The sequence below is a fragment of the Anomaloglossus baeobatrachus genome, chromosome 7 (assembly GCF_048569485.1).
Source record: "Anomaloglossus baeobatrachus isolate aAnoBae1 chromosome 7, aAnoBae1.hap1, whole genome shotgun sequence".
Classification (NCBI taxonomy): Eukaryota; Metazoa; Chordata; class Amphibia; order Anura; family Aromobatidae; genus Anomaloglossus; species Anomaloglossus baeobatrachus.
In genome coordinates this window covers 270,944,006-271,085,852 of record NC_134359.1, presented here as the reverse complement: position 1 = coordinate 271,085,852, position 141,847 = coordinate 270,944,006, and the positions used below count along the sequence as shown (strand labels likewise).

General features: G+C 47.7%; 16 protein-coding genes and 3 pseudogenes across 16 annotated transcripts; 13 read left to right on the top strand and 6 right to left on the bottom strand.

Moving 5' to 3' along the window:
- Positions 1–11,361: 11,361 nt before the first annotated feature.
- Positions 11,362–11,673, top strand: LOC142246233 (histone H4). The gene has a single exon (XM_075319269.1). It carries the CDS (start codon positions 11,362–11,364, stop codon positions 11,671–11,673), a length of 312 nt encoding a protein of 103 aa, XP_075175384.1.
- Positions 11,674–13,266: 1,593 nt separating this feature from the next.
- LOC142246713 (high mobility group protein B1 pseudogene) lies at positions 13,267–14,907 on the bottom strand (annotated as a pseudogene).
- A 954-nt stretch (positions 14,908–15,861) lies between these two features.
- On the top strand, positions 15,862–16,494 carry LOC142246232 (histone H1.10-like). Its single transcript, XM_075319268.1, has one exon. It carries the CDS (start codon positions 15,862–15,864, stop codon positions 16,492–16,494), a length of 633 nt encoding a protein of 210 aa, XP_075175383.1.
- Positions 16,495–17,203: 709 nt separating this feature from the next.
- Positions 17,204–17,614, top strand: LOC142246231 (histone H3). Its single transcript, XM_075319267.1, has one exon. The coding sequence runs from the start codon at positions 17,204–17,206 to the stop codon at positions 17,612–17,614; it is 411 nt and encodes a 136-aa protein (XP_075175382.1).
- An 8,684-nt stretch (positions 17,615–26,298) lies between these two features.
- LOC142246230 (histone H2A type 1-like) lies at positions 26,299–26,685 on the top strand. Its single transcript, XM_075319266.1, has one exon. It carries the CDS (start codon positions 26,299–26,301, stop codon positions 26,683–26,685), a length of 387 nt encoding a protein of 128 aa, XP_075175381.1.
- A 5,816-nt stretch (positions 26,686–32,501) lies between these two features.
- On the top strand, positions 32,502–32,882 carry LOC142246229 (histone H2B 1.1-like). The gene has a single exon (XM_075319265.1). The coding sequence runs from the start codon at positions 32,502–32,504 to the stop codon at positions 32,880–32,882; it is 381 nt and encodes a 126-aa protein (XP_075175380.1).
- A 16,494-nt stretch (positions 32,883–49,376) lies between these two features.
- LOC142246227 (histone H4) lies at positions 49,377–49,688 on the top strand. Its single transcript, XM_075319263.1, has one exon. It carries the CDS (start codon positions 49,377–49,379, stop codon positions 49,686–49,688), a length of 312 nt encoding a protein of 103 aa, XP_075175378.1.
- A 1,586-nt stretch (positions 49,689–51,274) lies between these two features.
- On the bottom strand, positions 51,275–51,679 carry LOC142246228 (histone H2A type 1-like). Its single transcript, XM_075319264.1, has one exon. The coding sequence runs from the start codon at positions 51,677–51,679 to the stop codon at positions 51,275–51,277; it is 405 nt and encodes a 134-aa protein (XP_075175379.1).
- Positions 51,680–52,275: 596 nt separating this feature from the next.
- Positions 52,276–57,585, bottom strand: LOC142246712 (high mobility group protein B1 pseudogene; annotated as a pseudogene).
- A 7,884-nt stretch (positions 57,586–65,469) lies between these two features.
- On the top strand, positions 65,470–65,880 carry LOC142246711 (histone H3-like). The gene has a single exon (XM_075319770.1). It carries the CDS (start codon positions 65,470–65,472, stop codon positions 65,878–65,880), a length of 411 nt encoding a protein of 136 aa, XP_075175885.1.
- A 4,717-nt stretch (positions 65,881–70,597) lies between these two features.
- Positions 70,598–70,909, top strand: LOC142246226 (histone H4). The gene has a single exon (XM_075319262.1). The coding sequence runs from the start codon at positions 70,598–70,600 to the stop codon at positions 70,907–70,909; it is 312 nt and encodes a 103-aa protein (XP_075175377.1).
- Positions 70,910–74,249: 3,340 nt separating this feature from the next.
- On the bottom strand, positions 74,250–76,665 carry LOC142246710 (histone H2A-like). The gene is made up of 2 exons (XM_075319769.1): positions 76,447–76,665; positions 74,250–74,525 (listed from the first exon to the last, which is right to left on the bottom strand). The coding sequence occupies exons 1-2, from the start codon at positions 76,663–76,665 to the stop codon at positions 74,250–74,252; spliced, it is 495 nt and encodes a 164-aa protein (XP_075175884.1).
- A 460-nt stretch (positions 76,666–77,125) lies between these two features.
- LOC142246225 (histone H2B 1.1-like) lies at positions 77,126–77,506 on the top strand. Its single transcript, XM_075319261.1, has one exon. The coding sequence runs from the start codon at positions 77,126–77,128 to the stop codon at positions 77,504–77,506; it is 381 nt and encodes a 126-aa protein (XP_075175376.1).
- A 27,668-nt stretch (positions 77,507–105,174) lies between these two features.
- Positions 105,175–105,486, top strand: LOC142246224 (histone H4). Its single transcript, XM_075319260.1, has one exon. It carries the CDS (start codon positions 105,175–105,177, stop codon positions 105,484–105,486), a length of 312 nt encoding a protein of 103 aa, XP_075175375.1.
- Positions 105,487–107,461: 1,975 nt separating this feature from the next.
- LOC142246709 (high mobility group protein B1-like 1) lies at positions 107,462–109,515 on the bottom strand (annotated as a pseudogene).
- A 955-nt stretch (positions 109,516–110,470) lies between these two features.
- On the top strand, positions 110,471–111,148 carry LOC142246223 (histone H1.10-like). Its single transcript, XM_075319259.1, has one exon. It carries the CDS (start codon positions 110,471–110,473, stop codon positions 111,146–111,148), a length of 678 nt encoding a protein of 225 aa, XP_075175374.1.
- A 705-nt stretch (positions 111,149–111,853) lies between these two features.
- LOC142246222 (histone H3) lies at positions 111,854–112,264 on the top strand. Its single transcript, XM_075319258.1, has one exon. It carries the CDS (start codon positions 111,854–111,856, stop codon positions 112,262–112,264), a length of 411 nt encoding a protein of 136 aa, XP_075175373.1.
- Positions 112,265–133,254: 20,990 nt separating this feature from the next.
- Positions 133,255–133,641, bottom strand: LOC142246221 (histone H2A type 1-like). The gene has a single exon (XM_075319257.1). It carries the CDS (start codon positions 133,639–133,641, stop codon positions 133,255–133,257), a length of 387 nt encoding a protein of 128 aa, XP_075175372.1.
- A 331-nt stretch (positions 133,642–133,972) lies between these two features.
- On the top strand, positions 133,973–134,353 carry LOC142246220 (histone H2B 1.1-like). Its single transcript, XM_075319256.1, has one exon. It carries the CDS (start codon positions 133,973–133,975, stop codon positions 134,351–134,353), a length of 381 nt encoding a protein of 126 aa, XP_075175371.1.
- The last annotated feature ends 7,494 nt before the right edge of the window (positions 134,354–141,847 follow it).

Below are 141,847 nucleotides of genomic sequence, written 5' to 3'. Positions count from 1 at the left end.
CAGTAGCCGGACCCGAGCAGTGGGAGAGCGCAGCGTCACCTCCTCCGCCCGCGACACCAGCACAGCCCTACCGCTGCTAGCACAGCCACACCGTTGCCATCGCCGTGCCTGCTTCCTGTGACTCTGCTCCCCCTCCAATAAGACAACAATGGAGTATAAGACGGAACCCATTTTTTTACCTTTTTTTAATCTATAAATTTGGGGTGTGTCTTATAATCCGGTACATCTTATAAAACAAAAAATATGGTATGTGCTATTGTTACCATCAAGGATATGTGATTGTGTTCCTTTAGTGGGCAAACTTCTAATGCAAGGGGTGTTGTGTGTGTGTGAGTCCTTACATAGTAGTATATTAATATGCACCCATTATTGTAAAATGGCACCTCCTTGAAGCATAACCACATCCACCCTTTGTAATAAAATGATGCCCCACTCCAGTCCATAAAAGGGAAGTCCACTACTTGGACAACTCCTTCTCATTCCCCTTGTTTGCCCCAGAAAAATGAAGAAATCTATATGCCCCTCCGATGCAGCCTCGGTTCCAGCGATGTCTAAAACTGCGTTCCAGGGGCATCTGTGACATTTTTATGACACACGAGCCCCAAAAGCAATCAGCGCTGGCTTCCTTCTGCCCACCTTTGGACATTTCGGCAGAAATTCAGTGTAGCGCTCACATCCTGCCAAATGTCTAAGGCGGAGAGAGAGACACTGGGCGCTGTTTGGTCAAGGGGCCTCATGGAACGCAGCTTTAGACAACGCTAGAACCGAGGCCGTACCGTAGGGGAGTATAACTTTATTTATTTTTCTGGGGCAAACAAGGGGAATGAGAAGGGGTTGTTGACATCCCTATTATGGATTGAAGTGGGGCATCATTTTATTACAAAGGGTGTATGTGGTTATGCTTCAACAAATGGAATGAATAGGGGGTTGTCAAATTTAGTGGACAACCCTTTTAACCCCTTCACGACCGCGGGCAGTAAAATTACGTCCTATTTTAACGTGACTACGTACTAGTGGTACCACGCCACCGCTGCTGCCGCTGCTGTCACGTCACGTCGCAGGAGCGGTGAGTATTGTGCTCACCTTGCAGCCCCTGCGCGTGCCCCCCTGCGATCTGCCCCCCCCACATCCCGATCTGCCCCCCCGACATCCCGATCTGCCTCCCTGACATCCCGATCTGCCCCCCGCCATCTCTATTCTGCAGCTCCTCCAGTATCCCTCCTCCCCTGCTCTCTTGCAGCCCCTGCGCTCTCTTGTGATTTGCTCCTGCGCGCTCCCGTAATAGCCCCTGCCCGTGCCCCCCTGCGATCTGCCCCCCGCCATCCCGATCTGCCCCCCCACATCCCGATCTGCCCCCCCACATCCCGATCTGCCCCCCCACATCCCGATCTGTCCTCCGACATCCCGATCTGCCCCCCCAGACATCCCGGTCTGCCCCCAGACATCCCGATCCGCCCCCCCAGACATCCCGATCTGCCCCCCCAGACATCCCGGTCTGCCCCCCCACATCCCGATCTGTCCTCCGACATCCCGATCTGCCCCCCCAGACATCCCGGTCTGCCCCCAGACATCCCGATCTGCCCCCCCAGACATCCCGATCTTCCCCCCCCAGACATCCCGGTCTGCCCCCAGACATCCCGATCTGCCCCCAGACATCCCGGTCTGCCCCCAGACATCCCGATCTGCCCCCAGACATCCCGGTCTTCCCCCAGACATCCCGGTCTGCCCCCAGACATCCCGATCTGCCCCCCGACATCCCAGTCTGCCCCCCGACATCCCAGTCTGCCCCCCGGCATCCCAATCTGCCGGCCTCCCCCGTGATCTCTCTTCTGCAGCTCCTCCGGTATCTCCCTCCTCTGCTGTCCCCCTCTGCTGTCCCTCTCCCCCTCTGCTGTCCCCCCTCCCCCTCTGCTGTCCCCCCGACGTCCTCTTACCTGTCTTCACCGGCCGATCACATCTGCCTCCATCGCTGGGTCCTTCTTCCTGGGTCTTCTGCTGAGCTGTCCAACTTCCTGCCTGCTGGCTGCTGCTGTAAAGCTGTTCCTTGCCTTCTGTTCCTCCTGCAAAACCTCTGGGTAGTGTGAGTATAACTTTTTTTTTTTCTTTTTTTTCCTCTATCCCCTTTCTATTTTTACACCTCATGCGTCCGTGCGTCCCGCCGAGCGCTGATCAGGGATGCAGATAACGTATCTGCATCCGTGGTCAGTTTTCGGCGGGACTTTTTTTCCCGTATTCCCGACGCTTTTTGTATCGCATCTGTCCGTGCGTCCCGCCGAGCGCTGATCAGGGATGCACATAACGGATCGGCATCCCTGCTCAATTTTTGGCGTGACAAAAAGCGTCGGGGATACGGAAAAAAAAGTCACGCCAAAAATTGAGCAGGGATGCCGATCCGTTATGTGCATCCCTGATCAGCGCTCGGCGGGACGCACGGACGGATGCGATACAAAAAGCGTCGGGGATACGGAAAAAAAAGTATCGCATCTGTCCGTGCGTCCCACTGAGCGCGGATCAACATCCCTGCTCAATTTTTGGCGTGACTTTTTTTTTTTTTTTTCCGTATCCCCAGCGCTTTTTGTATCTCATCCGACCGTGCCTCCTGCAGCGGCCGATCAGTGCACCGCGTCTGTGCGTTTGAAAAGTCAAATGGCGCTCTTTGTCTTCTGAGCCCCGCCATGCGCCCAAACAATTGATTTCCACCACATGTGAGGTATCTGCGTACTCGGGAAAAATTGCACAATACGTTTTATGGTGCATTTTTTCCTGATACCGTTGTAAAAAGAGAAAAATAAAAAACTACCTTGTTGCTGCAAAAATTTAAAAATTTTTTTTAAAAAAAATAAATAATTTTCACGGTTCAACGTTATCAACTTTCAGTGGAGCCCCTGGGGGTACAAGGGGCTCACTAAACATCTAGATAAATTCCTTGAGGGGTCTAGTTCCAAAATGGGGTAATTTGTGGGGGAGCTCCACTGTTTAGGCACCATGGGGGGGGGTCTAAAAACGTGACATGGCGTCCGCTAATGATTCCAATCAATTTTGCTGTCAAATGGTGCCCTTCTCTTCTGAGCCCCGCCATGCGCCCAACAATTACTTTCCACCACATGTGAGGTATCTGCATACTCAGGAGAAAATGGACAATACGTTTTATGGTGCATTTTTTGCTGATACCCTTGTGAAAAAAAAAGCTACCTAGTTGAAGCAACAGTTTTGTGGTAAAAATGTTTTTTTTTCTTTTCACGGCTCAACGTTATAAACTTCTGTGAAGCCCCCAGGTGTTCAAAGTGCTCATCCAACATCTAGAAAAAATATTTGAGGGCTCTAGTTTCCAAAATGGGGTCATTTGTGGGGGAGCTCCATTGTTTAGGCACCTCAGGGGGTCTTCAAACCCGACATGGCGTCTGCTAATTAGTGCAGCTAATTTTGCGTTCAAAAATTCAAATGGCGCTCCTTGCCTTCCGAGCACTGCCGTGTGTCCAAACATTTGATTTCCACCACATATGAGGTATCTGCGTACTCAGGAGAAAATGGACAATACATTTTATGTTGCATTTTTTCCCGATACCCTTGTGAAAAGAAAAGCTACCTAGTTGAAGCAACAGTTTTGTGGTAAAATTTTTTTTTTTTTTTTTTTCTTTTCACGGCTCAACGTTATAAACTTCTGTGAAGCCCCCAGGTGTTCAAAGTGCTCACCAAACATCTACAAAAATTATTTGAGGGCTCTAGTTTCCAAAATGGGGTCACTTGTGGGGGAGCTCCATTGTTTAGGCACCTCAGGGGGTCTTCAAACCCGACATGGCGTCCGCTAATGAGTGCAGCTAATTTTGGGTTCAAAAATTCAAATGGCGCTCCTTGCCTTCCGAGCACTGCCGTGCACCCAAACAATTGATTTTTACCCCATATGGGGTATCAGCGTACTCAGGAGAAAATGCATAATAAATTGTAGGGTGCACTTTCTCTTTTCTCCCTTGTAAAAATGAAAATTTTATGGCTAAAGTAACAGTTTTGTGTTAAAAAGTAAAATTTTCATTTTTTCCTTCCACATTGCTTTGGTTCCTGTGACGCACCTAAAGGGTTAATAAACTTCTTGGATGTGGTTTTGAGCAGTGTGAGGGGTGTAGTTTTTAGAATGGGGTCACTTTTGGGTATTTTCTGTCACCTCGGCCTCTTAAAGTCACTTCAAATGTGATGTGGTCCCTAAAAAAAATCTTTTGTAAATTTTGTTGAAAAAATTAGAAATTGCTGATGAACTTTGACCCCTTCTAACTTCCTAACGAAAAAAAAATTTCTTTCGAAAATTGCGCTGGTGTAAAGTTGACAAGTGGGAAATGTTATTTAGTAACTATTTTGTGTGACATATCTCTCAGATTTATGGCCATAAATTTTCAAAGTTTGAAAATTGCGAAATTTTCCAAATTTTCGCACAATTTCCTAAATTTTCACAAATGAACGCAAAAAATATCGGCCTAAATTTACCACTGACATGAAGTACAATATGTCACGAAAAAACAATCTCAGAATCGCCAGGATCCGTTGAAGCGTTCCAGAGTTATAACCTGTCAAAGTGATACTGGTCAGAATTGCAAAAAATGGCCCGGTCATTAGGGTGTTTTAGTGGCCGGGGGTGAAGGGGTTAAAGGGGCTGTTCTTTTAGTAAATGTCTAGCCTAAGGTGTAGGTTATTATAAAGAAATTATAATGCTGTTATGCAAACACTGTAAAAAAAAAAATAAACTTTGGGAAAAATCACTCCAAAAATGTTTTTTAGTCTTACTGAAAACACAAAAATTGAATAAAAAGCCAACAAAAGACATATGTGAAGGAATAAGCCCTAAAAGCTCTTTTGAACAAAAAATAAATTAAAAACGTTATAGCTCTCAGAATATGGTGATGCAAAAAGAAATTATTTTTTGTAAAATATTGCTTTTAGTGTGCAAAAGTCGCAAAGTATAACAAATTATATAAATCTGGATTAGTGTAATCATTCTGACCCGAAGAAATAAATCAGTCATCACTTTTATCGCACGGTGAACTGAGCAAAAAATTGAAAAGAATAAGCGAATTGCTGGTTTTCCCTCATTTTGCTCCTGAAAAATCTGAATAAATAGCAATCAAGAAATGTTATGTACCCCATAATAGTACCAAAAATACCTCAGCTTATTGCGCAAAAAATAAGCTTCCACACAGCCCTGTTCGCTCCAAAAAGAAACAAGTTACAGTTCTCACAATATGGCGACGAAAACATGATACATATACATGATAGCACATGGAGATAAACTCACCTGCCCCCCCCCCCTCCCCGCTCCTGCTGTCTGTGGTGCTGAACTCTCAGGCTCTGCTGCACCCGGCCGCCGCTGTGTTTCCCCTCTGCAAGTACTTCCGGGTCGGCTGTGCCATGCATAAATGCATATGCATGACAGTAATTAGCCGGGCAGGAAGCAGCAGAGGCCGTAGACAGCGTCGCTGGAGAAGTTGAATATAAAAATCTTTTTATTTTCAATGTCTGTGTTTTTCTGGTACGTCTTTCATGGATCACACTATAATGTGGTCTGTGGGATATCAGTGATGCCGGAAAAAAACAGACATGTTTCTGTGCGCAACAGATAAAGTGTGTGAGCAACAAGGAGTACCTGCCTAAAAAAGCGCTGCAAATACACCATAGCAAAGGAACATGATGCACAGCAATTTAAAAATGATTTTGCTGTGCACATGTTCCGTCTTTGTTTAATTATTTTAGCTGCTGTAGGTTTCAAAAGCCATGAAACGGCTAAAAGAAGTAACCTTCTCATTCCTGGGGCGGCAAAAATTGGAAGAAGCCACTTGCTCTATATATGTAAAGGACACATAATACAGTCATTGCATTAACACCAGAAATGAAGCCAGTAACAACGGCGCATACATATAGACTTTCAAGATGTTTTTTGCAAATGATTTTTCATTTTTTTAAATAACTAAATTGCATTATGCTTAGGGTGAGGCTTTTTTTGTCATTTTACAGTACATGAAAAAAAACAAATGCAGCAGAAAAGCAATACAACCGGGCACCGGTGTTTTGTGATCTGCAGCCAATCAGCGGCTGCTTCACTAGCCCTCTTTCAAAACTGTAATCCAGAAGAAATGAGAGCTGCTGCTGTTTTATGACTTCCTCTGGATGTCAGTTTTATCTAAAGGATGAGTGAGTAAACCAGCTGCTGATTGGCTGCAGGTGCCTGTGAAATGGTCTGGGGGAACCAAAGGGTAATTTGGCACAGGGCGCCACTTAGCCTAAGGCCGGCCCCGCTTATATACAGTCTTCTGGAATGCTGTATATAAGAGCTCACTGGTGGTGGCTGCAGCTCATAAGGGAAATACCTGGTGACCGGTTCCCTTTAAATGAAGAATTGAGGTACATGATGATTTTTTTTTTATCATATTGTACACAGTTATTACCTTATACCCCTTGATTCAGGGATTTGATCACATTTATACTGTTCAAACCAATCACTCACTCTACAGCACATCACTCCCAATATCACTTCAATAAATTGTTTGATTTAATTTTATTTTTACTTATAACTACATTAATTAATACATTTAAATATATTTATTTCATCACATATTGAGCAACTATGGGATTGTGGTCCCCATATGGGGAGTTGTTTAAACACACACAATTATTGTGTGTTGATATCTGTCCTGTATTCATATTTATGCACCGCATTTATATTTAATACACCTTAATATATTTTGCACTTGTATCAGCCCAATGAACGAGGTCCCTCAAACTTTAGCTACCCTATTTATAGATGGGCTCCTTATGTATATAATTAGGTGAGGTTATTCTTTAAAGATTAAAATCCACATTTATCTTACTGTCCCGATGTGAATGTCTCTCACGAGGTTGTGCGCATGTCTGTAGAGTTCAGGACTGCGTCTCCCACTCGGCGGCTAATTTTGACTGCGCTGGTTCCGTTGTCATGTGACTAATGGAACGCAGTTCGCGTCTCACTGCCGCCGAGCGGAAATCACTCTTACATCCTGCAGTTTTTTAGTTCTCGGATGATGCGCCATTTAATACCGGTGAGTGTAATTTACTTCACAGGGGAGTACACTTTTAAAAGACCGCTATCCTCTACTCTGACATACGCCCCCCGAAGAAGAAGAGGTGAAACGTACGTTGGGGTTAAGGGACGTCAACGTTATGGTCAGCTGTAAGTAATGTTACCAATATGATATGTGTTCATATGACTGAGAACCTGTGGATTGTTCAGTAGCAGCACTAGCAGCACTTTATAGTCATAACAGATGGATTTAAGGAACTAGAAGTCCCAGCTTTGATATGTAGCACTTGGCGCTTTAACCCTTATTAATATATCCTCCTTATAATTGAGCATAGTCCCCTGTCATTATAAAACGTTATAATAATATTAGCAAAGAAGTCAATACCAGTAGGTAGCAAACAAGAACTCTTACATGTATAGTTTCTGTGAATGTAGCAACATGTGATATTAAAACTTAACTTTTAATTGGGTTCAATAATATCTATTACAAAAGTGAACAACCGTGATCCAAACACCAATTTTAAAACCTGAAAATGATGAGGCCAATCGAGGATTATAGCGCCATCACTTTCATTCGCATAGGGTGAGATTTTCTTTCACCCATACCATATACCACAGGTAAAAAAGAGGATGAGATATCCTATATAAATGTGTCCCCTCCAAAGATAGCTGGGGAGGTGATGGATAACCTACAATATTGTAAGAGGTCTATATCAAAAACCCCAGACTGGGTCTATCAAAAATGACTATAGGCATATACAAATACCTGCACAGCTTATAGATCACACACTGTGAGTTCACAGAATGGGAGACACCTTACTATGCATAAAACAATAAATTGTGGTATCCAATAAATGGTAGCTTTTGATGAATATAGTACATACAGCAACCATTAAATCGACTCATCGACCAAAAACATGGATTATGCAATGATGTTAATAACACATAAATGGAACAATCTCACCCGAATCTCGTGTCCCAATGAGGGTCAAGGTTCTCCTGTGTTGCTGAAATCCATATGTCAGAATGACGGGAGAAGTGGATTGGTCACTGACCCTATTAGGGGTTAAGCTGACCCTTATTCCTATAAAGTTCCCGCCCTGACCAGGGCAATCCACAGCTGGCCTTGTTAAAATATACCACAGATGAGACAGAGAATGAGCTATCCCATATAAATGTGTCCCCTCCAAAAATAATAGCTGGGGGATGATAGCTATGAATGACCTACAGTGTTATAAGAGGTCTATATCAAACACCCCAGACAAAGTCTATAAAAAATGACTTTAGGCATATACAATTACCCACACAGCTTATAGATCACACACTGTGAATTAACAGACTGGGGGACATCTTACTGTGCAAATAACAATTAAGATGCAATGTCCAATAAATGGTGGCTTTTGGTAAATATAGTACATACAGCAACCATTAAAACATCAACCGAGATCGTGGATTATGCAAGGTTGTTCATAACACATAAATGGAACAATCTCACCCGAATCTTGTATCCCAATGGGGGTCAAGGTTCTCCTGTGTTGCTGAAATCCATATGTCAGGATGACGAGAGAGGTGGCTTGGTCACTGACCCTGTTAGGGATTAAGCTGACCCTTTTACCACATAAAACTCCCGCCCTGACAAGGGCAGTCCACAGCTGGCCCTGTTGTGGCTAGCCCTAAAGTCCAGACCAAGTGCCTCCCGACGCGTTTCACATCATATGCTCATCAGGGGAGACATATGGCACTTAAGAATACTGGTGATGGCTCGATATGGAGCTCAACCCTGCGTGGCCTGGTATCATTGAGGATGTACAGAATAATGGGGCTATAAAAAGGAGCCTTCATCCCACCCCCTGTTGTGCGATCCGCCTCTGTCAATTATGCAGATGGTACGGCGGTGAAAAGGAAAACCCGGATATTCAGGGATTAAACCAGAATTGATCAATACACTTTTAAATGATTAAAGAGTACATGTCCCGACAACATTGTATAAGGGTGCACCCCCTTTACCTAGTATGTGAGGTTATTACCAGATAATCAGAAGGTATATTCAGTTTGTGAAACCGTAAGTACAAAACATACATACACTTCCTGATTCCGGGGTCAGATGACAGGCCACGCAGGGTTGAGCTCCATATCGAGCCATCACCAGTATTCTTAAGTGCCATATGTCTCCCCTGATGAGCATATGATGTGAAACGCGTCGGGAGGCACTTGGTCTGGACTTTAGGGCTAGCCACAACAGGGCCAGCTGTGGACTGCCCTTGTCAGGGCGGGAGTTTTATGTGGTAAAAGGGTCAGCTTAATCCCTAACAGGGTCAGTGACCAAGCCACCTCTCTCGTCATCCTGACATATGGATTTCAGAAACACAGGAGAACCTTGACCCCCATTGGGATACAAGATTCGGGTGAGATTGTTCCATTTATGTGTTATGAACAACCTTGCATAATCCACAATCTCGGTTGATGTTTTAATGGTTGCTGTATGTACTATATTTACCAAAAGCCACCATTTATTGGACATTGCATCTTAATTGTTATTTGCACAGTAAGATGTCCCCCAGTCTGTTAATTCACAGTGTGTGATCTATAAGCTGTGTGGGTAATTGTATATGCCTAAAGTCATTTTTTATAGACTTTGTCTGGGGTGTTTGATATAGACCTCTTATAATACTGTAGGTCATTCATAGCTATCATCCCCCAGCTATTATTTTTGGAGGGGACACATTTATATGGGATATCTCATTCTCTGTCTCATCTGTGGTATATTTTAACAAGGCCAGCTGTGGATTGCCCTGGTCAGGGCGGGAACTTTATAGGAATAAGGGTCAGCTTAACCCCTAATAGGGTCAGTGACCAATCCACTTCTCCCGTCATTCTGACATATGGATTTCAGCAACACAGGAGAACCTTGACCCTCATTGGGACACGAGATTCGGGTGAGATTGTTCCATTTATGTGTTATTAACATCATTGCATAATCCATGTTTTTGGTCGATGAGTCGATTTAATGGTTGCTGTATGTACTATATTCATCAAAAGCTACCATTTATTGGATACCACAATTTATTGTTTTATGCATAGTAAGGTGTCTCCCATTCTGTGAACTCACAGTGTGTGATCTATAAGCTGTGCAGGTATTTGTATATGCCTATAGTCATTTTTGATAGACCCAGTCTGGGGTTTTTGATATAGACCTCTTACAATATTGTAGGTTATCCATCACCTCCCCAGCTATCTTTGGAGGGGACACATTTATATAGGATATCTCACCCTCTTTTTTACCTGTGATATATGGTATGGGTGAAAGAAAATCTCATTCTATGCGAATGAAAGTGATGGCGCTATAATCCTCGATTGGCCTCATCATTTTCAGGTTTTAAAATTGGTGTTTGGATCACGGTTGTTCACTTTTGTAATAGATATTATTGAACCCAATTAAAAGTTAAGTTTTAATATCACATGTTGCTACATTCACATTATAAAACGTTATAGAGACATAGTTGAACCCAGTAAATTCTGATACTTGATAAATACTGGTGGTATTGTTACTTTTAAGATTGAAATATTGAACCAGCATTTTTGTGCACAGTACTAAGGTCCTTAAAATTACTGGTCACTATATTCACTTTATTTGACTGGCCTATTTATTTAAATTATTTCTTTATACTGTAGTATGATATGTTATATTTTTTTGTACCGGATTAATATGTAATCAATAATTTTTGACATTACTATTTTACTAATGTGACCCACTTCCATGTCCCTGGGTATTGTACAGTGGAATTTCTTCATAACTTTTTTTTAACAAAAATCTTGAATAAAAATTAATCTTCTAATATGATTTCTCGAGCTTTGTAATCTGATATACCCGTTTCAGATTGTGTTTATAGCAAATGATGAGAGTAGTAGTAAGAAAACTGGTGCCGGCATTCTGCAAGTAATGGTAAAGTGGGTTGTGTTTTAGTGCTCAGCGGCATTTTCAGCAGTGATCTGATCTTTCTCAGTGGTTTTTTTTTCCTTTAAATCGTAGAGCTATATTTCTTGTGGTTTTATATTCATATAAAAAATATTTATTTGTATTTCTGAATCCTAAATTGTTCCTCCAAAACGGAAAAAGAAGCACAAACAGAGGGAAATACAAACTCCTTAACAGTTCTGGGTTCAGCCAATCAGCAGAGGAAAGGGCGGAGCTAATTGTCATCCTGTAAGAGACACTCCGGACATGCGTCATCTCCTCAGTTCTCCTTCTGGTCCGACCATCCTCTTTATAAAGGAGGAGTCGGTTACAGTTCATCACTTGTTCCGTTCTAAGTTTTCTGAAGATGTCTGGTCGCGGTAAAGGAGGAAAAGGTCTTGGGAAAGGCGGTGCCAAGCGGCACAGGAAGGTGCTCCGTGATAACATCCAGGGCATCACCAAGCCCGCCATCCGCCGTCTCGCCCGCAGAGGAGGCGTCAAGCGCATCTCCGGCCTCATCTACGAAGAGACTCGCGGAGTCCTGAAAGTTTTCCTGGAGAATGTGATCCGTGACGCCGTCACCTACACCGAGCACGCCAAGAGGAAGACCGTCACCGCCATGGACGTGGTGTACGCGCTGAAGCGCCAGGGCCGCACTCTCTACGGCTTCGGAGGTTAATTTTGCTCTATTCTGTCCTCACAACCCAAAGGCTCTTTTCAGAGCCACCCACATCTACCTGAAAGGCTACAATGTCCTGCTGCTGTGGGGTGAGCTGAGGGCGGATTTCCTGTGACATGGTGAATGCTGTTCCCTCACTGATCTATCATGTGGCTGATCATACATGTAACAGGGGTGTATGATGGGGGTGGTATAGCCGAAGATGGATATATCTGGGCACAGTCCATATCCTGCTGTGCTGCGGGTTCTGCTGTGAGATGAATGTGACGATTCTGTTTATTTTAGGATCAGACCCCTGTGGGTGATCGGGTACAGCGAATATTCACCAGGAATAACGCTGTATGAGGCAGATGGATAGAAATACGAACTGTATCGGGTTTATTGTCTCCTATGTAATCACCGCGTCTTGGGCACTATAGTCTCGGATCAATGGCGGCCACAGAAGATTAATAACCATTCAGTACAGTAATGGCGGATCACCTTCCATCCAGAGCGATCACCGTGTGCGGAGGCAGCAGGTCTGGAGGACAGGACTGCGCTGTATCTGAGTATTGTAGAGCTGCCCCAGAATATTATCTCCCCTGTTTGCAGGTTTTGGCGGGAAATTCACAACTAACAACGGATCTGTGAACAGCCAGTGACTGAGAAACATCCTCAGGCGCCGACCCATGGCCGGTACAAGTGTGCCCTCAGGCGCCGACCCATGGCCGGTACAAGTGTGCCCTCCCCGGATTAACTCCAATTCTGATGAGCGCTCTTAATGAAATCTTGGTTATATATATATAATGTTCTGAGCTACAACGGATTTGAAATTCCCGCTCAGTGGCTGACGGTTTCTTCTGTTCCTTTTCTGTAAGACGTGCTCCTGCCTTCTTTGTCCTGCTGCTGTGGGGTGAGCTGCCTGCCGATCTCCTGTGAATGCTGCAAGCTCTCACTGATCTATCATGTGGCTGATAATTCAGAAAACACCGTGGGTATAGTCCAGTACAAGAGTCTCTTGCCTGATTAACTCCTTAGTGGCCGCGTATCGTCCGATCTCGCTCCACGTGTTCTCACAGTTGCGGCGAGTTCACCCCCACATTCTGAGAACACTCGAGGTGATCGGGCAGATCTACACTCTGTCCACAGTTCCGGCTGCGCAAGATTGTGGCCCAATTAGCGGGGAAGTTTGTGACTTATGTAAAATTGCTTGTTTGTAGCCGCACTAAGTTATATGAAAGCTTGGCGTCTCCACTTCACTGCAAAGAAATTACCGCCCTCGGAAAGAACCTCCATCCCCTGTAAATACTGAGCGCAGCTATATACACTATAGAATTGTGTGTCCAGAATAAAACAGCAGCACCATATGATCTCAGCTCTAGAGCAGATCAGCCCAATTATTTCACGCCCTGAATATCTGCTCTGAAGGAAACGCAGCACAGGAGTGCAGATCTATAGATATCTATACAGCGCCTTGTGCTCTGGTTCTATCAGACAGTTCGATAAGTGCGGACATTGGCCGATATCAGCGGCCCCAGCTCTGATGAGGATGATGTGGTGGCTCTTAGAAGAGCCTTTGGTTGTACGGACAGGTGACGGATGAGTGGCGCTTACTTACTCTTCTTGCCGCTCTCGCTCTTCTTGCTGCTCTCGGTCTTCTTGGGCAGCAGCACGGCCTGGATGTTGGGCAGGACGCCTCCCTGGGCAATGGTCACCCCACCCAGCAGCCTGTTCAGCTCCTCGTCATTGCGCACAGCCAGCTGCAGGTGACGGGGGATGATGCGGGTCTTCTTGTTGTCCCGGGCAGCATTGCCGGCCAATTCCAGGATCTCAGCAGTCAGATACTCGAGCACAGCGGCCAGGTAGACCGGAGCGCCGGCGCCCACTCTCTCGGCGTAATTGCCCTTGCGGAGAAGCCTGTGCACACGACCGACTGGGAACTGCAGTCCTGCCCGGGATGAGCGGGTCTTCGCCTTAGCTCGGACTTTGCCTCCTTGTTTGCCGCGTCCAGACATCGCTCTGATCGTCTCTCCAACAGCTCAAAGAAAAAACAATTCTCTTGTGATGACTTTTCTCTCCTCATTCGCTTTTATCAGGTGCTGCCCCGCCCTCCCTTCTCACCATTGGATGGATCTGAAGCTGCCAGTGGAGCGCAGACTTGTGGGAACACCAATGAGATGCAGCGGGCGTAGCCTATGGCACTCCCAGATATATACTGTACAGAAAGCTGTATATATTATACACAATACTCTATACACTGTGCAGACAACTGTATATATTATACACACTGCTCTATACACTGTGCAGACAACTGTATATATTATACACACTGCTACATACACTGTAATACAAATAAAAACGAAAATAGACACTAGAGTTTAACAAACAAACACATCATATATATTCCTATATTTGGTTTGCTTTTATATCCTAAAAAAAATGGGTGAGCTCTTTACTTCGTCTTTCACCTCTAATTCTTCTTTATTATCCCTTTTCTTCGTCCTCATCATCCTCCTCTTGATCTTCATCGTCATCTTTATGTTGTTTTTTTTTCTCTATCTAGTTTGCCTTTAGACAGATACAATGCCATATCCTTCTGCTTCTCCTTCAGTTTTGATGCTTTCTTCTGGTAAGGCATCTAGTCCTCTGATGAAATGTTGTTCACATCTCTCCTTGCCTTGCAACGTCCCCAATGGTCAGACCTGGCTGCTGTCCTTTGACTTCAGGATGGAAATCGGAGCAAACAATAAGAAAATAGAGGGTTGTCTCTTGGCTGCATTTGGGTCCTTAAAGTTATTTTTTTCTCTCTTTTTGGTGACATGTAAGCTCACGTTTCTCTGATAATGAACCTTGTTAGCTTTCTCCATGTCTTCAAACCTTCTCTTCTCTTTAGTCTTCCATCGTTCGTAGCACTTCTTGGAGAATTCGGCAAAGTTCACAGGAGCATCATGAAAATTCCTTGTGCTCTTCTCTGCAAGTCTGCACAAAGTAAGCATAGGAGGAAATTATACTGTACACGCTGATGTATATATTGGAAACTGCTTAAAAAACTGTCCAAACTGGTGTGTATAGATTACACTGTTGCATGTTATACATACTGCTCTGTATACTGTACACAATAGTGCCTACACTGTACAGTGCTGTACACATTGTCCACTGTTGTATATATTGTACACATTGCTTTATATAATGAACACACTGCAGCATATACTGTATACACTGCTGATCATACTGCAGACGCTGCTCTATGGACATTTTGGAAAATAATAAGACTGTTGATCTGTGCTGTGCAGTATATACAGCTGTGCTGTGTGTGGATTTTGCATATTCGCTTTTTCCTCAGTATTTCACCTTTTGCACAACAGTTTGAATCATATGCGGGATTTAATATTTCCGTGATTACACAGGGATTTTTCTGCTTTTGGATGGAGTGAGTCGCATTGTGAAGTCATCGCCTCATCCCAGCTCTTCTCACCAGTACAGGCCTCAGAGATAAAAGCTTCACAGAGGATAATACACAATATTCTGCAGGAGATTGCACTCATCTATCTATGGATATGATCTACAAAATGTGAAGACCTGGTTACCCCCGATACTCTGCACACACGGGATAGATTTATATTCCAGCTTAGGGAGGTGCAGGCAGCGGAGGCCATCGCCTGTGTTACCCTTCTGGGCTCTCAGCAGCTCCAGGTCGCCCCCACATAGTATAATCTGCTGCCTGCACAGTAGACATTGTAGTGATGATCCTTATTGTGGTGATAAGAGCCAGAAATAGGAGGACGAGCTCCCGCAGCAGTTTTATTTTCTCTGACACTCAGTGATGAGCAGATCGGGAGGACGGCGGCGATGATCCCGGGACCTTCTCTCCGCTCTTTCCCGGCTTCTCTGGTAGTGACGGCTACAAACGCTCAGTGGAGATGTTGTAGGATGGGAAGTGCTGGAGAAAGCGCGCTCACCCGTCCGGCTGTAGCCGATAAAGGGCTTTTATCCCGGGCAGGGGAAAAACAAGAGGAGAGCGGAGCTTCACTCTGGTACGGTCGGGAGAAGGCGGGGCCTGTGTTCAGTGTCAGCCAATAGATGCGCAGGACAGTGCAGCTCAGCAGCCAATCAGTGCGCAGTAAGACTGTTTAAAGAACAGACTGCTCCAGCTCCGTCCTCAGTGGTTTCCTCACAGATTATTTTTGTGTTTTATTTTCGCCTCACGCGATGGCAGAGACCGCACCAGCCGCCGCTCCTCCTGCCGCCGAACCGGCCGCCAAGTCTAAGAAGCAGCCGAAGAAATCCGGGGCCGCCAAGAAAAGCAAGAAATCCTCCGGTCCCAGTATCTCCGAGCTGATTGTTAAAGCCGTTTCCGCCTCTAAGGAGCGCAGTGGGGTCTCTCTGGCCGCTGTGAAGAAGCTTCTGACTGCCGGAGGCTACGATGTAGAGAAGAACAGCAGCCGGGTGAAGCTGGGCGTCAAGGGTCTGGTCACCAAAGGCGTCCTCCTCCAGGTGAAGGGCAGCGGCGCCTCCGGATCCTTCAAGCTGAACAAGAAGCAGGAGACCAAGGACAAGGTGGCCAAGAAGAAGCCAGCAGCTGCGGCCAAGAAACCCGCTGCAGCAAAGAAAGCGGCCAAATCTCCTAAAAAGCCCAAGAAGTCTCCGACCGCTGCCAAGAAGAGCCCGAAGAAGGCAAAAAAGCCCGCAGCTGCCAAGAAGGCGGCAAAGAGCCCCAAGAAGTCCGCTCCGAAACCCAAGAAGGTGACCAAGAGCCCGGCTAAGAAGGCGGCAAAACCCAAAGCTGCAAAGCGTCCGGCTAAGAAGGCAGCGAAAGCCAAGAAGCCCGCGGCTAAGAAATAAGCTGCAGCCGCCCTGATACTTCCTCACAAAGGCTCTTTTCAGAGCCAACACCTTGTCCCGGCAGAGCTGTGATCAGGAGTGGACATTGTATTTTCATTCTTCCGCACAGTGTCGCCATCTACAGGATCCCGCACACTGGTGTCACTATAATGAGGGTTATTTCCCCGGCTCTGGCGCTGTATTCCCGCCATATCACGTGTGCAGCTGATCACACCCCGGCCGCGCTCCTGCAGGTCATAGTAGCGGGAGTGATGCGCATGTAATGAGCTCTTCTGTCGCTGCTCCCTTGTGAGCGCAGATTGGAGCCTACAAGTCACATGTAACCGCATCATCAGATTTTGGCGCCGGGAACATAGAAACCCGCGTTAGGATGTGTAGGAGGAGGGGGAGCGGCGCTGTACAGCTCTGCGGGAATATACACAGGCACATCGGCGGCTCCTGTAACACCCGCTGCTCTGATACAGACACTACCCACAAGGGGGAGCTGCAGAGACCCCACTGCATCTGTAGGGCGGGATTACTGGCCCTCAGGCTCCGCCTCCTCTGAGCAATGATTGGTCGCGGACATCACACCCTATTAGCTGCTCCTGTTATTTTATGGAATATCCAATGGGGTATCCTACATGAAGCGGGAAAACGAGCAGCAGAGTATAAATCTCCTGCCCTCTGCGCTGCTCCTCATCACATCTGTTCTCCTCTATACTGAGCTATGGCCAGAACTAAGCAGACCGCTCGTAAATCCACCGGAGGGAAAGCTCCCCGCAAGCAGCTGGCCACTAAGGCCGCCAGGAAGAGCGCTCCCGCCACCGGCGGAGTGAAGAAGCCTCACCGCTACCGGCCAGGCACAGTCGCTCTCCGTGAGATCCGCCGGTACCAGAAGTCCACTGAGCTGCTGATCCGTAAGCTTCCCTTCCAGCGCCTGGTAAGAGAAATCGCCCAGGACTTCAAGACCGATCTCCGCTTCCAGAGCTCGGCCGTCATGGCCCTGCAGGAGGCCAGCGAGGCTTATCTGGTGGGGCTGTTTGAGGACACAAATCTGTGCGCCATCCACGCTAAGAGGGTCACCATCATGCCCAAAGATATCCAGCTGGCCCGCCGCATCCGTGGGGAGAGGGCTTAGATCTGTCCTGCACCCCGAGTACAACACAAAGGCTCTTCTCAGAGCCACCACATCCTCCGAGACGAGCTAATATCTTGCATTATTTTATGTCCCCTTGCTTATCTCTGCTCCGGCCGTTGCTGGGTCTGCAGTTAGTGGGGACTTCTCCCCTCAGAGCCGTTATAAGTGTAGGTAGAAGTGATGATTACACATGTGAGTTTTCATTCCCCCACTGAATGTTACCCGCGCTCCCTGTATTGTTGCTCAGGTCCTCACACCCATTGAGACCTTTCTTCTATGTTTCCAGGAGTCTGTTAGTAGCTGTGGAACTGGGGTGGGCGCAGTTCTCGTCTGCATTTTGTACATTCGGGGCAGATCCCTGTCTGTGGATAACGCGGCTTCACGTTTTCCATCCATTCAGGATCCGCCGGTTCTGTATTATAGAGCGGATACTGCTCTCCTGAGCCGGGAAATCTAGAAACTCCTGTATGGAAAGCGGGCGACCACTGACCGCTCCCCAGGAGCAGGTTTCCTAATAGCCGCGCGTCCTGCGACCACATGGGAGATAAAGAAAAAGCCGTCGCCATTGAGCGGGAATTTCAAATTCACTAACCAATCAATCTTTATTAAGTTACAGGCCTGCAGCTCCGCCCACATGTTAACCCTTCATAGTATGCCGCCATTGTCAACAACGATTAGCATTTTCTACAGTAATGGCCCCTTCTTTCTTTTGCTGATTAGCTCCTCCCCTTTCTTATGCTGATAGGCTCAAACAGACCAGTGAGGAAGTTTGAATTTCCCGCTCATTGTCCAGTTCCTGCAGCCTTCTCTTCAGTTGCCATTACATGTAACCTCTTTCCCTATGAATTTTTCCAAACATTGTGACCTCTTTTCCAGATCCCTGTTGAACAATCTGATCAGTGAAATTCATGGTTGGAGACATAATGTGAGAATAATCGAAAATTACTCTCCTTTTATCACATGCTTATGAGATCACAAAAGATCAGGTAACATCAGGATCTGAAGAGCAAAAGATCCAAGCAAAAAAAAATCAGTGTGCAGCCCACTTCCATCAGAATTGGAGCTCTATGAATAAATATTAATAATCATTAACCAGATCAGTGAGGGAAATTCCACTGAGCCCTGCAAAAAAAACATCTCTGCTCAGCATGATGCCCACCATCGGTTATTATTATGTAAAGAAGATGGTTTGATCAACGCTTACTGTATTTTTTTTTCGAGTGCTCCAGGAGATAAAATAATGTACTCTATTAAACCCAGTACTTCCTTGGAAATAAAACAGATTATTTTTTTTTTATAGCTATAGCTGCTGGTGTGTTATTTAACTCAATCGACAGCATTCCTTTGTGACACCAGTCAGATCCCAGAACCTCTCAATTGTTGCTATTACATATTTTTATCGAAGAATGCACCTGATTATAAAACACAGCCCAAATTTAGAGAAAAAAAGGGTGAAAAGAACGAGGTCCGTTTTATATTCTGGTGGTGTTTTACCAGAGGAAGGTGGCAACTGTGTTGGGAGCAGGGTCACAGGAGGCAGGGCGATGCTGCGGTGGGTGTCCTAGATGCTCCCCCAGAAACTGTTGCGACTGTGCTGGTGTTTTGCAGGGGCTGTGGAGGCGGGCGGTGAGGGCTTCAAATAAATGGCGCCCCGGGGGTAGCTAAGACCCTGGAGATCATGATTCAGGCTGATTTTTCCAGTCCTCGCTCACGTGATCACTGGTATACACCGTATACCCATGATCATGTTACAGTAAATGACAGCACCGTTAAAAAATGATTTATCTCCCATCTGGCATGATCAAACATGTCAGATGGGAGATAAATCTCCTTCCCAGTCCCCCGGTGTCGCCAAAGTGCCCCCCAACGACCCCCAATCCCCCTCCATAATCTAAGATGGCGGCGATCACATTAGCGCACCACCCGCATTCATCTTCCTCCTCTGATTTCTGTTACAAGTTCCATGACACATGCGACAGAAAACTTCTCCCAAGGCCATGCCAGGTCACCCCCTAAACACCCACGGTGTCTCCCGGTGATCCCCTGTACCTTAGCCTCGGCGATCCCCGTGATCCCTCCTTTTCTTCTTTAACGCTGGTCAAAAGCGCAGAGAGTGGCTGTCAGCTCAGCTTCCTGTTTTGCTTTCAGAAACGCTGGCTGCTCGCACTCTGCTGCTGTGACCCGGGGAGAGTGGGTGCAGTGTAATTGCACCCACACTCCACAAATGGAGGGTCTGCACTCCTAGAAAATGGGGGATACGTTCCCTGAGTGTGCAATCCATATTTTAGAAGGTCCAGAATTGTCATGGGACTTCCAAAATGGATTACTGCGTACCCGATTTTTTTTCTTTTCAATAAATTGGTGAAAGAGGGAATGTTTTCGGGAGTGTAAGAGGGAATGTTTTCGGGAGTGTTTTTTCTAATATTTTTTTTTTGTTAATTTTTTTTATTACTGTCAATTAGTTATGTCTGGGCATCTGATAGTTTCCATGATATAACTAACTGCTGGGCTTGATGTCAGGTGACATTACAGCTGGTATCAACCCCATTTATTACACCATTTGCCACCGCATCAGGGCATTGGGATGAGTTGGAGCGAAGCGCAAGGATTGGTGTATCTAATGGATATGTGACGCCCTGGACTAGTCAGGTCGTCCCAGCTAGTCACACACACACACCCCCTCCCGATTAGGTGACAGCAGCCAACCTAGGAACCCTTTACACCACCCTCCAGGTTTGATGTCCACACCGGGGGGGCGGAGCCAGGTGGTTGGCTCTGCCCACCGAGGAGTTCACAGGCCTGGAGGCGGGAAAACAGACACACAACTGGTAGTGCAGAGTGAGAGAAGTAAAGTTTACGGGCAGATCTGTGTCCAGGCTTGCCAATAGACCACCCCGGTGGCTGGGTCGGAGCCGAGTCACCTTTGGCAAGGAGGCAGATGGTGGTGGCTGCCTGCAGGAGCTGGGATTACAGCCGGTGGAACCGTAGGGACCGGGGTCGGGCGATGGCCCGCCAGTACCGAACCGGGAAACCGATTGGAAACCAGAGCACCAGGAGGGGTAGACCCAGTACAAAGCCCTGAACCGACAGGGCCGAGTCAAATCAACTGATTGTGGACTGGACTTTAGGACCTATCCCACACAAGACCCGCCATGGCATAAAGACCCAAAGGGCCAGTGTCTGCGGGCAAACGGGCTCCTACGGCATATACAAGTCGGGGAGCGGACTACCGTTACTTAGGCATAGGAGTTAAAACATCCATACAAAGAGGTGCAGGAGAAAGGCGGAAACCACCAACCTATTACGGGAGAAGCTGCAGCCGGCTCATCACCCCGTTTGGTTTTCCAGAGACTCCAGTGTATTGTGTCATAGTGAGTACACTGGTGCCTTCGGGCAGCGCACCGCACTGCACCACACCTGCATGTCCCCGCAACCGCTCCCACGCTTCAGCACCTCCGCCGGGACCATCATTACACTACCCACCTGAGGGGTCAACATCAAGCTGCACAACACCGTCCCCGGAAGGCCTAGTTAATTGCAGCGGTGGTGTCCATCTATTCACCACAACCCGTGGGTGGCGTCACGAATTTACATCCCAAAACAAATCACCGTGGCCCCGGCCGTGGAACTCCCCGTCAAGTCTCAGCGTGTAGCGCCAACTCCCTTGCAGAGCAACGTGACCGCTGGGTCCGGGAGAGGCTCGAGCCACCACCCACCATACGAGCATGGATCCGAGCGACTCGGCGGTCACAGCCGAGCACGCGGGGCGGTACAGATACAACACTTCTGGGGCGGCTGCGGCCTGCTTTTTTTAGGCTGGGAAGAGTCCAATAACCATGGCTCTTCCCACCCTAAGAATACCAGACCCCAGCTGTCAGCTTCACCTTGGCTGGTGATCTAATTTGGGGGAGGGGCCCACATTTGTTTGTTTTTTTTTAATTATTTGTTTATAAATAATTAAAAAAAAAACTCAGCCTTGGGAGCCCTTCAAATTGGATCACCAGCCAAGGTGAAGCTGTCAGCTGTTGTTTGCAGGCTACAGCTGTCTGCTTTACCCTAGCTGGCTATCAAAAATAGGGGGGACCCCACGTCGTTTATTTTAATTATTTTTTGGGGGGGACTAAATACAAGGCTAGGCACCCTTTAGTGCCACATGAAAGGCACTAAAGGGTGCCAGCTTAGAATATGCAGCGTGGTGGGATGTTATGTATGTTTGACATCTATCCATTCATCCATTGTAGCATTTTAGGCTGTGTGCCCACAATCAGGGCTTGCAGCGCTTTGGGCGCAGAGTGTTTTCCCTGTGTCCATAACGCTGCGTTGAGCAGTAGAAGCCCAGCTGAAGGATTTTTAGAAATTCCATGCCCACTGTGCTTCTTTTCTCCATAGCATAAACTGACCAGTGGTGCAGCTTCCCGAGCCTCAGCATGTCAATTTATGTTGCGGAGATGAGAGTACTCTCTGCAGGTAGAATAAAACTAAAGTCCACAGCAGCCTGAACCCAAATCGAGGGTATGGGCAGCTGCGTTCTCCCATGGACAACACTCACATCTCTGCAGGAAGGCTGACACTGTGTACTAGACGCTGATTCACTGGATCATGGCCACATAGCCTAAAAGTGAGAAATTTGTTGCTACAGCAAAATTTTTGTGAAGTACCTGTGGATTCAAAATGCTTACTATACTCCTGAATAAAATCTTTGAGGGGTCCAGACTCCAAAATGGGGTCACTTGTGGGGGGTTTCTGCTGTATAGGTACCCAAGGGGCCCTGCAAATGTGACATGCTGCCTGCAATTTATTTAAATTTTTCCAAAATTTAAATGGTGCTCCTTCCATTCCTAGCCTTCCCATTAATCCAAACAGAGGTTTTGGCCACATGTGGTGTATCCCTGCACTCACAAGAAATTGGACAACAACCTGTGGGGTCCATTTTTTGTTGTTGGCTCTTGAAAAAGTGAGAAATGTGATGCTAAAGCAACATTTTTGTGAAAAATATGAAAATTTTCAATTTGGCGACCTAAGCTTATCAAATTCTGTGAAGTACTTGTGCATTCAAAATGCTCACTATACACCTAGATAAAAGCCTTGAGGTGTCTTGTTTTGAGAATGGGGACACTTTTGGGGGACCTCCACTGTTTAGGCACCTTAGGGGCTTTTCCAAACAATTTTGTGGTAAAAATGTATTTTCTTTTTTATTTCCACAGCTCAACATTATAAACTTCTGTGAAGCACCAGGAGGTTCAGGGTACTCACCAAACATCTAGATAAATTCCTTTAGGGGTCTTTTTTCCAAAATGTGGCCACATGTTGGAGAGTTTCACTGTATAGGCACCTCAGGGGCTCTCCAAATGCAACATGGCATCCACTATTGATTCCAGCAAATTTTGCAGTCAAATGGCACTCCATCCCTTCCGAGCCCTGCCGTGTGCCCAAACAGTTGATTTCCACCACATATAAGGTATTGTCAAACTCAGGAGAAATTGCACAATAAATGTCATGGTGATTTTATTCCTGTTACCCTTGCGAAAACACAAGCTACCTGGTTGAAGTAACAATTTTGTGGTAAAATTTTATTTTTTTATTTTCATTGCTCAACGTTATAAAATTCTGTGAAGCACCTGGGGGTTCAGCGTACTCACCAAACATCTAGATAAATTCCTTGAGGGGCTTAGTTTACAAAATTGGGTCAATTGTGGGGGGTTTCTGCTGTTTATGTACCTTAGGGGCCCTCCAAATGCGACATGGTGCCCGCAATCTTTTTCAGACAAAATTCCTTTCCAAAATTCAAATGTTGCTCCTTTCGTTCCAAGCCCTCCCATTTGTCCAAACAAAGGTTTTAGATCACATGTGAGGTATCACTGCGCTCATAAGAAAGTAAGTAACAAACGTTGGGGTCAAATTTTTTAAATTACCTCTTGAAAAAGGGAGAAAATTGATGCTAAAGCAACATTTTTGAGAAAAGAATAAAAAATGTCATTATGATAATGTAACATTATTAAAATCTGTGCATTACCTGTAGGTCTAAAATGCTCACTATACCGCTAGATAGAAGCCTTGAGAGGTCTAGTTTTCAAAAGAGCGTCACTTGTGGGGGTTTCTGTTCTTTAGGTACCTTAGCGGACCTGTAAATGCAACATGGTGCCCGCAATCTTTTTCAGCCACATCAGCTTTCCAAAATTCAAATATTGCTCCATCCATTCCGAGCCCTCCCATTTGTCCAAATAGAGGTTTCTTACCACATGTGGGGTATCGGCGCATTCATAAGTAAGTGGGTAACAGGTTTTGGGGTCCATTTTGTTGTGTTATTGCTTCTAAAAGTAAATAAACTTGGGTTAGAGCAAAATTTTTAGGTAAAATTTTATTTTTTGCTTTTTTTCATTACACATTGCTTTAGTTCCTGTGAAGGACCTGAAGTGTTACTAAACTTATTGGATGTTATTTTGAGTACTTTGGGGGTGCAGTTTTTAGAATTGTGTCACTTTTGGGTGCTTTCTGACTCCTAGACTTCTCAAAGTCGCTTCAAATGTGGTGTGGGCCCGAAAAAAAATGGTTTTGAACCCTTCTAACTTCCTAACAAAAAAAAAAAATTGTTTCCAAAATTGCTCTGGTGTAAAGTAGACAAGTTGGAAATGTTATTTATGAACTATTTTGTGTCAAAGAATACTCTGGTTTAACGGTATACAAATTCAAAAGTTGAAAAGTGCTAACTTTTCAAAATTTTTGTCAAAATTCATTTTTTTTCATAAATAAGCGCAAAAAATATTGTACTAAATTTGGTACTAACATGAAATCCAATATGTAACGAAAAAAACAGAATCACTGGGATCCGTTGAAGCGTTCCAGAGCTATAACCTCATGAAGTGACACTGGTCAGAATTGAAAAAAATTGGTCTGGTCATTAAGGTGAAATTTAGCTCCGTCACTAAGGGGTTAAATATAGGTATTTAATAATATTGGGACCCAGAGACTTTTAACCCCTTAACGACCGCGGGCCGTAAAATTACGTCCTAAATGACATAATCTTACTGCCCGCGGTCCTCCGGCGGCAGCATGCCGCGATCGGCACACATCTCAGCTGATTTTCACAGCTGAGATGTGTGCCTGCTAGGCACGAGCAGAATCGTTATCTGCTCGTGCCGATTAACCCCTTATATGGCGCTGTCAATACATGACAGCGCCATTATAAGCGCAATCGCGGTAAAGTTTTTACTTACCGCCGAAACCGGAAGTCACGTGACGCGATCACGTGACTCCCGATAGTTGTCATGGTAGTACAGGGTCATGTGATGACTCCTGTACTACACATGAATTGGTTTCACTTTCGCTGTGCCCGGGGCACAGCAAAAGAGAAAGACAGCGTATCTGCTGTTTACAGCCTTCCAGCTGTGATCAGCAGATACTGCAGAGCGATCGGAATGCTGATCGCAATAGCCCCCTAGGGGGACTAGTAAAATAAAAAAAAAAAGTAAAAAAATAAGTTTTAAAAAATTAAAAAAAAAACAAAAAAACCTAAAAGTTCAAATCACCCCCCATTCGCCCCATTGAAAATTAAAGGGTTAAAAAAATAAAAAATATACACACATTTGGTATCGCCGCGTTCAGAAACGCCCGATCTATCAAAATATAAAATCAATTAATCTGATCAGTAAACGGCGTAGCGGCAAAAAAATTCCAAACGCCAAAACGACGTTTTTTTGTCGCCACAACTTTTGCGCAAAATGCAATAAGAGGCGATCAAAACGTAGCATCTGCGCAAAAATGGTACCGTTAAAAACGTCAGCTCGAGACGCAAAAAATAAGCCGTCATTGAGCCTAAGATCCCGAAAAATGAGAACGCTACGGGTCACGGAATATGGCGTAAAACGTGCGCCACTTTTTTCGGACAAACTTCCGATTTTTTTTTTAACCCCTTATATAAAAGTAAACCTATACATGTTTGGTGTCTACGAACTCGCACTGACCTGAGGCATCACACCCACACATCAGTTTTACCATATAGTGAACACAGTGAATAAAATATCTCAAAAACCATAGTGCTATCGCACTTTTTTTGCAATTTTTCAGCATTTGGAATTTTTTTGCCATTTTCTAGTACACAATATGGTAAAACTGATGGTTTCATTTAAAAGTACAGCTCGTTCCGCAAAAAATGAGCCCTCACATGACCATATTGACTGAAAAATAAAAAAGTTACGTCTCTCAGAAAAAGAATGGCGAAAAAAAAAAACGGAAAGCGAAAAATCGGCCGGTCGTGAAAGGGTTAAATAAAAACGTCAATTTACGCAGAAATCCCTAGGAGATCAACGGGAAAGGAATCCTGAGGCTCCAGCTCTGATGTAGACGGGGTAGATGCTCTTAGAAGAGCCTTTGGGTGATGGTGGGGCCGGAGCAGATCCCTGCACCTCCAGCACAGCGGGATTTATAGCCGCACATGCAAATGAGCAATGTTGTCTGCTGCTCTTCTACAGGGCAAGAAAGTCGTGCGACAACTAGAAGCGTCATAGGCTGCGCTCGCTGCATCTCATTGGTGTTCCTACGAGTCTCTGCTCCACTTGGGGCTTCAGATCCATCCAATGGTGAGAAGGGAGGGCGGGGCAGCACCTGATAAAAGCGAATGAGGAGACAGAACTGACATCACATAAGAATTGCATATTCTTAGAGCTGTTGGAGAGAAGATCAGAGCGATGTCTGGACGCGGCAAACAAGGAGGGAAGGCCCGCGCTAAGGCCAAGACCCGCTCATCCCGGGCAGGACTGCAGTTCCCAGTCGGTCGTGTGCACAGGCTTCTCCGCAAGGGCAATTACGCCGAGAGAGTGGGCGCCGGCGCTCCGGTCTACCTGGCCGCTGTGCTCGAGTATCTGACTGCTGAGATCCTGGAATTGGCCGGCAATGCTGCCCGGGACAACAAGAAGACCCGCATCATCCCCCGTCACCTGCAGCTGGCTGTGCGCAATGACGAGGAGCTGAACAGGCTGCTGGGTGGGGTGACCATTGCCCAGGGAGGCGTCCTGCCCAACATCCAGGCCGTGCTGCTGCCCAAGAAGACAGAGAGCGGCAAGAAGAGCAAGTAAGCGCCGCTCATCCGTCACCTGTCCGTACAATCAAAGGCTCTTCTAAGAGCCACCACATCCTCCTCATTAGAGCTGAGGCCGCTGATATCGGCCAATGCCCGCACTTATCGGAGAAGTGTTTGATATAATAGGAGCACCAAGCGGTGTATAGATTTCTGTACGATCCGCACTCCTGTGCTGCGTTTCCTACAGAGCAGATATTCAGCGCGTGAAATAAATGGACCTATCTGCTCCAGAGCGGAGATTATGTGGTGATGGCGCAGCGGTTGCCTTTCTGGTCGCACAATTCAATAGTGTATACAGCAGCGCTCAATGTATACGGGGGATGGAGGTTTTCGGTCCGAGGGCGGAAATTTCTTTCCCATGAGTAAATAGAAGGGGTTTTCATATGACTCTTATTGCGGCTTCTAACAAGCAATGTCATATGTCACAAACGTCTCGGCTGATAGGGCCTCAACCATGCGCAGCCGGAACTATGGATAAAGTGTAGATCTGCCCAATCAACTCGTATGTTCTACCAGGATGTGGGGGGTGAACTCGCCGCATCCGTGAGAACACTGATAAATGTGGAGCGAGATCGGCCACTAAAGCGTTAATCCGGGAAGGAGACACTTGTAGTGGACTATACGCCCCGGACTTATCTATATTATCAGTCACATGACAGATCAGTGACAGTTTACATCATTCACCGGAGCACAGATGAGATCAGCAGTCAGCTCACCCCACAGCAGCAGGACAATCGCGTGTAAAGAAGGCAGGAGCACGTGCTACAGAAAAGGAAGAGAAGAAACCGTCAGCCACTGAGCGGGAATTTCAAATTCGTTGTAGCTCCGCCTATATACACACTTCATTAAAAGCGCTCATCCGTGTGTTAACCCATTGGTGTCACCGTATTCAGCTGCGGTTTCAGTTACTTTTCCATCTCCCGCTGCTGTGACCCTCCTGCTGTTATTAACATCCTGCCCAATCGCTGCTCTCCGTCCATCTGATTATAACCTGCACCTCTGCATATAGGGGAGATTATATTCTGAGGATTCAGGTCTGGGGCAGCTCTACAATACTCAGGATACAGCGCAGTCCTGTCCTCCAGACCTGCTGCCCCCGCACACGGTGATCGCGCTGCATGGAGGATGAGCCGCCATTATTATTCTGAAGGGTTATCAATCTTCGGTGGCCGCCATCGATCCGAGACTATAGTGCCCAAGACGCGGCGATTACATGAGTCTATAAACCCGGTACAGGTCATCCATCTATCCAGCTGCCTCATACAGCGTTATTCCCGGTGAGTATTCGCTGTACCCGATCACCCACACGGGTCTAATCCTAAAAATATCATTAAGCAGGATCAACACATACATCTCACAGCAGAACTTTGCTTTTTGCTCTGCAGTAACCGCAGCACAGCAGAATATGCTCAGACATATCCATGTTCGGCTATACCCCCCTCCCCCCATCATACACCCCTGGGTTAGATAGATTAGTGAGAGTGAACAGCATTCACCAGGGCACAGGAAATCTGCCCTTCCTCTTGGCGTGCTCGGTGTAGGTGACGGCGTCACGGATCACATTCTCCAGGAAAACTTTCAGGACTCCGCGAGTCTCTTCGTAGATGAGGCCGGAGATGCGCTTGACGCCTCCTCTGCGGGCGAGACGGCGGATGGCAGGCTTGGTGATGCCCTGGATGTTATCACGGAGCACCTTCCTGTGCCGCTTGGCGCCGCCTTTCCCGAGACCTTTTCCTCCTTTACCGCGACCTGACATCTTAAGAATAGTTACAATAGAACAAGTAATGAAATGGCGCCAACTCCTCCTTTATGTAGAGGACGGTCGGACCAGAAGGAAAACCGAGGAGAAGACGCGTCGGGGCGTGTTTCACAGACTGAGAACTCTGCCTTTCTTCTGCTGATTGGCTGAATACTGAACTGTTAGAGAGTTTGAATTTACCGCCCTTTATGTTTCTTCCATTGTTCCATCTAGACTCTAATATAACTTCTTCCCTCATGAGAATTATCCCAAATACAGTCCATAGATAAAATCCACCGAACCACCTTTCCAGATCTCCGTCATTATCTCCCCAGTCGCTTATTCCTGCAGTCTATGTACAGATCAATTCCACAGCTACAAGCAGGAGGTCCGTGCTATAACATGATCTTACATTTTCACAGAGAAGCGGCCTCACACTCAGGCGCCAATGTCCGCTGTGTGGAGGGATATAAACGGCTTCATCAATCACCAGCCAGAGTATGAAGATTGCTGAGTAGTAGTGCAGAGCAGGCACGGGATGATGAGAGCGGTAGTTAGCGGAGGCTCTTCCTCACCGGCGCTTGAGAGGTCCATAGCAATAGAGGCTTATAAAAATCAAATTCCTTCAGATATTATCCAAGTAAATACTAGTAAAAAGATAGAGTAAAGGGAGAAACCTCAGGGAGACTTGTTTGGTTACCCATGGAGTGTTTGCAAAGCCACTAATAAAAAAATGAAAAGAAAAACCGGAGAAACAAGTTGGGTATCATGCAAAACAATGACAAACATTTATTTAGGTACAAAAACCATATGAGATACAAATATTGTATATAAAAAAGAAAAGATGACAGATGCAATAGACTACTGGCAAAAAAACCCCACTACAGACCTGTGTAATTACATATGGGTAAGTAGCCCCCTGCTGACAAAATAATAACAATTGTAGTCCCAGCCATGTAGTCATTCCATCAAATAATAATTATTGCTATATGAAGGGACACTATGTAGGAGGAATTTTTCTTGCAAAAATATGGGATTATATACCAAAAAAAAAAGTTTAAATCAATGCAGGAATAAAGTGCCAGCAATGCAAGGGTCTGGAACTTTTAACAAAACCCCTACAAACTTAAACACTTAGTACTGCCCTGCTTAAAAAAAAACAAAGCAAAAAAAGCAGTTGTACTCAATATTTGATGAAATGACTATGTTTAAGTATTGACAAGTGCTGCAATGCTGGAGGATTTTTTTTTTTGCAAAAAAAACCAACAGGGATTACATACCAAAATAGAATTAAATGTAAACCAATGCAGGGATAAAGTGCCAGCAGTGCAATGGTCTGGAGTCCTCCAAGGAAAGGTAACCGAATTTTGCGTGTCACAGAGCATGCTTCATCAGACCATTAGGGGAGTCTATTCTATTCATTCTATTATGTTAAGGTAATCTCTGTTCTTTGCCAAAATATTCCTCCTGCTTTGCAGCACTTTATATGTCAATCAATACTTAGTATTTGATGAAATGACTGCATGTTTGAGACTACAATTATGACTTTTCTTTAGCAGGGTAGTACTTACCTATATACCATTCATGTAATTAAGCAGGTGTGTAGCAGCTTTGTTGCTAGATCCAGACCCTTGCACTGCTGGCACTTTACCCCTGCATTGAATTAAATTCTATTTTGGTTAGGTATGTAATCCATGTTTTTTTGCAAAAAAAAGAATCCTCCTGCATTGTAGTACATTATCGCTTATTATTTCATGGAATGACTTTATGGTTGTGACTACAATTGTTATGACTTTGTAGAACAAAACGACTTTGTAGAGCAAAATAACAGCAACATATGAAGGATCAGCTCTTCAAAGTGAACTTGGTGGTGATAAGACTGATATTGAGGTGATCAGGAAAGATCTAATCTCTACAGCGCTATGTACCTGAAAACACGGGCAGTCACTTACAATCTAACATTAATGGGTGAAATTTACTTTATCACTCACTGCCCGAACGTGTCTGTTCTCAGTGATATGGACCAAGATCAATCCGATTATTTCACGCATTGATTTCCAACTCCGCAGTAATCGCGGTAATGGAGGATGGATATAGATACAGATATTGCTATATAAACCGTCTGGTGCAGTCACTAGTACGGAACATTAGCGGATATAAGCGGCACCAGCTCTGATGAGGAGGATGTGGTGGCTCTGAGAAGAGCCTTTGTGTTGTACTCGGGGTGCAGGACAGATCAAGCCCTCTCCACACGGATGCGGCGGGCCAGCTGGATATCTTTGGGTGGTGGTATAACCGAACATGGATATATGAGTACAGTCCATATCCTGCTGTGCTGCGGTTACTAGAGCAAAAAGCAAAGTTCTGCTGTGAGATGAATGTTGTTAACGATATTTTTAGGATTAGACCCGTGTGGGTGATCGGGTACAGCGAATATTCACCGGGAATAACGCTGCATGAGGCAGCTGGATAGATGGAGGAACTGTACCGGGATTATAGACTCCTGTGTAATCACCGCGTCCTGGGCACTATAGTCTGGGATCTATGGCGGCCACCGAAGATGAATAATAATAATTCTTCAGAATAATAATGGCGGCTCATCCTCCATGCAGCGCGATCACCGTGTGCGGGGGCAGCAGGTCTGGAGGACAGGACTGCGCTGTATCCTGAGTATTAATTGTGCAGATAATGTGAATTGTACTCAATCGCCGGTACACAATACTCGTCCGCATTTCACAAACCTTGTCCCATATGTCTCCCAGCCTGATTCCTATATGTGCCATATTTCTTACATCAAGGTCCCCATATCTCCCCTATCACGGTCCACATGAGTTCCACTCTCATCCCCATATGTTTCCCATCCTGGTAACCATTTTCTCCTATCCTGGCCCCCATAAGTCTTCTATCCTTGTCCACTTATGTGTTCCTTCCTGATGCCATCTTGGTAACAATGTTTCCCATTTCTGGTCCCTGTATGACATACATCCCAGTCACCCTATTGTGTGTATTTATATATACCCGTATATATCCTTCTCTACATGCATCCTCTGCTGTTGTACCGGGAGCGGCTCATTGTGCGGCGCCGCTGGCTCTGGTGGTGACGACGCATCTTTTGTGTACACCGGAAATAATACGGGATCCTCGGTAACACGAGCAATGAGGGGTTAACCAGAGTGAGAGAAGAATTAATTAGGAACCAACTTCAGCGTCTGCAGATCGCACAGATCTGTGTCGGGTGATGGGAATCGGCGGATTGTAGAAATCTTAGAACGTCCGCCCTGAGGCCGCGTGTTACACGGATGGGAACAAAGAGTGGGAGGAGCTATCGGCCACTGAGCGGGAAGTTCAAAATTCGATTTTCAGCCAATCACTTTGTAGATAACCGGCAGCTTACAGGCACCACGTGATCCGTCTCTGTTAACTCTTCAGTGTCCGGTGTTTCTCGCCGACGTTCTTCGTTATCACAATCATTTCCTATTTCCTCAGAAGTGAGAACTGAACCCGATCTCCCCGCAGCCGGAACATCCCCCGCAGTCACCGGGTGGCGGACCGCACAGAGGACAGCGGCTGATGACGCTTCAGCTCCTCCTCTTCCTCTAATTCTCCGCCCCATTTCCAATCTCCGTTGTTGTTTTTGCAGCTTCTAATGTGAAATATCTGAATGTAGAAGTAAGAGCCGCTGTCAGGAGAGTGAGCAGCGGCCGCTCAGCACTGAGACTCCGCTCCTGCAGTCACTGCTTCCTCCATGTTATACGGGGCACTACCGGTCACTGCAGAGCGGGAGCAGAGTGAGGGGCCCGGGTGCACAGCGCCGCGTAGGCTGCGGGGTTTATAGGGCTGTATGCAGGTTTGCAGTATGGGGGGAGGTATAGCAGAGAAAAGCTGCTGATGTGACGGCAGAGAGGAGCCAACCAATGAGCTGCAGGGGGCGGAGCTGGATCAGTTTACCTTTGCAACCCAATAGAACAGCGATGTGACAGCAGTGCTCATTTGCATGGCCGGTCTATAAATACGGCCGCTCTGGGAGGAGCAGGATCACTTTTCTCTTCTGACAAGATCTTTCTTCTCTCATCATGCCTGATCCCGCCAAGTCCGCCCCAGCCGCCAAGAAGGGCTCCAAGAAAGCCGTGACCAAGACTCAGAAGAAGGACGGCAAGAAGCGGAGGAAGACCAGGAAGGAGAGCTATGCCATCTACGTGTACAAGGTGCTGAAGCAGGTGCACCCCGACACCGGCATCTCCTCCAAGGCCATGGGCATCATGAACTGCTTCGTTGGTGACATCTTCGAGCGCATCTCAGGGGAAGCCTCCCGCCTGGCTCATTACAACAAGCGCCACACCATCACCTCCCGGGAGATCCAGACCGCCGTGCGCCTGCTGCTGCCGGGAGAGCTGGCCAAGCACGCCGTGTCCGAGGGCACCAAGGCCGTCACCAAGTACACCAGCGCCAAGTGAGCATCACTGCTGCTCCAACACCACAACGGCTCTTTTAAGAGCCACCACATTGTCTACAGCAGAGCTTTATACTCCACTGTATTTTGTGTATAATATATGAATATATCAGATGGTGCCTCAAGATTCTTTTTCGGCTGGTCTCCCAGAGGAATTTCTGCGCTAATTGGCGTTTTTACTGAAAATTACATAATATGCCCCAGTGTATAATATCCCCACACACTGCCCCTCTATTTCTCTCCCACATACACTGCTCCACTGTATGATACCCTCGACACTAACACTGCTAATCCTATCATCCATCTGTGTATTGTGTTTTCCTATATCACCGTAGTCTCTGAATGTGGGGGGCTTGCTATAACTTTGCGGTCTATTTCTGAGGCAGAGTTATTCATCCTTCTTTCAGGATAGCTAGTTCTCCGGCTGGGTTCGCGATGCACAGGATGTTAGTTCACCCCTCGGCTACTTCTAGTGTTGATGGTTAGTAAGGTGATGGCGGCCAGATTAGCATTGTTGGAGCATTGGAGCATTGTTCTGAGAGGCAGCCCAGAATTTCTCATGAGCATCAATATGGCTGCCAGCCCAAGCACTGCGGTCCCTGGGAATCTACATGAGGGCCTTGGAAAAGTTCATTGTCCTGTGCCACAGCATAGTGCTGCAACTGAGCGTGCTTTTCCCCAGAGAGGGCTCTGAGTGTCCCTTCTGCAACGCGCACCATAGATTCACCACCACTGTCCTACAGTAACATAATGCATTGCCATTGTTATGTGTTGTTTTATCTTGTTTGTGACCAGCAGCATCTAGATCACAAGTGAATGGCATTAATCAGGGCCAAGACATGGTGGAAGGAGATCTGTGGGCAAAAGGAAATCAGTTTCTGTTTGTTAGGCCTTTTTCAGATGTCAGTTTGTTCTGATACATTAGTGCATTTTTTTTTATACGTACCACAATCATTGACATACGCAGACCCATTATAATGAATGGGTCTGCGCACACATCAGTGATTTTTCACTGACCGTGTCTCCGTGCGGCGTATGCGCGTGTCCATGATTGCTGTACGAAGAAATGTCAATTTTTTTCTGGCATCACTGCTGTCCCACGGACTACGCAGTGGTGTGATCCGTGAAACACGTACCAGAAAAACACGGACATTTAAAATAATAAACTCGCTTTTCCAGCGACGCTCTCTGCAGCTTCCTGGCCGGCTCATGAATATTCATGAATGCAGCCAGAGCCAACCCGGAAGTAGCTGCAGAGAGCGGTGGGCGGAAGCATGAACGGGACAGGTGAGAATATGTCCATGTGCAATCACAGATCACGGATTGCACATGGACTACCCACGTGTGTCGTGAATCACGAAACACAGAGGTACATGTGTGTGTTTTATACATCAGTGAAGAACGTCTGTGTTTTTCACTGACGTGTGAAACCGGCCTTAGGCCTCTTTCACATGTCTTGTCTCCGGTATCTGTTTGGTCCGTTTCTTCACGTGCTGGAGACACGGGCACACGTAGACCCATTAAAATCAATGGATCAGCGCTCACGTGCGTGTTTTGCCATGGACCGTGTGTCCGTGTGGAGCAAACGTGTGCCTATGTGCTCCACACGTAGACATGTCTGTTTTTCTCTGGCATCACGGGTGTCAACGGACTGTACACGGATCGCACGGATGTGATCCGTGTGACACGCACCAGAGAAAATGCATGTGCCTGTGAAATAAAAAGAATTTCTGTACTCACCTTCTCCAGTGCTGCTGTCTCTGCCGCTGCTGTCACTTGCTTCCGACCCCTACTCGTTATGCTCATGAATATTCACTCCACTGAGGGCTGGAAGAAGCAGCAGTGGGGAGGCGGCAGGACTGGAGACTGTAGATCAGAACCACAGACAGCAACATCAGGGACAGGTGAGCAGAAAGTTCCCGTTCTCTGTGTGTTATCATGGATAGCACACGGAGAACACACGTGTGCCATAAACACGGCACACGGAGGGCAATACGCACCTTTGACACGTCCGTGAAAAACGTTTGTGATTTTCACGGATGTGTGAAGGAGGCCTTAGACAGTTAGTAGAAAGTACAGAAAAGAGAAGGACCTTTGGATAGAAATGCAAAAGGGTGTAATGAGTGAAGAGGACAGAGGAGACCATACTCGTGTAAGTTCTGAATTTGACACGTATCAGGTGACACAAGGATTTTGACTTATCTTAGACAAGTGGTGGCCTCTGGCAAGTGTTATCTGTACTAGGTAAGGAGTTATCGTGTAGCTACATCTGCGGGTAATAGTGAAGACTGACCAGGCTGTGACAAGTGCGCTAGTAATGCAAACTGTAACTAGTCTGAATAGGTACGAAGGAAAGTGGTTCAGAGAACAGCCGAATACCTCTCCTGGGAATGGCAAAATGTTGTAGCCGGGCAGACACCTTGGAAAACCGCATCAAAAGGCCGCTGACTGAGGCTAGGGTGAATGCCCTGTGTGCTCCCCCTATAGAGGCCTGTACATGTCTCCGCTTAATTGTAAGGTGCTTTATATAGCACCAATATATACTAAATAAAACTACTTATTATTATTCCTTTTGCCTCTTCTGTCTGTGCCCAGTAGTCTGTCAGGTATCATAGTATCATAGTATCATAGTTTTTAAGGTTGAAGGGAGACTCTAAGTCCATCTAGTTCAACCCGTAGCCTAACATGTTGATCCAGAGGAAGGCAAAAAAACCCCAATGTGGCAAACAAGTTCCAATGGGGAAAAAATTTCCTTCCTGACTCCACATTCGGCAATCAGACTAGTTCCCTGGATCAATACCCTGTCATAAAATCTAATATACATAACTGGTTATATTAAATTTTTCAAGAAAGGCATCCAGGGAATGAGGCTACACTACACTGACCGCCATTTCTGTACATTCAGTCCCAGGTCATATTGATTGCTATGCCATTAGTGGAATGATTAAAGGGAACCTGTCAGTAGGTTTTTCCCTTATGAGCTGCGACCACTACCAGTGAGTGGGCCGATCCAATGGGTGCCGCTGCTCTCGGGCTGGTGCCTCCTCCATCTTGAGGGTTCGCTGTCTTCTTTCCCAGCCCTGTGTGCATGTCGTGTCCTTCACCTCCCTTGTTCTTCTGTGCAGGCGCACTTTAATTTGCCAGGCTGAGGGCAGATTAAAGTACTGTAGTGCACATGCAATCTTTGATGTTTTCTCGCACCTACGCATTGCAGTACTTTGCACATGTGCTGGAGCGCAATGGAGGTCTCTCTGTAAATGATGCAGGTAGTATCATGCACACGAGGCTGGGCAGGAGGACAACGATCGCAACAGAGAGGAGGCGCCTATCGGACTGGATCTCCCCTTAGGTGAGTATTATAAAGATGTTTTTTACGTTCTACATATCAGCCTTGGCTCTTATATACATGGCCGGCCTTAGGCATGTGCGACTTGTGCGGTCGCACAGGGCACCGATGGCCATGCTTCAGAGGGGGCGCCGCAGAGAGGTAAGAAGTTAATTTCCTGCCTCCTCCGGTCCCAGCACTGCATTTTTATTGTAACCGCCGCTGCGCGGGCAGAAGGCTTTTATGGGAGGAGCCTCAGGGAGACCTTATGTGTGAAGCTAAACGTATTGTCTCCAGCGGCGCCTCTGCAACCCTTTCTTGAAGCCTGGCACGCCCACACCGTGCATACAAGCGGTGTGATTGGCACGGAGATAGAAAGATGAGTTTCATCTACTGCCCCTGCTCCAATCAGTGAACATGCGCATCCATTCGCTCTCCCACCTAGCTCCGCTGGCTCACCTCATCTCACATCCCCAGACCTCTCTGTGCGGGCGGCTGGCTGCCTGCCTCTCTGTGCGGATGGCCTGCTACCTGCCTCTCTGTGCAGGCGGCGGGCTGCCTGCCTCTGTGTGCGGGTGGCCAGCTGCCTGCCTCTCTGTGCGGGTAAGCGGCTGCCTGCCTCTCTGTGCGGGCGGTGGGCTGCCCTCTCTGTGCGGCCGGCCGGGTGCTTGCCTCTCTCTGCGGGCGGCCAGCTGCCTGCCTCTGTGTGTGTGCCCGGCTGCCTGCCTCTGTGCGGGTGCCCGGCTCCCTGCCTCTGTGCGGGCGGCTGCCTGCCTCTCTGTGTTGGAGGCTGGCCGGCTGGATATCTGTCTGTGCGTGCAGCGGTGGCTGTGTGGAGCAGGGCGGTGTGGCTGATGTCCCAGATGCTCTGGGTTCAAATGATGGCGTCCGGGGCGGCGCGTGTGCAGATGGAGCCCTCAGCTCAAGATCTTGTCATTGAGCTGAGAGCTCAATCTGCTCCAGATGTAATTTCTTTGAAGCTCGCACCGCTGACAGCATCTGGGTCACCCTCCGCACCGGCCTGCTCCACACTGCCAGCACAGCTTCCGCTGACAGCACAGCTTCCGCTGCCAGCACAGCCCTACCACTGCCAATGTGGCGCCCTGGACAAGCCAGGGGCCACAGATAACTACACCAACACACCCCACACTCCCGGTCAGGCACACCTAAGTCAGACAAAACGCTTGTTGCCTTCCTCCAGGGGCTGATGTTCACACCAGGGGGTGGGCCAGGCGGTTGGTCCCGCCCACTGAGGAGTTCACAGTCCTGGAGGCGGGAAAAGAGCTTAGTTGAGTTGTAGAGTTTAAGAAGTGAAGTGGTAAAGGAGGAGAGAGAAAGCGGTCCGGGTGTGTGGCCCGGACGGAACAGGAAGGTTGGCAGACGGTGGTGACCGTCTGCAGGAGTGGCCTATTGGAGCTAACCGTAAGGACCGTGGACGGGCGGTGGCCCGTTGGTACCGGACCGGTACGCAAAGAGAAGCCAGCACCATCCGGCAGGGGCTTACGGACCCCGGCAAGGCTAGGAGTCGCCGTGAATTTGCCAAATCCGTTAGCGAAGGGAACCTCCTGGGTTTCCCAGCAGCCAAGTCCCGACAGAAGGCAACAGTCCAACCAAGAGAGGGAAACACAGTCACCGCCAAGACTAAAGTTCCCAGCGCCAGAGCCTGCGGGCAAAAGGGGCTCCTTCACAGCGCTGCCCCCGCCACCCTGCACCTCACCAGGCCCTGCACCTCACCTAACCCGCCTGCCATCCATTCCTACCCCATCACCGGGCCCCGGGACAACCAACCCCCCTAACCACGGAGGGGAGAACTAACATCCAGGCTGCTCCCTGTCATCGCTCCCGGGATCCCCGTCCAGAGCATCGGTGGTGTCACCAATCTCCCCACAACCGTGGGTGGCGTCACGGACAATATCAACTTCCCACAATCAATCCCCCCTTTTCACTCATGGGCGAGGAACGCCGCTCTAGTCCCCGGGATCCGGACCACCGCTTGAGCCACCACCGAGCAGCAGCAGCAGTAGCTGGACCCGAGCAGTGGGAGAGCGCAGCGTCCCCTCCTCCGCCCGCGACACCAGCACAGTTTTACCGCTGTTAGCACAGCCACACCGTTCCCACCGCCGTGTCTGCCTCCTGTGACTCTGCTCCCCCTCCAATAAGACAACAATGGAGTATAAGACGGAACCCATTTTTTTACCTTTTTTTTAATCTATAAATTTGGGGTGTGTCTTATAATCCGGTACATCTTATAAAACAAAAAATATGGTATGTGCTATTGTTACCATCAAGGATATGTGATTGTGTTCCTTTAGTGGGCAAACTTTTCATGCAAGGGGTGTTGTGTGTGTGTGTGTGTCCTTACATAGTAGTATATTAATATGCACCCATTATTGTAAAATGGCACCTCCTTGTAGCATAACCACATACACCCTTTGTAATAAAATGATGCCCCACTCCAGTCCATAAAAGGGAAGTCTACTACTTGGACAACTCCTTCTCATTCCCCTTGTTTGCCCCAGAAAAATGAAGAAAGCTATACGCCCCTCCGATGCAGCCTCAGTTCCAGCGATGTCTAAAACTGCGTTCCAGGGGCATCTGTGACATTTTTATGACACACGAGCCCCAAAAGCAATCAGCGCTGGCTTCCTTCTGCCCACCTTTGGACATTTCGGCAGAAATTCAGTGTAGCGCTCACATCCTGCCAAATGTGTGAAGGCGGAGAGAGAGACACTGGGCGCTGTTTGGTCAAGGGGCCTCATGGAACGCAGCTTTAGATATCGCTGGAACCAAGGCCGTACCGTAGGGGAGTATAGCTTTATTTAATTTTCTGGGGCAAACAAGGGGAATGAGAAGGGGTTGTTGACATCCCTTTTATGGATTGAAGTGGGGCATCATTTTATTACAAAGGGTGTATGTGGTTATGCTTCAACAAATGGAATGAATAGGGGGTTGTCAAATTTAGTGGGCAACACTTTTAAAGAGGTTGTTCTTTTAGTAAATGTCTAGCCTAAGGTGTAGGTTATTATATAGAAATTATAATGCTGTTATGCAAACACTGTAAAAAAAAAAAAAAAAAAAAGACTTTGGGAAAAATCACTCCAAAAATGTTTTTTAGTCTTACTGAAAACACAAAAATTGAATAAAAAGCCAACAAAAGTCATATGTGAAGGAATAAGCCCTAAAAGCTCTTTTGAACATAAAATAAATTAAAAACGTTACAGCTCTCAGAATATGGTGATGCAAAAAGAAATTATTTTTTGTAAAATATTGCTTTTAGTGTGCAAAAGTCGCAAAGTATAAAAAATTATATAAATCTGGTATAGTGTAATCGTTCTGACCCGAAGAAATAAATCAGTCATCACTTTTATCGCATGGTGAACTGAGCAAAAAATTGAAACGAATAAGCGAATTGCTGGTTTTCCCTCATTTTGCTCCTGAAAAATCTGAATAAATAGCAATCAAGAAATGTTATGTACCCCATAATAGTACCAAAAATACCTCAGCTTATTGCGCAAAAAATAGGCTTCCACACAGCCCTGTTCGCTCCAAAAAGAAAAAAGTTACAGTTCTCACAATATGGCGACGAAAACATGATACATATACATGATAGCACATGGAGATAAACTCACCTGCCCCCCCCCTCCCCGCTCCTGCTGTCCGTGGTGCTGAACTCTCAGGCTCTGCTGCACCTCTCAGGCTCTGCTGCACCTCTCAGGCTCTGCTGCACCCAGCCGCCGCTGTGTTTCCCCTCTGCAAGTACTTTCGGGTCGGCTGTGCCATGCATAAATGCATATGCATGACAGTAATTAGCCGGGCAGGAAGCAGCAGAGGCCGTAGACAGCGTCGCTGGAGAAGTTGAATATAAAAATCACTTTATTTTCAATGTCTGTGTTTTTCTGATACGTGTTTCATGGATCACACCATAGTGTGGTCTGTGGGATATCAGTTATGCCGGAAAAAAGCGGACATGTTTCTGTGCTCAACAGATAAAGCGTGTGAGCAACAGGGAGTACCTGCCTAAAAAAGCGCTGCAAATACACCATAGCAAAGGAACATGATGCACAGCAATTTAAAAATGATTTTGCTGTGCACATGTTCCGTCTTTGGTTAATTATTTTAGCTGCTGTAGGTTTCAAAAGCCATGAAACGGCTAAAAGAAGTAACCTTCTCATTCCTGGGGCGGCAAAAATTGGAAGAAGGCACTTGCTCTATATACGTAAGGCCCGTTTCACACGTCAGTGAAAAACACAGACGTTTTTCACTGGCGTGTAAAACACGCACATGTCCCTGCGTGTGCCGAAAATCACGGCACACGTGGGTTGTCTAAGTGCAATCCGGGCTCCGTTCTCCGTGGCCCGTGATTGCACTTAGAAATCAACTCACCTATGCCCGCTCCCGCTCTCCATGGTGCTGATCGCTCCCGCAGTGCAGCATCCGGCCGGCGGTGACCCCCGCAGCAGCTGCTTCCGGGTCGGCTGTGTCGCGCATCATGAATATGCGCGACAGTAATCAGCCGGCTTAGAAGCAGCAAGCTGCACGGGCTGCAGAGGACATCGCTGGACGCCGGGTGAGTAAAAATGTTTATTATTTTAAATGCACGTTTTTTTCTGGCACGTGTTTCACGGACCACACCACTGCGTGGTCCGTGGGACATCAGTGATGCCAGAAAAAATGGACATGTCTCCGTGCGAAAAATCACTGACGTGTGAGCAGACCCATTCATTATAATGGGTCTGCGTATGTCCGTGATTCTGGTACGTTTAAAAAAAAGCACAAACGTACCAGAATCACTGACGTGTGAAAGGGGCCTAAAGGACACATAATACAGTCATTGCATAGACACCAGAAATGAAGCCAGTAACAACGGCGCATACATATAGACTTTCAGGATGTTTTTTGCAAATGATTTTTCATTTTTTTAAATAACTAAATTGCATTATGCTTAGGGTGAGGCTTTTTTTGTCATTTTACAGTACATGAAAAAAAACAAATGCAGCAGAAAAGCAATACAACCGGGCATCGGTGTTTTGTGATCTGCAGCCAATCAGCGGCTGCTTCACTATCCCTCTTTCAGAACTGTAATCCAGAAGAAATGAGAGCTGCTGCTGTTTTATGACTTCCTCTGGATATCAGTTTTATCTAAAGGATGAGCGAGTAAACCAGCTGCTGATTGGCTGCAGGTGCCTGTGAAATGGTCTGGGGGCACCAAAGGGTAATTTGGCACAGGGCGCCATTTAGCCTAAGGCCGGCCCCGCTTATATACAGTCTTCTGGAATGCTGTATATAAGAGCTCACTGGTGGTGGCTGCAGCTCATAAGGGAAATACCTGGTGACCGGTTCCCTTTAAATGAAGAATTGAGGTACATGATGATTTTTTTTATCATATTGTACACAGTTATTACCTTATACCCCTTGGTTCAGGGATTTGATCACATTTATACTGTTCAAACCAATCACTCACTCTACAGCACATCACTCCCAATATCACTTCAATAAATTGTTTGATTTAATTTTATTTTTACTTATAACTACATTAATTAATACATTTAAATATATTTATTTCATCACATATTGAGCAACTATGGGATTGTGGTCCCCATATGGGGAGTTGTTTAAACACACAATTTTTGTGTGTTGATATCTGTCCTGTATTCATATTTATGCACCGCATTTATATTTAATACACCTTAATATATTTTGCACTTGTATCAGCCCAATGAACGAGGTCCCTTAAAATTTAGCTACCCTATTTATAGATGGGCTCCTTATGTATATAATTAGGTGAGGTTATTCTTTAATGATTAAAATCCACATTTATCTTACTGTCCCGATGTGAATTTCTCTCACGAGGTTGTGCGCATGTCTGTAGAGTTCAGGACTGCGACTCCCACTCGGCGGCTAATTTTGACTGCGCTTGTTCCGTTGTCATGTGACTAATGGAACGCAGTTCGCGTCTCACTGTCACTCTTACATCCTGCAGTTTTTTAGTTCTCGGATGATGCGCCATTTAATACCGGTGAGTGTAATTTACTTCACAGGGGAGTACACTTTTAAAAGACCGCTATCCTTAAATACTGGTGGTATTGTTACTTTTAAGATTGAAATTGTTAGGTTGACCTAACGGTCACAGCTGTTGCCAGCGATGTCCGAATGCAGAGAGGGTACCGGTGACCCCCCTCTGCCCTCCCTTTAGCCTTCAATGAAAACAGGCAGACACCGTTATACACGTAAAGGCTAGGAGACGTGCGGCTCCGAATAGAAACTGTATTATTTTGTTTACATTACAAGGTTATACAGATTTGATTAGGGCGTAACTATGCAGCATACATATTCATTAATCTACATTTATTAAGGCGTGGATTGCATATTCCCAGCAAGAGAAATTAATATAATGACTTATACTCTCATAACAGTCTATGACGTTTCTTTTTCCATAACAAGAATGTTTTTCAGTCGTCTCTAAGTCAAAACATTCTGCGTCCTTGAAGTTGGTCTCATAGTTTATTACGCAAATAAGTCTGGTTCGGTCTTGCCAGGGAGAATGAATTTCTATTATTTTCTAAGTCAGTGAAAAAGGTTAACTCTTTCCTCACAATCCCCCCTATTGGCGTGATTGATGGACAGGGGGCCATCGAGAAGCTTTGGACTATAGAGAAAGCAGGCTAGCCTCCAGATACTTTCTGAGCCGCGGGTTTGCTCAGGGAGTGTCGTCTCACATCCGTCACCCAGGACTGCCTGCATGCTTCTCGATAGGAGTCTCATCATGATACGCCAAGGTGATTTCTAGAGGAAAGAGTAGAGAAGAGAAAAAAGGCATATTAGTGATTTCATATGGGTGCTGAATAATCATTGCATCTACATTGCTTCAAGCAGCGGGAAAACAAAGCCATTAGCAACTTGAACACTACATAAGCAACTAGTAAACAGAGTAACACTTGGAACACTGATAGTCTGTTGTAACAGCCTCCCCATTGAAACACTTTGTTTATTGGGACTGGTATGGCTAAGTATGGCATGGAAGAGGCTGTCACAAGTGCGTGTGTACATATCCAGTAGTCTGTGATCTCAAGTTTTTTCAGCTAACACTTCATGATGGGTCTCAAATGAACTCTGCCGTGGTGTAGAAGGCACCAAAAAGGGGGTACACATAGAAATACTTATCAATGGTATTAGGCCTTCTTGCAGTGGCTGGCATGGACCCATATCGATCTCCCCTCAAGTTTGACGGAGGTTGGAGTGGTCAGCTGGACAGTCAAAGGCCCTTCGAATCGTGGCTCAAGGGTCTTTTTCACGTGCTTTTTTAGGTAGACCCAGTCACCAGGCTTTAGGGAGTGGGTTCCTGGAACGGAATCAGGATCAGGTAGAGAAGAGTAGACCCTTTGGTGGGTTTCAGTTAGTCTCTTCTGCAGGGAAACAACATAAGACGTTAGGCTATCACATTGCAGGTGTAACTCCTGTGGGAAGTAGCATCCTAATCTGGGTGCACTACCAAAGAGTATTTCAAAGGGTGAGAGCCTGTGCTTTCCCTGTGGGGTAGTCCTTATAGGGTAAAAAGCTATAGGGAGACATTCTGTCCATGGTCTACCAGTCTCCTCCACTGCCTTGGCTAGTTTGAGCTTTAAAGTCCCATTTAACCTTTCCACTTTCCCTGATGACTGTGGGTGGTAAGGCGTGTGTAAAGCTGACTGAATGCCTAACAGGAGACAGGAGTTCTAGAAAACTTGTCCAGTGAAATGAGTACCTTGGTCTGACTCTATGACTTCAGGGAGTCCAAACCGAGGCACCAGCTCACAGGCCAATTTGTTTGCTGTAATTCGGGCTGTGGCTGAACTGACAGGGTAGGCCTCTGGCCATCCTGAGAAGAGGTCTACACAGACAAGTACAAACTCATAGATGCCATGTTTTGGCAACTGTATATAGTCTATTTGTACTCTTTGAAATGGGGCAGACGTCTTTGGCATGTGTCTTTGCGGGGTTTTAGTTAGCTGGCCTGGATTGTGTTGTTGACAGATGTGACAAGCTTTTATTCTCTGGGAGGCGTATTGTCTGAAGCGGGTTCTAACCAATATGGTTGCATCTGGTTCATGATTGAGTTTGTGCTTCCATGTGTGGGGTAGTGGAGTACTTGGAAAATGGCAGGGAACCAACTGCGTGGCAGGACGGGAAGTCCGTTTAGGCGCCAAATCCCCTCCACCTTTTCTGCCCCCTTGGCCCGACATCCGGCCTTTTCTTCCTCAGAGGCGTTTTCTTGTGTCTCAAAGAGGTTCTGCATTTCTTCCTCCGTCGTTGACACTGTTTCCGTCTCCTTCAAAGGGAGTAAGGCGGCTTGTTTTGCTGTTTGATCGGCCAAGCGATTTCCCCATGCCTCAGGTGTTTGAGCCTTGGTGTGGGCAGCAACCTTTATGATTGCTAGCTGTTTTGGTATCAAGGCTACTTCCATTAGTTTCTTCACTGAGGCTCCATGCCTGATGGAATTTCCTGTTGCTGTGAGGAATCCTCTTGTCTGCCAGATAGTGCCAAAATCGTGCACAATGCCGTGTGCATAGGCTGAGTCCGTGTAGATGTTCGCTGTTTGTTCTTCCAGAAACTCAATTGCCCAAATGAGGGCAAGAAGTTCTGCTTCTTGAGCAGATATGCGTGGAGGTAGCGGTTGTTTGGCTAAGACTGCATATAGAGTCACTACTGCAAATCCGGTGTGGAACTTGCCTGCTTCATCAGCGTACCTGCTACCATCCACAAAAAGTTCAAAGTCTGGATTTGTAAGCGATGTTGCCTGTATATTGTGCAGGGGCTTTGCCTCATGTTCAATGAGTTCCTGACAATCATGATCAAATGGTGCGCTGGTACGTTTGTCACTCTCTTCTGTCCTCTCTTCTGTCCCCCCTTCTAAACTTGTAAAGATCAGCAGATCAGCAAGGTTTAGACTTGTAACTCGAGCAAATGAGATGTTTGGGGGGTAGCAACAGCGTGCACTGAAGTCTGACTTGTCTTGCCATGGAGAGATGTTTCAGCTGCACTTGATTGAGAACAGCATAGATGTAATGGCTAGTAAGGATGGTAGTCGGGAAATCGAGTGAGATTTCAGATGCTTTCTGCAGTATGTTTGAAACTGCTGTAACAGCACGGACACAGGTTGGTGCTGCTTTTGTGACGTTGTCAAGTTGAGAGGAGTAGTACCCGATTATGAGATGTTTGTCCGTCTTCTGGGTGAGTACTCCTACTGCAAATCCTTGAAGCTCTGCTACGAACAGATTAAAGGTGAGATCATAGTTTGGTAGTGCCAGAGCAGGTGCATCAATCACTAGTTCCTTGAGCTTTTGAAAGTTTTGTCAAGCTTCTTCTGTAAGGGAAAAAGGAACATTCTTTGTGCAATCATACAGCGGTTGCATGAGTAGTGACGCATTGGGAATCCACCGTCTGCATTTATTTCTGCTTGCTTTGCATCCTACTTCTGCCAGAAAGGTAAGCATTCCTCTTCACAAGGGCAGCACAGTAGTAAATCATCCACGTACTGGTAGATGTACTGCGAGAGGTAGCGGGAGGAGGGATTGTCTCAGCTGCGGTGGTGTAATTCCAGGCTTGACTGAAACATTTACTGTGGGCACGGGTAGTGTGCCGAGGTCAGTTTTTGATGTGGACCAGAGTTTTGCAGGAACTTGTAGAAGTATTGGATCCGTGTTTACTTCATGTGTAACTTCAGATTCTGGTTGATCTTCTATCATCTGGAGAGTGCACAGGATTTCTTCTGGGATATCTTCTGGAATTTGCAGGATAGCAGATCCATCTTCATTGTAGACAATCTGAGCTTGTAGTCTTGATAGTAGATCTGCTCCCACTAGGGCATCTCCACCCAGGGGGGACACTAAGAATTTAGACACGAACATGTATGGTCCCAGTTTCACTTTCAGTGGATGTATTATTGAGATTATCTGGGCTTGTCCATCAAATCCGAATACTACAGTAGCTTCAGATGAGATGGATCCTTCAGGCACTAGGTTCCTGGGGTTCAGGAGCGTGAGGCTCCTGAGTCCACCAAAGCTCTTATTTCCTTGTTGCCAATGTGAAGGGGGACGTGTATAAATGGACCTCTGGCATCCCTATCCCGTGCTGCCGCAAGTCAGGCAGTCTTCTCCTCCTGACTCTCGGGTCGGTTTTGAGTGTCCCTCTTCTTCTTTCTACAGTCTCTGATCACGTCCTCTGACTCCCACAATAGTAGCAGGTCGGTGCCTTCCTTCTTGTACCTTCTGGCTGACCGTCCACTGCTGCTATGACAACTTTCTTGTTGCTCCTTTTATCCTTTGCGTCGGTTTCTAAGCCACTTGCTTTGTTGACTAGAAGATCTATGTCTTCCATGTTCCTCCATTCTGGGCAGCACGCTTTCAATCTTTCTGCCAGAGGTGCATATATTCCATCCATGAAGGATCTTACCATCAGGCGACGTATTGCACCCGCTTGTAAGTCCAGCCCTTCATCTGCGAATGACTGCATCAATCTGTAGGAGACCTGTATTTGGTTCAGGTAACGTGAAAAACTGACTGGGTTTCTAGTCAGGTCTGGAGCATTTTGCAGAAAAGCCATCTGCTCGGCTGGAGTCCAGGGTACGTAGTCATCATACGTACGAGGAACTGCATCTCTGGGAGCATCTGGGTTTTGTAGATTAACAGGTGGTCTTATCAGGACTCTTCTTTCCACTACGGGATAAAGAGGCACTGGTGCTGTGGCTTGTAGCTTGTGCTATGGGGCTCCACAGGCTAGGCATGTTTCACTCCAGTCCGGATTTTGTTGGCTACAGTTTGTGCAGGTCCATTCCGGGGATCCTGCTATTTTTGGAGCTGTTCCAGGAGTAGCTGACAGGTACGGAGGGGGCTGCGGATCCTTATTAGCTTGCTTCCCAGCTTCCTCCCATGTGTCTGATTCTTCATGATATATCCAACCTTGATCGTGGGCTGTTTTTGCCATGTCAGAAAGAGTTCTGATCAGTTTAGTCCATGATTTATCTGCTATCACTCCTGCTCTAGTAGCTGTTATTGTATTCCATTTGTTGGGGTCCAATTGATCCTTCCCCTTCAATCCAAATGTCTTGAAAACTTCCTTGGACTGACTGGCTGTCCTCTTGCCATGATAACACGTAATGAGATGTTGCAGGGTGCATCCAGCTCTTCTGTCTTTTGATATTCCTTGCCCCATTCTTCGTCTATCTTCTTCAGCTTTTAGACCCTTGAACGTCCTTTGGACTAAACCTACCTATCCTGGAGATACTCAGAGACTAACTCCTTTTGTATTCCTACCTAAGGTGAGGTCTAGAACCACCTTTCCTGGAGATACCTAGAGACTAACTCCTTATTTGTATTCCTACTGAAAGGTGGTGTCCTAACTTCAGAGGGGGCTGAGAATGTTGAATGGCGCTGGGTTACCCTTCTTGTACCACAGGTACACTCTATATCCGATGGCAATGGCAAACAGGGATATTCCCACTAACGCTAGGGCAGTGAATATCACATCCATTGGACAGAGCAGGTACACTATTCCCTTTCAACACTCACTGATGTATGGGATCTATGACAACCAACAAGGACAACAGCACAGAAGTAAAGCGCAGGATAGCAGACACGCGACACACGGAGAGGCAGAGAAACACAGAGAAACAAACAAGCAAACAACCAAACAAGGCACAGAAAACATCAGCTGGCAAGGCTCTCTCAGAGTTCAGTGGAAACCCGCCAATAACCCAGTTTCTACTCACAGTGTACCATTTTGCGCGTTGAGGAGAGGGGAGATCAGATGTGGGGAGCATAAAGAGAAGAATAAGGTTCAACTCTTACCTGGCCAGGTGTTTCTGGTCCCCACGTCTGGTCCACTCCTCCTCTGAATGGCAAGATAGTCCACTGCATCCTGGGATTAGAAACACGGGTCCCTGTTCGGGCGCCAGATAATGTTAGGTTGACCTAACGGTCACAGCTGTTGCCAGCGATGTCCGAATGCAGAGAGGGTACCGGTGACCCCCCTCTGCCCTCCCTTTAGCCTTCAATGAAAACAGGCAGACACCGTTATACACGTAAAGGCTAGGAGACGTGCGGCTCCGAATAGAAACTGTATTATTTTGTTTACATTACAAGGTTATACAGATTTGATTAGGGCGTAACTATGCAGCATACATATTCATTAATCTACATTCATTAAGGCGTGGATTGCATATTCCCAGCAAGAGAAATTAATATAATGACTTATACTCTCATAACAGTCTATGACGTTTCTTTTTCCATAACAAGAATTTTTTTCAGTCGTCTTTAAGTCAAAACATTCTGCGTCCTTGAAGTTGGTCTCATAGTTTATTACGCAAATAAGTCTGGTTCGGTCTTGCCAGGGAGAATGAATTTCTATTATTTTCTAAGTCAGTGAAAAAGGTTAACTCTTTCCTCACAAAATATTGAACCAGCACTTTTGTGCACAGTACTAAGGTCCTTAAAATTACTGGTCACTATATTCACTTTATTTGACTGGCCTATTTATTTAAATTATTTCTTTATACTGTAGTATGATATGTTATATTTTTTTGTACCGGATTAATATGTAATCAATAATTTTTGACATTACTATTTTACTAATGTGACCCACTTCCATGTCCCTGGGTATTGTACAGTGGAATTTCTTCATAACTAAAAAATCTTGAATAAAAATTAATCTTCTAATATGATTTCTCGAGCTTTGTAATCTGATATACCCGTTTCAGATTGTGTTTATAGCAAATGATGAGAGTAGTAGTAAGAAAACTGGTGCCGGCATTCTGCAAGTAATGGTAAAGTGGGTTGTGTTTTAGTGCTCAGCGGCATTTTCAGCAGTGATCTGATCTTTCTCAGTGATTTTTTTTCTTTAAATCGTAGAGCTATATTTCTTGTGGTTTTATATTCATATAAAAAATATTTATTTGTATTTCTGAATCCTAAATTGTTCCTCCAAAACGGAAAAAGAAGCACAAACAGAGGGAAATACAAACTCCTTAACAGTTCTGAGTTCAGCCAATCAGCAGAGGAAAGGGCGGAGCTAATTGTCATCCTGTAAGAGACACTCCGGACACGCGTCATCTCCTCAGTTCTCCTTCTAGTCCGACCATCCTCTTTATAAAGGAGGAGTCGGTTACAGCTCATCACTTGTTCTGTTCTAAGTTTTCTGAAGATGTCTGGTCGCGGTAAAGGAGGAAAAGGTCTCGGGAAAGGCGGCGCCAAGCGGCACAGGAAGGTGCTCCGTGATAACATCCAGGGCATCACCAAGCCCGCCATCCGCCGTCTCGCCCGCAGAGGAGGCGTCAAGCGCATCTCCGGCCTCATCTACGAAGAGACTCGCGGAGTCCTGAAAGTTTTCCTGGAGAATGTGATCCGTGACGCCGTCACCTACACCGAGCACGCCAAGAGGAAGACCGTCACCGCCATGGACGTGGTGTACGCGCTGAAGCGCCAGGGCCGCACTCTCTACGGCTTCGGAGGTTAATTCTGCTCTATTCTGTCCTCACAACCCAAAGGCTCTTTTCAGAGCCACCCACATCTACCTGAAAGGCTACAATGTCCTGCTGCAGTGGGGTGACCTGAGGGCAGATTTCCTGTGTCCTGGTGAATGCTGTCCCCTCACTGATCTATCATGTGGCTGGTCATACATGTAACAGGGGTGTATGATGGGGGTGGTATAGCCGAAGATGGATATATCTGGGCACAGTCCATATCCTGCTGTGCTCCGGGTTCTGTGAGATGAATGTGACGATTCTGTTTATTTCAGGATCAGACCCGTGTGGGTGATCGGGTACAGCGAATATTCACCAGGAATAACGCTGTATGAGGCAGATGGATAGAAAGACGAACTGTATCGGGTTTGTCTCCTATGTAATCACCGCGTCTTGGGCACTATAGTCTCGGATCAATGGCGGCCACAGAAGATTAATAACCATTCAGTACAGTAATGGCGGATCACCTTCCATCCAGAGCGATCACCGTGTGCGGGGGCAGCAGGTCTGGAGGACAGGACTGCGCTGTATCCTGAGTATTGTAGAGCTGCCCCAGAATATTATCTCCCCTATTTGCAGGTTTTGGCGGGAAATTCACAACTAACAACGGATCTGTGAACAGCCAGTCACCGAGAAACATCCTCAGGCGCCGACCCATGGCCGGTACAAGTGTGCCCTCAGGCTCCGACCCATGGCCGGTACAAGTGTGCCCTGCCCGGATTAACTCCAATTCTGATGAGCGCTCTTAATGAAATCTTGGTTCTATATATATATATATATTCTGAGCTACAACAGATTTGAAATTCCCGCTCAGTGCTGACGGTTTCTTCTGTTCCTTTTCTGTAAGACGTGCTCCTGCCTTCTTTGTCCTGCTGCTGTGGGGTGAGCTGCCTGCCGATCTCCTGTGAATGCTGCAAGCTCTCACTGATCTATCATGTGGCTGATAATTCAGAAAACACCGTGGGTATAGTCCAGTACAAGAGTCTCTTGCCTGATTAACTCCTTAGTGGCCGCGTATCGTCCGATCTCGCTCCACGTGTTCTCACAGTTGCGGCGAGTTCACCCCCACATTCTGAGAACACTCGAGGTGATCGGGCAGATCTACACTCTGTCCACAGTTCCGGCTGCGCAAGATTGTGGCCCAATTAGCGGGGAAGTTTGTGACTTATGTAAAATTGCTTGTTTGTAGCCGCACTAAGTTGTATGAAAGCTTGGCGTCTCCACTTCACTGCAAAGAAATTACCGCCCTCGGAAAGAACCTCCATCCCCTGTAAATACTGAGCGCAGCTATATACACTATAGAATTGTGTGTCCAGAATAAAACAGCAGCACCATATGATCTCAGCTCTAGAGCAGATCAGCCCATTTATTTCACGCCCTGAATATCTGCTCTGAAGGAAACGCAGCACAGGAGTGCAGATCTACAGATATCTATACACCGCCTTGTGCTCTGCTTCTATCAGACAGTTCGATAAGTGCGGACATTGGCCGATATCAGCGGCCCCAGCTCTGATGAGGATGATGTGGTGGCTCTTAGAAGAGCCTTTGGTTGTACGGACAGGTGACGGATGAGTGGCGCTCACTTGCTCTTCTTGCCGCTCTCGCTCTTCTTGCCGCTCTCGGTCTTCTTGGGCAGCAGCACGGCCTGGATGTTGGGCAGGACGCCTCCCTGGGCAATGGTCACCCCACCCAGCAGCCTGTTCAGCTCCTCGTCATTGCGCACAGCCAGCTGCAGGTGACGGGGGATGATGCGGGTCTTCTTGTTGTCCCGGGCAGCATTGCCGGCCAATTCCAGGATCTCAGCAGTCAGATACTCGAGCACAGCGGCCAGGTAGACCGGAGCGCCGGCGCCCACTCTCTCGGCGTAATTGCCCTTGCGGAGGAGCCTGTGCACACGACCGACTGGGAACTGCAGTCCTGCCCGGGATGAGCGGGTCTTCGCCTTAGCTCGGACTTTGCCTCCTTGTTTGCCGCGTCCAGACATCGCTCTGATCTTCTCTCCAACAGCTCAAAGAAAAAACCAATTCTCTTGTGATGACTTGTCTCTCCTCATTCGCTTTTATCAGGTGCTGCCCCGCCCTCCCTTCTCACCATTGGATGGATCTGAAGTTGCCAGTGGAGCGCAGACTTGTGGGAACACCAATGAGATGCAGCGGGCGTAGCCTATGGCACTCCCAGATATATACTGTACAGAAAGCTGTATATATTATACACAATACTCTATACACTTTGCAGACAACTGTATATATTATACACACTGCTCTATACACTGTGCAGACAACTGTATATATTATACACACTGCTCTATACACTGTGCAGACAACTGTATATATTATACACACGGCTACATACACTGTGCATACAACTGTATATATTATACACACTGCTCTATACACTGTGCAGACAACTGTATATATTATACACACTGCTACATACACTGCAATACAAATAAACGAAAATAGACACTAGAGTTTAACAAACAAACACATCATATATATTCCTATATTTGGTTTGTTTTTATATCCTAAAAAAAAAATGGGTGAGCTCTTTACTTCGTCTTTCACCTCTAATTCTTCTTTATTATCCTTTTTCTTCGTCCTCATCATCCTCCTCTTGATCTTCATCGTCATCTTTATGTTGTTTTTTTTTTCTCTATCTAGTTTGCCTTTAGACAGATACAATGCCATATCCTTCTGCTTCTCCTTCAGTTTTGATGCTTTCTTCTGGTAAGGCATCTGGTCCTCTGATGAAATGTTGTTCACATCTCTCCTTGCCTTGCAACGTCCCCAATGGTCAGACCTGGCTGCTGTCCTTTGACTTCAGGATGGAAATCGGAGCAAACAATAAGTAAATAGAGGGTTGTCTCTTGGCTGCATTTGGGTCCTTAAAGTTATTTTTTTCTCTCTTTTTGGTGACATGTAAGCTCACGTTTCTCTGATAATGAACCGTGTCAGCTTTCTCCATGTCTTCAAACCTTCTCTTCTCTTTAGCAGAGTCTTCCATCGTTCGTTGCACTTCTTGGAGAATTCGGCAAAGTTCACAGGAGCATCATGAAAATGCCTTGTGCTCTTCTCTGCAAGTCTGCACAAAGTAAGCATAGGAGGAAATTATACTGTACACGCTGATGTATATATTGGAAACTGCTTAAAAAAACTGTCCAAACTGGTGTGTATAGATTACACTGTTGCATATGTTATACATAATGCTCTGTATCCTGTACACAATAGTGCCTACACTGTACAGTGCTGTACACATTGTCCACTGTTGTATATATTGTACACATTGCTTTATATAATGATAATGAACACACTGCAGCATATACTGTATACATTATACATTATAAGCCGGCCTCCAGCACAGAGAGGCAGGCAGCCAGCCGGCCGCCCGCAGAGAGAGGCAGCCGGTCGCCTGCAGAGAGAGGCAGCCGGTCGCCGGCAGAGAGGCACCCAGTCGCCCGAAGAGAGAGGCAGCCGGTCGCTCACGCAGAGAGGCAGCCGGCCTCCCGCCCCCGCAGAGAGGCAGGCGGCCGGCCTCCCGCCCGCGCAGAGAGGCAGGCGGCCGGCCTCCCACCCCCGCAGAAAAGCAGGCGACCGGCCTCCCGCCCGCAGAGAGAGGCAGCCGGTCGCCCGCAGAGAGAGGCAGCCGGTCACCCGCAGAGAGGGGCAGCCGATATCCTGCAGAAAGGGGCAGCCGGTCGCTCACGCAGAGAGGCAGCTGGCCGCCCCCCGCACAGACAAGCAGCCGGCGCCCGCACAGAGAGGCAGGCGGCCACCCGCCCGCACAGACAAGCGGCCGGCGCCCGCACAGAGGGGCAGGCGGCCGGCCGCTGGCATAGACAAGCGGCCGCCCTCCCGCACAGAGAGGCAGGCGGCCGCCCGCCCGCCTGCACAGACAAGAAGCCGGCGCTCGCAAAGAGAGGCAGGCAGTCGGCCACCCGCACAGAAAACCAGCCGGCGCCCGCACAGAGAGGCAGGCGCCCGGCCGCCCGCACAGAGATGCTGGCACCCATCTGCCCGTAAAGAGAGGCTGGCACCCGGCCGTCCGCCCGCACAAAGGCAGGAAATTAACTTCTTACCTCTCTGCGGCGCCCCCCCCTGAAGCATGGCCGTCGTCGCACATGCCTAAAGCCGGCCATGTACACTGTGCAGGTAACTGTATATATCTTACACACCGCTGTATAGCTTGTAATAGAATAAAAAAACGGGAATAACAGTTTTAAAAACAAATCGCACATATTTGATTTTGGTTCTGTTAAAAAATAGAGAGCTGTCTTCGTCTTTCTCCTCTAATTTGTTTTCATCATCCTCCTTGTATTTTTCCTCTTCCTTCTCCTATTCATAATTGTCTTCATTATCCTCAGCTCTCTTGCCCTTTTCCACTACACGCTGCTGAATACAATGTACACACTGCTATATACAGTTTATATACTGTACACACTGCTGTGTATACACTGTCCACATTGCTATATGTACTGTATACCCTGCTATGTAAACGCTGCATACTGCTGTATATCATGTACACATTGCTGTACACACTTATGGACACTTATAAAGCTGCTGATCTGTGCTGTGCAGTATATACAGCTGTGCTGTGTGCGGATTGAGCATTTTGCGTCTTCGCTTCTTCCTCAGTATTTCGCCGTTTGCACAGTAGTTGGTGTCAGATGCGTGATTAATATTTCCGTGATTACACAGGGATTTTTCTGCTTTTAGATGATGGAGTGAGTCGCATTGTGAAGTCATCGCCTCATCCCAGCTCTTCCCACCAGAAGTGTAAATTACACTCACAGGTATTAAATGGCGCATCATCCGTGAACTAAAAAACTGCAGGATGTAAGAGTGATTTCCGCTCGGCGGCAGTGAGACGCGAACTGCGTTCCATTAGTCACATGACAACGGAACCAGCGCAAACAAAATTAGCCGCCGAGTGGGAGTCGCAGTCCTGAACTCTACAGACATGCGCACAACCTCGTGAGAGAAATTCACATCGGGACAGTAAGATAAATGTGGATTTTAATCATTAAAGAATAACCTCACCTAATTATATACATAAGGAGCCCATCTATAAATAGGGTAGCTAAATTTTAAGGGACCTCGTTCATTGGGCTGATACAAGTGCAAAATATATTAAGGTGTATTAAATATGAATGCGGTGCATAAATATGAATACAGGACAGATATCAACACACAATAATTGTGTGTTTAAACAACTCCCCATATGGGGACCACAATCCCATAGTTGCTCAATATGTGATGAAATAAATATATTTAAATGTATTAATTAATGTACAAGTAAAATATATCTTTGTACCGCGTTAGCCAGTAGAGATAAAAAAAATTGTTTAAAAGAACTGAGAGTCCTCAGTGGTTGATACCTATTAATGGCTAACTGAAAAGATGGAAATAATTGCAAGCTTTCGAGACTACTCAGGTCTCTTCATCAGGCATGGTATAACACAAAATCTGAAGAGTCACATATTTATACACAACAGGACATAGAAAAGTGCAGTAAAAAAAAAAAACAAAAAACAACCAAGTTATATAAAACAGAACTAGGGGAGGGGAGACAGGACAACAGCTCAGGACAAGGATGAATTCTCACCGCCACACAATTAGAGAAAAAAGGATGGATCTACCTGTGGCCAAACATTTCTGTAACCCAGACCACAGCATCATGGACATGAAATTGCTGGTATTGAAATGAAACTTCAAGTCCCAGAGAGACAGGAGACTATGGGAGTACAAACTTATGATGACCTTTGACACATTCAGAGTAGGAATGAATGTGTCTCATGGATTCATGTCTTTTTACATCAGTTAAGAGATGTGCTCCTCTGACCATCCGAGCGTGTCACAGCCTGGACCAGACCCTTATCAAAGGACAATAAAACTTTCACACTGAACTGCAGCAAAATTTATGGCCACAACAGTTTGCCCCCCTGCCATAGTGATAGTTCTGTTTTATATAACTTGGTTGTTTTTTTTTTTTTTTTTTTTTTTACTGCACTTTTCTATGTCCTGTTGTGTATAAATATGTGACTCTTCAGATTTTGTGTTATACCATGCCTGATGAAGAGACCTGAGTAGTCTCGAAAGCTTGCAATTATTTCCATCTTTTCAGTTAGCCATAAAAGGTATCAACCACTGAGGACTCTCAGTTCTTTTAAACAATTTTTTTTAATTAATGTAGTTATAAGTAAAAATAAAATTAAATCAAACAATTTATTGAAGTGATATTATTGGGAGTGATGTGCTGTAGAGTGAGTGATTGGTTTGAACAGTATAAATGTGATCAAATCCCTGAATCAAGGGGTATAAGGTAATAACTGTGTACAATATGATAAAAAAAAATCTTCATGTACCTCAATTCTTCATTTAAAGGGAACCGGTCACCAGGTTTTTCCCTTATGAGCTGCAGCCACCACCAGTGAGCTCTTATATACAGCATTCCAGAAGACTGTATATAAGCGGGGTGGCCTTAGGCTAAATGGCGCCCTGTGCCAAATTACCCTTTGGTGCCCCCAGACCATAGTTTCAACACAATTACATAGTGGTGATAACTGTAATTGTTGAATTATGTGTCTTCTCAGATCAGCTGAGCTGTCACTGAGGTTACCCGCTGCGGGTAACCTCAGTGACAGCTCAGCTGATCTCACGGCTGTCTTCATTAGCTTCGTGGAGGTGACCGGAGCGGCGGTGTCTTCTGCAGCTCCTGTCACCTCCATGCAGCAGCGCTGGATGCGACGCTGGACCATCCTGGAGTACGCCGGACATGGAGGGCTTTTTGGGGCTGATTAAAGTAGTGAACCAGGGTACATGTGTGTGTTTTTTATTTCTAATAAAGGATTTTTTCTGGTGTGTGTGTGTTTATTTACTGAAAAAAAGGGCATATATATATATATATATATATATATATATATATATATATATATATATATATATATATATATGTGAGAATCGGGTTTTAGCCGCGCTAAGAAACCACTGTTGCCAGGATGTAGTTTATATTAAAAAAACTCTTTCTTTATTACAGCATCCAACGCGTTTCAGAGACATAAGCCGTCTCCTTCTTCAGGGAAAAAGAGAATACATGCATAGTACACAGGCCAGTTACTTATAGAGGAGTTCAATACGCCATGCTACCAGCTATGACGTCAATGCTCTCATGGTAACGGAGTGACTCATAAACACGTGAAAAATACAGAGGAGGAGTATTTGTTACTGAGTACAAAGCATATAACGGAGCATTGAAGGAAATAAATATATAATAAATAAAATATAAATGTAAATGTAACATGGATTTTTAAAAATGGGAGAACATTGACCCAAAAATATACATGTATTATGTAGGGCTTGACTTGTTCTGCCAACATACAATTTACCGCAAGAACATTCTATTAAGTATACAATATAGCTTGATTGACATGACAGTCTATCCTTTATTTTAAATGATTCAACGCCATTGGAGGAGTAGAAGGAGGTCCTGCCATGGCAAATGCTTTTGCAGCATAGGCATTTACTAGAACCACATCTGTATGAGCCTGCTAGAGTATGGGATTCGGACTGTGCTGCTTTTGATTTTAATCTGCTTGGTGCTAATATATTTTTTAACGTAGGGGCACGCCTGAAGGTAATTCCCGGAGTGGAGGGTATTACGGATTTGAGAAAGGGGTCACTCTGCAAAATCCCCCAATGTTTCAGTAAAATATTCCTTATTGCTAAATTGTCACTGCTATATGTGGTGATTATGTTTAAACTCCAATCCTGTTCCTTTTGTGTTACCATGTTTTTTTGTGCCCCACGAGTTTTGAGCGGGGCATTGGGAACTTGCTCTGTGTCTTTGCGCAAGCGCCCTTCACATACCTTTGCTTTCCAGGAATTCCTCTAACATTTTGAGCTTCTAATTCTTAAACGTAATGCACACTCTCCACAGAATCAATGAATTCAGAAATATTTATTTCCCTTACAAATAAATAGTTGTCAGAGACATGGATGTGCACTAATCACTCAGTACTCAACAGAGTGAACTTTTTGAGTTCGAGAATCACAATAAGCACACGCACCTGTCATCATATGGATGCGCTCTGAAAAACCAAACACCACACATTTTTCATGTATATTTTTGGGTCAATGTTCTCCCATTTTTAAAAATCCATGTTTCATTTACATTTATATTTTATTTATTATATATTTATTTCCTTCAATGCTCCGTTATATGCTTTGTACTCAGTAACAAATACTCCTCCTCTGTATTTTTCACGTGTTTATGAGTCACTCCGTTACCATGAGAGCATTGACGTCATAGCTGGTAGCATGGCGTATTGAACTCCTCTATAAGTAACTGGCCTGTGTACTATGCATGTATTCTCTTTTTCCCTGAAGAAGGAGACGGCTTATGTCTCTGAAACGCGTTGGATGCTGTAATAAAGAAAGAGTTTTTTAATATAAACTACATCCTGGCAACAGTGGTTTCTTAGCGCGGCTAAAACCCGATTCTCACATATATATATATATATATATATATATATATATATATATCTATGCCCTTTTTTTTCACTAAGTCTTCACGGGGCTGCTGCTGGAACCACGCGGACACTCATATGCTTTACAAGGGGTTGTGACTGGCACAACCGCTCCAGGTGAGTGTATTTTTCTACATCCTTACACGGTTAATACCGGGTAAAACCCTATTTGCGCCTTTTCTCCCCCCTTTCAGCTGTGTTTATTTACTGTAATTTACAGATTAATCATGGAGGGTGTCTCATAGACGCCTGACATGATTAATCTAGGACTTATTGGCAGCTATGGGCTGCCAATAACTCCTTATTACCCCGATTTGCCAAAGCACCAGGGCAAATCGGGAAGAGCCGGGTACAGCCCCAGAACTGTCGCATATAATGTATGCGGCAATTCTGGGCGGCTGCTGACTGATATTGTTAGGGTGGGGGGCTCCCCATAACGTGGAGCTCCCCATCCTGAGAATACCAGCCTTCAGCCGTATGGCTTTATCTGGTTGGCATTAAAATTGGGGGAACCGCACGCCGTTTTTTTTTAATTATTTATTTATTTATTTTACTGCACAGTATAGACACGTCCACCGGCTGCTGTGATTGGGTACAGTGTGACACCTGTCACTCAGTGTGGGGGCGTGTCTCTCTGCAACCAATCATAGGCGCCGGTGGGCGGGGAAAGCAGGGAATAGGAGATTGTTTAATGAGCGGCTGGCTTTTTCAAAATAGTAAAAGCCGCCGCAGCAGTGTGAATGCCGTGCAGCGCTGCGCCGGAGATCGGGGAACGGTAAGTATGAGAGAGGGGGGGAAACTGACCGACAGACTGTGAGAGAGGGACAGACAGACAGAGAGACCGACAGAGAGACAGAGAGACCGACCGACGGACTCAGGGAGATTGACCGACATACACAGAAATAGAAAGAATAGCCGACATCACTAGAAATAAAAACACCAAACGGACACGGACTATAGGTAGATGCATACGTGTTTACTAACGTGTGTGCACATACCCATAGACTTTCATTGTGTCCACGTGTGCGTGCTCCGTGCAGATAACGGACATGCATCCGTGCAAAACGCAAACACATACGGATCACGGACATGCACACACGGACATAATGAAATAACGGACGTGTGACCACAATCATAGATTAACATTGGTGCACGTTTGGCCGTTTCTCCGGTATATACGGAAACGGACCAAACACGCACGTGTATCACGGACGTGTGAAGGGGGCCTCAGACTGTATATAGAACAGACGCCTCCAGCTCCGTCCTCAGTGGTTTCCTCACAGAAGATTATTTTTGTGGTTTATTTCCGCATCACGCGATGGCAGAGACCGCACCAGCCGCCGCTCCTCCTGCCGCCGAACCGGCCGCCAAATCTAAGAAGCAGCCGAAGAAATCCGGGGCCGCCAAGAAAAGCAAGAAATCCTCCGGTCCCAGTATCTCCGAGCTGATTGTTAACGCCGTTTCCGCCTCTAAGGAGCGCAGTGGGGTCTCTCTGGCCGCCCTGAAGAAGCTTCTGACTGCCGGAGGCTACGATGTAGAGAAGAACAACAGCCGGGTGAAGCTGGGCGTCAAGGGTCTGGTCACCAAAGGCGTCCTGCTCCAGGTGAAGGGCAGCGGCGCCTCCGGATCCTTCATCATATCATAGTATCATAGTATCATAGTTTTAAGGTTGAAGGGAGACTCTAAGTCCATCTAGTTCAACCCGTAGCCTAACATGTTGATCCAGAGGAAGGCAAAAAACCCCAATGTGGCAAACAAGTTCCAATGGGGAAAAAATTTCCTTCCTGACTCCACATCCGGCAATCAGACTAGTTCCCTGGATCAATACCCTGTCATAAAATCTAATATACATAACTGGTTATATTAAATTTTTCAAGAAAGGCATCCAGGCTCTGCTTAAATGTTAGTAGTGAATCACTCATTACAACATCATGCGGCAGAGAATTCCATAGTCTCACTGCTCGTACAGTAAAGAATCCTCGTCTGTGATTATGATTAAACCTTCTTTCCTCAAGACGTAGCGGATGCCCCCGTGTTCCAGTCGCAGGCCTAGGTGTAAATAGATCTTTGGAAAGGTCTCTGTACTGTTCCCTCATATATTTATACATTGTGATTAGATCTCCCCTAAGCCTTCGTTTTTCCAGACTAAATAACCCCAAGTTTAATAACCTGTCTTCGTATTGCAGCCCCCCCATTCCTCTAATAATCTTGGTCGCTCTTCTTTGCACCCTCTCCAGTTCAGCTATGTCCTTCTTATATATCGGTGACCAGAATTGTACACAGTATTCTACGTGCGGTCGCACTAGTGACTTGTACAGAGGTAGAACTATATTTTTTTCATGAACACTTATACCTCTTTTAATACATCCCATTATTTTATTAGCCCTGGCAGCAGCTGCCTGACACTGTCCACTAAAGTGAAGTTTACCATCCCCCCATACACCCAAGTCTTTTTCTGTGTCTGTTTTACCCAGTGTTCTACAATTAAGTACATAATCATAAATGTTATTTCCTCTACCCAAGTGCATGACCTTACATTTATCTACATTAAACTTCAATTGCCACTTCTCAGCCCAATCCTCCAATTTACATAAATCTCCCTGTAATATAAAATTATCCTCCTCTGTATTGATTACCCTGCAGAGTTTAGTATCATCTGCAAATATTGAAATTCTACTCCGCATGCCCCCAACAAGGTCATTTATAAATATGTTGAAAAGAAGCGGGCCCAATACTGACCCCTGTGGTACCCCACTATGAACTGAGACCCAGTCCGAGTACGTACCATTAATAACCACCCTTTGTTTCCTATCACTGAGCCAGTTTTTAACCCAGTTACACATATTTTCCCCTATCCCCATTATTCTCATTTTATGTACCAACCTTTTGTGTGGCACCGTATCAAAAGCTTTTGAAAAGTCCATATACACAACATCCACTGCATTTCCCTGGTCCAGGCTTGAACTTACCTCTTCATAGAAGCTGATCAAATTAGTTTGACAGGATCGATCCCTCATAAACCCATGTTGATACTCTGTCATAAGGTTATTTTTCTTGAGATACTCCAGTATAGCATCTCTCAAGAAACCCTCAAGGATTTTACCAACCGTAGAGGTTAAACTTACCGGCCTATAATTTCCCGGCTCAGTTTTTGTCCCCTTTTTGAATATTGGCACCACATTTGCTATGCGCCAGTCCTGCGGTACCGACCCTGTTATTAAGGAATCTGAGAAGATTAAAAATAATGGTCTATCTATCACAGAACTCAATTCCTGTAGTACTCTGGGGTGTATGCCATCCGGGCCCGGAGATTTGTCAACCTTAGTGATTTCGAGGCGGCGGCGTACTTCCTGCTGGGTTAAGCAGGTAATATTCAAGGGTGAATTTATGGCATCACTGGTCATGTCATCTGCCATGGCATTTTCTTGTATAAAAACCGTAGAAAAAAAGTCATTCAGCAGGTTGGCTTTACCCTCATCCCCTTCCACCATTTAACCAAGACTATTTTTAAGGGGGCCAACACTATCGCTTTTCAGTTTTTTACTGTTTATGTAGTTAAAGAATATTTTAGGATTATTTTTACTTTCTCTCGCAATGAGTCTCTCTGTCTCAAACTTAGCTAACTTAATTTGCTTTTTACATATTTTATTTAATTTTCTATAATTATATAATGCCTCATCACTACCTACCCTCTTTAATTCTTTTAAGGCTTTCTGTTTTTCTTTTATTGCTTCCCTTACAGCTCTATTTAGCCATAGGGGTTTTCTCCTATTTCTAGCATGTTTGTTCCCATAGGGTATATTTTCTGCACAAGCCCTATTCAGGATGCTCATAAAAGTCTCCCATTTGCTTTGTGTACTTTTATTACTTAGTACATCATCCCAGTTTATTGCACTAAGATCATCTCTCAACCGTTTAAAATTTGCTTTCCTGAAGTTTAGTGTCCTTGTAGCCCCTCTACTATACATCTTACTAAAGAATACATGAAAACTTATTATTTTGTGATCACTATTCCCCAAGTAACCCCCAACTTGTATATTTGATATGCGGTCTGGCCTATTGGTTAGTACAAGGTCTAGTAGTGCTCCCCCTCTTGTGGGGTCCTGTACCATTTGTGAAAGGTAATTATCTTTCATTGTTATCAAAAATCTATTTCCTTTGCTGGAACTGCAAGTTTCTGTTCCCCAATTTATATCAGGATAGTTAAAGTCCCCCATAATAATTACCTCTCCGAGACTCGCTGCTTTATCAATTTGCTTTATGAGGAGATTCTCTACCTCTTCCATAATATTCGGCGTCTTATAACACACCCCTATCAGTATTTTATTATTCATTCTCCCCCCCCCTTATCTCCACCCATAGGGACTCTACATTCTCAGTACCCTCACATATGTTGTCACGCAGGATGGGTTTTAAGGATGATTTTACATATAGACACACACCTCCCCCTCGCTTATTTGTACGGTCATTCCTGAATAGGCTATAACCCTGTAAATTAACAGCCCAGTCATAGCTCTCATCCAGCCATGTCTCTGATATCCCCACTATATCATAATTTTCTTCCAACAATATTAATTCTAATTCCTCCACCTTATTTGTGAGGCTTCGGGCATTAGTGTACATGCACGTTACGTATGACTCTGTACCTATATTCCTGCTTACTGTATTGACTGTCCTAACCCTTCCCCCCCGTACCACCCCCAATTTCATTACTTGTGCCCTGGTCACTATCTGCACTACATTCCCCTTCTATAAAGTGAATACCCTCGCCCCCCATTCCTAGTTTAAACACTCCTCCAACCTTCTAGCCATTTTCTGCCCCAGCAGAGCTGCACCCTCCCCATTAAGATGCAGCCCATCCCTAGCATAGAATCTGTAGCCAACTGAAAAGTCGGCCCAATTCTCCAGGAACCCAAAACCCTCTTTCCTACACCAATTCTTGAGCCACCTGTTAACCTCCCTGATCTCTCTTTGCCTCTCTGGTGTGGCTCGTGGCACAGGTAGTATTTCCGAAAATACCACCTTTGAGGTCCATGCTTTAAGCTTACAACCTAATTCCCTGAAATCATCTTTAAGGACCTTCCACCTACCTCTAACTTTGTCATTTGTGCCAATATGTACAATGACCGCTGGGTCCTCCCCAGCCCCTCCCAGTAATCTGTCAACCCGATCAGCGATGTGCCGAACTCGAGGAAGACAACACACTGTTCGGCGATCCCTGTCTTTGTGACAGATTGCCCTATCTGTCCCCCTAATAATTGAGTCCCCCACTACCAGTACCTGTCTTGCCTGCCCTGCACTCCTATTCCCCCCCTTACTGGAGTAGACACTCCTCTGGCGTTCAGAGGTCATGCCTTGCTGCAGCAATGCTACCCCTGTAATGACATCCCCCTCATCTGCCAAGTTTGCAAACCTATTGGGGTGTGTCAGTTCAGGACTAGCCTCCCTAGCACTTTTCCCTTTACCCCCCTTTCTAACTGTCACCCAGCTACCTACCTCACCGTCCTGCCGCTCCCTACTACGATCCTCCCCCACATCTGACCCAGCAAGCTTCTGCTCAGTGAGCAGCACACTCCTTTCCATATTGCTAATGCATCTCAGAGTTGCCAGCTGCTCATTTAGATCCAGTATCTGGGCTTCCAAACGTGCTACTTGCGCACATCTCGAACAACAGTATGCACCCTCGAACGGCTTTTCAAGGACTGCATACATGAGACAAGATGTACACTGGATCGCATTAGCAATAGTGGAGCACATTTTCTAATGGGGATAGCACTAAACAAATGTTAAGTAATTAAACAACTAAATACAAACAATTCTATTCACACTTACTTTTGCTCACACTTTGCTCACTCACGCTCACAATGAAGAAGACAGGCTAAAATTTGCGCGCCGCTAGGCGCGCGGCTTTCAGAAGTCTTCCTTCCGGCTGTAACGGCCAAAACCCGGTTCTCCTTGAGCTCGCGGTGACTCTTCACTTATCCCAGAAGGCACTGGGAATATGCAAATTATCCTCGCAAGACTCCTTCCCTGGCTTTCAGAAGTCTTCCTTCCGGCTGTAACGGCCAAAACCCGGTTCTCCTTGAGCTCGCGGTGACTCTTCACTTATCCCAGAAGGCACTGGGAATATGCAAATTATCCTCGCAAGACTCCTTCCCTGGCTTTTCCTTCAAGCTGAACAAGAAGCAGGAGACCAAGGACAAGGTGGCCAAGAAGAAGCCAGCAGCTGCGGCCAAGAAACCCGCTGCAGCAAAGAAAGCGCCCAAATCTCCTAAGAAGCCCAAGAAGGCTCCGACCGCGGCCAAGAAGAGCCCGAAAAAGGCTAAGAAGCCCGCAGCTGCCAAGAAGGCGGCAAAGAGCCTCAAGAAGAAGTCCGCGCTGAAAACCCAAGAAGGTGACAAAGAGCCCGGCTAAGAAGGCGGCAAAACCCAAAGCTGCCAAGAGTCCGGCTAAGAAGGCGGCGAAAGCCAAGAAGCCCGCAGCTAAGAAATAAGCTGCAGCCGCCCTGATACTTCCTCACAAAGGCTCTTTTCAGAGCCAACACCTTGTCCCGGCAGAGCTGTGATCAGGAGCGGACATTGTATTTTCATTCTTCCGCACAGTGTCGCCATCTACAGGATCCCGCACACTGGTGTCACTATAATGAGGGTTATTTCCCCGGCTCTGGCGCTGTATTCCCGCCACATCACGTGTGCAGCTGATCACACCCCGGCCGCGCTCCTGCAGGTCACAGCAGCGGGAGTGATGCGCGTGTAATGAGCTCTTCTGTCGCTGCTCCCTTACAGCAGCGGGAGTGATGCGCGTGTAATGAGCTCTTCTGTCGCTGCTCCCTTGTGAGCGCAGCTTGGAGCCTACAAGTCACATGTACCCGCATCATCAGATTTTGGCGCCGGGAACCTAGAAACCCGCGTTAGGATGTGTAGGAGGAGGGGGAGCGGCGCTGTACAGCTCTGCGGGAATATACACAGGCACATCGGCGGCTCCTGTAACACCCGCTGCTCTGATACAGACACTACCCAAAAGGGGGAGCTGCAGAAACCCCACTGCATCTGTAGGGCGGGATTACTAGCCCTCAGGCTCCGCCTCCTGTGAGCAATGATTGGTCGCGGACATCACACCCTATTAGCGGCTCCTGTTATTTTCTGAAATATCCAATGGGGTATCCTACATGAAGCGGGAAAACGAGCAGCAGAGTATAAATCTGCTCTCTGCGCTGCTCCTCATCACATCTGTTCTCTCCTCTACACTGAGCTATGGCCAGAAATAAGCAGACCGCTCGGAAATCCACCGGAGGGAAAGCTCCCCGCAAGCAGCTGGCCACTAAGGCCGCCAGGAAGAGCGCTCCCGCCACCGGCGGAGTGAAGAAGCCTCACCGCTACCGGCCAGGCACAGTCGCTCTCCGTGAGATCCGCCGGCACCAGAAATCCACTGAGCTGCTGATCCGTAAGCTTCCCTTCCAGCGCCTGGTAAGAGAAATCGCCCAGGACTTCAAGACCGATCTCCGCTTCCAGAGCTCGGCCGTCATGGCCCTGCAGGAGGCCAGCGAGGCTTATCTGGTGGGGCTGCTTGAGGACACAAATCTGTGCGCCATCCACGCTAAGAGGGTCACCATCATGCCCAAAGACATCCAGCTGGCCCGCCGCATCCGTGGGGAGAGGGCTTAGATCTGTCCTGCACCCCGAGTACAACACAAAGGCTCTTCTCAGAGCCACCACATCCTCCTCATCAGAGCTGCTGCCGCTTATATCCTCTAATGTTTCCTACTAGTGTCTGCACCAGTCTGTTTATATAGTAATGTCGGTAACTATCTACAACCATCCTCCATTTCCGCGATTACTGCGGAGCTGGAAGGCAAAGCGTGAAATAATCGGATTGATCTTGGTCCATATCACTGAGATCAGACACGTGCGAGCAGTGAGTGATAAAGTAAATGTCACCCATTAATGCAGCTGTAGGTGACCGCCCGTGTGTGCAGGTACATAGCGGTCTACAGCTTAGATCTGTTCCGATCATCTCAATATCCGTCTTATCACCACCACCAAGTTCACTTTGAAGAGCTGATCCTTCACATGTTCCTGATATTTTGCTCGGAGTCGTTTTGTTTTAAGTATTCGGGGCTCTGTAGAGATAATCTGTCGACACACGGCCACTAAGGGGTTATATGAAGGAGGAACCACATGTATTGGGTTCTGGTTGTCGCTGTTTCGGGGGACATTCGTCGGGCGTACTATTACCGGCCCCTCTCCTCATATACAGGCAGCAGGGTTTTCTCTGGTGTTCTGAGCAGTTCCCACACTTACAGAAAAATCATATGGTCGCACAGGGCCGGCGTCAGCACCCGGCAAACCCGGGCAAATGCCGGGGCCCTGGAGAGCCGGGGGGGCCCACTCGGCCTCGTCAGTTCTCCTGTCCCTTGGCCGGGGCCCACTCGCCTTTACAGTTCTGCGGTCCCTGGCCGAGTTCCGGGGACCGCAGTCCTCGGCAGCAATCTGCGGCGCCGTCACTTTAAGGCGCGCAGACATCCTGGTTTGAATTTCATCTGTGGGCGGAGCTACCGCCTTCTCAGTCCCACAGATGAAGGAGGCGAGCTTCTGTCCGGCGCTGTGTGGGCCCCCTCTCCACCGTGACCTAATCGGGTAAGTGCCCTCCCCGCCTCCCCATTATGGGCCCCGGTGAGCTGCTTCTAACCCCCCAGATGTATGCCCTGGCCCTTGCCAATCCCCCCCGCCGATTCCGCGGGTGCTGTACCCACCGAGCCGCGGGTGTGGGCCCCGCCGAGCTGCGGGTGCTGCCGCGGGTGCTGTCCCCGCCGAGCCGCGGGTGTGGGCCCCGCCGAGCCGCGGGTGTGGGCCCCGCCGAGCCGCAGGTGCTGTCGCCGCCGAGCTGCGGGTGTGGGCCCCGCCGAGCCGCGGGTGCTGTCGCCGCCGAGCTGCGGGTGTGGGCCCCGCCGAGCCGCGGGTGCTGTCGCCGCCGAGCCGCGGGTGTGGGCCCCGCCGAGCCGCGGGTGCTGCCGCGGGTGCTGTCCCCGCCGAGCCGCGGGTGTGGGCCCCGCCGAGCCGCGGGTGCTGCTGCGGGTGCTGTACTGCCGAGCCGCGGATGTGGGCCCCGCCGAGCCGCGGGTGCTGCCGCGGGTGCTGTCCCCGCCGAGCCGCGGGTGTGGGCCCCACAGAGCAGCAGAGTTGTGTGCATTTGTCTGAATGTAGCAGAGTTGTGTGTGTTTGTCTGTATGTAGCAGAGTTGTATGTGTTTGTCTGTATGTAGCAGAGTTGTATGTGTTTGTCTGTATGTAGCAGAGTTGTATGTGTTTGTCTGTATGTAGCAGAGTTGTATGTGTTTGTCTGTATGTAGTAGAGTTGTGTGTGTTTGTCTGTATGTAGCAGAGTTGTGTATGTGTTTGTCTGTATGTAGCAGAGTTGTGTATGTGTTTGTCTGTATGTAGCAGAGTTGTGTGTGTTTGTCTGTATGTAGCAGAGTTGTGTGTGTTTGTCTGTATGTAGCAGAGTTGTGTATGTGTTTGTCTGTATGTAGCAGAGTTGTATGTGTTTGTATGTAGCAGAGTTGTGTGTTTGTCTGTATGTAGTAGAGTTGTGTGTGTTTGTCTGTATGTAGCAGAGTTGTGTGTGTTTGTCTGTATGTAGCAGAGTTGTGTGTGTTTGTCTGTATGTAGCAGAGTTGTATGTGTTTGTCTGTATGTAGCAGAGTTGTATGTGTTTGTATGTAGCAGAGTTGTGTGTTTGTCTGTATGTAGTAGAGTTGTGTGTGTTTGTCTGTATGTAGCAGAGTTGTGTGTGTTTGTCTGTATGTAGCAGAGTTGTGTGTGTTTGTCTGTATGTAGCAGAGTTGTATGTGTTTGTCTGTATGTAGCAGAGTTGTGTGTGTTTGTATGTAGCAGAGTTGTGTGTGTTTGTCTGTATGTAGCAGAGTTGTGTGTGTTTGTCTGTATGTAGCAGAGTTGTGTGTGTTTGTCTGTATGTAGCAGAGTTGTGTGTGTTTGTCTGTATGTAGCAGAGTTGTATGTGTTTGTCTGTATGTAGCAGAGTTGTGTGTGTTTGTATGTAGCAGAGTTGTGTGTGTTTGTCTGTATGTAGCAGAGTTGTGTGTGTTTGTCTGTATGTAGCAGAGTTGTGTGTGTGTTTGTATGTAGCAGAGTTGTGTGTGTGTGTGTTTGTATGTAGCAGAGTTGTGTGTGTTTGTCTGTATGTAGCAGAGTTGTGTGTGTTTGTCTGTATGTAGCAGAGTTGTGTGTGTTTGTCTGTATGTAGCAGAGTTGTGTGTGTGTTTGTATGTAGCAGAGTTGTGTGTGTGTTTGTCTGTACGTAGCAGAGTTGTGTGTGTTTGTCTGTATGTAGCAGAGTTGTGTGTGTTTGTATGTAGCAGAGTTGTGTGTGTTTGTCTGTATCTAGCAGAGTTGTGTGTGTTTGTCTGTTTGTAGCAGAGTTGTGTGTGTTTGTCTGTATGTAGCAGAGTTGTGTGTGTTTGTCTGTATGTAGCTGAGTTGTGTGTGTTTGTCTGTATGTAGCAGAGTTGTGTGTGTTTGTCTGTCTGTATGTAGCAGACTTGTGTGTGTGTGTCTGTCTGTATGCAGCAGACTTGTGTTTGTGTGTGTGTGTGTGTCTGTCTGTAAGTGTATATGACTGTATAGATTTGTCTGTTTATATGTATTTTTGTGAGTTTGTCTTTAAATATGTATATGTACGTGTTCGTATCGGTGTCTGTGTGTGGATGGGGCCTACTGGGACTCTTCCGCCCGGGGCCCACAAAAACCTGGAGCCGGCCCTGTGGTCGCATAACGATCCCACCCAATGTCTGGACTGGCTGCGGCTCTCCAGGCCGGAGCTTCTATTTCTAATGATAGCACCGAAGAAACAAGTGGGGTATCATGCAAAACAATGACAAATATTTATTTCGGTACAAAAAGCATAAGAAATATAAATATGGAAAAAATGACATTCAGTCTGGTAAAACCCCCTAAAGACCTGTGTAATTATATATGGGTAAGTAATACACTGCTGACTAAGTCATAAGAATTGTAGTTACAACCATAAAGTAATTTCATGTAATAATGATTGACATATAAAGTGCTACAATGCAGGAGGAATTTTTTTGCGATAAAACAGGGATTACATACTAAATCAAAATAGAGTTTAAATCAATGCAGTGATAAATATCCAGCAATGCAAGGGTCTGGATCTGGCAACAAAACCCCTACAAACCTATATAATTACATGAATGGTACATAGGTACTACCCTGCTAAAAAAAAAACACATAAAAACAATTCTAACAATTGTAGTCACAACCTTGTAGTCATTCCATCATATAATAAGAATTGATTGTCATATATAGTGCTACGATGCAGGAGGATATGTTTTTGCAAAAAAACAGGGATTACATACCAAAACAAAAAAAACCAACTTCCCTCACTTCTGGTCTGATGAAGCCTGCTCTGTGACACGGAAAATGCGGTTACCTCTCCTGTGGGACTCCAGACCCCTGCATTGATTTACATTCTATTCTGTTTTGGTATGTAATCTTGGGATTTTTTGCAAAAATTCCTCCAGCATGGTAGCACTTTGTATGTCAATAATTATTATTTGATGGAATGACTGCATGGTGTGACTACAATTGTTATACCTTATTTTTAGCAGGGTAGTACTTACCTATATACCATTCACGTAATTATATAGGTTTGTAGGGTTTTTATTGCCAGATCCAGACCCTTGCATTGCTGGCTATTTATCCCTGCATTGATTTAAACTCTATTTTAATTTAGTATGTAATCCCTGTTTTATCGCAAAAAAATTCCTCCTGCATTGTAGCACTTTATATGTCAATAGTTATTATTTGATGGAATGACTAGTTACATGGTTGTGACTACAATTGTTATGACTTTGTCAGCAGGGTGGTACTTACCGATATGTAATTACACAGCTCCTTAGGGGTTTTCCTTTGCCAAAAGTCTATTGCATCTGTCATCTTTTCCTCTTTTTTACATATTTGTATCTCATATGGTTTTTGTACCCAAATAAATATTATAAGATATCGTATTATTAAGATGCCCCACTTTTTTCTCCGCTTTTTTTTGCCAAATAATTTATTACTGGTTTTGCAAACACCCCATGGGTAACCAAACAGGTCTCCCTGAGGTCATAGGGGAAGAAGTTATATCAAAGGCTAGAAAAAAACAATGGCAGAAGCAGAAAGGGCGGTAAATTCAAGCTCCTTAACAGTTCCGTATTCTACCAGTCAGCAGAGGAAAGGCGGAGTTCTCCTTCTGCAAAACTAGCGTCATCTCCTCAGTTCTCCTTCTGGTCCGACAATCCTCTACATAAATTAGGAGTCGGCGGCCATTCATCACTTGTTCTGTTCTAAATTCTCTGAAGATGTCTGGTCGCGGTAAAGGAGGAAAAGGTCTCGGGAAAGGCGGCGCCAAGCGGCACAGGAAGGTGCTCCGTGATAACATCCAGGGCATCACCAAGCCTGCCATCCGCCGTCTCGCCCGCAGAGGAGGCGTCAAGCGCATCTCCGGCCTCATCTACGAAGAGACTCGCGGAGTCCTGAAAGTTTTCCTGGAGAATGTGATCCGTGACGCCGTCACCTACACCGAGCACGCCAAGAGGAAGACCGTCACCGCCATGGACGTGGTGTACGCGCTGAAGCGCCAGGGCCGCACTCTCTACGGCTTCGGGGGTTAATGCTTATGCGCCCCCCCCCCCATTCCCCCCAAGAAAAAAAAAAAAAACACAAAAAACACCCACAAAGGCTCTTTTAAGAGCCGCTCACAGATTCTGAGAAGAAGCTACAGCTGCTGCGGAGAGGGACGGGAAATCGGCGCTGCGCTCGATCACTGCAGGTTCCTCTGCTTTGGCACTAAGAAGTTGCTGTCTGTGGATAGATCGCGTCTGTGGACGGAGGCAGAGACCTGCTTAGTGCTGATTGGCTGAGCATCGAATGATTCCCTGGCTGCTTTTCTCTCGTTCTTTGTTCTCTGATCCGCGGTGTCAGCGGGAGGGGCTCTGGCTCAGAGTGAAAATTAAATATGTAGGTTGTATTCAGCACTTATGATGATCTGTACTATTAGCGGGCGTCCAGCACTATATGGGGGTATATTGCATTACATTGAAGTGCAGAGCCCTTTATGATGAGTAGAAAGCTCTGTATGGACGTTATACAGCCCTCTATAGCAGTACAGAGCACTATTGGGGCCCCCGAAAAAAACATGCGTTAAAATGTGACAGCCTAAATAATCTCACCGCTGTACTGTATACTCCATAATGTGCTGTATATCTATAAAGTATCGGGTCCTTCCATATAGTTATGTATACGTCCACAAAGTACAGTATACCCCGTGCAGTGCCCTATACACCATCCATAGTGCTGTATACTTCCATATACTGCTGTAAACTCCTATTGTCCTGTTTATTATCTATAAAAGCTGAATACCTCCATATAGTGCTGTATTCTCCTTGCATACACCACTTTATACTCCACGTAGAGCCGCTTATACTTTCTCCAGAGTGGTGTAAACCCTCCAGCCTTAAATTTCTATTCTGTAATGGAGGAACACTATTCTCCTTAAGGAGACTTTGCAAGCCAGTCTGGCTGCCAGGTAAGGGGACTTATAGCTGCAATGCCCCTCTGGGAAATATTCAAATTGTCTCTCCAGTAAAGGAGACAAACTCTAGCACAGCGCCACCTATTGGAAGTAGCGATCCTAAAAGTCACAAGTGGATTTTCAACAATCCATTGCAATATGACTCAGGATATATAAGCCAGATCAGAATCCCAATTTGCAGACACGGTGTTTCGGGGTGCTTGCCCCTCGTCAGTGCAAAGTATGGGGGTGTCTGATCTGGCTCATGAGAAAGCTATGTGGGGACCACGGGGGAACACTATTCTCCTTAAGGAGACTTTGCAAGCCAGTCTGGCTGCCAGGTAAGGGGACTTATAGCTGCAATGCCCCTCTGGGAAATATTCAAATTGTCTCTCCAGTAAAGGAGACAAACTCTAGCACAGCGCCACCTATTGGAAGTAGCGATCCTAAAAGTCACAAGTGGATTTTCAACAATCCATTGCAATATGACTCAGGATATATAAGCCAGATCAGAATCCCAATTTGCAGACACGGTGTTTCGGGGTGCTTGCCCCTCGTCAGTGCAAAGTATGGGGGTGTCTGATCTGGCTCATGAGAAAGCTATGTGGGGACCACGGGGGAACACTATTCTCCTTAAGGAGACTTTGCAAGCCAGTCTGGCTGCCAGGTAAGGGGACTTATAGCTGCAATGCCCCTCTGGGAAATATTCAAATTGTCTCTCCAGTAAAGGAGACAAACTCTAGCACAGCGCCACCTATTGGAAGTAGCGATCCTAAAAGTCACAAGTGGATTTTCAACAATCCATTGCAATATGACTCAGGATATATAAGCCAGATCAGAATCCCAATTTGCAGACACGGTGTTTCGGGGTGCTTGCCCCTCGTCAGTGCAAAGTATGGGGGTGTCTGATCTGGCTCATGAGAAAGCTATGTGGGGACCACGGGGGAACACTATTCTCCTTAAGGAGACTTTGCAAGCCAGTCTGGCTGCCAGGTAAGGGGACTTATAGCTGCAATGCCCCTCTGGGAAATATTCAAATTGTCTCTCCAGTAAAGGAGACAAACTCTAGCACAGCGCCACCTATTTACTTTGCACTGACGAGGGGCAAGCACCCCGAAACACCGTGTCTGCAAATTGGGATTCTGATCTGGCTTATATATCCTGAGTCATATTGCAATGGATTGTTGAAAATCCACTTGTGACTTTTAGGATCGCTACTTCCAATAGGTGGCGCTGTGCTAGAGTTTGTCTCCTTTACTGGAGAGACAATTTGAATATTCTGTAATGGCAACTGGATTAATCACGGGCACTAAGGTGTTAAAACTGAGCGTCTGTGGAACGAATTGTGTGGGCGGAGCCAGAATTGTACTTTGCCCTGATTGGCTGAGCTCTGAATTTGAAATTCCCGCACAATGGCTGAGTTTCTCCACTCTCTGTTCTCTGTGCCCCGCGGTGTCAGGCGGGAGGTCTGGGGCTGAGTGAATACTTCATATGTAGGTTTATATTCAGCGCTATATGGAGACTTATAATTGGGTCTGTGCAGCATAAAGAAAAGTGAGCAGCGACTCCGAATACAGCAAGTGTGAACACGCCCAATACCCGCAGAATACACAGAAGAATCCAGCGTCTGTGTAAGAGCCAAGATGTCTGCAAACCCCGAGTGTATGAAATGTGAGCGGCGCCGCTGCTGTATGGAACAGATGAGATCAGGGCCAGCACAGGAGGCGCCTTGTCGCGGCTGATGGGATCTCAGGAAATCCACTAGTATCTCCATTATTATTCCGTATATTCCATATAGCAGATGCCGCTCACATTATGTGTTCAGTGATTGCAGAAACCTCGGTGCTCACAGAGGCGGCCGTGCTTCTGTGTGGAGTCTGTACAGCTCTATATAGAGGCACGATATGAGGGTATATAACACTGGAGTTACAGTGATGGGATTTCCTATCACACATTGTCCGCAGTCATTGTATATAGACTGAGCGGCAGAGTCCGTGTACCACACTGCGCCGCCACATGGGGAGTGAGGACAGGAACACAGGGTCGCCCTGCACTAGTGGAGTCATCAGGAGCCGTACGTAGAGGAGCATCTACCCACATTATACAATCGAATGCCCGGCGCCCATCACCGGCCCCAAATCCCCGCAGAAAGGGCACAACAGCGGCTGTTACTCAGCGCCTCCCACTGCAGGACATGGAGGATGGAGAAGAGGATTGTGTAGAAGAGACTGGATCAGAGAATCCCTGTTCCAACCTCATAATACACAGGACTATTCACACTGCCGGGTGCAGCTTATACCCCCGGAGATATATAAAACCGCAGTCATAATAAATCTATATGTACAGAACCACAGCAGAGATCAGCGGCGCCAGCTCCTGTGAGGACGGGGTGGTGGCTCTTAGAAGAGCCTTTGTGTGGTGGAGGATGCGGATCAGCGGCGTTACTTGCTCTTCTTGCTGCTCTCGGTCTTCTTGGGCAGCAGCACGGCCTGGATGTTGGGCAGGACGCCTCCCTGGGCAATGGTCACCCCACCCAGCAGCCTGTTCAGCTCCTCGTCATTGCGCACAGCCAGCTGCAGGTGACGGGGGATGATGCGGGTCTTCTTGTTGTCCCGGGCAGCATTGCCGGCCAATTCCAGGATCTCAGCAGTCAGATACTCGAGGACAGCGGCCAGGTAGACCGGAGCGCCGGCGCCCACTCTCTCGGCATAATTGCACTTTATATGTCAATCAATACTTAGTATTTGATGAAATGACTGCATGTTTGAGACTACAATAATGACTTTTTTTTTAGCAGTGTAGTACTTACCTATATACCATTCATGTAATTAAGCAGGTGTGTAGCAGCTTTGTTGCTAGATCCAGACCCTTGCACTGCTGGCACTTTACCCCTGCATTGAATTAAATTCTATTTTGGCTAGGTTTATAATCCATGTTTTTTTGCAAAAAAATAAATCCTCCTGCATTGTAGTTCATTATATATCAACGCTTATTATTTCATGGAATGACTTTATGGTTGTGACTACAATTGTTATGACTTTGTAGAACAAAACGACTTTGTAGAGCAAAATAACAGCAACATATGAAGGATCAGCTCTTCAAAGTGAACTTGGTGGTGATAAGACTGATATTGAGGTGATCAGGAAAGATCTAATCTCTACAGCGCTATGTACCTGAAAACACGGGCAGTCACTTACAATCTAACATTAATGGGTGAAATTTACTTTATCACTCACTGCTCGCACGTGTCTGTTCTCAGTGATATGGACCAAGATCAATCCGATTATTTCACGCATTGATTTCCAACTCCGCAGTAATCGCGGTAATGGAGAATGGATATAGATACAGATATTGCTATATAAACCGTCTGGTGCAGTCACTAGTACGGAACATTAGAGGATATAAGCGGCACCAGCTCTGATGAGGAGGATGTGGTGGCTCTGAGAAGAGCCTTTGTGTTGTACTCGGGGTGCAGGACAGATCAAGCCCTCTCCACACGGATGCGGCGGGCCAGCTGCATGTCTTTGGGTGGTGGTATAACCGAACATGGATATATGAGTACAGTCCATATCCTGCTGTGCTGCGGTTACTAGAGCAAAAAGCAAAGTTCTGCTGTGAGATGAATGTTGTTAACGATATTTTTAGGATTAGACCCGTGTGGGTGATCGGGTACAGCGAATATTCACCGGGAATAACGCTGCATGAGGCAGCTGGATAGATGGAGGAACTGTACCGAGATTATAGACTCCTGTGTAATCACCGCGTCTTGGGCACTATAGTCTCTGATAGATGGCGGCCACCGAAGATTAATGATAACCCTTCAGAATAATAATGGCGGCTCATCCTCCATGCAGCGCGATCACCGTGTGCGGGGGCAGCAGGTCTGGAGGACAGGACTGCGCTGTATCCTGAGTATTAATTGTACAGATAATGTGAATTGTACTCAATCGCCGGTACACAATACTCGTCCGCATTTCACAAACCTTGTCCCATATGTCTCCCAGCCTGATTCCTATATGTGCCATATTTCTTACATCAAGGTCCCCATATCTCCCCTATCACGGTCCACATGAGTTCCACTCTCATCCCCATATGTTTCCCATCCTGGTAACCATTTTCTCCTATCCTGGCCCCCATAAGTCTTCTATCCTTGTCCACTTATGTGTTCCTTCCTGATGCCATCTTGGTAACAATATGTTTCCCATTTCTGGCCCCTGTATGACATGCATCCCAGTCACCCTATTGTGTGTATTTATATATACCCGTATATATCCTTCTCTACATGCATCCTCTGCTGTTGTACCGGGAGCGGCTCATTGTGCGGCACCGCTGGCTCTGGTGGTGACCACGCATCTTTTGTGTACACCGGAAATAATACGGGATCCGCGGTAACACGAGCAATGAGGGGTTAACCAGAGTGAGAGAAGAATTAATTAGGAACCAACTTCAGCGTCTGCAGATCGCACAGATCTGTGTCGGGTGATGGGAATCGGCGGATTGTAGAAATCTTAGAACGTCCGCCCTGAGGCCGCGTGTTACACGGATGGGAACAAAGAGTGGGAGGAGCTATCGGCCACTGAGCGGGAAGTTCAAAATTCGATTTTCAGCCAATCACTTTGTAGATAACCGGCAGCTTACAGGCACCACGTGATCCGTCTCTGTTAACTCTTCAGTGTCCGGTGTTTCTCGCCGACGTTCTTCGTTATCACAATCATTTCCTATTTCCTCAGAAGTGAGAACTGAACCCGATCTCCCCGCAGCCGGAACATCCCCCGCAGTCACCGGGTGGCGGACCGCACAGAGGACAGCGGCTGATGACGCTTCAGCTCCTCCTCTTCCTCTAATTCTCCGCCCCATTTCCAATCTCCGTTGTTGTTTTTGCAGCTTCTAATGTGAAATATCTGAATGTAGAAGTAAGAGCCGCTGTCAGGAGAGTGAGCAGCGGCCGCTCAGCACTGAGACTCCGCTCCTGCAGTCACTGCTTCCTCCATGTTATACGGGGCACTACCGGTCACTACAGAGCGGGAGCAGAGTGACAGGCCCCGGATGCACAGCGCCGTGTAGGCTGCGGGGTTTATAGGGCTGTATGCAGGTCTGTAGTATGGGGGAGGTATAGCAGAGAAAAGCTGCTGATGTGACGGCAGAGAGGAGCCAACCAATGAGCTGCAGGGGGCGGAGCTGGATCAGTTTACCTTTGTCACCCAATAGAACAGCGATGTGTCAGCAGTGCTCATTTGCATGGCCGGTCTATAAATATGGCCGTTCTGGGAGGAGCAGGATCACTTTTCTCTTCTGACAAGATCTTTCTTCTCTCATCATGCCTGATCCCGCCAAGTCCGCCCCAGCCGCCAAGAAGGGGTCCAAGAAAGCCGTGACCAAGACTCAGAAGAAGGATGGCAAGAAGCGGAGGAAGACCAGGAAGGAGAGCTATGCCATCTACGTGTACAAGGTGCTGAAGCAGGTGCACCCCGACACCGGCATCTCCTCCAAGGCCATGGGCATCATGAACTGCTTCGTTGGTGACATCTTCGAGCGCATCTCAGGGGAAGCCTCCCGCCTGGCTCATTACAACAAGCGCCACACCATCACCTCCCGGGAGATCCAGACCGCCGTGCGCCTGCTGCTGCCGGGAGAGCTGGCCAAGCACGCCGTGTCCGAGGGCACCAAGGCCGTCACCAAGTACACCAGCGCCAAGTGAGCATCACTGCTGCTCCAACACCACAACGGCTCTTTTAAGAGCCACCACATTGTCTACAGCAGAGCTTTATACTCCACTGTATTTTGTGTATAATATATGAATATATCAGATGGGGCCTCAAGATTCTTTTCCGGCTGGTCTCCCAGAGGAATTTCTGCGCTAATTGGCGTTTTTACTGAAAATTACATAATATGCCCCAGTGTATAATAACCCCACACACTGCCCCTCTATTTCTCTCCCACATACACAGCTCCACTGTATAATACCCTCGACACTAACACTGCTAATCCTATCATCCATCTGTGTATTGTTTTCCTATATCACCGTAGTCTTTTTGAATGTGGGGGGCTTGCTATACCTAGATATAGAATATAGCATTGTTCTGAGAGGCAGCCCAGAAATTCTCATGAGCATCAATATGGCTGCCAGCCCAAGCACTGCGGTCCCTGGGAATCTACATGAGGGCCTTGGAAAAGTTCATAGTCCTGTGCCACAGCATAGTGCTGCAACTGAATGTGCTTTTCCCCAGAGAGGGCTCTGAGTGTCCCTTCTGCAGATTCACCACCACTGTCCTAAAGTAACATAATGCATTGCCATTGTTATGTGTTGTTTTATCTTGTTTGTGACCAGCAGCATCTAGATCGCAAGTGAATGGCATTAATTATCAGGGCTAAGACATGGTGGAAGGAGATCTGTGGGCAAAAGGAAATCAGTTTCTGTTTGTTAGGCCTTTTTCAGATGTCAGTTTGTTCCGATATGTTTGTGCATTTTTTTTTATACGTACCACAATCATTGACATACGCAGACCCATTATAATGAATGGGTCTGCGCACACATCAGTGATTTTTCACTGACCGTGTCTCCGTGCGGCGTATGCGCGTGTCCGTGATTGCTGTACGAAGAAATGTCAATTTTTTTCTGGCATCACTGCTGTCCCACGGACTATGCAGTGGTGTGATCCGTGAAACACGTACCAGAAAAACACGGACATTTAAAATAATAAACTCTCTTTTCCAGCGACGCTCTCTGCAGCTTCCTGGCCGGCTCATGAATATTCATGAATGCAGCCAGAGCCAACCCGGAAGTAGCTGCAGAGAGCGGTGGGCGGAAGCTGCAGAGCTGAGGAGTTCAGCACCATGGAGAGCAGGAACGGGACAGGTAAGAATATGTCCATGTGCAATCACAGATCACGGATTGCACATTGACTACTCACGTGTGTCGTGAATCACGAAACACGGAGGTACATGTGCGTGTTTTATACATCAGTGAAGAACGCCTGTGTTTTTCACTGACATGTGAAACCGGCCTTAGGCCTCTTTCACATGTCCGTGTCTCCGGTATGTGTTTGGTCTGTTTCTTCACGTGCTGGAGACACGGGCACACGTAGACCCATTAAAATCAATGGATCAGCGCTCACGTGCGTGTTTTGCCATGGACCGTGTGTCCGTGTGGAGCAAACGTGTGCCCATGTGCTCCACACGTAGACATGTCTGTTTTTCTCTGGCATCACGGGTGTCAACAGACTGTACGCGGACCGCACGGATGTGATCCGTGTGACACGCACCAGAGAAAATGCATGTGCCTGTGAAATAAAAAGAATTTCTGTACTCACCTTCTCCAGTGCTGCTGTCTCTGCCGCTGCTGTCACTTGCTTCCGACCCCTACTCGTTATGCTCATGAATATTCACTCCACTGAGGGCTGGAAGAAGCAGCAGTGGGGAGTCGGCAGGACTGGAGACTGTAGATCAGAACCACGGACAGCAACATCAGGCACAGGTGAGCAGAAAGTTCCCGTTCTCTGTGTGTTATCATGGATAGCACACGGAGAACACACGTGTGCCATAAACACGGCACATGGAGGGCAATACGCACCTTTGACACGTCCGTGAAAAACGTTTGTGATTTTCACGGATATGTGAAGGAGGCCTTAGACAGTTAGTAGAAAGTACAGAAAAGAGAAGGACCTTTGGATAGAAATTCAAAAGGGAGTAATGAGTGAAGGGGACAGAGGAGACCATACTCGTGTAAGTTCTGAATTTGACACGTATCAGGTGACACAAGGATTTTGACTTATCTTAGACAAGTGGTGGCCTCTAGCAAGTGTTATCTATACTAGGTAAGGAGTTGTCGTGTAGCTACATCTGCGGGTAATAGTGAAGACTGACCAGGCTGTGACAAGTGCGCTAGTAATGCAAACTGTAACTAGTCTGAATAGGTACGAAGGAAAGTGGTTCAGAGAACAGCCGAATACCTCTCCTGGGAATGGCAAAATGTTGTAGCCGGGCAGACACCTTGGAAAACCGCATCAAAAGGCCGCTGACTGAGGCTAGGGTGAATGCCCTGTGTGCTCCCCCTATAGAGGCCTGTACATGTCTCCGCTTAACCCCTTAACGACCGCGGGCCGTAAAATTACGTCCTAAATGACATAATCTTACTGCCCGCGGTCCTCCGGCGGCAGCATGCCGCGATCGGCACACATCTCAGCTGATTTTCACAGCTGAGATGTGTGCCTGCTAGGCACGAGCAGAATCGTTATCTGCTCGTGCCGATTAACCCCTTATATGGCGCTGTCAATACATGACAGCGCCATTATAAACGCAATCGCGGTAAAGTTTTACTTACCGCCGAAACCGGAAGTCACGTGACGCGATCACGTGACTCCCGATAGTTGTCATGGTAGTACAGGGTCATGTGATGACTCCTGTACTACACATGAATTGGTTTCACTTTCGCTGTGCCCGGGGCACAGCAAAAGAGAAAGACAGCGTATCTGCTGTTTACAGCCTTCCAGCTGTGATCAGCAGATACTGCAGAGCGATCGGAATGCTGATCGCAATAGCCCCCTAGGGGGACTAGTAAAATAAAAAAAAAAAGTAAAAAAATAAGTTTTAAAAAATTAAAAAAAAACAAAAAAACCTAAGTTCAAATCACCCCCCATTCGCCCCATTGAAAATTAAAGGGTTAAAAAAATAAAAAAATATACACACATTTGGTATCGCCGCGTTCAGAAACGCCCGATCTATCAAAATATAAAATCAATTAATCTGATCAGTAAACGGCGTAGCGGCAAAAAAATTCCAAACGCCAAAACGACGTTTTTTTGTCGCCACAACTTTTGCGCAAAATGCAATAAGAGGCGATCAAAACGTAGCATCTGCACAAAAATGGTACCGTTAAAAACGTCAGCTCGAGACGCAAAAAATAAGCCGTCATTGAGCCTAAGATCCCGAAAAATGAGAACGCTACGGGTCACGGAATATGGCGTAAAACGTGCGCCACTTTTTTCGGACAAACTTCCGATTTTTTTTTAACCCCTTATATAAAAGTAAACCTATACATGTTTGGTCACAGGAATCTAAATTGCTTGCAAAAAGTGAAACAATTGTTTTTATTATTAAAACAAAGTGCATTTACATTGTAATTAGTGACATTTCACAAAAGGACCATAGTTTAGTGAAAAAGATAGAGGGAAAATAGTATAGCCACACTAATAGTTCATATGGTGATGCACCCCGAGTAGGCAGAAACCCTTTTAATTTTACCAATTTATTGAATGCCAGTTGAGACCAACCGACTACATTGTCAGGGGAATGCTGTCTATGAGATTAAACCCATGTATTCAGATCTCATCAAACATATGTGCCAACCGACCTGTTGGGGTCGAGTAATAACACTAATTATATGTGGATGTGACCACCCTCAATCCGACAATACAATTGAGAGCTACACACAATCACCCTAAGAAGCATATGCCAAAAGTATACAAAGGGTTAATTTGTTATGGTCTATAGTGACACTATTTATATGTGGATGTAAACACCCTCAATCCTACAGTTAGATTGAGAGCTGCACAAGAACCCCAAGAAGCATATGCCACAGGTAAATAGTGGGTTAATTGGTGTATCACCCCAGAGTTAAAATTACTCCAGGCCACACGTAAGTATATTCTTAAATATCAATAATAGGGTCAGAAGACACATTAACCCTGCAATAAACCTGCAATACAGACGATTTGGTCTTTACCTGAAGTCATATTTAGTGATGGCTAGAGGGTTTCCACGTGGTCGGGGTCCGTCACCAGTGACTCTGCCTCAACGCGCGTTTCACCGCTTCGGTTTCGTCAGGAGGCTTGTGTATTGAAAAGTGATGTCCCCTCTTATAGATCCCCCGATCTCACCGATGCCATGAGACCACTGCATCGAAACCCTCTATATATTGGACAACCTCCCGCTCCCACAGCCCCAGGAAAAGGTTAGCATATGAGGGCGCACACGTCGCCCCCATTGCCACCCCCTGGAGCTGTAGGTAATAACGGTCTTTAAAAATGAAATAGTTATGGGTTAAGATGTAATCCAATAACTCCATAACAAATTCCATAAGTTCTGTGTCCATGTTGGTCATTTGCAGAAAGGTTCTAGACGCAGTGGTCCCATGGCTATGAACAATTGAGGTATATAGCGCCTCAACATCACATGTCACCAGATACATATCTGGCTCAAGTTGAATGTGGTTGAGGCGCCTTAAGACATCTGTTGTGTCCCTGATATATGAAGGCATAAGTGATTATCAGATGCGCTTATATACATTTATTACAATATTAGTTAGTATATTACGTATGTCATCTGATTTACATAGATAATGTAATGTGATCCCTCTATTTCTATCTAAATTTTCTGTTTCTCTCTCTAAACCTTACAGCAGTAATGCTTATATTTCTTGACCATTAATTCATGATATGTGTATTGATGTGTTCTGTAAAATGGGTTACTTACTATTGGTGAGGTTATGATACAATCAGGATCTTGAACGACCGGGTTCGGGTTGTGCAGGATGACGGTTCTGACGCGCCTCCAGCATGCGCTGCACATCACCGCGAGCAAGTCAGCCGACTGAGTGAGTTGGCATGGCGACCGGATGACACATCCGGTTTCCTTGCTGGCTCCGTGTCACATGACCGCTGACCGCACGTACGCGGTCATGCGGCGTGTGACGCGCTCGACTGGCGACGGGCTCGCGGGATCTGCATCATGTCGGTGGGCGCGTCCATAACAGCTGACCGTCCGTGCACACCTGTACCTGATCGGGGGATCTATAAGAGGGGACATCACTTTTCAATACACAAGCCTCCTGACGAAACCGAAGCGGTGAAACGCGCGTTGAGGCAGAGTCACTGGTGACGGACCCCGACCACGTGGAAACCCTCTAGCCATCACTAAATATGACTTCAGGTAAAGACCAAATCGTCTGTATTGCAGGTTTATTGCAGGGTTAATGTGTCTTCTGACCCTATTATTGATATTTAAGAATATACTTACGTGTGGCCTGGAGTAATTTTAACTCTGGGGTGATACACCAATTAACCCACTATTTACCTGTGGCATATGCTTCTTGGGGTTCTTGTGCAGCTCTCAATCTAACTGTAGGATTGAGGGTGTTTACATCCACATATAAATAGTGTCACTATAGACCATAACAAATTAACCCTTTGTATACTTTTGGCATATGCTTCTTAGGGTGATTGTGTGTAGCTCTCAATTGTATTGTCGGATTGAGGGTGGTCACATCCACATATAATTAGTGTTATTACTCGACCCCAACAGGTCGGTTGGCACATATGTTTGATGAGATCTGAATACATGGGTTTAATCTCATAGACAGCATTCCCCTGACAATGTAGTCGGTTGGTCTCAACTGGCATTCAATAAATTGGTAAAATTAAAAGGGTTTCTGCCTACTCGGGGTGCATCACCATATGAACTATTAGTGTGGCTATACTATTTTCCCTCTATCTTTTTCACTAAACTATGGTCCTTTTGTGAAATGTCACTAATTACAATGTAAATGCACTTTGTTTTAATAATAAAAACAATTGTTTCACTTTTTGCAAGCAATTTAGATTCCTGTGTCTTAATTATAGGTATTAGGTCTTTTGATGGGAATCAACTTTTGAGATTTAAAGGGGCTCCTTATAGGTTACTATACATGTTTGGTGTCTACGAACTCGCAATGACCTGAGGCATCACACCCACACATCAGTTTTACCATATAGTGAACACAGTGAATAAAATATCTCAAAAACCATAGTGCTATCGCACTTTTTTTGCAATTTTTCAGCATTTGGAATTTTTTTGCCATTTTCTAGTACACAATATGGTAAAACTGATGGTTTCATTTAAAAGTACAGCTCGTTCCGCAAAAAATGAGCCCTCACATGACCATATTGACTGAAAAATAAAAAAGTTACGTCTCTCAGAAAAAGAATGGCGAAAAAAAAAAACGGAAAGCGAAAAATCGGCCGGTCGTGAAAGGGTTAATTGTAAGGTGCTTTATATAGCACCAATATATACTAAATAAAACTACATATTATTAGTGATGAGCGAGTATGCTTGTTACTACTCGGTACTCGCACGAGTATCACTGTACTCGGGCGACTCGGCGGGGACCGAGTAATCTCGCGATACTCGTGCTGTACTCGTGGTCTTCATTTCTGCATGTTGGCGCTCTTTTGAGAGCCAGCCCTCATGCAGGGATTGGCTGGCAGACCACTGCAATGCCACAGCCCTGTTATTTGTGGAATTGCAGTGATTGGCCGGCCCGCACAGCGTGACCGAGCCTTTATACCGGCGGGCGCGCTGTGCTCTGCTCACAGCCATCCAGACAGTCAGTGCAGGGAGAGTGTTGCTGCTTCAGGGAAAGGTTTGCGGCTCTTTATAGTTAGTTCCGGAGCAGGGCTGCAAACAGTGTTGATAAGGCCGTAATTTAGGTTGATGCAATCTAATCATGCATCCCTCTTAAACTGTCTGCAGTCCAAATTATGAGTCACTCGTGGTAGCATGCATAACCACTCTTTCACACACACCAGAGACGTGCTCAGATATGAATAGAAAGTAAGACTGACTTTTAATACGGAAATTGTACGGATATTTATAATCTTATTGGCTAGGTGCCAAGAATACGTAACACGTCTCCTATTGGATAAAGTAGAACAGCTTATTCTGTGATATACAATTTACTGTAATGTGCTTGGTTCCTCATTTATATTAAGCAATGTCAGCATGATTCACTGGTCACAAGAATAGCCCAGACTGTCTGTCTGAGTCTTATGCCAAGAGATATGTGGGGTACAGTTCAAACACCATCTTAAATCCTGTTCTTTATGGATATCTCCATGTAACTCTTATATACTTATAATAATTCATAATCTTGTCCATAACAGTGTGACCAGAAGTCCTTCTCAGGACATACAATAAGTTGTATACAGGCAGGCAGGGAATAGCCAGGTCGGAGTACAGTAGCAGAGTCCTTCTCAGGACTATTATTGCTATATACAGGCAGGGTATAGCCAGGTCGGAATACAGGCTAGTGACCAGAAGAGTCCTTGTTAGGACTATTGTAGCAGTATACAGGCAGGCAGGCAGGCAGGCAGGGTATATAGCCATTCCTAGTGGTGACCGTATACCAGCCTTCATCATATCTGGGGCTGGTGTACACAGTCTAAAACAGTCCAGATAGTGTCAGACTTCTCAGTAATTGTCGCTCCTAAAAACCTGTTAGGTTCTTATTGCGTCCGTGCTTGCATTTAAAAACCGCACGTGTGTTTCTGTCGGTGGCAGCGTACAGGTGCACGTTTTGCACAAACTATTATATAACGCACAAGTCTAGTGAATAATACATGTCAGTCAGCAGTGTCTGATAGTGTCAGACTTCTCAGTAATTGTCGCTCCTAAAAACCTGTTAGGTTCTTATTGCGTCCGTGCTTGCATTTAAAAACCGCACGTGTGTGCCTGTCGGTGGCAGCGTACAGGTGCACTTGTGTGCGTTTTTCACAAACTATTATATAACGCACAAGTGTAGTGTATAATACACGTCAGTCAGCAGTGGCTGATAGTGTCAGACTTCTCAGTAATTGTCGCTCCTAAAAACCTGTTAGGTTGTTATTGCGTCCGTGCTTGCATTTAAAAACCGCACGTGTGTGCCTGTCAGTGGCAGCGTACAGGTGCACTTGTGTGCGTTTTTCACAAACTATTATATAACGCACAAGTGTAGTGTATAATACACGTCAGTCAGCAGTGGCTGATAGTGTCAGACTTATCAGTAATTGTCGCTCTTAAAAACCTGTTAGGTTCTTATTGCGTCCGTGCTTGCATTTAAAAACCGCACGTGTGTGCCTGTCGGTGGCAGCGTACAGGTGCACGTTTTGCACAAACTATTATATAACGCACAAGTCTAGTGAATAATACACGTCAGTCAGCAGTGTCTGATAGTGTCAGACTTCTCAGTAATTGTCGCTCCTAAAAACCTGTTAGGTTCTTATTGCGTCCGTGCTTGCATTTAAAAACCGCACGTGTGTGCCTGTCGGTGGCAGCGTACAGGTGCACTTGTGTGCGTTTTTCACAAACTATTATATAACGCACAAGTGTAGTGTATAATACACGTCAGTCAGCAGTGCCTGATAGTGTCAGACTTCTCAGTAATTGTCGCTCCTAAAAACCTGTTAGGTTGTTATTGCGTCCGTGCTTGCATTTAAAAACCGTACGTGTGTGCCTGTCGGTGGCAGCGTCAGGCTCCATATTGTCCCTGGATAGAGATGTGCATGAGGGCCTCAAAACATTGTTCCCATTGCAAAGGAGCGGGTCTCCTGTCGTTGTAATGCCCATTCTGAAAGAATGGGCGAAAAAATTTACCACTGGGGGTATACCTGAAACAACGGCCTAACTATTGTAACGGTCATCATGATGGCGCATGAGGAGAAGGAGGAGCAGTCCAGCGATTAGCCAAAGTCCAGAAGTGTGTTACCATGGGTGAGTGGAGGTACATGGCAAATTCCCGTTACAAACTTTAAATTCCGCTCTCATTTGCTGGTGGTGTGGTGAAGTCTGGCCCAATCCAACCCTTGTTCATCTTGATCAGAGTCAGCCTGTCAGCATTTACAGTTGACAGGTGGGTGCGTTTATCTGTAATGATTCCACCTGCGGCACTAAAAACACGCTCTGACAAAACGCTAGCGGCAGGGCAGGCCAGGACTTCCAAGGCGTAGAGAGCCAATTCATGCCACGTGTCCAGCTTGGATACCCATTAATTGTAAGGCACAGAGGAATGTCGGAGTACAGTTGTTTGATCTGTAAGGTACTCCTTGAGCATCTGGGCAAACTTAGGATTTCTTGTGGCACTACCCCGCACCTCAGGGGCTGTGGTATGTGAGGGGCTGAGAAAACTGTCCCACATCTTAAAGACTGTTCCCCTACCTCTGGCGGATTGGACTTGTGCCCCTCTCGGCTGTACGCCTTGGTTGTCCACTGATTCCTGACCTATGCCACTAGCGTTTTGTGAGGGGAATGCTTTGCCTACTTCTGTGACTATGGCCTTCTGGAACTGCTGCATTTTGCCTGACCTCTCCGCCTCGGGAATAAGAGACATAAAGTTCTCCTTTTAGCGTGGGTCTAACAGTGTTACCAACCAGTAATGATTGTCGGCCAAGATGTTCTTAACGCGAGGGTCACGAGACAGGCAGCTTACCATAAAGTCAGCCATGTGTGCCAGACTCTTAACAGCCATCACTTCAGTATCCTGACCAACACGATGACTGAACATGCTGTCCTCCTCCTCCTCCTCCTCATCATCTACCCTGTCCTCTGGCCAGCCACGCTGAACCGAGGATATGACTGCATGTCATATCCTCAATTTGGCCGGAGATTTGCTCCATGTCTTCATGCTCCTCCTCGTCATAGTCCTCCACTGCACGTTGTGATGAGACGAGGCTGGGCTGTGTGTTGTCACTCACACCCACTACTGTTTCTTGCGCAAACTCATCGCGCTCCGCCTGCAATGCATCATGGTTGTTTTTTGAGCAGAGACCATTTTAGAAGGCAGAGAAGCGGTATGGTGACGCTAATAATGTCGTCATCGCCACTCACCATCTTGGTGGAGTCCTCAAAGTTTTGGCAGATGGTACATAGGTCGGACATCCATCTCCACTCCTCAGGTGTTATGTGTGGAGTTTGACCCATTTCCCGACGGCTTAGGTGATGCAGGTACTCAACAACTGCCCTCTTCTGCTCACATATCCTGACCAACATGTGCAGAGTTGAATTCCAACGCGTGGGGACATCACACACCAGTCTGTGAGCCGGAAGATGCAAATGGCGCTGAAAGCCGTCAAGGCCGGCTGAAGCAGTAGGTGACTTTCGAAAATGTGCAGACAGGCGGCGAACGTTTACCAGCAGATCAGACAGCTCTGGGTATGACTTTAGAAACCGCTGAACCACGAGGTTGAGCACATGGGCCACGCATGGAACATGTGTCAGCTGGCCTCGCCTCAAAGCCGCCACCAGGTTCCGGCCATTGTCACACACAACCTTTCCTGGCTTCAGGTTCAGAGGTGTGAGCCAGTGATCTGCCTGCTGTTTCAGAGCTGTCCACACCTCTTCTGCATTGTGGGGTTTGTCACCTATGCAGATTAGCTTCAGCACAGCCTGTTTCCGCTTCGCCGAGGCAGTGCTGCAGTGCTTCTGTGTCGCCCTGGACAAGCCAGGGGCCACAGAGCACAACACTTACACACCCCACACTCCCTGCAGGCATATCATAGTCAAAACACAAAATCCTTGTTGCCTTCCCCAGGGGCTGTTGTCCACACCAGGGGGTGGAGCCAGGCGGTTGGTCTCCACCCACCAAGGAGGAGGGAAAACACAGGCCGTGAGAGTTAAGCTAAGGAAGTGGAAGGAGGAAAGTAGTAAAGAGGAGAAAAGGGACAGCAAAGAGCCTGAAGTTGGTCCGGGTGTGTGGCCCGGACAGGTCAGCAAGGTTGGCAGGATGTGGTGACCGTCTGCAGTGGAGGCCGATTGGAGTCTGCCGTAAGGACCGTGGATGGGTGGTGACCCGGCCGTACCGGACCGGTATACAAAGAGAAGTCAGCACCATTGGCAGGGGCCTTTCGGATCCCGGCAAGGCTTGGTGTCGCCGTGAATTTGCGAAATCCGTTAGTGAAGGGGACCTCAGGGTTTCCAAACAGCCAAGTCCCGATAGAAGGCAACCGTCCAACCGTGAAGGGGAGACACCGCCACCGCCAAGGGCAACCGTCTCCCAGGGCCAGCGCCTGTGGGCAAAAGGGGCTCCTCCGGCCCATATCCAGGTCGGGGAGCGGGTTACCGGTGGGAAACCATCACTACCAACACTGAACTTAGGTGCAGGGAGAGACAGTCATCACTAACCTGCAGGGAGGAACAACCGCAGCCGTTCGAGGGACCCGTCCATCCAGCCACTTGTTTTACCGTGAACTGTGTCATCATCATTGGGCTGAGTGAGTACCTCCGTGCCGTGCGGCACAGCGCTGCCCCTGCGACCCTGCGCCTCATCAGGCCCCGCAACCCGCCTGTCATCCATCTCTACCCCATCACCGGTCCCCGTGACAACCAACCCCCCTACCCACGGAGGGGAGAAATAACAACAAAGCTGCTCCCTGTCACAGGCTCCCGGGATCCCCGTCCAGAGCAGCGGTGGTGTCCACACAATCACCACAACCGTGGGTGGCGTCACGGACAATATCCCCAAAACCCAAACGACCCCTTTTCACTCACGGGCGATGAGCGCCGCTCGAGTCCCCGGGATCCGGCCATCGCTCGAGCCACCAAGCAGCAGCAGCCGTAGAGCAGCGGCAGCCGGACCCGAGCAGTGGGAGAGCGCAGCGTCCCCTCCTCCGCCCGCGACACTTCCAGCTTGGGACTGGTGTGGAGGGTAAAGTGGATGAGGATGCGCAGGAGGAGGAGGAGGCTGAGGAGCATGACATTCCGGAGCTGTAGAGTGTGGGTGAAACCCTGACTGAGGTAGGGCCTGCAAAACTTGGTGTGTGAAGGACGTGTTCCGTCCCTCGCTCAGACTGGGTCCCAGCTTCCACAATATTAACCCAGTGTGACGTCAATGAGATGTAGCGGCCTTGCCCACATGCACTTGTCCACGTGTCTGTGGTTAGGTGGACTTTGGCTGAAACAGCGTTGTTCAGGGCACGTGTGATGTTTTGTGACACGTGGTTATGCAATGCGGGGACAGCACACCGGGAGAAATAGTGGCGGCTGGGGACCGAGTAACGTGGGACAGCTGCCACCATCAGGTCGCGGAATGCTTCTGTCTCAACCAGCCTAAAAGGCAACATTTCCAGCGCAAGCAGTCGCGAAATGTTAGCATTTAGAACTGTGGCATGTGGGGCGTTGGCAGTGTATTTGTGCCTGCGTTCAAAGGTTTGCTGAATGGATAACTGAACGCTGCGCTGGGACAAGGACGTGCTTGATGATGGTGTTATTTCTGCGTGGGCAACTGCAGGTGCAGGGCCGGAGGAGGCTTGTTCGCGGGCAGCATGGACAGGGGATTGGCTCGCATGCACAACCAGCGAAGACGTAGCAGTGACATCAGCAAGCACTGCTCCTCGACTCTATTGTACATCCCACAAAGTCGGGTGCTTGGCTGACATGTGACTGATTATGCTGGTGGTGGTCAGGCTGCTAGTTTTGGTACCCCTGCTGATGCTGGCACGGCAGGTGTTGCAAATGGCCTTTTTAGAATCATCTGGAGCCAACTTAAAAAACTGCCAGACTCGGGAAGACCTAACATTTGTACAGGCACCTTGTGTCGTGTTGTTCCGGGGAACAGTTGCCTGACGTCTGCCTGGGGCCACCACCCTGCTTCTTACTGCCTGTTGGGATGCTACGCCTCCCTCCCCCTGTGCACTGCTGTCCTCGCTCTGCATATCCTCCTGCCAGGTTGGGTCAGTTACTGGATCATCCACCACGTCGTCTTCCTCTTCCGCACCCTGCTCCTCCTCCTGACTTCCTGACAATTGTGTCTCATCATCGTCCACCCCTTGTTGAGACACGTTGCCAACTTCGTGAGAACGTGGCTGCTCAAATATTTGGGCATCTGTACATACAATCTCGTCATGGCCCACTTCAACATGAGCTGGCGAGAGGCCAGAATGTGTGAATGGAAACGTGAACGAACAGCTCTTCCGAGTGTCCAAGTGTGGGATCAGTAATGTCCATGGATGTGTACTCGGCCTGGTGGTAGGAAGGAGGATCAGGTTCTGAAATGTGCGGTGCAGTATCACGGCTACTGACACTTGACCGTGTGGAAGACAGAGTGTTTGTGGTGGTGCCTATCTGACTGGAAGCATTATCCGCTATCCAACTAACAACCTGTTGACACTGGTCTTGGTTCAAGAGCGGTGTACTGCTGCGGTCCCCAAGAATTTGGGACAGGACGTGCGAGCGAGCAGATGTGGCCCTTTGTTGTGGCGAAATTAGAGCTTGCACACGACCTCGGCCTCTGCCTGCACCACCATCCCGTCCACTTCCTTGTTCGTTGACAACGCCCTTGCGCATTTTGCAATGCTGTGCTGATGTGTATTCACTAGAGTTGTGCGTTATATCCAAGTTTTTGCAAAACGCACACAAGTGCAGCGGAAAGCTGCCACCAACAGGCACACACGTGCGGTTTTTAAATGCAAGCACGGAGGCACTAAGAACCTAACAGGTCTCTATCCAGGGACAACGTGGAGCCTCCCAATTTTTGGCTGCCCTGCCAAAGGGCTATACTACAATAGACCCACTTCCTTACTATGGGCACTTCAGGTTTACGGGCCCTCATGCACATCTTTATCCAGGGACAATGTGGAGCCTCCCAATTTTTGGCTGCCCTGCCAAAGGGCTATACTACAATAGACCCACTTCCTTACAATGGGCACTTCAGGTTTACAGGCCCTCATGCACGTCTCTATCCAGGGACAATGTGGAGCCTCCCAATTTTTGGCTGCCCTGCCAAAGGGCTATACTACAATAGACCCACTTCCTTACAATGGGCACTTCAGGTTTACAGGCCCTCATGCACGTCTGTATGCAGGGGCATTGGTGAACCTCACAATTTTGGACTGCCCTGGCAAAGGAAAATACTACAAAGACTCACTTCCTCAAAATGGGCACATTAGACTCAGAGGCCTTCATGTACGTCTCTTCTCAGGGACATCGGAGTGTCACACAATTTTTTACGTAAAATCTTTCATGTATTAATCTCAAAAAGTAACATACATTAGCTCTATCTCACTATTGGGTATGTGCCCTTAACATTTCCGCCATGAAAATTCATTTTGGTGTCATTTTTGAAGGTTTTCTGGTGAGTCCGTAAAAATGGCGTAAAACGCGGACAAAATTGTTCACAGCTGTGACTTTTGAGTGATAAATGCTTCAAGGGGTCTTCCCCATGCTGTTGCCATGTCATTTGAGCACTCTTCTGAGACTTTTGTGACATTTTTAGGGTTTCTACATACTGGCGGGGGTCATTTCACAAAAATACTCGGGTCTCCCATAGGATAACATTGGGCTCGGTGCTTGGGCCGAGTACACGAGTATCTTGGGATGCTCGGCCCGAGCCTCGAGCACCCGAGCTTTTTAGTACTCGCTCATCACTACTTATTATTATTCCTTTTGCCTCTTCTGTCTGTGCCCAGTAGTCTCTCAGGTGTATGAGGCTACACTACACTGACCGCCATTTCTGTACATTCAGTCCCAGGTCATATTGCTTGCTATGCCATTAGTGGAATGATTAAAGGGAACCTGTCACTAGATTTTTCCCTTATGAGCTGCGACCACTAACAGTGAGTGGGCCGATCCGATGGGTGCCGCTGCTCTCGGGCTGGTGCCTCCTCCATCTTGAGGGTTCGCTGTCCTCTTTCCAAGCCCTGTGTGCATGTCGTGTCCTTCACCTCCCTTGTGCTTCTGTGCAGGCGCACTTTAATCTGCCAGGCTGAGGGCAGATTAAAGTACTGTAGTGCACATGCAATCTTTGATGTTTTCTCGCACCTACGCATTGCAGTACTTTGCACATGTGCTGGAGCGCAATGGAGGTCTCTCTGTAAATGATGCAGGTAGTATCATGCACACGAGGCTGGGCAGGAGGACAACGATCGCAGCAGAGAGGAGGCGCCTATCGGACTGGACCTCCCCATAGGTGAGTATTATAAAGATGTTTTTTACGTTCTACACATCAGCCTTGGCTCTTATATACATGGCCGGCCTTAGGCATGTGCGACTTGTGCGGTCGCACAGGGCACTGTTACATCTCATGGCTCTCCAGAGGCAAGGACTGAGGCAGTCTCCCATTCCTTGCCTACCACGAGCACTCCTGCTCAGCAGCGCCGAAGGTCTGCCAGACTGCGCAGTGTGCAGGAGATACCTTCTCAGAGAGGCAGCAGAAGGGTGATACCTAGTGGTTCTCCTGTTACAAGGAGTGAAGCGGTCTCCCATTCCTGGCCTGCCGCAGACTCTCCTGCTCAGCGGCCCCGAAGGTCTGCGAGGCTGCGCAATGTGCAGAGGTTTACTGCTCAGGGAAGCAGTGAGATTCCCGTTTATCTCTGCACATTGTGAGACCGAGGATCCCGCCTCTATTTCCCAGAGGCAGGAGGGTGAGCATGTGCAATGCGTGGTGGGTCCTGATTCGCTCACTGACGTCACACGGCTTGATGACAAGGCTGGTGACGTGGTGAATCCTGACTGGCCAGGCTGGGACGTCGTGGACCCTGATTGGGTCAAGTCCGTCATCTCCGCCTCGCGCCCGCCCTCGGGTGGAGCTGCACCTCCTTAACCCCTTAACGACCTTGGACGTACTGAGTACGTCATGGTGACATGGTGCTAAAGGACCCATGACGTACTCAGTACGTCCTGGCGAAATCGCGGTCCCGGAGCCCCGGGGAGTGAAATTTATTTACTTAAACGGTGGATTCGGGAAGGAGGGGACCTCTGCCTGACCTCAGGAGGGGTGGTGCCTCCTCCCCGAACCTACAGAGGCTGTGATTGGCTGACGAACGCCGCTCAGCCAATTACAGCCACTGTAATGTTCCAGCCATTGAAAATGGCTGGAACATTGAAATTCAGCCCTGATCAGTGCTGCTGTAGCACTGGCCATTGGCTGGAGCTGGGTGATCGATGCTTCACCCGCCCCCAGCTCTGATTGGAGAGACCGGTCTTGTGACCGCTCTCTCCAATCAATGTGGATCTGCGGCCTGTGACCGTCCCTGGAAGCCGAGGAGAGCGGTAAGTTGTTGTCCCCCGCCGCCCGCCCCTGTCCCCGATCGCCCCGCCGCTGCTCCCGCTTCACCGCTGTCCCCGCTTCACCGCCGCTGTCTCCGATCGCCCCGCCGCTGCTCCCGCTTCACCGCCGCTGTCTCCGATCGCCCCGCCGCTGCTCCCGCTTCACCGCCGCTGTCTCCGATCGCCCCGCCGCTGCTCCCGCTTCACCGCTGTCCCCGCCGCTGTCTCCGATCGCCCCGCCGCTGCTGCCCCTGTCCCCGATCGCCCCGCCGCTGCTCCCGCTTCACCGCTGTCCCCGCCGCTGCTCCCGCTTCACCGCCGCTGTCTCCGATCGCCCCGCCGCTGCTCCCGCTTCACCGCCGCTGTCTCCGATCGCCCCGCCGCTGCTCCCGCTTCACCGCCGCTGTCTCCGATCGCCCCGCCGCTGCTCCCGCTTCATCGCTGTCCCCGCCGCTGTCTCCGATCGCCCCGCCGCTGCTGCCGCTGTCTTCGATCGCCCCGCCGCTGCTCCCGCTTCACCGCCGCTGTCTCCGATCGCCCCGCCGCTGCTCCCGCTTCACCGCCGCTGTCTCCGATCGCCCCGCCGCTGCTCCCGCTTCACCGCCGCTGTCTCCGATCGCCCCGCCGCTGCTCCCGCTTCATCGCTGTCCCCGCCGCTGTCTCCGATCGCCCCGCCGCTGCTGCCGCTGTCTTCGATCGCCCCGCCGCTGCTGCCGCTTCACCGCTGTCCCCGCCGCCATGCTCCCGCTCCACCGCTGTCTCCGCCGCCATGCTCCCGCTGCACCGCTGTCTCCGCCCCCGCTCCCGATCCACCGCCGTCCCCGCCGCCATGCTTCCGCTGCACCGCTGTCTCCGCCGCCGCTCCCGATCCACCGCCGTCCCCGCCGCCATGCTCCCGCTGCACCGCCGTCCCCGCCGCCATGCTCCCGCTGCACCGCCGTCCCCGCCGCCATGCTCCCGCTGCACCGCTGCCTCCGCCGCCGCTCCCGATCCACCGCCGTCCCCGCCGCCATGCTCCCGCTGCACCGCTGTCTCCGCCGCCGCTCCCGATCCACCGCCGTCCCCGCCGCCATGCTCCCGCTGCACCGCTGTCTCCGCCGCCGCTCCCGATCCACCGCCGTCCCCGCCGCCATGCTCCCGCTGCACCGCTGTCTCCGCCGCCGCTCCCGATCCACCGCCGTCCCCGCCGCCATGCTCCCGCTGCACCGCTGTCTCAGCCGCCGCTCCCGATCCACCGCCGTCCCCGCCGCCATGCTCCCGATCCACCGCCGTCCCCGCCGCCGCTCCCGATCCACCGCCGTCCCCGCCGCCATGCTCGCCACTGTCCCCGCCGCCGTCGCACCCACCTTTTTCAGCCGCTGCTGCCCCCGATCGGCGGCGGCCGCCGCCTCCTTCATCGGCTGCCCCTTCTCCATCGCCACACCACCTATCCCTCCATGTGCTGCAAGCCACCCTCCCCCCACGTGGGGGGAGGGTGGCTGGCTTGCAGCACATGTGGGGGGAGGGTGGCTGGCTTGCAGCACATGTGGGGGGAGGGTGGCTGGCTTGCAGCACATGTGGGGGGAGGGTGGCTGGCTGGCTTGCAGCACATGTGGGGGGAGGGTGGCTGGCTTGCAGCACATGTGCTGCAAGCCACCCTCCCCCTACATGTGCTGCAAGCCAGCCACCCTCCCCCTACATGTGCTGCAAGCCCCCCTCCCTCCCCCTACATGTGCTGCAAGCCCCCCTCCCTCCCCCTACATGTGCTGCAAGCCCCCCTCCCTCCCCCCTCCCCCTACATGTGCTGCAAGCCCCCCATCCCTCCCCCTACATGTGCTGCAAGCCCCCCTCCCTCCCCCTACATGTGCTGCAAGCCCCCCTCCCTTCCCCTACATGTGCTGCAAGCCCCCCTCCCTCCCCCTACATGTGCTGCAAGCCCCCCTCCCTCCCCCTACATGTGCTGCAAGCCCCCCTCCCTCCCCCTACATGTGCTGCAAGCCCCCCTCCCTCCCCCTACATGTGCCATCTCTCTCTCCCATCAGACTCTGCCCCCCTCCCCGATCTGCTGCCTGCTCTCTCCCATTTTCCATCTACTGCCCCCTCTCACCCTCCTCGATCTGTTGCCTCCTTCATCTGCTGCCTCTTCTGTCTGCTGTGATCCTGCTGCCTAGATCCATCCTGTAAGGTAGGTATCCCCATCTCACCCCCCCCCATCCTCTGCCGCTCCTCCATCCGCTGCGCCCTTTCCCATCTTCCATCCGCTGCGCCCTTTCTCATCTGCCGCCCCCGCCCTCTCGCATCGCATTATCCAGCGCAGTTGCTCGCTTCCAGACTGCAGTGGATGATGCGATGCGAGACTCGTGCATTGCTCTCACGTTTGGCACTGGTCTTGGCAGGCGCTCATTTTTTTTTTTTTTTCTACTGATGTCTGTATTTTTTATTTCGCCAAACTAATTTTTTTTGTATGGGGGGGGGTCTAGTTTCCAAAATGGGATCACATGTGGGGGAGCTCCATTGTTTAGGCACCTCAGGGGTCTCCAAATGAAACATGGCGTCTGCTAATAATTCCAATCAATTTTACTGTGAAATGGCGCTCCTTCTCTTCTGAGCCCCGCCGTACGCCCAAACAATTGATTTCCACCACATATGAGGTATCGTCGTACTCAGGAGAAATTGCACAATATATTTTATGGTGCATTTTTTCCTGATACCCTTGTGGAAAAAAAGCTACCTGTTTGAAAAAACAATTTTGTGGTAAAAGAAATAAAATATTTTCACGGCTCAACATTACAAACGTTTGTGAAGCCTCCAGGGGTTCAAAGTGCTCCTTAAACAGCTAGATAAATTCCATGAGGGGTCTAGTTTCCAAAATGGGGTCAATTGTGGGGGAGCTCCATTGTTTAGGCACTTCAGGGGGTCTCCAAACGCAACATAGCGTCCGCTAATAATTCCAACCAATTTTGCTGTGAAATGGCGCTCCTTGCCTTCCGAGTCCTGCCGTGCGCCCAAACATTTGATTTCCACCACATATGGGGTATCTGCGTACTCAGGAGAAAATGCACAATACATTTTATGGTGCATTTTTTCCTGATACCCTTGTGATAAAAAAAGCTACCTGGTTGAAGCAACAGTTTTGTGGTAAAAAAATTTTTTTTTCTTTTCACGGCTCAACGTTATAAATTTCTGTGAAGCCACCAGGGGTTCAAAGTGCACATCAAACATCTAGAAAAAATATTTGAGGGCTCTAGTTTCCAAAATGGGGTCACTTATGGGGGAGCTCCATTGTTTAGGCACCTCGGGGAGTCTTCAAACCCGACATGGCGTCCGCTAATGAGTGCAGCTAATTTTGCACTCAAAAATTCAAATGGCGCTCCTTGCCTTCCGAGTCCTGCTGTGTGCCCAAACATTTGATTTCCACCACATATGGGGTATCTGCGTACTCAGGAGAAAATGCACGATACATTTTATGATGCATTTTTCCTGATACCCTTGTGAAAATACTAATTTTTATGGCTAAAGTAACATTTTTGTGTTAAAAAAGTAAAATTTTCATTTTTTCGTCTACATTGCTTTGGTTGCTGTGAAGCTCCTAAAGGGTTAATAAACTTCTTGGATGTGGTTTTGAGCAGAGTGAGGGGTGCAGATTTTAGAATTGGGTCACTTTTGGGTATTTTCTGTCGCCTATGTTTCTCAAATCACTCCAAATGTGATGTGGTACCTAAAAAATTTTTTTTTGTAAATTTTGTTGGAAAAATGAGAAATTGGTGATGAACTTTGAACCCTTCTAACTTCCTAACGGAATTTTTTTTTTTTTCAAAAATTGCGCTGGTGTAAAGTAGACATGTGGGAAATGTTATTTAGTAACTTTTTTGTGTGACATATCTCTCAGATTTATGGGCATAAAATTTCAAATTTTGAAAATTGCAAAATTTTCAAAATTTTCGCCAAATTTCCGAAATTTTCACAAATAAACGCAAAACATATCTGCCTAAATTTACCACTGACATGAAGTACAATATGTCACGAAAAAACAATCTCAGAATCGCCAGGATCCGTTGAAGTGTTCCAGAGTTATAACCTGTCAAAGTGACACTGGTCAAAATTGCAAAAAATGGCCGGGTCTTTAAGGTCAAAACAGGCTGGGGGCTGAAGGGGTTAAAAGCCCCCCCTGCCATCATGGCGGCGCGCGACCGTCCTTCTATGTTTGGATGTCTGGCAGCGTGCTGCCACGCCACTGCTCAGGCATTACTGTCTCTTGTGGGCTTGGCCCTTGCTGCTCCGGCAGTACCTCATTTGCAGGCCGTGTTCCTGCCTTGCTGCTCCGGCAGTACCCCCGTCAACAGGCCGTGTTCCTGTCCCAGGTGAGCTCCTCAAGTCTCCATTGGACTCACCTGGTTATTGAAAGCACACGTGCGTGGGCACCTCTGTGCTACCCTCGTGCCATATTCTCGTGACTTCCACTGGCACACGTGCGTGGGCACCTCTGTGCTTCCCCGTGCAACAGGTACACCGAGCCGTGAGATCTGTGCCATACAACCCTCACGGGTTAGGGCAGATCGGTGTACATAGATCGTCTGTGACATTCCAGACGATCGCTAGCAGCAACCCGCTCACTCTTCACCCACCATAGCGGCGGTCCCTTACACCGCACAGTGGACCTTGACCGGCGGAAGCAGTCCATTTCCCATCTTGGCACGCTTCCCCGGGTCCCCCTCGTAACAGGGCACCGATGGCCATGCTTCAGAGGGGGTTCCGCAGAGAGGTAAGAAGTTAATTTCCTGCCTCCTCCGGTCCCAGCACTGCATTTTTATTGTAACCGCCGCTGCGCGGGCAGAAGGCTTTTATGGGAGGAGCCGCAGGGAGACCTTATGTGTGAAGCTAAACGTATTGTCTCCAGCGGCGCCTCTGCATCCCTTTCTTGAAGCCTGGCATGCCCACACCGTCCATACAAGCGGTGTGATTGGCACGGAGATAGAAAGATGAGTTTCATCTACTGCCCCTGCTCCAATCAGTGAACATGCGCATCCATTCGCTCTCCCGCCTAGCTCCGCGGGCTCACCTCATCTCACATCCCCAGACCTCTCTGTGCGGGCGGCTGGCTGCCTGCCTCTCTGTGCGGATGGCCTGCTGCCTGCCTCTCTGTGCAGGCGGCGGGCTGCCTGCCTCTTTGTGTGGGCTGCCTCTCTGTGCGGGCAGCCGGCTGCCTCTCTGTGCGGGCAGCCTGGTGCCTGCCTCTCTGTGCGGGCTGCTGGGTGCCTGCCTCTGTGAGCGGGCGGCTTGCTGCCTCTCTGTGCTGGAGGCCGGCCGGCTGCCTGCCGGCCGGCTGCCTGCCTCTGTGCGGGCAGCCGGCTGCCAGCCTCTGTGTGCGTGTGGCCAGCTGCCTGCCTCTCTGTGCGGGTGGGCAGCTGCCTGCCTCTCTTTGCGGGCAGTGGGCTGCCTCTCTATGTGGGCGGCTGGCCGGCTGTCTCTCTGTGCGGGCGGCCGGCCGGCTGTCGTTCTGTGCGGCCGGCCGGGTGCTTGCCTCTCTCTGCGGGCGGCCAGCTGCCTGCCTGTGTGTGTTTGCCCGGCTGCCTGCCTCTGTGCGGGTGCCCGGCTGCCTGCCTCTGTGCGGGCGGCTGCCTGCCTCTCTGTGTTGGAGGCCGGCCGGCTGGATGTCTGTCTGTGCGGGAAGCGGTGGCTGTGTGGAGCAGGGCGGTGTGGCTGATGTACCAGATGCTCTGGGTTCAAATGATGGCGTCCGGGGCGGCGCGTGTGCATATGGATCCCTCAGATCAAAATCTTGTCATTGAGCTGAGAGCTCAATCTGCTCCAGATGCTATTTCTTTGAAGCTCGCACCGCTGACAGCATCTGGGTCACCCTCCGCACCGGCCTGCTCCACATTGCCAGCACAGCTTCCGCTGCCAGCACAGCTTCTGCTGCCAGCACAGCCCTACCGCTGCCAATGTGGTGCCCTGGACAAGCCAGGGGCCACAGATAACTACACCAACACACCCCACACTCCCGGTCAGGCACACCTAAGTCAGACAAAACCCTTGTTGCCTTCCTCCAGGGGCTGATGTTCACACCAGGGGGTGGGCCAGGTGGTTGGTCCCGCCCACCGAGGAGTTCACAGTCCTGGAGGCGGGAAAAGAGCGGAGTTGAGTTGTAGAGTTTGAGAAGTGAAGTGGTAAAGGAGAAGAGAGAAAGCGGTCCGGGTGTGTGGCCCGGACGGAACAGCAAGGTTGGCAGACGGTGGTGACCGTCTGCAGGAGTGGCCTATTGGAGCTAGCCGTAAGGACCGTGGACGGGCGGTGGCCCGGCAGTACCGGACCGGTACGCAAAGAGAAGCCAGCACCATCCGGCAGGGGCTTACGGACCCCTTTAGGAGTCGCCGTGATTTTGCCAAATCCGTTAGCGAAGGGAACCTCCTGGGTTTCCCAGCAGCCAAGTCCCGGCAGAAGGCAACAGTCCAACCGAGAGAGGGAAACACAGTCACCGCCAAGGCTAAAGTTCCCAGGGCCAGAGCCTGTGGGCAAAAGGGGCTCCTTCAGCAACCTTCAAGCTTGGGAGCGGGTTACCTGTGGGAACCCATTGGAACCGTTTACACTACAAAGGTGCAGGGAAAGGCAGTCACCATCAACCTGCCGGGAGAAACAGCACCGCAGCCGTCTGTGCGACCCGTCCATCCAGCCGTTTGTTTTACCGGAGACTCCGTGTACATCATTGGCTGACTGAGTACCACCGTGCCATGCGGCACAGCGCTGACCCTGCACCTCACCAGGCCCCGTAACCCGCCTGCCATCCATTCCTACCCCATCACCGGGCCCCGGGACAACCAACCTCCCTACCCACGGAGGGGAGAACTACCATCCAGGCTGCTCCCTGTCATCACTCCCGGTATCCCCGTCCAGAGCAGCGGTGGTGTCACCAATCTCACCACAACCGTGGGTGGTGACACGGAGAATATCAACTTCCCACAATCAATCCCCCCTTTTCACTCACGGGTGAGGAATGCCGCTCGAGTCCCCGGGATCCGGACCACCGCTCGAGCCACCACCAAGCAGCAGCAGCAGTAGCCGGACCCGAGCAGTGGGAGAGCGCAGCGTCACCTCCTCCGCCCGCGACACCAGCACAGCCCTACCGCTGCTAGCACAGCCACACCGTTCCCATCGCCGTGCCTGCTTCCTGTGACTCTGCTCCCCCTCCAATAAGACAACAATGGAGTATAAGACGGAACCCATTTTTTTACCTTTTTTTTAATCTATAAATTTGGGGTGTGTCTTATAATCCGGTACATCTTATAAAACAAAAAATATGGTATGTGCTATTGTTACCATCAAGGATATGTGATTGTGTTCCTTTAGTGGGCAAACTTCTAATGCAAGGGGTGTTGTGTGTGTGTGAGTCCTTACATAGTAGTATATTAATATGCACCCATTATTGTAAAATGGCACCTCCTTGAAGCATAACCACATCCACCCTTTGTAATAAAATGATGCCCCACTCCAGTCCATAAAAGGGAAGTCCACTACTTGGACAACTCCTTCTCATTCCCCTTGTTTGCCCCAGAAAAATGAAGAAATCTATATGCCCCTCCGATGCAGCCTGGTTCCAGCGATGTCTAAAACTGCGTTCCAGGGGCATCTGTGACATTTTTATGACACACGAGCCCGAAAAGCAATCAGCGCTGGCTTCCTTCTGCCCACCTTTGGACATTTCGGCAGAAATTCAGTGTAGCGCTCACATCCTGCCAAATGTCTAAGGCGCAGAGAGAGACACTGGGCGCTGTTTGGTCAAGGGGCCTCATGGAACCCAGCTTTAGACAACGCTGGAACCGAGGCCGTACCGTAGGGGAGTATAGCTTTATTTATTTTTCTGGGGCAAACAAGGGGAATGAGAAGGGGTTGTTGACATCCCTATTATGGATTGAAGTGGGGCATCATTTTATTACAAAGGGTGTATGTGGTTATGCTTCAACAAATGGAATGAATAGGGGGTTGTCAAATTTAGTGGACAACCCTTTTAAAGGGGCTGTTCTTTTAGTAAATGTCTAGCCTAAGGTGTAGGTTATTATAAAGAAATTATAATGCTGTTATGCAAACACTGTAAAAAAAAAATAAACTTTGGGAAAAATCACTCCAAAAATGTTTTTTAGTCTTACTGAAAACACAAAAATTGAATAAAAAGCCAACAAAAGTCATATGTGAAGGAATAAGCCCTAAAAGCTCTTTTGAACAAAAAATAAATTAAAAACGTTACAGCTCTCAGAATATGGTGATGCAAAAAGAAATTATTTTTTGCAAAATATTGCTTTTAGTGTGCAAAAGTCGCAAAGTATAAAAAATTATATAGATCTGGTATAGTGTAATCGTTCTGACCCGAAGAAATAAATCAGTCATCACTTTTATCGCACGGTGAACTGAGCAAAAAATTGAAAAGAATAAGCGAATTGCTGGTTTTCCCTCATTTTGCTCCTGAAAAATCTGAATAAATAGCAATCAAGAAATGTTATGTACCCCATAATAGTACCAAAAATCCCTAAGCTTATTGCGCAAAAAATAAGCTTCCACACAGCCCTGTTCGCTCCAAAAAGAAAAAAGTTACAGTTCTCACAATATGGCGACGAAAACATGATACATATACATCATAGCACATGGAGATAAACTCACCTGCCCCCCCCTCCCCGCTCCTGCTGTCCGTGGTGCTGAACTCTCAGGCTCTGCTGCACCTCTCAGGCTCTGCTGCACCCGGCCGCCGCTGTGTTTCCCCTCTGCAAGAACTTCCGGGTCGGCTGTGCCATGCATAAATGCATATGCATGACAGTGATTAGGCGGGCAGGAAGCAGCAGAGGCCGTAGACAGCGTCGCTGGAGAAGTTGAATATAAAAATCACTTTATTTTCAATGTCTGTGTTTTTCTGGTACGTGTTTCATGGATCACACTATAATGTGGTCTGTGGGATATCAGTGATGCCGGAAAAAAACAGACATGTTTCTGTGCTCAACAGATAAAGCGTGTGAGCAACAGGGAGTACCTGCCTAAAAAAGCGCTGCAAATACACCATAGCAAAGGGACATGATGCACGGCAATTTAAAAATGATTTTGCTGTGCACATGTTCCATCTTTGGTTAATTATTTTAGCTGCTGTAGGCTTCAAAAGCCATGAAACAGCTAAAAGAAGTAACCTTCTCATTCCTGGGGCGGCAAAAATTGGAATAAGCCACTTGCTCTATATACGTAAAGGACACATAATACAGTCATTGCATTAACACCAGAAATGAAGCCAGTAACAACGGCGCATACATATAGACTTTCAGGATGTTTTTTGCAAATGATTTTTCATTTTTTTAAATAACTAAATTGCATTATGCTTAGGGTGAGGCTTTTTTGTCATTTTACAGTACATGAAAAAAAACAAATGCAGCAGAAAAGTAATACAACCGGGCACCGGTGTTTTGTGATCTGCAGCCAATCAGCGGCTGCTTCACTATCCCTCTTTCAAAACTGTAATCCAGAAGAAATGGGAGCTGCTGCTGTTTTATGACTTCCTCTGGATGTCAGTTTTATCTAAAGGATGAGCGAGTAAACCAGCTGCTGATTGGCTGCAGGTGCCTGTGAAATGGTCTGGGGGCACCAAAGGGTAATTTGGCACAGGGCGCCATTTAGCCTAAGGCCGGCCCCGCTTATATACAGTCTTCTGGAATGCTGTATATAAGAGCTCACTGGTGGTGGCTGCAGCTCATAAGGGAAATACCTGGTGACCGGTTCCCTTTAAATGAAGAATTGAGGTACATGATGATTTTTTTTTTATCATATTGTACACAGTTATTACCTTATACCCCTTGGTTCAGGGATTTGATCACATTTATACTGTTCAAACCAATCACTCACTCTACAGCACATCACTCCCAATATCACTTCAATAAATTGTTTGATTTAATTTTATTTTTACTTATAACTACATTAATTAATAAATTTAAATATATTTATTTCATCACATATTGAGCAACTATGGGATTGTGGTCCCCATATGGGGAGTTGTTTAAACACACACAATTATTGTGTGTTGATATCTGTCCTGTATTCATATTTATGCACCGCATTTATATTTAATACACCTTAATATATTTTTCACTTGTATCAGCCCAATGAACGAGGTCCCTTAAAATTTAGCTACCCTATTTATAGATGGGCTCCTTATGTATATAATTAGGTGAGGTTATTCTTTAAAGATTAAAATCCACATTTATTTTCCTGTCCCGATGTGAATTTCTCTCACGAGGTTGTGCGCATGTCTGTAGAGTTCAGGACTGCGACTCCCACTCGGCGGCTAATTTTGACTGCGCTGGTTCCGTTGTCATGTGACTAATGGAACGCAGTTCGCGTCTCACTGCCGCCGAGCGGAAATCACTCTTACATCCTGCAGTTTTTTAGTTCTCGGATGATGCGCCATTTAATACCGGTGAGTGTAATTTACTTCACAATGGAGTACACTTTTAAAAGACCGCTATCCTCTACTCTGACATACGCCCCCCGAAGAAGAAGAGGTGAAACGTACGTTGGGGTTAAGGGACGTCAACGTTATGGTCAGCTGTAAGTAATGTTACCAATATGATATGTGTTCATATGACTGAGAACCTGTGGATTGTTCAGTAGCAGCACTAGCAGCACTTTATAGTCATAACAGATGGATTTGAGGAACTAGAAGTCCCAGCTTTGATATGTAGCACTTGGCGCTTTAACCCTTATTAATATATCCTCCTTATAATTGAACATGGTCCCCTGTCATTATAAAACGTTATAGAGACATAGTTGAACCCAGTAAATTCTGATACTTGATAAATACTTTTGGTATTGTTACTTTTAAGATTGAAATATTGAACCAACATTTTTGTGCACAGTACTAAGGTCCTTAAAATTACTGGTCACTATATTCACTTTATTTGACTGGCCTATTTATTTAAATTATTTCTTTATACTGTAGTATGATATGTTATATTTTTTTTGTACCGGATTAATATGTAATCAATAATTTTTGACATTACTATTTTACTAATGTGACCCACTTCCATGTCCCTGGGTATTGTACAGTGGAATTTCTTCAGAACTTTTTTTTAACAAAAATCTTGAATAAAAATTAATCTTCTAATATGATTTCTCGAGCTTTGTAATCTGATATACCCGTTTCAGATTGTGTTTATAGCAAATGATGAGAGTAGTAGTAAGAAAACTGGTGCCGGCATTCTGCAAGTAATGGAAGTAATGGTAAAGTGGGTTGTTTTTTAGTGCTCAGCGGCATTTTCAGCAGTGATCTGATCTTTTTCAGTGATTTTTTTTCCTTTAAATCGTAGAGCTATATTTCTTGTGGTTTTATATTCATATAAAAAATATTTATTTGTATTTCTGAATCCTAAATTGTTCCTCCAAAACAGAAAAAGAAGCACAAACAGAGGGAAATACAAACTCCTTAACAAGTCTGGGTTCAGCCAATCAGCAGAGGAAAGGGCGGAGCTAATTGTCATCCTGTAAGAGACACTCCGGACACGCGTCATCTCCTCAGTTCTCCTTCTGGTCCGACCATCCTCTTTATAAAGGAGGAGTCGGTTACAGTTCATCACTTGTTCTGTTCTAAGTTTTCTGAAGATGTCTGGTCGCGGTAAAGGAGGAAAAGGTCTCGGGAAAGGCGGCGCCAAGCGGCACAGGAAGGTGCTCCGTGATAACATCCAGGGCATCACCAAGCCCGCCATCCGCCGTCTCGCCCGCAGAGGAGGCGTCAAGCGCATCTCCGGCCTCATCTACGAAGAGACTCGCGGAGTCCTGAAAGTTTTCCTGGAGAATGTGATCCGTGACGCCGTTACCTACACCGAGCACGCCAAGAGGAAGACCGTCACCGCCATGGACGTGGTGTACGCGCTGAAGCGCCAGGGCCGCACTCTCTACGGCTTCGGAGGTTAATTCTGCTCTATTCTGTCCTCACAACCCAAAGGCTCTTTTCAGAGCCACCCACATCTGCCTGAAAGGCTACAATGTCCTGCTGCTGTGGGATGAGCGGAGGGCAGATTTCCTGTGACATGAATGCTGTTCCCTCACTGATCTATCATGTGGCTGATCATACATGTAACCGGGGTGTATGATGGGGGTGGTATAGCCGAAGATGGATATATCTGGGCACAGTCCATATCCTGCTGTGCTCCGGGTTCTGTGAGATGAATGTGACGATTCTGTTTATTTTAGGATCAGACCCGTGTGGGTGATCGGGTACAGCGAATATTCACCAGGAATAACGCTGTATGAGGCAGATGGATAGAAATACGAACTGTATCGGGTTTATTGTCTCCTATGTAATCACCGCGTCTTGGGCACTATAGTCTCGGATCAATGGCGGCCACAGAAGATTAATAACCATTCAGTACAGTAATGGCGGATCATCTTCCATCCAGAGCGATCACCGTGTGCGGGGGCAGCAGGTCTGGAGGACAGGACTGCGCTGTATCCTGAGTATTGTAGAGCTGCCCCAGAATATTATCTCCCCTATTTGCAGGTTTTGGCGGGAAATTCACAACTAACAACGGGTCTGTGAACAGCCAGTGACCGAGAAACATCCTCAGGCGCCGACTCATGGCCGGTACAAGTGTGCCCTCAGGCTCCGACCCATGGCCAGTACAAGTGTGCCCTCAGGCTCCGACCCATGGCCAGTACAAGTGTGCCCTCAGGCGCCGACCCATGGCCAGTACAAGTGTGCCCTCAGGCTCCGACCCATGGCCAGTACAAGTGTGCCCTCAGGCGCCGACCCATGGCCGGTACAAGTGTGCCCTCAGGCTCCGACCCAAGGCCGGTACAAGTGTGCCCTCAGGCTCCGACCCAAGGCCGGTACAAGTGTGCCCTCAGGCTCCGACCCAAGGCCGGTACAAGTGTGCCCTCAGGCTCCGACCCATGGCCGGTACAAGTGTGCCCTCAGGCGCCGACCCATGGCCGGTACAAGTGTGCACTCAGGCGCCGACCCATGGCCGGTACAAGTGTGCCCTCAGGCGCCGACCCATGGCCGGTACAAGTGTGCCCTCAGGCTCCGACCCAAGGCCGGTACAAGTGTGCCCTCAGGCTCCGACCCAAGGCCGGTACAAGTGTGCCCTCAGGCTCCGACTCATGGCCGGTACAAGTGTGCCCTCAGGCGCCGACCCATGGCCGGTACAAGTGTGCACTCAGGCGCCGACCCATGGCCGGTACAAGTGTGCCCTCCCCGGATTAACTCCAATTCTGATGAGCGCTCTTAATGAAATCTTGGTTATATATGTTCTGAGCTGCAACGGATTTGAAATTCCCGCTCAGTGCTGACGGTTTCTTCTGTTCCTTTTCTGTAAGACGTGCTCCTGCCTTCTTTGTCCTGCTGCTGTGGGGTGAGCTGCCTGCCGATCTCCTGTGAATGCTGCAAGCTCTCACTGATATCATGTGGCTGATAATTCAGAAAACACCGTGGGTATAGTCCAGTACAAGAGTCTCTTGCCTGATTAACTCCTTAGTGGCCGCGTATCGTCCGATCTCGCTCCACGTGTTCTCACAGTTGCGGCGAGTTCACCCCCACATTCTGAGAACACTCGAGGTGATCGGGCAGATCTACACTCTGTCCACAGTTCCGGCTGCGCAAGATTGTGGCCCAATTAGCGGGGAAGTTTGTGACTTATGTAAAATTGCTTGTTTGTAGCCGTTGTTATATGAAAGCTTGGCGTCTCCACTTCACTGCAAAGAAATTACCGCCCTCGGAAAGAACCTCCATCCCCTGTAAATACTGAGCGCAGCTGTATACACTATAGAATTGTGTGTCCAGAATAAAACAGCAGCAGCACCATATGATCTCAGCTCTAGAGCAGATCAGCCCAATTATTTCACGCCCTGAATATCTGCTCTGAAGGAAACGCAGCACAGGAGTGCAGATCTACAGATATCTATACACCGCCTTGTGCTCTGGTTCTATCAGACAGTTCGATAAGTGCGGACATTGGCCGATATCAGCGGCCCCAGCTCTGATGAGGATGATGTGGTGGCTCTTAGAAGAGCCTTTGGTTGTACGGACAGGTGACGGATGAGTGGCGCTCACTTGCTCTTCTTGCCGCTCTCGCTCTTCTTGCTGCTCTCGGTCTTCTTGGGCAGCAGCACGGCCTGGATGTTGGGCAGGACGCCTCCCTGGGCAATGGTCACCCCACCCAGCAGCCTGTTCAGCTCCTCGTCATTACGTACAGCCAGCTGCAGGTGACGGGGGATGATGCGGGTCTTCTTGTTGTCCCGGGCAGCATTGCCGGCCAATTCCAGGATCTCAGCAGTCAGATACTCGAGCACAGCGGCCAGGTAGACCGGAGCGCCGGCGCCCACTCTCTCGGCATAATTGCCCTTGCGGAGAAGCCTGTGCACACGACCGACTGGGAACTGCAGTCCTGCCCGGGATGAGCGGGTCTTCGCCTTAGCTCGGACTTTGCCTCCTTGTTTGCCGCGTCCAGACATCGCTCTGATCTTCTCTCCAACAGCTCAAAGAAAAAACAATTCTCTTGTGATGACTTTTCTCTCCTCATTCTCTTTTATCAGGTGCTGCCCCGCCCTCCCTTTTCACCATTGGATGGATCTGAAGCTGCCAGTGGAGCGCAGACTTGTGGGAACACCAATGAGATGCAGCGGGCGTAGCCTATGGCACTCCCAGATATATACTGTACAGAAAGCTGTATATATTATACACAATACTCTATACACTTTGCAGACAACTGTATATATTATACACACTGCTCTATACACTGTGCAGACAACTGTATATATTATACACACTGCTCTATACACTGTGCAGACAACTGTATATATTATACACACTGCTCTATACACTGTGCAGACAACTGTATATATTATACACACTGCTCTATACACTGTGCAGACAACTGTATATATTATACACACTGCTCTATACACTGTGCATACAACTGTATATATTATACACACTGCTCTATACACTGTGCAGACAACTGTATATATTATACACACTGCTCTATATACTGTGCAGACAACTGTATATATTATACACACTGCTACATACACTGTAATACAAATAAAAACGAAAATAGACACTAGAGTTTAACAAACAAACACATCATATATATTCCTATATTTGGTTTGTTTTTATATCCTAAAAAAAATGGGTGAGCTCTTTACTTCGTCTTTCACCTCTAATTCTTCTTTATTATCCTTTTTCTTCGTCCTCATCATCCTCCTCTTGATCTTCATCGTCATCTTTATGTTGTTTTTTTTTCTCTATCTAGTTTGCCTTTAGACAGATACAATGCCATCTCCTTCTGCTTCTCCTTCAGTTTTGATGCTTTCTTCTGGTAAGGCATCTGGTCCTCTGATGTTCACATCTCTCCTTGCCTTGCAACGTCCCCAATGGTCAGACCTGGCTGCTGTCCTTTGACTTCAGGATGGAAATCGGAGCAAACAATAAGAAAATAGAGGGTTGTCTCTTGGCTGCATTTGGGTACTTAAAGATATTTTTTTCTCTCCTTTTGGTGACATGTAAGCTCACGTTTCTCTGATAATGAACCTTGTCAGCTTTCTCCATGTCTTCAAACCTTCTCTTCTCTTTAGCAGAGTCTTCCATCGTTCATAGCACTTCTTGCAGAATTCGGCAAAGTTCACAGGAGCATCATGAAAATGCCTTGTGCTCTTCTCTGCAAGTCTGCACAAAGTAAGCATAGGAGGAAATGATACTGTACACGCTGATGTATATATTGGAAACTGCTTAAAAAACTGTCCAAACTGGTGTGTATAGATTACACTGTTGCATATGTTATAAATACTGCTCTGTATCCTGTACACAATAGTGCCTACACTGTACAGTGCTGTACACATTGTCCACTGTTGTATATATTGTACACATTGCTTTATATAATGAACACACTGCAGCATATACTGTATACACTGCTGATCATACTGCAGACGCTGCTCTATGGACATTTTGGACAATAATAAGACTGTTGATCTGTGCTGTGCAGTATATACAGCTGTGCTGTGTGTGGATTTTGCATACTCGCTTCTTCCTCAGTATTTCACCTTTTGCACAACAGTTTGAATCATATGCGGGATTTAATATTTCCGTGATTACACAGGGATTTTTCTGCTTTTGGATGGAGTGAGTCGCATTGTGAAGTCATCGCCTCATCCCAGCTCTTCCCACCAGTACAGGCCTCAGAGATAAAAGCTTCACAGAGGATAATACACAATATTCTGCAGGAGATTGCACTCATCTATCTATGGATATGATCTACAAAATGTGAAGACCTGGTTATCCAAAAAAACGCTGCACACACGGGATAGATTTATATTCCAGCTCAGGGAGATGCAGGCAGCGGAGGCCATCGCCTGTGTTACCCTTCTGGGCTCTCAGCAGCTCCAGGTCGCCGCCACATAGTATAATCTGCTGCCTGCACAGTATATATTGTAGTGATGATCCTTATTGTGGTGATAAGAGCCGGGAATAGGAGGACGAGCTCCCGCAGCAGTTTTATTTTCTCAGACACCTCAGTGATGAGCAGATCGGGAGGACGGCGGCGATGATCCCGGGACCTTCTCTCCGCTGTTTCCCGGCTTCTCTGGTAGTGACGGCTACAGACGCTCAGTGGAGATGTTGGAGGATGGGAAGTGCTGGAGAAAGCGCGCTCACCCGTCCGGCTGTAGCCGATAAAGGGCTTTTATCCCGGGCAGGGAAGCACAAGTGGAGAGCGGAGCTTCACTCTGGTACGGTCGGGAGAAGGCGGGGCCTGTGCTCAGTGTCAGCCAATAGATGCGCAGGACAGTGCAGCTCAGCAGCCAATCAGTGCGCAGTAAGATTGTATATAGAACAGACTCCTCCAGCTCCGTCCTCAGTGGTTTCCTCACAGATTATTTTTGTGTTTTATTTTCGCCTCACGCGATGGCAGAGACCGCACCAGCCGCCGCTCCTCCTGCCGCCGAACCGGCCGCCAAATCTAAGAAGCAGCCGAAGAAATCCGGGGCCGCCAAGAAAAGCAAGAAATCCTCCGGTCCCAGTATCTCCGAGCTGATTGTCAATGCCGTTTCCGCCTCTAAGGAGCGCAGTGGGGTCTCTCTGGCCGCCGTGAAGAAGCTTCTGACTGCCGGAGGCTACGATGTACAGAAGAACAACAGCCGGGTGAAGCTGGGCGTCAAGGGTCTGGTCACCAAAGGCGTCCTGCTCCAGGTGAAGGGCAGCGGCGCCTCCGGATCCTTCAAGCTGAACAAGAAGCAGGAGACCAAGGACAAGGTGGCCAAGAAGAAGCCAGCAGCTGCGGCCAAGAAACCCGCTGCATCAAAGAAAGCGGCCAAATCTCCTAAGAAGCCCAAGAAGGCCCCGACCGCGGCTAAGAAGAGCCCGAAGAAGGCTAAGAAGCCCGCAGCTGCCAAGAAGGCGGCAAAGAGCCCCAAGAAGTCCGCTCCGAAACCCAAGAAGGTGACCAAGAGCCCCAAGAAGAAGGCCGCTCCGAAGCCCAAGAAGGTGACAAAGAGCCCGGCTAAGAAGGCGGCAAAACCCAAAGCTGCAAAGAGTCCGGCTAAGAAAACAGCGAAAGCCAAGAAGCCCGCGGCTAAGAAATAAGCTGCAGCCGCCCTGATACTTCCTCACAAAGGCTCTTTTCAGAGCCAACACCTTGTCCCGGCAGAGCTGTGATCAGGAGCGGACATTGTATTTTCATTCTTCCGCACAGTGTCGCCATCTACAGGATCCCGCACACTGGTGTCACTATAATGAGGGTTATTTCCCCGGCTCTGGCGCTGTATTCCCGCCATATCACGTGTGCAGCTGATCACACCCGGCCGCGCTCCTGCAGGTCATAGTAGCGGGAGTGATGCGCATGTAATGAGCTCTTCTGTCTCTGCTCCCTTGTGAGCGCAGATTGGAGCCTACAAGTCACATGTAACCGCATCATCAGATTTTGGCGCCGGGAACATAGAAACCCGCGTTAGGATGTGTAGGAGGGGGAGCGGCGCTGTACAGCTCTGCGGGAATATACACAGGCACATCGGCGGCTCCTGTAACACCCGCTGCTCTGATACAGACACTACCCACAAGGGGGAGCTGCAGAGACCCCACTGCATCTGTAGGGCGGGATTACTAGGCCTCAGGCTCCGCCTCCTGTGAGCAATGATTGGTCGCGGACATCACACCCTATTAGCGGCTCCTGTTATTTTATGAAATATCCAATGGGGTATCCTACATGAAGCGGGAAAACGAGCAGCAGAGTATAAATCTTCTGCTCTCTGCGCTGCTCCTCATCACATCTGTTCTCCTCTACACTGAGCTATGGCCAGAACTAAGCAGACCGCTCGCAAATCCACCGGAGGGAAAGCTCCCCGCAAGCAGCTGGCCACTAAGGCCGCCAGGAAGAGCGCTCCCGCCACCGGCGGAGTGAAGAAGCCTCACCGTTACCGGCCAGGCACAGTCGCTCTCCGTGAGATCCGCCGGTACCAGAAGTCCACTGAGCTGCTGATCCGTAAGCTTCCCTTCCAGCGCCTGGTAAGAGAAATCGCCCAGGACTTCAAGACCGATCTCCGCTTCCAGAGCTCGGCCGTCATGGCCCTGCAGGAGGCCAGCGAGGCTTATCTGGTGGGGCTGTTTGAGGACACAAATCTGTGCGCCATCCACGCTAAGAGGGTCACCATCATGCCCAAAGATATCCAGCTGGCCCGCCGCATCCGTGGGGAGAGGGCTTAGATCTGTCCTGCACCCCGAGTACAACACAAAGGCTCTTCTCAGAGCCACCACATCCTCCGAGACGAGCTAATATCTTGCATTATTTTATGTCCCCTTGCTTATCTCTGCTCCGGCCGTTGCTGGGTCTGCAGTTAGTGGGGGCTTCTCCCCTCAGAGCCGTTATAAGTGTAGGTAGAAGTGATGATTACACATGTGAGTTTTCATTCCCTCACTGAATGTTACCCGCGCTCCCTGTATTGTTGCTCAGGTCCTCACACCCATTGAGACCTTTCTTCTATGTTTCCAGGAGTCTGTTAGTAGCTGTGGAACTGGGGTGGGCGCAGTTCTCGTCTGCATTTTGTACATTCGGGGCAGATCCCTGTCTGTGGATAACGCGGCTTCACGTTTTCAATCCATTCAGGATCCGCCGGTTCTGTATTATAGAGCGGATACTGCTCTCCTGAGCCGGGAAATCTAGAAACTCCTGTATGGAAAGCGGGCGACCACTGACCGCTCCCCAGGAGCAGGTTTCCTAATAGCCGCGCGTCCTGCGACCACATGGGACATAAAGAAAAAGCCGTCGCCATTGAGCGGGAATTTCAAATTCACTAACCAATCAATCTTTATCCAGTTACAGGCCTGCAGCTCCGCCCACATGTTAACCCTTCATAGTATGCCGCCATTGTCAACAACGATTAGCATTTTCTACAGTAATGGCCCCTTCTTTCTTTTGCTGATTAGCTCCTCCCCTTTCTTATGCTGATAGGCTCAAACAGACCAGTGAGGAAGTTTGAATTTCCCGCTCATTGTCCAGTTCCTGCAGCCTTCTCTTCAGTTGCCATTACATGTAATCCCTGTTGAACAATCTGATCAGTGAAATTCATGGTTGGAGACATAATGTGAGAATAATCGAAAATTACTCTCCTTTTATCACATGCTTATGAGATCACAAAAGATCAGGTAACATCAGGATCTGAAGAGCAAAAGATCCAAGTAAAAAAAATCAGTGTGCAGCCCACTTCCATCAGAATTGGAGCTCTATGAATAAATATTAATAATCATTAACCAGATCAGTGAGGGAAATTCCACTGAGCCCTGCAAAAAAACCCCATCTCTGCTCAGCATGATGCCCCCTATCTGTTATTATTATGAAAAGAAGATGGTTTGATCAACGCTTACTGTATTTTTTTTTCCCAGTGCTCCAGGAGATAAAATAATGTACTCTATTAAACCCAGTACTTCCTTGGAAATAAAACAGATTATTTTCTTTTTTTTATAGCTATAGCTGCTGGTGTGTTATTTAACTCAATCGACAGCATTCCTTTGTGACACCAGTCAGATCCCAGAACCTCTCAATTGTTGCTATTACATATTTTTGGCGAAGAATGCACCTGATTATAAAACACAGCCCAAATTTAGAGAAAAAAAGGGCGAAAATAACGAGGTCCGTTTTATATTCTGGTGGTGTTTTACCAGAGGAAGGTGGCAACTGTGTTGGGAGCAGGGTCACAGGAGGCAGGGCGATGCTGCGGTGGGTGTCCTAGATGCCCCCCCAGAAACTGTCGCGACTGTGCTGGTGTTTTGCAGTGGCTGTGGAGGCGGGCGGTGAGGGCTTCAAATAAATGGCGCCCCGGGGGTAGCTAAGACCCTGGAGATCATGATTCAGGCTGATTTTTCCAGTCCTCGCTCACGTGATCACTGGTATACACCGCATACCCATGATCATGTTACAGTAAATGACAGCGCCGGTAAAAAATGATTTATCTCCCATCTGGCATGATCAAACATGTCAGATGGGAGATAAATCTCCTCCCCAGTCCCCCGGTGTCACCAAAGTGCCCCCCAATGACCCCCAATCCCCCCTCCATAATCTAAGATGGCGGCGATCACATTAGCGCACCACCCGCATTCATCTTCCTCCTCTGATTTCTGTTGCATGTGCCATGACACATGCGAAAGAAAACTTCTCCCAAGGCCATGACAGGTCACCCCCTAAACCCCCACGGTGTCTCCCGGTGATCCCCTGTACCTTAGCCTCGGCGATCCCCGTGATCCCTCCTTTTCTTCTGTAACGCTAGTCAAAAGCGCAGAGAGTGGCTTTCAGCTCAGCTTCCTGCTTTGCTTTCAGAAACGCTGGTTGCTCGCACTCTGCTGCTGTGACCCGGGGAGAGTGGGTGCAGTGTAATTGCACCCACACTCCACAAATGGAGGGTCTGCGCTCCTAGAAAATGGGGGATACGTTCCCTGAGTGTGCAATCCATATTTTAGAAGGTCCAGAATTGTCATGGGACTTCCAAAATGGATTACTGCGTACCCGATTTTTTTTCTTTTCAATAAATTGGTGAAAGAGGGAATGTTTTCGGGAGTGTTTTTTCTAATATTTTTTTTTTTTGTTAATGTTTTTTATTACTGTCAATTAGTTATGTCTGGGCATCTGATAGACTCCATGATATAACTAACTGCTGGGCTTGATGTCAGGTGACATTACAGCTGGTATCAACCCCATTTATTACCCCGTTTGCCACCGCATCAGGGCAATGGGATGAGTTGGAGCGAAGCGCAAGGATTGGCGTATCTAATGGATATGTGACGCCCTGGATTAGTCAGGTCGTCCCAGCTAGTCACACACACACACACACACACACACACACACACACCCTCCCTATTAGGTGACAGCAGCCAACCTAGGAACCCTTTACACCACTCTCCAGGTTTGATGTCCACACCGGGGGGCGGAGCCAGGTGGTTGGCTCCGCCCACCGAGGAGTTCACAGGCCTGGAGGCGGGAAAACAGACACACAACTGGTAGTGCAGAGTTAGAGAAGTAAAGTTCACGGGCAGACCTGTGTCCAGGCTTGCCAATAGACCACCCCGGTGGCTGGGTCGGAGCCGAGTCACCTTTGGCGAGGAGGCAGATGGTGGTGGCTGCCTGCAGGAGCTAGGATTACAGCCGGTGGAACCGTAGGGACCGGGGTCGGGCGATGGCCCGCCAGTACCGAACCGGGAAACCGATTGGAAACCGGAGCACCAGCAGGGGTAGACCCAGTACAAAGCCCTGAACCGACAGGGCCGAGTCAAATCAACTGATTGTGGACTGGACTTTAGGACCTATCCCACACAAGACCCGCCATGGCATAAAGACCCAAAGGGCCAGTGTCTGCGGGCAAACGGGCTCCTACGGCATATACAAGTTGGGGAGCGGACTACCGTAACTTAGGCATAGGAGTCAAAACATCCATACAAAGAGGTGCAGGAGAAAGGCGGAACCCACCAACCTATTATAGGAGAAGCTGCAGCCGGCTCATCACCCCGTTTGGTTTTCCAGAGACTCCAGTGTATTGTGTCATAGTGAGTACACTGGTGCCTTTGGGCCGCGCACCGCGCTGCACCACACCAGCATGTGCCCGCAACCGCTCCCACGCTTCAGCACCTCCCCCGGGACCATCATTACACTACCCACCTGAGGGGTCAACATCAAGCTGCACAACACCGTCCCCGGAAGGCCTAGTTAATGGCAGTGGTGGTGTCCATCTATTCACCACAACCCGTGGGTGGCGTCACGAACTTACATCCCAAACCAAATCACCGTGGCCCCGGCCGTGGAACTCCCCGTCAAGTCTCAGCGTGTAGCGCCAACTCCCTTGCAGAGCAACGTGACCGCCGGGTCCATGAGAGGCTCGAGCCACCACCCACCATACGAGCATGGATCCGAGCGACTCGGCGGTCACAGCCGAGCACGCGGGGCGGTACAGATACAACACTTCTGGGGCGGCTGCAGCCTGCTTTTTTTAGGCTGGGAAGAGTCCAATAACCATGGCTCTTCCCACCCTAAGAATACCAGACCCCAGCTGTCAGCTTCACCTTGGCTGGTGATCTAATTTGGGGGAGGGGCCCACATTTGTTTGTTTTTTTTAATTATTTGTTTATAAATAATTAAAAAAAAACCTCAGCCTTGGGAGCTCTTCAAATTGGATCACCAGCCAAGGTGAAGCTGTCAGCTGTTGTTTGCAGGCTACAGCTGTCTGCTTTACCCTAGTTGGCTATCAAAAATAGGGGAGACCCACCATCGTTTATTTTAATTATTTTTTGGGGGGGACTAAATACAAGGCTAGTGTTACGGGGGAACCGGCAGATTAGGACCAGGGGGTATATATCCTAATCGCCAGTCGGGGCCCACCGTGCTCCAGATGACAAAGGAGCTGCTGGCACCTGAGGGTTAGGCGGAGACTATAGAGCTGGATGGCTCTGAGATAACCCAGGAACTCTGGGAACCGGTCACGTGTGTTGGGACACGTCAGACCGGACGACAACCCGATTAGCGTTTTGGTGCACCTAGCGCTACACCAACCACGTGTGCAGGAAACACGTCAGGCCGGGTGGTAACCAGGTAGCGTTGACCGGAAGACCGCCACGAAAGCGCCCTGTCGGCCACGTGTGTAGGACACGTCAGGCCGAGCGGTCCTCCGATTAGCGTTTCTGGCCACCTCTCGACTGGCCACGTGTGTGTAGGACACGTCAGGCCAGATGGGTACACCAGTAGCGTTGACCGGGAAGCCAAGGAAAATAAGCAACACCCTGTTAACTCCACAGGGGTCCTGGAGTACGCTGTCCGTACGCGTAGGGGGCACAACCGGACAGGTGGCGCAGCAGGTGCGTTGTCCGTGCGCGTAGGGGGCACAACCGGACAGGTGGCGCAGCAGGTGCGTTGTCCGTGTGCGTAGGGGGCACAATCAGACAGGTGGCGCAGCAGGTGCATTGTCCGTGTGCGTAGGGGGCACAATCGGACAGGAAGCACAGCAGCCGCAGCCCAGTTAACGCCACTGGGCTGCTATAGCAAGACTGGAACGGCAGGAGGGAAGCACGGCGCCTGACCCTGATGTGCCGAGCCACGAATCTTGGCGTGACAGGCACCGTTCGCCTAATCCTACCTACCGCTTCCCAACATAGGCTTATGCCGCAATGAGGCTCTAACATGGAGGTGTGCTCTGACTGAGCAAATGTGAAGACTGCGCACCTCCATGTTGTCTCCAGCCCCTTTTATAACCTGGGTCCGCCCCAAACCCAGGGTGGAACCACCAAGGTCCAATAGCAGAGTGCTATGTCATCAGTGACGTCACATGCGACCTATCCGGAACCGCCACGTCATTGATGACCTCATGGCAGCCACGCCCCAAACACTTCACCAGTCATCGTCTGACGACCAATACTGAGGTGCCAGATCATAGGGGCGGGCCTCTGCGAGCCAGTCTGGAGTTGCCACGTCATCAGGACACCTGACACCCTCTGCCCTATCAGGGCCTGCCACCTCACGGACATGCTCAGTGAGGTCCTTACCGGACCTAGCCTCTGATGCACTAAGTGCCTGAGCATGCTCAGTAGCCTGAGCCACAGGCTTAGAAAGCAGACTATCAGTTTGAGCATGCTCAGTAGGCACATCCCAGAACTTAGACACAGCACGAAGTCCAAGTACCTGTGCAAAGAGGCTGTTAGGGTTAATTGTGGGAGCATGCTCAGTAGCCTGAACTGAGGACTTAGTCTCAGACATAACACAATCTAGCTGAGCATGCTCACTAGGCAAAACACCGGGCTTAAACTCTGGCTGGGGTAAATCAGCGCACGCATGCGCACTAGCCGCCTCTCCACACTTAGACGTGGTGGAAGGAACAGCCAACTGGACGACCCGAGGCACGGCCAAGAACGGCAGCCGGCGCCTGGGCGCAACAGGAACCGCAGCAGGCTGCTTGCGGCTACGGCGGCGCCGGTTCGTAACAGCTAGGCACCCTTTAGTGCCACATGAAAGGCACTAAATGGTGCCAGCTTAGAATATGCAGCGTGGTGGGATGTTATGTATGTTTGACATCTATCCATTCATCCATTGTAGCATTTTAGGCTGTGTGCCCAAAATCAGGGCTTGCAGCGCTTTGACACACACAGAGTGTTTTCCCTGTGTCCATAATGCTGTGTTGTGCAGTAGAAGCCCAGCTGAAGGATTTTTAGAAATCCCATGCCCACTGTGCTTCTTTTCTCCATAGCATAAACTGACCAGTGGTGAAGCTTCCCGAGCCTCAGCATGTCAATTTATGTTGCGGAGACGAGAGTACTCTCTGCAGGTAGAATAAAACTAAAGTCCACAGCAGCCTGAACCCAAATCGAGGGTATGGGCAGCTGCGTTCTCCCATGGACAACACTCACATCTCTGCAGGAAGGCTGACACTGTGTACTAGACGTCGTGTCACTGGATCATGGCCACATAGCCTAAAAGTGAGAAATTTGTTGCTACAGCAAAATTTTTGTGAAGTACCTGTGGATTCAAAATGCTTACTATACTCCTGAATAAAATCCTTGAGGGGTCCAGTTTCCAAAATAGGGTCACTTGTGGGGGGTTTCTGCTGTATAGGTACCCAAGGGGCCCTGCAAATGTGATATGCTGCCCGCAATTTATTTAAATGTTTCCAAAATTTAAATGGTGCTCCTTCCATTCCTAGCCCTCCCATTAATCCAAACAGAGGTTTTGGCCACATGTGGTGTATCCCTGCACTCACAAGAAATTGGACAACAACTTGTGGGGTCCAATTTTTGTTGTTGCCTCTTGAAAAAGTGAGAAATGTGATGCTAAAGCAACATTTTTGTGAAAAATATGAAAATTTTCAATTTGGCGACCTAAGCTTATCAAATTCTGTGAAGTACTTGTGGATTCAAAATGCTCACTATACACCTAGATAAAAGCCTTGAGGTGTCTTGTTTTGAGAATGGGGACACTTTTGGGGGACCTCCACTGTTTAGGCACCTTAGGGGCTTTTCCAAACAATTTTGTGGTAAAAATGTATTTTCTTTTTAATTTTCACAACTCAACATTATAAACTTCTGTGAAGCACCAGGAGGTTCAGGGTACTCACCAAACAGCTAGATAAATTCCTATATGGGTCTATTTTCCAAAATGTGGCCACATGTTGGAGAGTTTCACTGTATAGGCACCTCAGGGGCTCTCCAAATGCAACATGGCGTCCGCTATTGATTCCAGCAAATTTTGCAGTCAAATGGCACTCCATCCCTTCCGAGCCCTGCCGTGTGCCCAAACAGTTGATTTCCACCACATATAAGGTATTGTCAAACTCAGGGGAAATTGCACAATAAATGTCATGGTGATTTTATTCCTGTTACCCTTGCGAAAAGAAAAGCTACCTGGTTGAAGTAACAATTTTGTGGTAAAATTTTATTTTTTTATTTTCATTGCTCAACGTTATAAAATTCTGTGAAGCACCTGGGGGTTCAGCGTACTCACCAAACATCTAGATAAATTCCTTGAGGGGCTTAGTTTACAAAATTGGGTCAATTGTGGGGGGTTTCTGCTGTTTATGTACCTTAGGGGCCCTCCAAATGCGACATGGTGCCCGCAATCTTTTTCAGACAAAATTCCTTTCCAAAATTCAAATATTGCTCCTTTCGTTCCAAGCCCTCCCATTTGTCCAAACAAAGGTTTCAGATCACATGTGAGGTATCACTGCGCTCATAAGAAAGTAAGTAACAAACGTTGGGGTCAAATTTTTTAAATTACCTCTTGAAAAAGGGAGAAACTTGATGCTAAAGCAACATTTTTGAGAAAAAAAATAAAAAATGTCATTATGATAATGTAACATTATTAAAATCTGTGCATAACCTGTAGGTCTAAAATGCTCACTATATTGCTAGAGAGAAGCCTTGAGAGGTCTAGTTTCCAAAATAGCGTCACTTGTGGGGGTTTCTGTTCTTTAGGTACCTTAGCGGACCTGTAAATGCAACATGGTGCCCGCAATCTTTTTCATCCACATCTGCTTTCCAAAATTCAAATATTTCTCCATCCATTCCGAGCCCTCCCATTTGTCCAAATAGAGGTTTCTTACCACATGTGAGGTATCGGCGCATTCATAAGAAAGTGGGTAACAAGTTTTGGGGTCCATTTTGTTGTGTTATTGCTTCTAAAAGTAAATAAACTTGGGTTAGAGCAAAATTTTTAGGTAAAATTTTATTTTTTGCTTTTTTTCATTACACATTGCTTTAGTTCCTGTGAAGGACCTGAAGTGTTAATAAACTTATTGGATGTTATTTTGAGTACTTTGGGGGTGCAGTTTTTAGAATGGTGTCACTTTTGGGTGTTTTCTGTCACCTAGACTTCTCAAAGTCACTTCAAATGTGCTGTGGGCCCTAAAAAAAATGGTTTTGTAAATTCTGATGTAAAAATGAGAAATTGCTGATGAACTTTGAAGCCTTCTAACTTCCTAACAAAAAAAAAAAAAATGTTTCCAAAATTGCTCTGGTGTAAAGTAAACAAGTTGGAAATGTTATTTATGAACTATTTTGTGTCAACAATACTCTGGTTTAACGGTATAAAAATTCAAAAGTTGAAAAGTGCTAACTTTTCAAAATTTTTGTCAAAATTCTTTTTTTTTCATAAATAAGCGCAAAAAATATTGTACTAAATTTGGTACTAACATGAAATCCAATATGTAACGAAAAAAACAGAATCACTGGGATCCGTTGAAGCGTTCCAGAGCTATAACTTCATGAAGTGACACTGGTCAGAATTGAAAAAATTGGTCTGGTCATTAAGGTGAAAATTGGCTCCGTCACTAAGGGGTTAAATATAGGTATTTAATAATATTGGGACCCAGAGACTTTTAAATAAAAACGTCAATTTACGCAGAAATCCCTCTAGGAGATCAGCGGGAAAGGAATCCTGAGGCTCCAGCTCTGATGTAGACGGGGTAGATGCTCTTAGAAGAGCCTTTGGGTGATGGTGGGGCCGGAGCAGATCCCTGCACCTCCAGCACAGCGGGATTTATAGCCGCACATGCAAATGAGCAATGTTGTCTGCTGCTCTTCTACAGGGCAAGAAAGTCGTGCGACAACTAGAAGCGCCATAGGCTGCGCTCGCTGCATCTCATTGGTGTTCCTACGAGTCTCTGCTCCACTTGGGGCTTCAGATCCATCCAATGGTGAGAAGGGAGGGCGGGGCAGCACCTGATAAAAGCGAATGAGGAGACAGAACTGACATCACATAAGAATTCATCATCTTCGGAACTGGAGGAAAACAGGTTTAACACCGCGCTTGAAGACCACGGACATCAGTGTTGAACACACAATTCTTTTATTTCATTTCATCCTACGCGTTTCGGAGACCACAACTGCCTCTTTCTTCAGGGAAAGAATTTTACAGAAACCAAGGAGGAGCCCTTAAATAGAAAAAATTAATGGGCTTCCCTGTATTTTGATTGCCAACCAAGGTAACGGCAGGCAGATGGGGGTGGCAACCCATAGCTGTCTGCTTTATCTGCGCTGAGAATCAAAAATACCGCGGAGCGCTACGTCATTTTTTTAAAGATTTATTTTTACAGCACTGTGATGTCCAGCAATCAAAATACAGGGAAGCCCATTTTGTTTTTAGTTATTTAAATAAATAATTAAAAAAAATATATATGGGCTCCCGCTGCATTTTTTGTATTGCTAGCTAAGGGTAATGCAAGCAGCTACTGGCTGCTAACCCCCACTGCTTGGTGTTACCTTCACTGGCAATGGAAAATCCAGGGAAGCATTTTTTATTTTTTTTGACAAAAAACTACAAAAAAAGGACGTGAGCTTCGCCATATTTTTGTATGCTAGCCAGGTATAGCAGGCAGGTGGTGGAAGAGTTGGATACTCCGCCAGAAGATGGCGCTTCTATGAAAATGCCATTTTCTGAGGCGGCTGCAGACTGCAATTCGCAGCAGTGGGGCCCAGAAAGCTCAGGCCAACCTGTGCTGCGGATTCCAATCCCCAGCTGCCTAGTTGTACCTGGCTGGACACAAAAATGGGGCGAAGCCTACGTCATTTGTTTTCTAATTATTTCATGAAATTCATGAAATAATAAAAAAAGGGCTTCCCTTTATTTTTGGTTCCCAGCCAGGTACAAATAGGCAACTGGGGGTTGGGGGCAGCCGTACCTGCCTGCTGTACCTGGCTAGCATACAAAAATATGGCGAAGCCCACATAATTTTTTCAGGGGGCAAAAAACTTCTGCATACAGTCCTGGATGGAGTATGCTGAGCCTTGTAGTTCTGCAGCTGCTGTCTGTCTGTATGGAGAAGAGCAGACAGCAGCTGCAGAACTACAAGGCTCAGCATACTCCATCCAGGACTGTATGCAGAATTTTTTTGCCCACCAAAAAAATGACGTGGGCTTCGCCATATTTTTGTATGCTAGCCAGGTACAGCAGGCAGCCACGGGCTGCCTCCAACCCCCAGTTGCCTATTTGTACCCGGCTGGGAACCAAAAATATGGGGAAGCCCGTTTTTTTTAATTATTTCACTTATTTCATGAAATAATTAAAAAACAAATGACGTGGCCTTCGCCCCATTTTTGTGTCCAGCCGGGTACAACTAGGCAGCTGGGGATTGGAATCCGCAGCTCAGGTTAGCCCGAGGTTTGTGGGCGCCTCTGCTGCGGATTTCAGTCCGCAGCTGTCCCAGAAAATGGCGCTCTCATAGAAGCGCCATCATCTGGCGCTGTATCCAACTCTTCCAACAGCCCTGGAGCCGGGTGGCTTGTTGGGTAATCATGAGTTAATACTGGCTTTGTTTTACTAGCCAGTATTAAGCCAGAGATTCTTAATGTCAGGCACGTTTGACCCGGCCATTAAGAATCTCCAATAAAGGGTTAAATAAAACACCACACAGAGAAAAAATACTTTAATAGAAATATATACACAGACACATTAGAGACTCCATCTTTATTATCCCCTGTCAGCCCTCCACGATCCTGCTCTTCTGTCTTCTTTCTTTCTGGTGTAGTAGTAGTGACGATTGTAGTGAGGATGAGATTCACCAGCTCATCACTTGGGGCTGGGGAACCTCCATCCTCACTACAATCATCACTAGTGTAGTAGTAGTGACGATTGTAGTGAGGAAGGATGAGGTTCACCAGCTCATCACTTGGGGCTGGGGAACCTCATCCTCACTACAATCCTCACTAGTGTAGTAGTAGTGACGATTACAGAGAGGATGAGGTTCACCAGCTCATCACTTGGGGCTGGGGAACCTCATCCTCACTACAATCCTCACTACAATCGGGAAGCAGCGTGCAGCCTTCACTCCGTGAGAGATCAGTGCTGGCTGTCAGCGGTAACAGCGGTAACGCTGACAGACGCGTTACCATAGCAACGGTGCTCTCGGAGCCGCTGTTAGCGGTGACGTCACCGCTAACAGCGTTGCTATGGCAACGGTGATCTCCGTTAATGACCGGCTGTGTCAGCCGGTTCCTAACGGAACGGGGAGTCGACCGTGTGCTAAAGCATGTCTCCGGTACACGGCGATACACATATGTGCACCGTGTACCGGAGAGATGCACTCGCAGGTCCTACATGACGCGTCATAGTCATGTGACCAGTCTGTAGCCAATGAGATAATAGCCACGTGACTGGTCACATGGCTATTTTGACGTCAGGATAGGTCCTGCATCTCTGCTGGCAGTGCCGTCACCGGGAGGATTCAGCGATCATCGGATGGAATAGCGGCAGGAGACAGAGTGCAGAAGGGATCGCGAGGACCGGTAAGTGTTATGGCAATGTCTATTAACTGTTTGTGTACATTTATAATGCATTTTTATGTGTTTGTGATTGCCTCCCATTATAGCCTATTGGTTCGAGTTCGGTTCGTCAAAAGTTCGACGAACCGAACTCGAACGGGACCCCCGTTCGGCGAACCGACCTCGAGCCGAACCGCGACCGGTTCGCTCATCTCTACTCTTTATGCACCATATTGCTTTCTACCCCAATAGTCTCGTACACGCTCCATATAGCGCTGTGTAATACTTGTATGCTGTATTCTACAAACAGCGCAATAAACCTTCAAATACAACACTATATTCAAACAATGATTAATAAACATTGCCATAACACTTACCGGTGCCCGCGATCCGTCCTGCACTCTGTCTTCCGCTGCTTTTTTATCGGTCATAGCTGCGTCCTCCCGATAACCAGCAGTGATGACAGGACCTATTGTGATGTCAAAATAGCTATGTGACCTGTCACGCGTCTATTATCTCATTGGCTACAGACTGGTCACATGGCTAGATGTCATGTCCTGGTCCTAGGTCCTGTCAGTGCATCTCTCCAGTACGCGGTGATCGTTTGTGTATCTCCGTGTACTGGCGAGATGCTCTGGCGCACGAACGACTCCCTGTTCCTTCATGGGGCGCTCTTTGCAGAGTCAGCCCACATGCAAGGACTGGCTGTCCCAGCCGGTGAATAGCGGCACCGGGAATCACGTGATCGGAGCACCGTTGCTATGGCAACCCGGCTGTGAAGTCACCGCTAACAGCCGGCAGGCTGTGGTCACTTTCATTGAGTGATTTCTGCACAGGGCAGCAGCGTCTTTCTCCCATGCAATGATACCTGATGTAGCAGAGCTGCATGGGTTGAAGGAGAAAGAAGACAAAAGACCATGGATCGTGGAGGTGTGAGAGGGAGTAATAAACATGGAATCTCTAATGTGTCTGTGTATTTATTTCTATTAAAGTATTTTTTCTCTGTGTGGTGTCTTTTTTTTAACCCTTTATTGGAGATTCTTAATGGCCGGGTCAAACCTGCCTGACATTAAGAATCTCTGGCTTAATACTAGCTAGTAAAACAAAGCTAGTATTAACTCATAATTACCCAGAAAATCACCATCACTAGGGCAGCTGGAAGAGTTGGATATAGCGCCAGATGATGGCGCTTCTATGACAGCGCCATTTTCTGGGGCGGCTGCGGACTGCAATTCGCAGTAGAGGCGCCCAGAAATCTCGGGCTAACCTCGGGCTAACCTGTGCTGCGGATTCCAATGCCCAGCTGCCTATTTGTACCCGGCTGGACACAAAAATGGGGCGAAGCTCATGTCGTTTTTTCTTTTTTTATTATTTCATGAAATTCATGAAATAATAAAAAAAAGGGCTTCCCTATATTTTTAGTTCCCAGCCAGGTACAAATAGGCAGCTGGGGGTTGGGGGCAGCCCGTAGCTGCCTGCTGTACCTGGCTAGCATACAAAAATATGGCGAAGCTCATGTCATTTTTTTTTTTTAGTTTGGGAAAAAAAATAAAAATGCTTCCCTGGATTTTCCATTGCCAGTGAAGGTAACACCAAGCAGAGGGGGTTAGCAGCCTGTAGCTGCTTGGATTACCCTTTTCTAGCAAAAAAACAAAAAATGCAGTGGGAGCCCATATATATTTTTTTTTTTATTATTTATTTAAATAACTAAAAAAAAAATGGGCTTCCCTGTATTTTGATTGCCTGACATGTCAGTGCTGTAAAAATAAATCATTAAAAAAATGACGTAGCGCCCTACTGTATTTTTGATTCTCAGCGCAGTTAAAGCAGACAGCTACGGGTTGCCACCCACATCTGCCTTGCGTTACCTTGGCTGGCAATCAAAATACAGGGAAGCCCATTAATTTTTTCTATTTAAAAAAATAGTTAAAAAAAAAATGACGTGGGGTCCCTCCATTTTTGATAGCCAGCTAGATTAAAGCAGATTGCTGTAGCGTGAAAACCACAGCTGGCAGCTTTACCGTGGTTGGTGATCCAATGTGGAGGTCACCCCAGGCTCTTTTTTATAATTATTTTAGAAATAATAATAATTACAAAAATAGTAGGGTCCCCCCCCCAAATTGGATCACCAGCCAAGGTAAAGCGGACAGCTGTCTGGTATTCTCGGGGTGGGAAGGTCTATAGTTATTGGAACTTGGAACTTCACAGCCTAAAAATAGCAGGCCGCAGGCGCCCCAGAAATGGCACATCCACTAGATGCGCCAATCCTGGCGCTTCACCCCAGCTTATCCTGTGTCCTGGTGCGGTGGCAAACGGGGTAATAAATGGGGTTGGTATTAGCTGTAAGGTCATCTGACATCAAGCCCAGCAGTTTGTGATGTCATGGCGTCTATCAGATACCCGACATCACAAACTGTCAGTACTAACAAAAAAACAGCAAAAAGGAGGAGAAAAATGAGTTTTGTAAGGCCATACATAATAAATAACATAGACGCACCCAAAATTATATGCAAATATTTATTAATATAGCAAAGTTTATATAAATAGGGGCACTGTTATAAGAGATGCAAACATAAAACAAATAACAGTGATATGGATACAAAAAGAGTCAGAGGTGTCCCAAACTAGGACCTCAACAGCATCATAATGTATACTAATAACAGCTCCAACATTGCAGAACGTAATATATAGTCCAGAGAATCAAACTGAAAACTGCCCAACAGGGCATGTATACATCTAGCTATCAGTATCCAATGTTTGAAGTTGGAGCAATTGCTTACCCATGTTATAATGCCAGTATGATCGCCGTGTCAAAGGTCCAGGTAATGGAGAGGGGAAGCCCCGACGCGTTTCGCAAAGATGCTTCCTCGGGGGGCAGTGTGACCCTGTATAGTGAACCCCCAGTATATATACTCGTGTGGACATTGCCTAATTACCGCCGTTTTGAGCGCCGCATGCGCTGTGACAATGCCCGAGTCCCGCGCGTCACTTCCGGGTCTCCCAGCGGAAGTGATGCTCACAAGGGTACCGTTACCACACACCGATTGGAGCTCCTCAGTGCGCGCGAGATCCCCAGCAGCACAGGGCATGCGAGTCACGCGCGGCCATCTTAGATGTAGGCAAATCCATAGGTAAGTGAAAAAAGATGCCCATAACATAAATATCGCTGCACTGCGATGGCGAGCTAAAGGAGCCCCACTATATAGTAAATCTATAATGAGGTGTAAACATAGGGCAAGAGTGCCTCAGAGTAGCATGCGACCACCGTGATCCAGTAAAATAGGGCATACAGCCGCCCATAGGGACAAAATATCCCAGAGTTACATAAGTGCCATAGATAACAGAAGATGGCTAGTTGAACATAAAACCAGGCACATATCAGTCCCATCTGACATTAAGCCCAGCAGTTTGTGATGTCATGGCGTCTATCAGATACCCGACATCACAAACTGACAGTACGAACAAAAAAATAGGCAAAAAAAATGTATTTGAAAAAACACTCCACAAAACATTCCCTCTTTCACCAATTTATTGTAAGGAAAAAAAATAAGGGAGTCCCACAATGACTTTGGACCGTCTAGAATATGGGGGGACACGCTCAGGGAACGTATACACCCTTTTTCTAGGAGTGCAGAACCTCCATGTAAGGAGTGAGGATGCAATGAATCTGCAGCCACTCTCCCCGGGTCCACAGCAGCAGAGTCCATGTCATAAGTGTTGCTACCAAAGCTGCAATGCCCTGCTCATGAGGTAAGGGCATGCATAATCAGGAGAACTATTCTACATTTCCAAATATTGGTATTTGCTGATATTATTGCTATTCCACCTACTATATATTGAGGATAGGATCTTGAAGATGGAATACCCCTTTAAGTCCAATTATTCAGCTGAATGAATACTAAACAACAGAGCTCGCTATTTAGATGTGTTTACTTGTGGCGTATAACAGACTCTCATGTTTAGTAGTCGTTCAGCAGGGCAACTATAAAATCAAATACCTCCATTTGGAAATGTAGTATAGCTCTCCTGATCAACTATGTTCCTTATTTCATGAGCAGGGCATTGCAGTAGCTTACAGATGCATGGTTACCGCCACTCACTGTGTCTGAACACAGGAAGCTGAGCTGACAGCCGCTCTGTGCATGCGGCTGCGTCTATTGTGAAGGAGGGGGCCGCGGGGGATCATTGCTGCACAGGTACCGGGGAGCACTGGTGGGGTTATAGTGGGTGACCTGGCAGGGCCTGGGGAGGAGTTTTCTGTTGCATGTGTCATGGCACATGCAACAGAAATCAGAGGAGAAGGGTGAATGCGGCCGGCGCGCTGCTGTCCGCGTGGCCATCTTGGATTTCCGGGAGGGGGTCGGGGGGGGGGGGGCACTTTGGTGACAGCGGGAGACCAGAGAGGACAGAGGAGGAGATTTATCTCCCATCTGACATGTTTGTTCATGCCAGATGGGAGATAAATAATTTTTTACCGGCGCTGTCTTTTACTGTAACGTGATCATCTGTATACGGTGTATACCGGTGATCACGTGAGCGGGGACTGCAAAAACCGGCCTGAATCATGATCTCCAGGGTTTCAGCTATCCCCTGAAACCCTGGAGATTTTCTGACGCTGGGGGGGCGCTATTCACTTATTTATACCTGCTGTTTATAAACGGAAGATCAGAATAAGGCTACATTCACATGACCGATCCGTTTTTGCGGTCCGCAAAAAACGGTCCTTTTTTTCACGGGTGCATCCGTGTGGCATCTGTTTCCGTTCCATATACGGTCCGTATGTCATCCTTTTGTCATCCGTGTGCCTTCCTTTTTTTTGCGTACGGCAAAAAAACAGAAGGAAGGAAAATACATAAATTTACCCAGGATCCATAGCTTCAACCTACATGAGGCGGTCACATGATCACTCCAGTGCCATTTTCTACTGCTTTTCACAGCGTAGAGCGCTCTGGTGATTTTCCTGTGCTTGTACACTTCATATCAGTCTTTTCTGTCATTATAATGGCAGAAAGACACATAATGTCCCACTCTCATGCATTTTGTAATTTTGCACCCTTTGGTGCTTTTCATGTGGCACTAAGGGGTGCTTAGCCTTGTATTTACCAAAAAAAACCTAATACATTTAAAAAAAAAAATGACATGGGGTTCCCCCTATTTTTGTAGCCAGCTAGGGTAAAGCAGACGGCTGCAGCCTGCAGACCACAGCTGGCAGCTTCACCTTGGCTGGTAATCCAACACTGAGTGCACCCCACGCTGTTATTTTAAATTAAATAAATAATTAAAAAAAAAAACACGTGGAGGTCCCCCCAAAATTGGATTACCAGCCAAGGTGAAGCAGAGAGCTGGGGGTCTGATATTCACAGACTAGGGAGGTCCATGGTTATTGGACTCTCCCCAGCTTAAAAATAGCAGGCCGCAGCCGCCCCAGAAGTGGCGCAGCCATTAGATGCGCCAATCCTGGTGCTTCGCCCCAGCTCATCCCGTGCCCTGGTGCGGTGGCAAACTGGGTAATATATGGGGTTAATACCAGATGTGTAATGTCACCTGGTATCAAGCCCTGGGGTTCGTGAGGTCAGGCATCTCTCAGATACCCGACATCACCAACCCAGTCAGTAATAAAAAAAAATAGACGACAAACACATTTTTATTTGAAAAAACACTCCCCAAAGCATTCCCTCTTTCACCAATTTATGAGAATGAAAAACAAATCCAGGTCTGCTGTAATCCAAGCGGTTCCCATGACGATCCATACCATAGTCAATGCCCCAGTCAATGAAGAAGAGAATGTTCCCCATTGGCTGGGAGAGCAATGCAGTGACCTGAGCTAACATCAATAGGTCAGCCCAGGTCACTGCAGGGCATGACAAGTGCTGCTGTCAGGAGCGAGGTACATTACCTGCGGTGACGATCTCCTGGACTGCTGACAGCACAGCTGTCACTGACTTCAATGACCGCCGCCTTCACAGCCAAGTATCGCGGGAGCCTGTGACGTCACCGCTAGTTACAGTCTCGGTTCGGAAGCCTGAGCAGGAGATGTGACAAGCGGCGGCCATGGAGGACAGTGACAGTGCTGAGGTCGGGAGGGCGGGACTTCATCACCGCAGGTAAGCCGAGCGGGGCCATGTGTGCAGATTGCCAGGAAGGGTGGAGCCAAGTGGGGTAATGTGTGCAGAATGCTAGGTGGGTGGAGCCTAGCGGGGCCATGTGTGCGGGCGGCGGTGTGCGAAGTGGGTGGAAGTGGGTGTAGCCTAGCGTGTCCATGTGGCGCTGAGGACTTCAGCGTCAGGGACTGCATGGCTGGTGACAGGTGAGTGTGTGTGTGTGTACATGCAGAGTGCAGGAGGGGGCAGAGCGAGCTGAGCAGGGAAGTGTCGGCTCCCTGCACACGTAACTAGGGTAAATATCGGGTTACCATGCAAAGCGCTTTGCTTGGATACCCAATATTTATCTTCGTTACCAGCTTACTGCAGCCTGCCAACGATGGCTCCCTGCACACTGTAGCTGTAAAAAGCCCTGCTTTTGATGATCGAACCATTCTCGAATGTAACTCGAACTTTTAGCAAAAAGCTCGAGTTCTAGTTCGATCTAGAACACCCCCCAAAATCACTCGAACCGTGGACTGGTGAACCTCGAACCGCGCTCAACTCTAGTCACAACCATAAAGTCATTCCATGAAATAATAAGCATTTATATATAATATGCTACAATGCAGCCGGAATATATTTTGCAAAAACACAAGGATTACATAACTAACCAAAATAGAGTTTAAATCAATGCAGGGATAAAGTGCCAGCAGTGCAAGGGTCTGGATCTGGCAACAAACCTGCTATATACCTATTTAATTACATGAATGGTATATAGGTAAGTACTACCCTGCTAAAAAAGTCATAATTCACCAGGAATAAGTCTGTATGAGGCAGTCGGATAGATGGACGAACTGTACCGGGTTTATAGACTCATGTAATCACCGCTTCTTGGGCACTATAATCTCGGATCGATGGCGGCCACCGAAGATTAATAACCCTTCAGAATAATAATGGCGGCTCATCCTCCATCCAGCGCGATCACCGTGTGCGGGGGCAGCAGGTCTGGAGGACAGGACTGCGCTGTATCCGGAGCATTGTAGAGCTGCCCCAGACCTGAATCCTCAGAATATAATCTCCCCTATATGCAGGGGTGCATATTAAAATCAGATGGAGCGATGTTCACAATGACGGCAGGAAGGTCAAAGCAGTGGTAGATGGAAAAGGAACTGAAAACGCAGCTGAATACGGTGATATCAAAGAGTTAAACGGATGAGCGCTCTTTAGTCTGAAATCTACGGTTTCAGAGGCGGATCTACGAGGCAGAAAAACATCAACTGCGCAATCACCATATGGGCTCTATAGCAGATCAGTCGATTTATTTTACACCCTGAATAGAAGCTACAGCTGCTGCGGAGAGGGGCGGGAGATCGGCGCTGCGCTCGATCACTGCTGACTCCTCTGCTTTAGCTGCAGCTGGAACATCGCGGGCACTAATGAGTTAGTATCTGTGGACGGAGGCAGAGACCTGCTTAGTGCTGATTGGCTGAGCATTGAATGATTCCCTGGCTGCTTTTCTCTCGTTCTTTGTTCTCTGATCCGCGGTGTCAGCGGGAGGGGCTCTGGATCAGAGTGAAAATTAAATATGTAGGTTGTATTCAGCACTTATGATGATCTGTACTATTAGCGGGCGTCCAGCACTATATGGGGGTATATTGCATTACATTGAAGTGCAGAGCCCTTTATGATGAGTAGAAAGCTCTGTATGGACGTTATACAGCCCTCTATAGCAGTACAGAGCTCTATTGGGGCCCCCGAAAAAAACATGCGTTAAAATGTGACAGCCTAAATAATCTCACCGCTGTACTGTATACTCCATAATGTGCTGTATATCTATAAAGTATTGGGTCCTTCCATATAGTTATGTATTCGTCCACAAAGTACAGTATACCCCGTGCAGTGCCCTATACACCATCCATAGTGCTGTATACTTCCATATACTGCTGTAAACTCCTATTGTGCTGTTTATTATCTATAAAAGCTGAATACCTCCATATAGTGCTGTATTCTCCTTCCATACACCACTTTATACTCCATGTAGAGCCGCTTATACTTTCTCCAGAGTGGTGTAAACTCTCCAGCCTTCAATTTCTATTCTGTAATGGCAACTGGATTCATCACAGGCACTAAGGTGTTAAAACTGAGCGTCTGAGGAAAGAGGTGTGTGGGCGGAGCCAGAATTGTTTTGTGCCCTGATTGGCTGAGCTCTGAATTTGAAATTCCCGCACAATGGCTGAGAGTTTCTCCACTCTCTGTTCTCTGTGCCCCGCGGTGTCAGGCGGAAGGTCTGGGGCTGAGTGAATACTTCATATGTAGGTTTATATTCAGCGCTATATGCAGACTTCTAATGGGGTCTGTGCAGCATAAAGAAAAGTGAGCAGCGACTCCGAATACAGCAAGTGTGAACACGCCCAATACCCGCAGAATACACAGAAGAATCCAGCGCTTCTGTGAGATCCAAGATGTCTGCAAACCCCGAGTGTATGAAATGTGAGCGGCGCCGCTGCTGTATGGAATAGATGAGATCAGGGCCAGCACAGGAGGCGCCTTGTCGCGGCTGATGGGATCTCAGGAAATCCACAAGTATCTCCATTATTATTCCGTATATTCCATATAGCAGATGCCGCTCACATTATGTGTTCAGTGATTGCAGAAACCTCGGCGCTCACAGAGGCGGCCGTGCTTCTGTGTGGTCTGTACAGCTCTATATAGAGGCACGATATGGGGGTATATAACACTGGAGTTACAGTGATGGGATTTCCGATCACAGATTGTTCGCAGTCATTGTATATAGACTGAGCGGCAGAGTCCGTGTACCACACTGCGCCGCCACATGGGGAGTGAGGACAGGAACACAGGGTCGCCCTGCACTAGTGGAGTCATCAGGAGCCGTACGTAGAGGAGCATCTACCCACATTATACCATCTAATGCCCGGCGCCCATCACCGGCCCCAAATCCCCGCAGAAAGGGCACAACAGCTGCTGTTACTCAGCGCCTCCCACTGCAGGACATGGAGGATGGAGAAGAGGGTTGTGTAGAAGAGACTGGATCAGAGAATCCCATATTACGGACCATCAGTGAGGTGTCTGTATGTGGATATTTCACACTCCCTTGTGCTGTGACCGCTGCTTCCTACAACAGAACACGAGTGACAGCGCAGATGATAAACCTCATTAGTGCCAGTAATTACAGCCACTGTGCCAACCTCATAATACACAGGACTATTCACACTGCTGGGTGCAGCTTATACCCCCGGAGATATATAGAACCGCGGCCATAATAAATCTATATGTACAGAACCACAGCAGAGATCAGCGGCGCCAGCTCCTGTGAGGACGGGGTGGTGGCTCTTAGAAGAGCCTTTGTGTTGTGGATGATGCGGATCAGCGGCGTTACTTGCTCTTCTTGCTGCTCTCGGTCTTCTTGGGCAGCAGCACGGCCTGGATGTTGGGCAGGACGCCTCCCTGGGCAATGGTCACCCCACCCAGCAGCCTGTTCAGCTCCTCGTCATTGCGCACAGCCAGCTGCAGGTGACGGGGGATGATGCGGGTCTTCTTGTTGTCCCGGGCAGCATTGCCGGCCAATTCCAGGATCTCAGCAGTCAGATACTCGAGCACAGCGGCCAGGTAGACCGGAGCGCCGGCGCCCACTCTCTCGGCGTAATTGCCCTTGCGGAGAAGCCTGTGCACACGACCGACTGGGAACTGCAGTCCTGCCCGGGATGAGCGGGTCTTGGCCTTAGCGCGGGCCTTCCCTCCTTGTTTGCCGCGTCCAGACATCGCTGCGTTGCTTTTTCGGAGATCAGCAGATAAAGAACTGTAATGTGACGCGTGTGCCGGCTCCGGAGTGTTTTATAAGCTGCTGCTCCGCCCTCCTTTCCTGTCATTGACTGAATCTGAAGTCATCCATGGAAATGAGACTTGTGGATCCTCCAATGAGCTGCAGGGACGGTGATCATGACGTTCCCACAAGTCACATGCCTTTTTCACCCAATGGAACGGCGAAGTGTCATCAGTGCTCATTTGCATGGCCGGTCTATAAATACGGCCGCTCTGGGAGGAGCAAGGTTATTATTCTCTTATCTTGTAACAAGATCTTTCTTCTCTCATCATGCCTGATCCCGCCAAGTCCGCCCCAGCCGCCAAGAAGGGCTCCAAGAAAGCCGTGACCAAGACTCAGAAGAAGGACGGCAAAAAGCGGCGGAAGACCAGGAAGGAGAGCTATGCCATCTACGTGTACAAGGTGCTGAAGCAGGTGCACCCCGACACCGGCATCTCCTCCAAGGCCATGGGCATCATGAACTGCTTCGTCGGTGACATTTTCGAGCGCATCGCAGGGGAAGCCTCCCGCCTGGCTCATTACAACAAGCGCCACACCATCACCTCCCGGGAGATCCAGACCGCCGTGCGCCTGCTGCTGCCGGGAGAGCTGGCCAAGCACGCCGTGTCCGAGGGCACCAAGGCCGTCACCAAGTACACCAGCGCCAAGTGAGCCGTTACTGCTGATCCCCATCCTCCACACCACAAAGGCTCTTCTAAGAGCCACCACATTGTCTACAGCAGAGCTTGATTCTGGAGAAACTGGGTATACAGCACAATAACGCGGTATATAGTGTTATAGTTGGAATTCAAAGTACTTTGTATACAGATGTATTGCGTAAAATTGCGGTTTATAGTACTAGATTAGGAATATCCTGCATTATACAGAACTATGGGGTTATATGGCAATGTCAGTATACAAAACAGTTTGGAGATTATGGCGGTATGCAGCATATGGAGATAACAGTAGTACCGTGTATGGCGGTACTAGAAAACTGGGAACACTGGGCAGTAACGGGTTAACAGCGTCTATGGGCGGAGCCAGAGCCTTACTGACTAGCTGAGCGTTAAATTTGAAATTCCCGCCCTATGGCTGAGAGTTTCCGCTTTGTTCTCGGTAACACGCGGTGATCCGGTTTGTTTCCTCTTCTCAGGCCGGGAGTGATTGATATGTCCGCACTATATTGCTGTATACAGCGCTATATGGGCTTTCCCCATTACTATCCTAGGGTTTGATGGCAGCTATGTTTTTTTGTCAAATCACAGCTATTAACCCCATACATTGCCACCGCATCAGGGCAAGCGGGATGAGCTGCTGCATCTAATGTTTAGAGTTGAGCGCGGTTCGCGGTTCTCCAGTTCTAGGCTCGAGTGATTTTGGGGCATGTTCTAGATCGAACTAGAACTCGAGCTTTTTGCAAAAGCTCGATAGTTCTAGAAACGTTCGAGAACGGTTCTAGCAGCAAAAAAACAGCTAAATCCTAGCTTGGTTTCTGCTGTAATAGTGTAAGTCACTCTGTGAATCACACTATTATGACATTTCAGTGTATAGTGTGCGTGAACAGCGCCTTCAGATCACTCCTGTTTCTATAATGGCGATCGCCATTTTTTTTTTTTTTTCCTTGTCTTCCTTCCCTAAGCGCGCGCGTCTTGTGGGGCGGGCCAGCATGTCAGCCAATCCCAGACACACACACAGCTAAGTGGACTTTTAGCCAGAGAAGCAACGGCATGTGTGATAGGATGTCCATGTCACATGTCCCTGCATTATAAAAACTGACATTTTCCTCCAGGACGCCATTATCTGCCTTCTGCGTCTTTGGTGTCAGACATCACTGTCGCAGCTCCGTCCTCCTGAGTCCTATAGCCGATACAGCTGTATGCGCTGCATACACAGCGTTAGACAGCATAGGGAGAGCACTTTCTAGCAGTCCTTTTAAGGGCTCAAACCGGCAGGGTCAGAGAGCCATAGGTGACAGGTCCTGAAAACAGCAACAGCGTCTGTGTAGCCAAGGTCAGGGATTTCCTCCCTGCATTTCACCATTAGGAGGGAATAGAAAGGCAGGCTTCCATTCCTCTACCCAGAGCCCCACAATCCTGGCACTGTACCCTCTTGTCCTCTGCACACTCCAACTCATTCTAAGTAAGCCATTATACTAGCAAACACTCAGTGTACCTAGTGGCATCCTAAACGTGGCTATTGGACTTTTGTCTATTCACACTATTGTAAAGATATTTGCAGCACGTCTGCCTGCATTGCACACTCCAACTTTTTTTAACTAAGCCATTTTACTAGCAAACACTCAGTGTACCTAGTGGCATCCTAAACGTGGCTATTGGACTTTGCTATAGTCCCACTAGTGCAAAGACATTTGCAGAGCACGTCTGCCTGCATTGCACACTCCAACTTTTTTAAACTAAGCCATTATACTAGCAAACAGTCAGTGTACCTAGTGGCATCCTAAACGTGGCTATTGTACTTTTGTCTATTCACACTATTGTAAACATATTTGCAGCACGTGTGCCTGCATTGCACACTCCAACTTTTTTAAACTAAGCCATTATACTAGCAAACACTCAGTGTACCTAGTGGCATCCTAAACGTGGCTATTGTACTTTGCTATAGTCCCACTAGTGCAAAGACATTTGCAGAGCACGTCTGCCTGCATTGCACACTCCAACTTTTTTAAACTAAGCCATTATACTAGCAAACAGTCAGTGTACCTAGTGGCATCCTAAACGTGGCTATTGTACTTTTGTCTATTCACACTATTGTAAACATATTTGCAGCACGTCTGCCTGCATTGCACACTCCAACTTTTTTAAACTAAGCCATTATACTAGCAAACACTCAGTGTACCTAGTGGCATCCTAAACGTGGCTATTGTACTTTTGTCTATTCACACTATTGTAAACATATTTGCAGCACGTGTGCCTGCATTGCACACTGAAACTTTTTTAAACTAAGCCATTATACTAGCAAACACTCAGTGTACCTAGTGGCATCCTAAACGTGGCTATTGTACTTTTGTCTATTCACACTATTGTAAACATATTTGCAGCACGTGTGCCTGCATTGCACACTCAAACTTTTTTAAACTAAGCCATTATACTAGCAAACACTCAGTGTACCTAGTGGCATCCTAAACGTGGCTATTGTACTTTTGTCTATTCACACTATTGTAAAGATATTTGCAGCACGTCTGCCTGCATTGCACACTCCAACTCATTATAACTAAGCCATTATACTAGCAAACAGTCAGTGTACCTAGTGGCATCCTAAACGTGGCTATTGTACTTTTGTCTATTCACACTATTGTAAAGATATTTGCAGCACGTCTGCCTGCATTGCACACTCCAACTTTTTTAAACTAAGCCATTTTACTAGCAAACACTCAGTGTACCTAGTGGCATCCTAAACGTGGCTATTGTACTTTTGTCTATTCACACTATTGTAAAGATATTTGCAGCACGTCTGCCTGCATTGCACACTCCAACTTTTTTTAACTAAGCCATTTTACTAGCAAACACTCAGTGTACCTAGTGGCATCCTAAACGTGGCTATTGGACTTTGCTATAGTCCCACTAGTGCAAAGACATTTGCAGAGCACGTCTGCCTGCATTGCACACTCCAACTTTTTTAAACTAAGCCATTATACTAGCAAACAGTCAGTGTACCTACTGGCATCCTAAACGTGGCTATTGTACTTTTGTCTATTCACACTATTGTAAACATATTTGCAGCACGTCTGCCTGCATTGCACACTCCAACTTTTTTAAACTTAGCCATTATACTAGCAAACACTCAGTGTACCTAGTGGCATCCTAAACGTGGCTATTGTACTTTTGTCTATTCACACTATTGTAAACATATTTGCAGCACGTCTGCCTGCATTGCACACTGAAACTTTTTTAAACTAAGCCATTATACTAGCAAACACTCAGTGTACCTAGTGGCATCCTAAACGTGGCTATTGTACTTTTGTCTATTCACACTATTGTAAACATATTTGCAGCACGTGTGCCTGCATTGCACACTCAAACTTTTTTAAACTAAGCCATTATACTAGCAAACACTCAGTGTACCTAGTGGCATCCTAAACGTGGCTATTGTACTTTTGTCTATTCACACTATTGTAAACATATTTGCAGCACGTCTGCCTGCATTGCACACTACACCTTTTTTTAACTAAGCCATTATACTAGCAAACACTCAGTGTACCTAGTTGTATCCTAAACGTGGCTATTGTACTTTTGTCTATTCACACTATTGTAAACATATTTGCAGCACGTCTGCCTGCATTGCACACTCCAACTTTTTTAAACTAAGCCATTATACTAGCAAACACTCAGTGTACCTAGTGGCATCCTAAACGTGGCTATTGTACTTTTGTCTATTCACACTATTGTAAACATATTTGCAGCACGTCTGCCTGCATTGCACACTGAAACTTTTTTAAACTAAGCCATTATACTAGCAAACACTCACTGTACCTAGTGGCATCCTAAACGTGGCTATTGTACTTTTGTCTATTCACACTACTGCAAATCTATGTGCAGCACCTCTGCATGACACCCTCCTGCTCTGTTTTTAATGAGCTATAATGATAGCACAAAATACTGCCATTTAGTGGCATCATAGAACTGGCTGTTGTATTCCATTAGTGCCCCATTGGTGCCAAGCTATTTATAGCACCTCTCCATGACACCCTCATGCACATTTTGCTACGCTAATGTTATAGCAAACTCATGGAATTCATTGCTGCATTTGATAATTCGGAGGGATAGAAAGTCAGGCTTCCTTTAGCTTTTCCTTCTGTTCATAGACAGCATCTCCAAGAGCAATTTCCCCTCCACGTCTAAGTGTGGAGAGGCAGCTAGTGCGCATGCGTGTGCCGATGTACCCCAGCTGCAGCATAATTACAGTGTTTCGCGTAGTGAGTATGCTCAGCCTGACTGTGTTATTCCTGACGCTAAGTCTTCTTTTCGGGATACAGCGCATGCTCCCACACTAAGCGTGAAAAGCCTCTTTGCACAGGTGCTTGCATTCCGTGCCGGGTCTAAGTCCTGTTTTGTGCCTAGACACCATGCTAAAGCTGATAGTCTTTTTTCAGAGACTGTATTTCATGCTACTGAGCATGCTCAGGCACTTCCTGCATCAGAGACTAGGTCCGGTAATGAACTCTTTGGCCCTGGCCCTGATGTGGGGGTCCCATATAGACCAAAGGGCATCAGGTGTCCTCCCAAATGGCTTGCAGAGGCCCACCCCTATGACTTGTCACCGCATTATTGATGGTCAGACGATGACTGGTGAGGTGTTTGGGTCATGGCAGCCATGAGGTCATCATTGAAGTTGCGGTTCCAAATAGGACGCTAGTTATGCCACTCATGACGTGTCACTCTACTTTTGTCTTCAGGAGGTGCATTGTGGTTCACCCTGGTTTGGGGCGGACCCAGGTTATAAAAGGGGCTGGAGCAAACAAGGAGGTGCGCAGTCTTCTATTATGCTCCGAAAGAGCGCACCTCCATGTGTTGAACCCATTGCGGCTTTAGGCCAGAGGTAGGCAGGGATAGGGTGTCGATGCAGGCCACCACCACAGTTGGTAACGCAGAACGGTTAAGACCAGCTCCTGTCCTACCAGTCCTGCTTGTGCAGCCCATTAACAGGCCTGCTGCTGCTGATGCGCCTGCTGTCCACAGGTGTGCCCCTACGCACACGGTCAGCGTACTGAATGGCCCCTGTGATGTTAACAGTGAGTTCCTGGGCTGGGTGGGCATGTGGACCCTGTGACGCTAACAGGGCTCACAGTCTCCAGATCCGAATGGCGTCTAACTCGGTTCAGGCTACTATTAGTTTCATAGCCACACAGCTCTGTATCCTCCACCAAACCTTCCAGTTGCCAACCTCTCCTTTTCCAACTGGGAGCACGGTGGACACTGACTGCTGATGGAGATATATACCTTTCTCTTTCTTTTATTATTAATTTTCGTTATATAGCGGTAACATAGTATATACCACTTTATCCAAATCTGCCAGTCCCACTGTAACAGATGGTGTTTCTTCAGCAAATGTTACAGTTGCTTAACCACCAAATCCACGGACCAAAACTTTTTTCCCCTTTCCAACACACCTGTTCCCCTTTCCAACAGCATCTGTCCTTTTTCAACTCATTTTGGGATATGACCAAAAGTGCAACTGTGCAGGGACACCGTACTCAACGCCATCTCAGCACAGCAGCCAGCCCTCGGTCCCTCCGATGTGGACAAGTAAAAGACCATTTCCTCCTATCCATGACAAAGCGTTGAGAATCACTCTGTGCAGCACTGGTGTTTAGTGGAAAAGTAGATCTAAGATTGCGTACCACATTCTGCAGATACTCCTGTATACGTGCGTCCATTTCTATGGCAGGAATTAGTTCGCCAAATTTTGTCTTGTACCGGGGATCTAACAGTGTGGCAACCCAGTATTCAGGATTACTTCAAATTCATACAATCCGAGGGTCATGTAGGTAGTGCAGCAAGAAGGCGCTCATGTGTCTTGTGCATCCAGGAGGACCAAGTCCTTGGTGTGTTGGTGGCAGAGAGGTGAGAATCGTGCATACTTCCTCTGCCCTCTCCCCACAACCTCGCACAACCGAAATGTGAGCAAGCTCTCACTCATCTGCTGAGTCTTCCATGCCCATCGCCAGTTCGTCCTCCATTTCTTCATGGGCTCCTGCACTTTCATCAACACTTTTTGCTGATACTATGCGCCCTTGTTAATCCCTCTCCCTCACCATGACTGCCGCATAGGTGCCGCTGACCATCTGGACCTCGTAGATCTTATTATCCCTTCCGCATATGACTCCTCCTGTACTTCCTCCCCTTCCTCTTGTCCCAACACCTGACTCCGAATAATAATTACAGTGTGCTCCATCATGTAGATGACCAGAATTGTCACGCTGAGAATGACATTGCCAGTGCTAAACATCTTCGTCGACATTTGTGAACTGTGTAGCAGGGTGCATAGGTCCTTGATCTGACACCACTCCAGCAGCGTGATCTGCACCACCTCTTGATCAAGTTATCCCAGGCTATATGTCATACCGTATTTCAGCAGGGCTGTGCGGTGCTGCCACAGACGCTGCAACATGTGCAGATTCCAATTCCTGCATGTCGGAACATCGCATTTCCGGCGTTTAACTGCCAGACCCTAAGACTTCCGGAGTGATGAAAGTTGTTGAGCTGCTGTGTGCGCACGATGGAAGTGAGCACATAGCGAGCGTGCCCACTGCACAAGGCCATGTAGGCCGTGATGGTGTTTTAAAAATTGCTGGAGAATTCGGTTCAACACGTGAGCCATACAAGGCACGTGTGTCACATTGCCCTGACGATGGCCCGCAGCCAGGTTTGCATCATTGCCGCACACGGCTGTTAAGTCACCAACGGAGTACGCTCCGTCAATTTGTACTCCGGTCGCCAGGTGACAACGTGTTCCTTTCATGAATAGTGCTGATGATGGGAGAGTAGTCGATGCCAGCGGCGCAGGTGGACGCAGGTTATGCTCACCCACTGGGCTGCATTACCTTGACAGATGCAGAATCTCTGGCTGAATGTAGCGGGTGGGTATCTCACAGATGAAATACCATCATACAGCTACAACCAATGGGAAGACACCACACCCTTTTTTATGCCCATCCTGTCTGCAGACCACTGCCAGACATAGCTATGAACCTCTGGTTAATTTTACCCCCAGTTCAGTTTTATGATTTTGTGTGCTTGTTACCTGACTACTTTTCCTGCTTGCTGTTTATGTACCTTGTTGGCCGATCCGCATTTCACCTCTGCTTGTTTTCTGATTAAGTCCTGGCCGTCCCATTCTGTTCCTGTTCCTCAATTAATGTTTTGACCCTGCCTGACTACTATTCTCTGGAATAGCGGTGTGACTCACATTTCCCATACATTTCAAAGTAAAACTTTGACCGCCTGATGGCATTGAGCTCTGCTGCCAGCATAGTAAGGAGGTGTGTGGTAGTCCTTGTGCGCAGTTGCAAGGAAGGGTGGCCTGACCACACAGGGTTTGCGCCAAGGTGGAGGACCCACACGAGGTTGAAGAGGCAGAAGCAGTGTATTAACTTCTACATACAGAAGAAGGATTGAAACAACTCGTGGGGACGGCAAGACTTGTACA

Bases quoted from the DNA above. Each gene is read 5' to 3' on its own strand.
- LOC142246233 (XM_075319269.1), top strand. From the start codon at position 11,362: ATGTCTGGTCGCGGTAAAGGAGGAAAAGGTCTTGGGAAAGGCGGTGCC.
- LOC142246232 (XM_075319268.1), top strand. From the start codon at position 15,862: ATGGCAGAGACCGCACCAGCCGCCGCTCCTCCTGCCGCCGAACCGGCC.
- LOC142246231 (XM_075319267.1), top strand. From the start codon at position 17,204: ATGGCCAGAACTAAGCAGACCGCTCGTAAATCCACCGGAGGGAAAGCT.
- LOC142246230 (XM_075319266.1), top strand. From the start codon at position 26,299: ATGTCTGGACGCGGCAAACAAGGAGGGAAGGCCCGCGCTAAGGCCAAG.
- LOC142246229 (XM_075319265.1), top strand. From the start codon at position 32,502: ATGCCTGATCCCGCCAAGTCCGCCCCAGCCGCCAAGAAGGGCTCCAAG.
- LOC142246227 (XM_075319263.1), top strand. From the start codon at position 49,377: ATGTCTGGTCGCGGTAAAGGAGGAAAAGGTCTCGGGAAAGGCGGCGCC.
- LOC142246228 (XM_075319264.1), bottom strand. From the start codon at position 51,679: ATGTCTGGACGCGGCAAACAAGGAGGCAAAGTCCGAGCTAAGGCGAAG.
- LOC142246711 (XM_075319770.1), top strand. From the start codon at position 65,470: ATGGCCAGAAATAAGCAGACCGCTCGGAAATCCACCGGAGGGAAAGCT.
- LOC142246226 (XM_075319262.1), top strand. From the start codon at position 70,598: ATGTCTGGTCGCGGTAAAGGAGGAAAAGGTCTCGGGAAAGGCGGCGCC.
- LOC142246710 (XM_075319769.1), bottom strand. From the start codon at position 76,665: ATGGGGCGGAGAATTAGAGGAAGAGGAGGAGCTGAAGCGTCATCAGCC. The intron at 74,526-76,446 runs GTAAGCTGCCGG...TGACATATAAAG, and splicing joins AGACGGATCACGTGGTGCCT to TGCAATTATGCCGAGAGAGT.
- LOC142246225 (XM_075319261.1), top strand. From the start codon at position 77,126: ATGCCTGATCCCGCCAAGTCCGCCCCAGCCGCCAAGAAGGGGTCCAAG.
- LOC142246224 (XM_075319260.1), top strand. From the start codon at position 105,175: ATGTCTGGTCGCGGTAAAGGAGGAAAAGGTCTCGGGAAAGGCGGCGCC.
- LOC142246223 (XM_075319259.1), top strand. From the start codon at position 110,471: ATGGCAGAGACCGCACCAGCCGCCGCTCCTCCTGCCGCCGAACCGGCC.
- LOC142246222 (XM_075319258.1), top strand. From the start codon at position 111,854: ATGGCCAGAACTAAGCAGACCGCTCGCAAATCCACCGGAGGGAAAGCT.
- LOC142246221 (XM_075319257.1), bottom strand. From the start codon at position 133,641: ATGTCTGGACGCGGCAAACAAGGAGGGAAGGCCCGCGCTAAGGCCAAG.
- LOC142246220 (XM_075319256.1), top strand. From the start codon at position 133,973: ATGCCTGATCCCGCCAAGTCCGCCCCAGCCGCCAAGAAGGGCTCCAAG.